Genomic DNA, 144,179 nt, shown 5'->3' with positions numbered 1-144,179 from the left:
AACTAAAAAGCAATGATGGACAATTGCACGAGTCTTATGGGAAAGGACAAAAACAAGTAGGAAAATAGAGCAGGAGAGAATTTTGGGTACTCAGTGCTTATCCAGAAGAAAACAACAGCCAGCCTGTTCCTACTGCTCCTGTCTAAAACAGAGAAGTTTCTATCAAGAGACAAAATCTCAGAACATTTGGTAGGCTGCACACCCCCATGTTCAGACAGCTCCCAACCTGGTGCGACATGGACAGGACTCTGGGGAACAGCATGATTTTTTTTGTAAAAAGCTGCAACTCAAGGATTAGATTTTTGCTATTATTTAGGGGACACAGATGTAGCTATCGACCCTCCAGGAACACACTAGAGATGCTTCTGCCTTTTTAGGTATATCAAAATCTATAACTCTGATCTTAAATACTTATTTTTTTAATGTTTTCTACAATTACTCAGACAAGTTCAGTTAATCACCTTTGTATATCAAGAAGAGAAACCTCGTGATTTAGAAAGCTTGAAGCATCATAAAAGCAGAATGCACACGAACTCTCATTTGCCTCTCCAGATACTGTCTAGCAACTATCGTCACAGCAAACTATTTTACTATAGCCATCCTTCTCTTCTTTTCCTTTCTACATGTTCCTAGAAAGGAGCATATATTGTACCACAAACATTGCCACTCTAACATTTCAGATGCATCTTCAGTTTATACATGAAAAATCTTCATTATTTTGTTGTACCTCTGGTGTCCTAGAACAATTCTCATTGCAGCTACTAGTGCTGTGACACACTAAGTGTGGTATTAAACAACACACAGCATTAACGCAGGCACTTTCCAACCATGTTTGCAAGCAGTAGCAAAAATAGGCAATGAGGGAAAAAAAATTATTAAAAAGGAGGAACAAAAATGGAGACAAGGAGTGATATCTCTGCAATAATGGATCCTAGTGTAGCCAATAGAACTCTTACATGTCGTGATAATTAAGTTAATTTATTCTAGAGCATTAAAATACACCTTTCAGATGAAATACTGAAGTTGGCTAGAAGGTTAATTCTTTCCCAACAATGAATATCTAAAGCCAAAATGCTGCTTCACAGAAGACTAGAAAAATCAAAGGGTAAAATAAATTGCTGAAAAACTTATTGGTTTGATATTTAAAATTGCTGACCACCTACAAGTCCCATTTAAGTTGAAAGGAGCTGGAGGCACTGACAGCCTTTGTAAATCAGGCTGGACAAGTGGAAGGGCCAATAAACTGGGTAGGCTCACCAAAGATCTCAGAAAGCTAATGATGTGAAATCAACAGCTTTTACTACTGTTATTCTAAAATAAATAAATAAAGCTTAAGAAGAAAGCTCTCAGAATTCACAATGCAAACAGTTACCAATTTACTTTTTTGTGTTTTCTTTTAAACAAGACTCATTTCCTCTATAGTCTTTCTGATAAGCAAAACATTTCAGTGACAAGTACAGAATTACAAGCAAGCCTGTACTAACAGATCAGTATTCAAGACTTGAATATTTTGGTAAGAATATATATATGTCAAAGCTTACCTCAGTGATCTTTTAGTTTTAGTTTTAGTTTTCAAGAACATACTGAAAAACGAAGGGGGGAAAACCTTCAAAACGCTTTGACACTGACACTTTCAGGCTTATGAACAGTACATAGAAAGCAGAACGCTCCAATCCTTTATTCTCGCCCTTTCCAAGCCAGGAAACAGTATCAAAGATTTTCAGTTGTCACAGGAAAAAAGGACCAGACCATTTCATATTATTTTTAAGTTTAGGATGTGTTGGTTGCAGCTTTCAAGAGAAGTTCTTAAAACCAGAGTGAGAGGTCACACTGGCTTTTTAAACAGGTGCCTACAGTTATTTTCAGGGCCCTATAGGGAAATCTGTATCATTATTTAAGCAGTTGCTCCCTTTGATAGGAGGTTTCTCTTAGATTAAACCCTTGGTTGGCAAGAGCTACCTCCAAGAGTGATGTGAGTTAGCCTGCAAATGCACATATTCTCAAACCAAGTCATGGTTTTACCCTCTGGATGTTCCATAAGCTGTTCTGAGACCAGCAATTTACTTTTTGACAAAAGCCTATTCATTTTTAAATTAGGTTAATTTGTTTGTGGCCTCTGTTTCCTTCAGTAGAACCACAAAGCTTTGTTATGTACATTTTCCTCTTCTTGGGGAAAAAAAAATGGACCACCAGTGTCAGGCTGGGGCCTCAGTTCTATCAGACCTTGGACCAGAGAAAGGTCCCTTCACCTCTGGTGCAGTCACCCATATGTAGGCTCAGGCAAAGGACTTAACTGGTTCTCCTAAGCATCAATATTTCACCAGAAATACTTCTCTTAGTCACCTTTCTGCTGCCAGTGCTGACAACAGTCAGACGACATCCCCGTCCCATCTGACTTGCTGCCAGGTGGAGGAAGGGCATTGGCCCAGGTACATCAGCACCTCCAGGAGAGGCTCTGCTGTCCACTGCAACCAAAGTTGAGTCCCACAGGGGCAGAGGCACCCTCGCGTGTTGTCCATGTGTTTAACAGATGAAAAGGGCATTTCTAATACCACTCACGAAATCCCACTTGCTGAGCTTGCAAGTGCAACACCAAAGTCCCCCCCAGAAGCACAGGATGGGAACAGGCCACCCCATCCACAGCCACACAGAAGTCTGGAGAAACCACAAATGCATTTCCAGCACTACCCAAAAAAAGCAATATAGACCTGGTAGGAGTGCTCCAGCCACCAAATATGCTCCCTACGTCTCTTCTGAGACTTTAGGTATAAGGTGATTTTCTGCTGATGAAGTGCAGTCCAAAATATTTGAACATCTGTATCTGGACCACAATAACGTTTTCACTTCTATAGACATCTCTACATGAACATAGGTTGTTTTGGAAGAATACTGTAAGCTGTTGAAATATCTGGGCACACTGAAATAAGTTAAGAATGTTAGTGTTTCCTGAAATGAAATCCAAGGTGACTGCTTTGAAAATCGTTGCAGTCTTTGGAGCAGTGAAAAATGATTTTAGGGGCATTCATCAGGAAGACTAAATACGTTCAATTTCTTTAATGACAGAAAGGCCACTGCAAATGGTTGCGTGCTGTGTCATAGGATATACTTTAAAAAGATCTGACTACTGAGATGCCATTAAATTAGAACTACTCTTGTGAAAAGTGTCTTAAATTGCCATATTTTTTAGTAAGAAAAAAATGTTTTTGTTCCTTCCTGTAATTTGTCATAGCCACACAAATCTATTACAGGCTTGACACTTTTTTGAAGAGTAATTTCTAAGAGTACTCATAAGAGAAAGATGAATCCGCATTTCAAGATACAAAGAGACATCTGGGTAAAATACTATACAGAGCAGCAGCAGCACCCATGCAGCTAGGTGGACCTTTTTCCCTTCTCCTGTACAAAGGATTTGTACCACCTCTGCACTGCTTCCCATCTCCTGAGCTCTTAGAACAACCAACACAGGTATAAGAGAAATTACTACCAGCAGTAGTAAATCGTCCAAAAACCCTGCACTGCCCCTTGTGATTTGACCTACTACCCCATGGTAGTTCCAATGGGGAACCAGCTTGAGCAGGAATAGCTGAGGCAGCCTCTGGTGTAGAATGCCACCAGTTTTCAGAAATGACTCCCTAGTAGCAGAAAATCCCAGGAAAAAAAATGAAGACTGAAAAACTTACTGACCAACAGACTAGAAATCTTCACCTCCAGTGATGCAGGGCACCTGAATTGACCATTTCACCCATTTGAGAGAGCAGTTCAGCTAAGCATTCCCATATTCTCCTATTCAGTATGTTTCAAGTGATCAGTCAAAGAAGAGACAAATCTAATCCAGCAAATAGTCACAACTAATAATCAGGAGGCAGAAGTGAGCACTCCAGGCAAATCACAACTGGAAGATACATCTGCAAGACCATTTGGAAGTGTCGCACATCACCAATGCACATCACAACGTGCACATGAATAACACCTATAAACGGAGAAAAGGCAAATTCATCTAGAACGCGATGATATTTAGACCGTTGTTAGTATGCATACGCTATCTGAAAGATGGGTAGAGGGAAATAGATATGTTTGATGTACCACAAGTGTACTATGCTTTACTTTTTCTGAAGTAAAAAACTGGGGTTAGAAGGCAGGTGCGATCAAGATCTCTCCCTGGAAAGCACAGTGGTTTTCTCACCATCATCTGTGTCTTCAAGAATTTCCAATGTTCAGAAGAACCTTGCCTTGAATGCGGTGTTTTTCAAGTCCCCTAAAGCACTAATAGATTTACTTGCTTTCAACTACGGGCAAATTTTGTTGTACCAAATTAATATATTGAGCCAGGTTACAGTATCTGATATCACAGCACCACTCACATCTCATATGAGTAGAGATACTGTGGAGCTATACTACAGTAGGAGCTCAAAGCCTGACTCTTCTACGCTGAAGAGTTTACATTCTCATCTACCTTTCAGGTTAGCTAAATACTTCTATCCAGTCTTCTCTGAGACAATCCAATAAAGGTTACTATTCCGAAATTCATTGGAATGATTCACAAAGTAATGTCTAAAAATATGTTGCTGTTTTTTCCTGTACAGTTCCCTGAAGGACCCCCTCCTTAATAGATCCATTGAAAAATTACATTTGGTTTCCTAAATCCAATTAAAATGCAAGAATTACACTAAGGTCCTTCATATACTAACACACACTTTATAGTGCCATTTTCTTTTGTCTTAGGATATCTCTTAATCTTAATTGAACGTGACAGGGGAAATAACAATGATGCATTAAAATACAAACGCAGTCAATATCTTTTTTTCCCCTCCCTCTCTGGAGGAAACACAGTATTTTCTAGGATTTCTCCAGTAAAATAAAATATATATACTTTTACTGATTTTGTGCCTTTTTTTTCTTTTGGACCTATTCACCAGAGAGGGGTCATGATTAGGCAATTGGAACTGGATCCTGTATTCTGCATTCAGCTTCTCCTTCTGCCCTTTCTTGATTCCACTTAGCAAATTCACATCACACTTGATGCTGCAGTTCCCCACTTCCAGAAGAGAGTAACGTTTCCCTCCTGAGCCCTAGTGCCTGTCCAGATTCAGACTGAGCTCCAGGTAAGGCGCACCAGAGCCCCAAGGCAGAACTGGGCTGCATGGTTCCTGCATCTTGCCCTTAAATTCTGACTGAAGGAGGAACCATCCTTTAGAGGAAAAGGCATACAAATCTGCTAATGGGAGAAAAACATCTAATTTTGCTTATAAACAGCTTATTGCAATGGGGCCCTGATATCAGGTGGTTTGCCGCGCAAATTATAAAGAGAAACATTTTCCTTATGAAGATCTCACCTTCTAAGACACTGGGTCTTTTCCCAATCATGTTACCATTTCCCATCTCAGATTAAGATACACACTTTCATGCATCTGTTTGCACCTACAAAAGCATTGTGTTAGCTTAACCGCTGCCTTGGTGAAAGGCACTGGAGTGCACACAGAAGCCAGCTGACTCAAGAGATTTTGCGTATCCCTGAGCAGTAGTCACATATTCACTGAAACTTGGAGACAGTATGAGTGGATGAGCAGCAGTCTCTTTTTTGATTCTTATATTGTGTGTTGTCTGATTTATTCATATATCAGACACCATCACTATGTAGTATAGATAAGCTGTTAAGCCCCCAAAACAGAACATTATAAGCTTTTCAAGCACCTAATGTGGAAATAAGAATAGTTATTTATATATTCTGGAAGGTTTTGCAAATATGGGTTGAATACGTAGCACCTATAAGATCCTTAGTGTTTTATTTGTAACACCAGCAGGAATTACAGTGCAAGAATTTTTGCTTTATTAGTCATAGAGACTAATGAAGCCATTGCTTGTTTCTGAATTCAGTTCAGTAACAATTTCAGTGGAAAAACTTATTCAAAACGCTTCACTAGAGGCACCCCTGATGTTCCACCAGTAAATAACATATTTCATTTATAAACCCCTTTTCTGTCCTGCTTGGCTGGTCCTTTAGAAGCCTGTCAATAGACAAGGGAAATCCAGCTTTCACACTCAACTAAAAAAATCTCATTTTCAAAAATGACTTAGGTGCTTAGACCTTGTCTTCAGTCCAAAGATGTGAGTTCAATCCAGGTAGGCATCTCTGAGCTAGAGAGCTGTGCAAGGAGCCAGCAGCCAGACTCCTGCCGCCCTGCAGATTTCGGTTGCAAAGTGCTCACCCAAAATCCCAGGGGGGTTTCTGACTCCCACCTGAGCTGCCATGGTGAAACCACTGCAGGATACTCAATGTCAGCTTTAGTCTTGCAATGCAAGCTGCAACCTCAGCTTTGCATTTGGTAGACCATGTATTCACATGCAGAGCAGCCCAGCCACCGCAGCTGGCTCCAGCCTGCACTTGGGCACCGGATCCTGCCCTGTGAGCGTGCTCAGCCTGCAGCAAACATGGTTTTAATGCACCAGTGAGAGTGTGTTTTTATGCTAATGTGTTTTTTTCCTCATGTTTACAATGGGCTAAAAATGATTACATAACCAGGATCTTAAAGCAAGTCAAGACCACCTATGCCCAGAAGGCCAGGTTCACTTTAAAAGAGTTAAATGAAGATCGTTTTTTGCAATCATAATAATCCCTCTTTTAAGTATACAAAACAAACCTTAAGGAGCTAATAATAATACCATTTTAAAAAAAGAGGAGGAATCCAACTATTCAGTAGAAAATGGTTAGACAAATACGTTTCTAGCACGTATATAAGATGTTTTGCTTTTCAGTGTGGGTGTCAAGCAAGGAGCTGAGATTGCCGCTAAGCAAGGTGAACGTTGCTGCGTTGCAAGAGCTGCTGCAACAAAACAACCCCATCACCACGGGTGGGTTCATTCTGCCAGCATAACACTCGGTCTGGCTCTCTGGGGGCTCAGTATGAGTAGGTGTTTATACTTAAAGCAATACTTAAAACAAAAAAACATACATATAATACAAATCCACTCCTCATTTTGTTCAGGAAAACATTTAAGCATATGCATAGGTCCCCTGAGGCTGCAGTAGGACAGCTCACGTGCTAAGTATGTTACTGAATCAGAACACTACTGAAACATAGCAAGTTAAAAAGCATACAGATCTATTCTGTATGGAATAAGCCAAATCGTCCACATGAATATTCAAGAAGGACAAGCAGATATTTGTTTCTGCACTTTGAGATCTGTGAAAGGCAGGTGAGGGTGAGCGTTCCTGGAAGCTCTGCCCAGTGTCTGTTCCACCTCGAGGAGGCAATTCCCATGCAAAGCTCATGGGAGTTTACATTATTATTACAAGCAACTCAGAATAAGTAAAGGTTCAACCTACTGAAACACACAGCTAATTGAAAGACTTTTACACCACAGCCAGTGATTGAAGGAGTAAGAAAATCTCCATAACCAGCCTCATCTTACAAGTGACTCTTCATTCTTCTCTTACCTCCATCTCAGCAGCAGAGATAAGAACACAAAGTCTTTTTAAAACATTTCTCTTCCAAAAAGCAAAGATCCCATCTTCTCCAGCTACAGGAGGAGATGGCACAGTATTAAATTTGGCTCACAGTGAAATCTTAGTGGGCAAAGAAAAACTAGCAGAGCCCAGGGGGCTGGTAAACCTTAGCTGATAATGCAGGTAAATAACATTACAGATTCCTTCGAAGAAGCACTTTCTTATTTAGCAACTGCAAATTTTTAAGGAAATAAAGTCTGATAGGAAGAGATATGATATGATATGATAAGTCAAGAAAAAAGAAAACTGTAACCAAAGACAGAATTTTATTTGGAAGTGAGAGTTGCTAAAGACTTATGAACATGGGGGTAATGTTAGCGTTTCAGGAAGAGCTCATCAAAGAAACGAGAGACCAAAAAGCAGTAAATTCAATTCCCTAGAAGAATCTTGTAGATAGATGTCACAAAAAGCTATCTAACCCAATGCCATTTTCTGTACTTTGAGCTGAACCTTTGGCCAATCAAGCATTTGAAATCGATTTCCAATCTAATTATTTGAATTTCTAATTCTCAGAACACTCTTACATACAGTGAAATGAAAAGCAAATGGCCTCACAACTGAGTGTTGGGACTCGAATGTACAAAAAACCTGTAGAGCTTCAACATCCTGAACTGAAGCCTATTGAACTCAGAACAACTGTAAATTTACTGAAGGGTTTTGGAAGTACTTGCTGATAACACATTTAGTCAGCTTTTCTACTATAAAGTTTTAAATGATACTGTCAAGATACCATATATTTCCTAATTTTCAGAGCTGTTTTCCCCTACTCTTGTTTCTAAAACCCTCTGAAGTTTGGAGCTCAAGTATGCTTCCCTAACCTTAAAATATGTGTGTGTGTATATATATATATATATATATGTATATATACACATGTATACACACTTTTTTGCTCTTTAATACATACATGCGCATGATTTATTATTGCAGGTGTGCTAGGTAAAGTTCTAAAAGAGAAGGACATGCTGACAGCAATCTCCCCAGTTTTATGAAATAATTTAATTGCAATTTCAGAATTTAATTGCAATTTCAGAATTTCCAAGGTAGTACCAGCCTTAAATTCGTTTTCCATTCATCCAAGCTGCATTTTAAACAATCATTTCTAAGTGATTCTTTCCCTATCCCATAAAGATAAAAGATATGGTCAAGCTGATGGATATTACAGCTGCTACTTTTCTTATACAAATTTTGTGCTACAACAAACGAGATTATTGCATGTTAGTCATTGTACAGGACAATCAAAATCACTGTTTCCCCTCTAGCTTTGTGAAGCTTTGTGTTCCCAGTCCTCTGCTTGTTTTGATTTTCAAGATCAGAGGGGCTAGGTTTATTTACACCCTTTCAGCTGCCTTAGAAATACCATCAAAGTGCCAAGAGAATCAGATTAGGCTTCTTTTAGAAAATTCAATGCCTGTTGTAAGAATGAAAAGAGACAGACTACTCTCCAGTGAAGCACTTCTAATGTAAACTGAGAAGAACTGCTGGCTGAAGTGGTATACAGCCCATCTCTGAACTTGCTGGCGTAAGATTCATAGAACAGAGTCAGCTGCTCTGGGCACTTGCCTTGGATGGTCCAGGCGCCTCATTTATGGCGATGGAGTTCAGCGATGAAGGTGACGGGCAGCTCCTTCCAGACGCAGGAGGCAGGGTTGCAAACCAACAGCTTTTTCAGCAGGTAGTTTTCTGTAAAGCCTTGCTAGACAAATGCAGGAGAGACTTCCATTAAGTTTGCAAGCTGCCAAATCCAACTCTGCTTTGCAAGATCATACAAACTTGCTCTGCGCACAAGAGGAAAAGCCTTCATAAGTTTCTCCTGCCTAAAAACTATAATGTCAGCCTCTCCCTCACATTTAATTCAAACAATTACGGAAAATATTAGCTGAGAATTGTCATTTATGAAATACTTGCAGAGTAGCACAACAAAGGGTTTCATGTGCCACATGTCTGGTCTTCCCTTCAAAGCTGAAATTAGAGCAGCCACATGGATATTGCAAATTGTCGATAGGTCAATAGGCATCACAACGAGTCAGAGTATTTTTGCCTTACGGAAAGATTTTTTTTCTTTAATGAATGAACCCTCTTCAGTACAGAGTTCATTCAGCAGGCTCCCCGCTTCTTTTCTTCTCCTCAACAAAATCTACAACTCCAAGTTCTCTACCAAAACACCCACATTTGTGATGCTTACTAGAAAGCATGTATGCTTTGGGGGATATGGAGTGTGTGTGGGGGGTCCTTCCAGTTTTATTGAGGAGCTTGAGTTTAAAATTTCCAGGGATCAGTTTGGTTTGCAACATACCCTTGAAGTGTTGCTGGAGACATGCAAATTTTAGACATGCGTATTTTTATTCATTTTAAAAATCAGATGCAGAAGTCTTTACTGCATTTCAGCTTGAGTAATATTTGGATACCCAAGAGCAAGCGAAAGAAATCAGTTTGCCTACTCAAGCGCTCTCAGTGTTGCCAGATATGGCTGGTTTCTCACAAAACGTAATGCAAGGTCTTCCTCAGAAGATATTCTCACGTTTTTTTTATTTGTATCCTGCTCTTTGGTACCGAATACTAGGTATTATATTCCACACTCCTGTTCAGCCAGTATTCCCGAACCCAAGCTATTTACTGACCCAGCACAACAGCTGCTGCGGGCCAAGGGAAGGAGCTGGCTTCCTCCCGGTGCACAGCTGTCTTCGCCGGTGGCAGGCTACGGCGGACCGCAGTTCGCTAGTTGTTGGCTAGCTGGCGGGAGCGTGCCTGGGGCCTGATATTCAGACAGCCTTTTTTAAAGAAAGGGGGGAAACTAAAATTAGTGGAATTCTGCATATCTGAAATGCTTGTATTAGCACTGAGTTAGCAAGCCTAAATTAAGTATATTTTAAAGCTAAAAAAGTGCCCATTTTGATATTTAAAAAACAACAAAAAAATCTGCTTAGCTCAAAGTCCAGACTTCAGTTTGAGCAGAGTATTCACTTTCTTCGAATCACTGCTAATGCCTCATGTTCTGTTATGATGGTGAAATCATCATGAACAATTTTTGCATTGTTTTATTCTACTATATTTCAGTTTCAAATAACTTCAGCTTTTTATTAACTGCACAACTGAGTCCTATTCATCAGTTAGGCAGGTGTATTGCCTGATAATGCAATAAGCTCTCCTGAATGTATGAGTTGTTTATTTCTTTTATACCAGTAATCAGTTCTGAGAGCATAATAAAAACAAAAGGTTTATTTCTTCTTTACTGGTAGCAGAGCTGTAAATTATCATCCATCAGCAATAACTGTTGCCATTTAATAAAAAATAAACCTTTCCTTAATCTCACTTGGGACATAATAGATAAAAAAAATAAACAATAATATTAAAGTTAGTGCTAAAATGAAGGATTGCTGCAGCTGAGGATGTGCAATGAAGTTATTTATGTAGATAACAGTTTGGCAACAAAAAGGAACCAATTTAGTTGTAATAAAATAGATAATCCAAACTTTTCTGGAATATAAATAGCTGCTATAGTCCTAAATCACTTTCCAAGTACTTCAAAACCTCCAAAAAAAAAAAATTAGAAAACTAAATACAAAAAACAAAATCAAGACTGAATGCTTTCAATGCTTCACCTGAAGAACAGCTATAAGCTGTTCAGCCAGATAACCACGACAATCTCCAAAGCATTGCTCTGAGTTCAGCTCTGACTACACTGCTGTCAGCGCTCTTTTCTTCTAGCTCCCCCCCCCCGCCACAATCTACTGCAGAGCTAAATGTTGACTTTAAACAACCAACACGAAGATTACTACTTCAAAGTAATTTGTCTGCAGGTATTGTGACCACAGCCAGATATGCACCATATCTGCACAAACGTGTACAAGCAGAAAAGTTACGGCTGAATGGCTGAAAAAAATTCAGCAAGAGAAGTCTGAAAAACAGGGTTTTCAGACAAGGTACCCAAGAATGGTTGGATACGAGCATCTCCAAGAAATAATTTGTATTCTGATTAAATGATGAAGCATTTATGCATATAAACACACACATACAGTATTTAGAAATAACAGATGGAACAGTAACAAAACATCTTAACCAAAATCACTACTTTGCCTCTCACTCCAGGTAGGTTACACCTTTTAGCTCTCTGCCCTGAGCAGACCACTCCCAAATTTCACTGTGGCTTAAGGAACTTCATGCATTATTTAATCGCTTTCAAACTTCAACATATCAAAGTGATAAATACCATATTTCTATATTTGTGATATAGCAGGACTCTAGACATTCTGTAATTTCTCATTGTGTATCTTTCAGCAAAAAAAAAGGTTGAAGCGCGCAGTTTGCAGAACTGTCCCCAAAGCCTTTCCACACCAGGGAGTGGGAAAGACTGTCCCTGAGTACTCACCGTGCTCCTCAGATGTCAGGGCTAGCAGAAGTGGCAGATGAGCAGCTCAATAAACCACCAATATCTAGGCAAGCAAGAGATCAGGTTCCCAGGAGAGTTTTGTCCACCAGATGGACATAGCTCAGCTGTTTTTCTGGGAAGGCAGTAATTAGCCCATTATCTTCCAGCCCTTTTCCATCAGGACACAGGCAAGGCAACAACTAGATGGTTACACCTATTCTTCATGGTGGAAAGGCCCATTACTTTGCTTTCATGGAGAACAGGGAAGGTAACAAGCCCATGGGAGCTCCTTCACCTTAACCTGTTATGGAGCCAGAGGAAGCCAGGCGCAGGACTGCACTGTGCCTGGGAGCAGGCTGCTGAACAAATGCTGGGTGTCCCAGAGACGCCACCCCTCCATGCAGCTGCAAGCTAAGGTGTTGAGGACAGTGTCCACAGCTTTCCATAAATTTTGGAATTCAGTGCTGGCTTTTCTAAATATAGAAATACATTACTAACTATAAGAAAGATTCATTATGACCCTGCAATAAAACTCATAGGGATACTTTTTTTTTTTAATATATTTAGAAATGGAAAGCCTCTTCCCATTATCTTTTCTTAATGTATGAACTTTATAAATCACTAACACTGCATTAGTCTACAGTGGGAATCTAATTTATACCATGAGTAAATAATGACACTTCATTACTTTTTATTTCCTCATAGAGCAGACCAACTCGAGGCCAGGGAAGGTGCAGATGCAGGGCTCTAAGGGAGACGATAGAGACAGGTGAGCCGGAGGATTCAAAGGAAGTCTGAGTGCAAGTGAGGATACGTGGGACAGTGAATGCAACATTGGATGCTCACTGGCAGCAGTTTAATATCCACTCTCTTGTTCACAGACCAGAAGGGACCATTAAGCCTTCCTAGGTGTTGCAGTTTTACATTTCACACATCTATAAGCTCAATTTGCAGCTTGCAATTATTATATGAAAAAAAAATCATGGGATAACAGTGAATAGAGGTCAGCATGCATAAACAGCTGAGTTACCATCTGGTTCATGCAGTGGATAAAGCACAATATAGAGCTTGCATATATCAGTCTCGGCTCTTACAGCAACTTTACTTCCAGGCTGCTTCTCACTCTCGCCTTTCTCCAAGGGCAGCATCCCTTTGCAGTCCACCAAGCGAAGAACGTGCGGATGCCTCAAATAGCTGCTAAGCCTCAGCATCCCTGAGGGAGCCCCTCGGGGAGAGCTCGTGGAATGAGCCCGGTGAACAGCAGACCTGCTTCATTTTCCCCAAAATGGTCCTTGCATGCAAAGGCAGGGAGCAGGTGGTAGGGACAGGGCTTTGGTGAAGGCTGGGTTTGCAATGCAATGAAGCAGCTACCAAATTCAAACTCTACAAGGCAACTGAGGCCACCATCCAATATAGCAGTGAGGAAATCATCCACAAAATGTTGATGGAGTCTCTGGCCTGGTTTGTGAACCCAGTTAAGACCTGGATGTGTCAGTAAAATTCAGCACTAAAAGCATGTGCAGACTTTGCAGTCACCCTCTTGGCTTCTGGAGGAGAGTTATATTTGACTTTGCTGCCACCTGGACCACACAAACCATGTGTGAGAAAGGGCTAAATGAAGAAATGTTAACAAAAGAGATGAGTATTTCCTATCCCCAGGCACTTGAAATGGATTAGGATTAAATTTCAGGCAGTTAGTCTCACTTCACTGGCAAAAATACTACTAATACAGTTCTATCCTGTTCCATAATAAATTTTTTCACTCCTCTACTCTTTTGTAGTCTCATTCCCTGTTCCCAGCAGCCTGGAGGGGAGAAAAAAAGAGAAAGAAATGTAGGGGAAAAATTCTTATTGCAAACAAATTTTAAGGGCCATTTTTAGTTTCTACAAAGAGAGAAAGTCTCCAGACTTCTCTTCTAATGGGCAGGTTATTCAGACATATATAACCAAGAGAAAAAGAAATTAATTGCACACGTTTGCTCAAACAATGAGTTCAGTCACACAGCCAATGTAACATTATAGGTTTCGGTATTTGGGCACAAAACATCATACTTCAACTTACTCATTACACGTCCTAAGAAAAGCATGACTTTCTTGCTGAAGATGAGAGAATTTGTCACCTCCAAAAAAACGATACTGTATGCTTCAAAGATTAGCAACATAAAACTTCCTTCACATTAGCTCTAGTAATTCTGCTGTGATATAATAGCTTAATAAATATACTTAGGATTTTTACAATAAAAAGAAAGGGATAAGGCAATTAGTTATTATCCACAGAAAGCTTCAGCATACCATCAAAATTACACATTAGATTAGCAGGTTGTAAGTGATAATCCAGCACAAGCCTCAAATGATGGCTTTTGCATCCCGGATAGATAACGTTACTCCCATCTAGAAAGGAATAAAGCTACACTACTTTTTTTTCATTTTGACAGTGAAAACTTTCCAGTTACAATTCAGTATTTTATGCACAAGTGAAGGAAACTAGCAACATTTCAATGACAGAGTTATCAGTCTTTTTTGTATATTGCAGCTGTTTGGAAAGCCACAGGGCAAAGGCATTTATATATGAGATAAGCTCTGTCTGTAGTACAAATTAATGCTTGATTGTGAATTAAATGGCATGTCTTCGGACAGCTAATTAGCTCTGCGATGCTCAATTAAGCTTTGAAAGGACATGTTGTGTTTCTTGATGGAAGAGAAATAATTTCCAGGCTGTTTCATATTCTCAGTGTTTTCTATTTCTCTGCCTGAGAAGTCCATGAAGAAAAAGAAAAATCCAGCACAATTGCCAAGAGGTATCGGAGTCTAAACCACAAAGACTACAAAGTTATTTAATACTCCCCAACGTCTTTGATTTAATGTCAAATTGCTTATAAATAAGATAGCTTGGAAGAGCAAGGAACTATAAATCCATGTCTTTGATGTTTTTTAAACTAGAAAAGTAGAAAGACCAATCCAAGGAGAGGATAGAGGTTGTAGAAGCGCTTCCAATGACAGGTTAACATTGCATCTTTCTCCAGTTAATCTAAAATTTTCCACCTCTCCTTTTCCTTCCTGCTAGCACCCCTAAACATATGTCTCTAGCTATAAGCACTAAAATGTCCTGGGGTTCCTCATTCAAGAGCATGAAACAGATGCTGAAAGGTGTGAGTTTTGACTCATAAAGGATCATGTTTCTCTTCTTGTTAAGTAAATCCTTTGCGATTTAAACCCTGAGCAGAGACCTAAGATTCTACTCCTTGGAACTTCAGTACTTCCACCTTTCTCTGCTGGTATCATCCTGACGGAAGCAGATTTCTCACTTCTTATTGCCAACCTTAGAGTACAAAAGCCTGGTCACACTGGCGGAGGGTGTAAAACTAAATGAGGTTCCTGGCAAGGAGTTGTGATTTCTAGATTGAAAACTTATTCAGGCTGGGCTCAATTCTAGTCATGGGATCTCAGGTAGGATGAGAGATCAAAATCCTTCTCACCACCACCAGCTTTTCACTGCTCTGCACATTAATCTATGGTTGAGCTGCAGACTGGACATAAGAAACATTTATTCAACGAGACTCAATAATCACCAAAAAGTGAAACCCCAAATGCTGGCTTTCAGCATAGCAGACATAACGGACTTGGAGTCTCTCCTCAGATTTCTGCACTTAGTTATTAAACGTTCATGACTCAGATTGACTGAAGAAGATACCTAAGCATCGTGAATTATGAAATGAAGAGACCTGACGTTTTTGCAGTAAGTCATTGAAGGTCACACTAACAAACAAGGTTCAAAATTTGAAAAGTTATTCTAAAATTGAAGTAGTTTGCATCTTCAGTTACCACTTCTCCTGTATTTTTCCAAGCAAATTTAAACAACTGCACTCCAGATGCAGATGTTGAAATCCAGCCCAAGGAAGGACTGTCTGCTAATCTGCAGGCATGAACGCACACTGTACAGAGATGTCAATATATGTGCATGTGTATGTATGAGCATATTACACATAATAGTAGAAGAAGTGGGCTAGTACAAGCCTGCATGCTATCCTGGCACTTCAAAGAGATATATGTTAACACTTCCCCTTGTCGGAAGAGGATAGACTAGCTATATACAAAGTCTATTTTTTTCTGTAATTTTACTTCTAAAAATTTGTACTTCCAAAGACCCAATTCAATCAATGTTGTATATCTACAATGGTATACAAGTATATAAATATATATTCTAGATAAAAAATACTTCATGTAGGCTCATCTGTAAGATGACAGCAGGGAACCCCATTTAAATATAAACCATTTGGTATTTTATTTTCTTACTTGAATTTGTTTCATCTAAAGAAAACACCCAACATTTCTGATCTAGCCACTCCTATTAAGAGAGAAAAAAATTCCTCAGAGTTAAGTACGAAATTCTTTGAAACCAAGTGCTAAATCCACAGGTAGCAATATCAAAAAGTAGAGGTTATGTATGCAAATGAAAACCTATCCAGAAGCCATCAGGAAATATTAGCATAGTCTCATCAAGCATTTTCACAGTAATACAGGTTGGACCTTGCTAAAGGGATGGTTGATCTGTTAAAGATGATAATTTTTCATAGATGCTCCAGGATAAGAGACCTCTAAAAATTCAAGCTATATTTACTTGGCTTCACCATGGCTTTCCTCATCAAAATTAAGACAAATTAGCTCTTCATGCTTCCCTACTAGCTTTGTGGAAGAGAAAAGCCAGAAAAAAAAATTTGAGGCAACATGATTGCAAATGTACAACTGCTATTTCATTGCGATCTGGGAAATATCTATAGCCACCTCCAACAGGCACAAATCACCATGCTGATGGACAAATGTAATGTCAATCAGTGCAAAGTAGTGCTTTCTCCAGCCAGCTTTATAGGGAGAATTGAGTCTGTTATCGCCTCAATTCTCAAATGCATTATTTCCCCTCACCATATTTTCATTAATAGATCTAATTAATAAGGGATACCTATCACATGTCAGTAGCAAGAGACCCCATTTTTTTAAAATACCAAAAAGAGAAAAAACGCTGATGACATCCCTTTAAGTCATTTCTCTTTCTGCAAACTAGACCTCAGTAACAAGCAACGGGTTGAGATTTTTAAAGTCAAATAGAGGATTTAGAGCTGTGGTTCTGACCACCAGCAGAACAGTTAAAATGCTTGAACTGTACAAATGGCCTTAAAATTTTTAAGTTATTGCTACTGTGCAAATATTTTCAGTACTTCACTTACTCCTATATTACACCCACTTTTTTTTAAAGGCACCATTAGTTTTATTTCAGCCTGGATTCTCTCTCAACTTTCATACCACCCCCTCTAATTAAGCAAACTGAACACACTTCAGATACGCCAGGCGGCATAAGCCCGTATACGAGACAGAAGTGCTTCATATAGAAAGCTGTCAGGACCGAAAAATTGCATTTGAGTTGCACTTAGCACTCTCCAGCTGAACCTGACATCGCGTCAGGAGCGGAGGATCAGCAAGAGCCGACCGTGAAAGGGAGGAGGGAGGGAGGGAGGCTTGTTCCGAGGCCAAACGCATTCGGCATCGCTACTTCCCAGGTTCCCGCGGCTCTTCCCAGAGACGCTGACTTACAGCAGAAGAGGGATCGCATTTCTTGCCAGTTTTGGCACTGTTGAGGTAAAGCAGGGAAGCAGGCGCGTTAGCATTCATTTCATCTTCAGCCCTTTATTTCCCCAAGAAGGCTGCAGCAGGCAATTCAACATAAAAGAAAGTATTAACAATTCCACATCCTTGAAGCAATCTTCATAAAATTGGTAATAAATTCAATTTTCAAGTTGCTTAATACAGTCTTCTCTCTACTAACACAGTTCTCCTAACTTAAGGACCTTTTAAACTAATGACCTGGAAGAAATGAGGAATATTTCATTTGAATCCATGCAAAATTTGAAGAACTGCTAAGCACTCCAATTTTCTGCATCTCTTAGTACTATTAGTAGTCCTCATGCATCCTTCTCTGCCCTGGAAACTTGCAGGAAAGAACAGCATGATTCATAATGCAAGACAAGTGATTAGGTTACATTTGAAGTCAGAAATATTAATAAGTTATTGTCGTATTTAAAATAAAGTCATGCATAAGCAATGCCTTACAACCCCTGTTCATATAGTGCAAAAGGTAAGATAAGAGTTTGCTTAAGACCTAGCGTAAGAACACACAATAGATGAACTTTAGTCTTTGTTTCTGAATTGAGGTCAGGATTATTTAAATCTTACAGCTCTTTATATCTTATTTTAACCAAGTGCTGCAGTTGATACTTTTAGAGCAAATAAAAGTCATGTACTTATACTAAAAAAATAGATTTTCAGATTTGTCCAGCTTAGTGAATTTGAGATACACTGCTGAGAAGACTGTTTCTAAAACACATGTTTTCTACCATAAAGCACTCTTACAATCTAGAGTATAAAAATGAAATCAAAGTTAAACGTTTATCTCCATCAGTTCCATTTGAAAACAGTGGCCTAGATTTCACAGAGCTATTTAGAGGAGAAAAATCCGCAGTACAGAGGTGAAAAGAGGCCAGTTGTGCTTGGTTCCAGGTGCTGGAAACCAGCCTTTTGGTCTTCTTCAGCCCTCTGCAGTCCCAAGGAGGCTTTACCCCCCGGAAAGTAGCACTCTACCGTACAAATGTTTATTTTCCAAGCTACATGAGCACCTCTATCAGCTGCTGGCGTATTTGTACTAGCCCACAGGGCCCAAAGCACAAAGGAAAGCGCAACTCAAAGTTCATTTCCCACCTTAAAAAGATTGCAAATTGTCCGGTTTTGTCAAGTATTTGGATTCCACTGTCCTGCTTGGTGACTGTAGTTAAAACGTCTGCACCTTGCCACAAGGCCAGTGGCTTTGGGAAGAAGCATGAACAGTTGAAAACAAGTATGTAGTTAATTTTGCAGCGCAGTGTTTCCACAGGCCCCAAAGCCTTTCACAGGGATGAATCCTTTATTCAGCACACCAAGATTATTCCTTTTGAACTGCTGGGGTTTTATTTCTTATTTGAGAACAAACTGGTGTATCGATTAGCAAGAGAGAGGAAAAACAGCTTTGAAATTGTTGTTTTGAAGATACTATCTTCCAGCTGCACGTAAATTCCCAAAGAATTTGGGAAATTTATAATTTCATTAAGGTAGCTGGAAATGATCTTTAAAACACATGCAGATATTTCTGATCTGATACGACTGCTTATTGTAGAGATTCGGATGAGCGAGCGAGTATCCCACTTGAACTCCCATCGTCTCTCCAAGAGTTACTTTAAGAAAATTGGCAGATCGAAACTAGCACACACGTAAAGCAACTTCAAAATGAGTTTCCTTCAAGTACTCGCTTTAAAAATTGCAGTTGTAACTTCCGATTAAGTACAGAGCACGTTGCCAAATTCAGAAAGCAATATATTCCTACACTAATGGAGAACGTAGTTAGGAATAGCCTTTGCGACTGTTGAACTTCAACATACAGAATGGGGACGTAGAGTAGCATCTGGACAGCTTTTTTTCCTGGAGATTTCTGAAATCCAGTTAATCAAAACATCCTAACAGCAACATTAGTTACTACTAAACCTCCTTCACCCCTCTGGAAGGGGGGGGAAAAAAAGAGGATTAGGCACTTTACCTAGACATAAGAGCTTATAAGCACTTGGGGTTGTGGCCTAGAGACATCCTGTTCCAAAGCCACCCAGGTCACAGACCAGGGGCCACTTCGGGGAAGCGTTTACCGTTGACCTCTCTGCTCCCATTAAAATTCAGTGGCAAAGATCCTACTGACTTTGATGATGGCGCAGACAAGCCAACGGGAAGAGACTCTTAAGATCTGCCCCACAACGCACACAGCGAGGAGGCAGTTTCACCTGCGCCGTCAGTCTGACCAAAGCATCCCCAGGCTCGGAGCTAGCGCGCTACAGGAGCTGTTGGAGCGTAAGCACCATCTGCCGTCACGTAATAAAGTCAACACATTAGAGTTTAACTGGATGGAGTCATTTACACGGTAATAACAAGGATTAAGACAACAACCCACTTCCTCAGAACTGCAACCAGCCGGTTGCACGGCAGGAGTAGAAGGTAAATGCCTCACTCGCCTCTTATTAGTCTGCATGTTTTGCTAGGTAAGTTTAAGAAATGTCTATAAAAAAAAATGCACCACTTTCAGGCAGAGGTGCTCAACCACCTAGCCGCTCTCAGGGGAGTCGCCTGGCACTCAAGTAAGGCTGGTCCCCTTCAACGCTTACAGCAGAGGGACGCCAAGATCCGGAAAGCAGCAGCCCCAGGGCAGCTCTTTGCGCTGTTCGATATTCGCGTGAGCCGACCGACACGGAGTGAGGGACACGCGGCACTTGGTGACACCGGTCAGTGTAGAGCCGCGCCAGGAGACGACAGCCCCGCGCTGCCAAGCGCAAAGCTTCCCCGGCGTGCCTGCTGCCAAGTGCAGAGCAGCAGTGACGTGGTGCTTATTGCAGAAATACAGCTTAATTCGATAAGCTGACAGAGACAAGGATTGTACAGCGACATTTACGGAGATGCTGTTATGGAAAGAGAAAAATAAATTTAACCATAAGAGATTAACTAATTGAAGGTATTTGCCAAACTAAATCGCAACATTGCTTTTAATGTATTTACAGCTTGTATTTTATTCTAAATGAAACTAACTTTTTAAATCACATCTTCCTAATTCACCCTTGCTGGCTTGATTAGCACACAGATGAATTATTTGGCTGGATAAACATTAATGTTTCCTCTTCAACTGCAAACCTTGTGCTGGTGGTGCCACTGATGCCAAACAGTGGAGCATTCAGCTTTGGAAACCAGACCTGCTTTCCAACAACATCTTGCCAGTGAACTAAATATTATGAATCATCTTGGAAAATAAATTCTGAAGTTATGCTGCTACTGACAAATTAACTCATTTTCAGATCAAATGAGTTATTTCGATAAGTTCTTTGGCATAATTCATCTGAATCTGGCAATTAGGTTTTCTCTCCCAGTGCTGCTTGAAGAGCTCAATTTCCAGCAATAGTAAATAGTAAAAGCTACTCAATAGTAAAGGCAGTATAAAGCAAATAACCCAAAATGAGAACTGTATGTTCAAGACTGTCTCCGGTCATCTGCTGCATGAGTCAGAACAAACAAGACAGACTTTTCCCAAAATCTGTTTTCTCTGAGGAGTTTTATTTTAGAATCATCTGGAAACAAAAACTGAGATAAAAACCAAAAAGCTCAAAACTGAGATTTTGACACTTCCAAGATAGAAGTGACATATTTAGAAGAAAAATATCGTCCAAAGCAAATATCCTCCCAGACAGTGTCCCACGCTCCCGTGAGGGGAGGCCTCTGGGGCTCCCCAGCGCAGCCCTCGAGCCCACCGGCCACCACGCTCACACGGCAGCAGGACACTAGGCAGGTTCCCAGTAGCACCTACCTCTGCTCAAAGATTAATCAAATTCAACACACTTCTGGGAAACATTTCACTTGGACAAAAAAAAAGCCAACTAGCTTCTCTAGGTGTGTTTTTGCTACACAAACAGCTCTTGACAGTGTTTATTGCCATCCACCAGGTCTGTGTTAGAAGAACGGAGATTTATCACAAGCTGCTGCTTGCAAAAAGTTGTCATCGTTTAAAGTTTCATCTTCAGACATGATGTTATATCTTTTCTCCCATTTTTCTCCAAGATTTTTTTTTACACATTCTTCTATTTTATTACATGTTCCCGAGTAATCTGTTCAGACTTTTTTTTTTTTTTTTTGGGGGGGGGGGATTCACCATATAGACTGAGCTAAATACAGGCTTTTAGCCTGTTCAATGCTGTCTACTTAAACAAATACACTTAAGTGTATTTTGGGAATAAAGGTAGTTAAAAGCAATAGTCAAGATGCATTCATCTACATAGCTCATTTCCATAAACAGATTTTACCGGTATTCTATCTTCACTGAAAAAAAATTACTTCTAACTACACGAGCGTGCACAAGAAAACCCTGCAAACCAACAGGTCACGCTATCCTCTGGATATACGAAATAGGATTGTATAGGGTACCAAAAGGTCTTTAAAAGCCGTATCTGTCGCCAAGCGAGCGGAGGAGATGCTGCTGCTGCTGCCGCCCCTTGCGTGGGTCCCTTCCCCTCGCCTCCAGGAAGGCGGCCGCCCTCCGTCCTTCCCCGCGCCCGCGGCCCCGGGGCAGGGACGGAGCGAGGAGCAGGGCGCCAAGCGAGGCAACCCGCCGCCGCCGGCGCTCCCCGCTCCCGGCTCGGGCCCCAGCAGCCCCACCGCCTCCCTCACTGCGTGGGCCTGACTCGCTCTTGTGTTAGAGCTGCTTGTCACGCAGCGGGAAAGGAGCGGGGAAATACTGCAGAGAACTTAATTAACTGGGATTTGTAGTCTGTTCGGCAGGCCGCTGTTTTAAAAAGTGATATACATGTAATATAAGGTGTCCAAACCGCAGGGGTTCAACACCCAATTTTAACTGGGGACAGCTAACATGCCTAGCATTGAGTGCTCCAAGAGTAAAGTATAAAAACTGGGACGTTTTCTGTCCTATTTTTCCTTTAATATACAAGAACTGAAACATACCTGGTATGTAACAAACAGTCCCTTCTCCCCGCACTTGCTGCATATGGAAATGCATGCAGGGAACGCACTTGCAGTGAGAGCAAGCGCCGCAGGTTGCTTAAGCAGCTAAGCTGCCTCCAGCTAACTTGAAAGATTCCTTGGAACAAAACTTAGAACGACCAAATCACATATGGGACTCGTTTGCTTAATTTAAATCCATGTATGAGAATTACTGCAGTTCAGGAAAAAAAAGGGAATTTCGAAGCACTTCTCTCCAAATCATTGAAAAATAGTAATAATAAAACCCAGTGCTCGCTATTAGCAGTTATAACACAGCCGTTTTGATTTCCCAGAGGCTGCAGCGAAGCAAATTGCCTTCCAAGCTCACCAAAACACGGCACGTGCTTTTGGTGCCGGTTACCACCACCACCCCGCCGTGCGGGAGAAGCCTGCTTGCAACAGGGCGGCCACCGCGCCGGGGCACCGGGCAGGGCTCCCAGCCGCAGGGGTGGCCTCTTACCCCTCCAGTCCGCCCTGGGAGGGCTCCTGGCTCCCGCAGGCATCGCAGATCTCCAGCATGTCCACCAGACGCCTGGACAGCAGGGCGAGAACCTCCTTTCCCCAGGGCGCTGCTCGGACCGCATGGTCTCTTGCTCAGCTGCTGCCCCCTCTATCGCTTCTCTTCACAGACAAAATATTCCTGCACATTGCTTTCATTTTCCCTCTCAGTTAAAGTATCAGAGCAAATATGAGTTAAGGTTAGGCTGAGCATACTCGGGTTTTGGTTAAGAATATTGTAAAGGTTGGAGTGAGACCTACTGCTTCCCTCACCCTTGCTCACCTACTTAAGAGGCTTGATATGGCTTAGAGACAGTCTGTTAGATAACCTTATCCTGGTAATAATGGAAAAATCAGATACTTCCTATTTCTAAGAGCCTAATTAAACACATATGCCCTGAGCTTCTGATGTGCTCTCAGGGGCTGTCAAAAAACGAAGCAACCACCACAGCCAAGTCAACTTGCTCCCAAAAAGACTGATGCCTCTACTTGCAAAAGACAGTCCAAATAATAAACATCTGTGCCTTTATCATCTTAAAATAGATATTAAAGGCATTTAGGAGCAATTTTGGTAGCCCATGCAGTATAAGCCTGCTTCCTACAGCCTCAGCTCCTTTACAGAAGGTGAGACCAGCAAACCTGCAAGGCACTTGCCAAGCTTCACTTTTTTATACCCATGCCCTGATAAAGGGTTGTGAGGGACTGAACAACAAGTAGTCCTGGGAATTATTTTGGCACATATATATGTGTGCTATTTGTTTTGGGGTAGAGGTGGAGAAGAATTGATAAAGATCTGATTTAATAATTGATAAAGATTTCAGAGACTTTCAAAGACATGCAGGATGCATCTTTAAAAAAAATCCAACAAGCAAATAAAATTTAGGTCTTGTCTGACAAGGCCAAAATAACCCAGAAGTTAAGGTTCTCTACCCTCAGTGCACATCAAAAGCAAAAAAAAAGCAGAACTGCAGGGTTGTTTGTTCCTGCCTTTTTCACCGGTACGTCCTCTAGCTCCCAACACCCTGCAAGCACGTTTGCTGGCCGCCGCTGCTGCGGAGGGACACGCGTTACCCACGTGCTGTGCATACCTGCGAAAGGTCGATCTCTGCCGTGCTCGCACCTCCGACCAACGCAAGCGCCGTGTTGCACGGAGGGTCCCCAGCACGAGCCCTGCGGAGCCCCTCCGAGGCCGCTCGCTTGCGGACCGCGGCACGGCCCGCGGAAAGGATGCGGCAGGAACGGAGCAGCGTCGTCGCCCCCAGCTCGCGTGGCCCCGGCAGCCGTGGGCACGCAGAGGGCAGCAGAGTCGCCAAGGCCATTTTAACCCCTCTTCCCCTGGGCTGCACACGCTGTACTTTGCCTCCTATACACTGCTGCGGCACATTAAATACCTTGAAGTAACTTGATATAAGAAGTGCTGCAGACTACAGAGTATTGTAATTCCCTTCATAGCTTGTGCAGAAGGGCTAAAATCCCTATTAGTGCCCTCATATAGTCAGAGCTGCCATCAAAACTGATTATTTCCATTTACCCTCGTAAGGAGAAGGGTGCTTAGATGAGCACTTGGAAGAACTGAACATTTTAGCATACCCAGCCCTGAACCTGGGCCCGGCGGGGCTCGGTGCTGCCCAAAGAGAGCAAATAGAGCATGCACAAAGCCCTTGGCCTTGAGCTGATTTCAGTCCCTGCTAGCCCCCCTTTTTCCAGCTACAACCAACTATTACGTGGTTTTACAAAGTTAAACACAGTTCAAGTTTGAAATAATATCAAGTCCAGTCACACAGCCATAGTTTGCTGCAGGCTTAATGAAAAACAAGCTATTTCACTTAAAACATCAGTCAGTAAAGTTGTCTGGTAGTTGCCTTTTAAAAAGTAAAATATTAACCATCTTTCCTGAGAGCTGATGGAACAACATATTAGAGATGCAAGCTGTAGTGCCTTCAGGATATGCTCCATGTTTCTCCAAAGGCCTTTGCTCAATTAATCTGAGTTCAGCAGCATCACCATCTGCATATTGGCAGCAAGGACATCACCCGTGTGTCACTGCTGTGATCAACCCACTTTGCTCTCCTCCTTACCACAGCCTCCAGTCTCCATGAGACAAGACTAAAACCCACTTGTTAATCATAAGGATAATGGATTTTGCTGTAATCGACAGTGACAGAAGTAAAAACAAATTGCTTTGGGTAAACAACAAGCAAAAGCCTCAGCAGCAGCCAGCTATGAGCCACGTTTCTGAAATAGCAGATCTGCTAAAAGCGAGACATGCACACTTGTAAGTCATCTGTTTCCACAGGTAATTTTATGCAGAACAGTAAGGGCCTGAGACATCTCAGGGACCAGAAAACCTCAGGAGATGCTGGTAGAGTGGGATGCCCTGGAAAACAGAAGAAATGCACACAAATGAGCTCAGGGTTGGCCCAAACTCTGTACCTGGTCCCCAGTATCCAAGGGATTCACTGACAGATCTTGACACAGGGTGGTGGCAGCAAACCAAGCCTCAGCAGCTACCCCAGCACGCAGCCCTCCCGCAACGAGGTTAGCAGAGCCGCAGAAACCGCGCAGGGTGCAAGGTGACCAGGTGGGACCAGCACAGCTCTCCCCAGGGATCCCACGAGGTGTAGGAGCCGTTGGATCTAAAGGGGCCCAGTTTACCCACCTGGAAGGCTGCACCAGCTACAGGCAACGCAGCCAGGTTTGCACAGGGTAGGCCCAAAATAACACATCATGCTTGGCCCGAGGTGTCCTTGCACAGGTGAGTATCTGGATATAGAGCATGGTTTGATATATAGCACCATTAGCCTGTGAAAACCTCCTGGAGATCATTAGCAGCTGCCCTTGCATTACAGTCTACACACCTGAACAGCAAAAGCATCACCTGGAAACCCGCACAGCTGCTTTAAACAAGATGTGATGCATTGCTGTTTCCAGCTCAGCGCTGATGTACCTCAGCCGGCGCCACTGTGCCCGGTGCAGCGCGTAGGCGAGGGTTTCGTCTGGACGCACAGCAAAGGCGCAGCGTGAGCCGAGCACTGCCAGGCCAGCCTGAAAGTACTAACAGGACCGGGGCAAGAGCAGGTGAACCCGAATGCCAGCCAGCCAGATCATCCTCTCCAAGCATCTACGTGGACTATTCAGCTACACAACACACTACTGTTTTGTTATAACATAGGATATTTTTTGTTATTAGGGTATTAAAACACCTATGTAAATGTGAGGAAGGAAAAGCCATTTCTTTCACAGTGGTATTACTCAAAGCTGCAGCAAAAACTGAAATCGGTGCAGTTGATTAATTTGTAAATGCTGGAGAATATGAAACCTCTAGCCCATCCCACATAACACAGAAAAAAAAATAATTCCCAAGCAGCAAAGGCCAGGGTTTTCAAGTAAAACTTTTCTAGAAATAAAGCTTAGTAATGGTTGGTCATTTTTATTTGCATCCTGCTGTCACTCCTGTGGGTGCAATCCAACAGCAGATGTCCATTTTAACAGCAATCTCTACTTTAGGATTATTAAAAAGTAACCAATTCATCATAGCATTTCAGAAAAACATCAGTTTTAGAGTTATCAGCTCTCCGGTTGCGGATCACAGATTTAAAGGGCTACCAAGAGAGCAAGGTAGGAAATCGTGACTTTGAAAAGACAGGATGTTCGGACGTAGTGGTGTAATACAATAATTGAAAAGCAGGATGTGCCTTGATAAAGCCGTTTGATTCCAGCCTTATTGCTGGCCTGGGAGCTGGGGAAAACACTGGCTGTTTGCAAACATAACTTCTGACTCTGTAAACCTGCCACATTGCATTGCTGCTTTGTAGAAATAAGACAACATATCTACTCCGCAGTTATCCAAAGACTTCGAATCACTTCATTTAACTTCTTTTGGCCCCAGGAGGCAAAAGATTTTATACCCATTTTACAGAAGAAATTGAATAATAGCGAAATCAAGCAACCTGACAAAGAATACTTAGTGACACTTCAGCAAATAAGCGACATTACCAAAAAATAGGATTGAGACTCAAGATACTTATTTCCACCACGAGCCACTACTGCTTTGCTAACAGCAGAGCACACAGGAGTAAGAGGAGGTAATTGATACTGCTCACATCTTGTGAAAGAAAAGAAAAAACTTCCCTTATTTCCTCCAAGCCTCCCCTAGCAGACGCCGGCCGTCCCGACCGCCCTGCGGCAGAGGCGGGCGCCCGCGGCAAGGACCCGCGTCTTCTACGCGCAGCCTCGGCCGGCGGCGGGCGGGCGCCGAGCTCCCGCTGCGCCGTTCCCGGGAGCCAGGCCTTGGCCCGCTGCCAGCTGTCCTGTATGAGTAATAAGGGCCTTCATTCACTCCACCCTCGGGGTCTTCGCAGTGCCCCACGGCGCCCCGATGCGTTTCGGCACAGCTCTACACAAACAGGTCCAACGTGCCCAGAGCAGCACCAACGCTCTGACGGGCCGTCGGCGACCCGCGCTCCCGCGGGTCCCTCACTCCACACTTCTGGATCGATCCTGTTTAAGATGTTCTTTGCAGTAGGTGTTTCAAGTTCTGGAGTTCTAACTGCTCCTGGGTTTGTGTTTTCCCTTGAGCTCCTTCCACCACCAGCAGTGTGGACGCCGCGTTTGCAGCCCCAACGTACCGCACAGTGGTCTGCCATGTAGTGCTCAGGGCATACCGGGAAGCAGACCCAACAGCTCACAAGCTGTTCTTATATGTGTTGTAGGTACAGTATGAACACTGAGAACCTGAAAGAGTAGTAACTGTCAAACAGCAGCATAAAAGTCCTTTAGAGCCAAGTTCTTTAAACATTTATGGCTAACTGCTATGCAAGTCAATTGCACTGTTTATATTACCAAATGTCATATCTAATTCCCTGTTATAAACTCTTGAAATAAAATTATGTGATAATTACACAATCTGTTTGAAACCTGACAAATATATTCCCAGTACAAATGATTTATGAGGATAATGTGTTGCTATAGCATAATGGTACTTCTTAATGGAAGCAGTAAAGCTGTTTCCTATGCTCCGATAACCACAGTGATTTCTTACACATCTACTGATTAAGCAATAGATAATGTAGGCATGTCGGAAACTATAAATGCTACAGATTTGTTCCAGGCTGCTCAAAAGTTATGGCCTGTCTATCTCACCAGCCTGTTAACAAGGTACGAACTTAATTTGGGCTTTCTCTAGTTCCTATCCAGCATAGTGCCACTGCAAGAGATTTATGTTTGGAGCAACACAGAGTTTAGTCCCTTTTTCGTAAGAATCGCTCTTAAACAGAAAATTAATGTCTTGGCTGATCCGGTGAGAGATAACAGTAATTTAGTTACCCTCAAACACCCTCTTCAAGGACCTCTAAGACACCTCTTCGGTGCTCAATACTTCTGCTTTTTCCTCCAGCCCTTGCTCAATAGGGCTGTACAGGGAAGGCTACTGCCCTGCCCGGGGCTCCTTTGACCACTAGTATGAAAGAAAGCTCCTTACTCCACATTCTGCCTTCCACACTCTTCACTTCAGCTTACCACACGTCTCCCCTTTCAATGCTGAAACAGAGTTGCCAAAGAGCACTGAGCTCATTGCATCAAGCAGCAGTAGGTCTTGGTCTTTCATTTTGTTACCTAAAAGCATTATTGAGGTAGAGTTGACCCTTTACAAGTTAGATATGTTTGGACAAACTTTTTAGTAGTATTAGCCCAAGCAAAACATTACGCTAAGAATATACCTGGGCAAAGCGTTACTGCTTTGTCATCCAGTAGACACCATCTGTAAAACATTGACAGCTGCTGTTGCAAAGCAATAGATATAATAGAAAAGAGATTTCAATAAAGAGCAGGATAAACAGCCTGTATAAGCAGCTTATAAGACAAACCAGAATGAAAAGGTGGAAAGCTGCTCAGAGAAGAAAAAGTGATTCAATACGTTTTTCCAGGTTTCAGAACAGCCCTACCAGCTATATGTGGAGTTATTTTCCTACCTCTCTCTGTTGAGGCACCCTTGAAACAGAAGCATCTTTGCATTTGCTTCAGTACCAGTATAATTAATATGTACAGCAAATGATCAAATTAATTGTTTCTAGGTTGAAATCTAACACTGGTGAAAAGTTAACAGTTTAAATGAGACCCTCAATTTCCTACACATTTCTGCAGAGACTTTAGTAATTGCCTTAGCTTTATTCATTCTGCCAATCCATGCTTCATAACACTGATTTCATTAATGAGCAGCTAGACATGACTGCCCTGCTGATGATTTATCCCTGTGCTACCTGAGAAGTGTCATTTTAAATGGCCTAAGCTCAGTAAAAAGGCACTGCAAACATTTTAAGTCACAATGATTTTTGTTTTATTCCAAAATTGTCATGTGAAGCAGAAAAATTACATCTGTATACAGCCACATCCAAAAAGACAACCACAAATGATTGATGCACATTTTAAAATACATCTCTAGAGTGAAAAATGAGAGCTTCCAACATGACAGTTTTTCCAGTTAAATAATTAGCATAAATGTATATTCTTTGAGTGCATCACTGCTGAAACTATGATCTCCTTAAGGAAGGACTCTTACTTGTTTTTTCCTTAACTGTCCTTTCATGTGCAACGCTAGACCTGCAAAGGTTAAGAACCAATGTCAGGTGGGCTTGAAAGGAAAGCAGGAAAGCAGTAGAAGTGGTTTAAGACTTAGCACTAAGGAGCATGAAGACTGTGCATGGAATCATCATCTTTGGAAGAAATGGATGTCTGGGAACAGACTGGAAAAGATGAAGCCTTCTAGATCGATACACTTGGGCTGACTACTGAAAAGCAAAAGCACAGAGATCAACACAGAAGAATTCCCCACCAAAACAAGTAAATTTGTAGAGGATTTAGATTCTGTTTCTAGGAAAAGATCTTGGTGAGACCTCCTATGTTGCATTTTCCTCCATAAGATCTTTTCTGTATTTAAATGCTTAAAGGATGCACAATTCATCCATTTTTAAAGACATCTCTTTACTGTGACACTTTATGCAGCTACTTAAGAGGACTCTTAAAGTCATCCTTTTCCCCATGTCAGCATGCACCCTCACTGCATGTATGTATATTTAACAATAGCAGCACCACTTTCATTTACAGCTTTTGTCAGGTTAGACAGCTGGCTTGATAATTTTCATGGAAAACATGCATTTTGAATGAGACAAGTCCCAGCTAAGACTTACTCATTTTCTAAAAGCGAGATTGGAAAAACTTTTAAAAAAAATTAGCGGTAATACTTTCCCCGCATACTCAGCTGAAAAATTCTGCTATCACCATGCTTTCAAGTAGATACTTGAAAAACTGGATAAGGAAGATATTATGTACACATGTCTTGCTGTTCTAGTAAAAAAAGCATGCTTACAGAGAAGAAAAGATCCCGGAGGTTTGAGTCTCAGTTTATATATACACTCAGAATTTGGCGGATATTCCCCAACTGGAATGGTAGAAGGTGAGCCAGACCCCTTGCCATCACCCTGTTGGTGAGGAAAGCAACAGCAGGGGCAGAATCAGAAGAGGGAGATCAGTAGAGTGGACCAGGACCATGTTAAAAACATTTATTTGGATCAGGGGAGCACATATCTAGCTGCAAAGTACAGATCAATCTGCTGAAGAGGACAGTCCAATTGTAACACATAGAAGCAGCCTAAGAGTCACGTTGCCTCCTTGAGCTTGCTGCCAGGAGTCTTTTCCACCCTCATCCAGCCCTCCGCAAGGTCTCATGTTTTGATGTCCAGTTCTGCTGGCTGCTTCTTCTGCAATGTCTCCTGAGCACTTCCCACGTTCAGAGCCTGCTAGCAAGTCAGGGGGCCAGGGACTGAAATCAGGGAACCTATTGTGCGTTCATCCAATAATAGCCTGTCTCATCCTTGATCTACCCTCAGCTATAATTACATAATTACATTTGCTTTTTCCATCTAACTGGCATAAAAAAGCCCATGAATGTTGGTGTATGGAGAGCACAGCTGCATTACAAGGAATCTTACCTGAAATGAAGTAGAAAAAGATTGCCAAAACCTCAGCGGGTAGAGGGAAGAACTTTGCTCCACACATCAGAGCTGCAAGCCTTTATTGATGTTCAAAAAGTAAAGCATCATTTAATTTCCCAGCTTGTTTGTTTTTTTCTTTTAATTATTCAAGAAATCCTGGAGTGATGCTTAAATCAATTCTTGTCCATTAGAATTTGAGATTCATCTATTTTGCAAGTAGTAAGTGCCTTTCTAGTATTTTACTGAGCATTTTTTGTAGGTGAATGAATTTAAATAGAATAAAAATGTATCAGATAATGAAGCCACTATACTTTGATTTAAGTAGAATATTTGTACCGTATAAGTCCATCAGAATATCAACAAGAAGAATAACTTTCTGTAAAGAAACAACAAATAACTTCAGAAATTTTATATTATAGTTTGAGTTGCTTGACTTCTCTCACAAGCAGCCACTTAGCACCAAGCTTTGATCTGATTTTTTTTTTCCCCCCCAAGGTAAAATACTTCAGGAAATTCTTCTATTCATATTAAAATTCACTATAGGCTTTAGTGACAGAAGAGGATTGAAAGTTTCATATCCATATACGATCTTGGACTCTTCAAGATAGGTCTTTTGGTATTTATCAATGATGAATCATCACTTTTTCAAAGATGTCAAGAGGCCAAATCTGAAAAGTCAACACTGACTGAAAAATGGACAGTAATTAGTGCTGTCACATTATTCCCAGTACAGTATCAGAAAAAAGCCACTTCAGGGGAAAAAAAAAAAGTAAACATTCAGCTTTTCCATTTCAGTTATCAGTACTTCACTGCATCTTTGGGGTGAAGGGCAGTGTCACCGTTCCTGCAACCTGCATGGTTACCCTGCTCATCTCTCAGGGAGGAGATTGTAGTTAGGGTATGAGAAACCCTAATACACAGCTAAACACTCCCCTTTTGCAGTACCAATCAGGTCACTGTCAGATAAACTAGAGGAAAAGCACCAGTTACCAAGTTTATTCAAAGCCAAGTTTACCACCACGAGCCCTGGTGCGCCAGCAGCCCAGGCGCTATCTGCAGTCCAGTGCCCCAGTTTCAGAACCATATGCCTGATTCCTCTTCGGAAAAAGAGATATCCATGCAGATGAAACTCCATCTGCAATTTGTTTTTATATCATCTGGTATTAGCTGGGGGCAACTCCCCTGAAAAACTGTTTAGTGTGCCAGCCTAGAATTAGAAACCTAAACTGCCGACTGAAGCAATAAGTAGCTTTGTGGGGGAAAGTTCTGGGAAAAGTGAAGAACTACCACAACATTCCTAACAAATCTGTCCCACAAGCATTTAATTTATTAAACAGAACTTCAAGTCAGCATATTGCATTCCACCTCCTTACTTTATACTGAGCAGATTATCATAAAAGCCACCGAGATAGCTTAAATTGAGCACGTATTTCTGATTACGTCACGAGCGTTGTTACCTGGAAATGACAATGCTCTGACTTGATTAAAGCATTTCTACTCTACACGTTGGTTTAACTGACGTTATAAAAGTACATCTCATTAGTTAAGGCACTTGGAGGAGGAATTCAAAATTTCAGGTTCAGCATGTGAAATTTTAACTCAATCCAGGCTGTAAACCAAGACAAACCTGAGGATAACTGTGCAATAAAACTTGGAAATGATTCTTAACAAAAGAGGTGAAGAAAACAGTGTTTTGGTAGACTTAAACTTAAGATGCTTGTTCTTAAATTGCTTTTTTTTAAGAAAAGCAGATTAACCAAAGATTGCTCTTTATTCCTGCTTTATCCAGTAGGGATGACTAGGAATAGTATTCACATAGGTATGAAAAAGAGGTAATGGATAAAACTCAGTCATTTTTCCACAGAAACCTCATCTCTAATGGGGCAGGTGCCCATTACCCTTGATAATTAGGAGAGAATCATATATGACCCCAGATATTTTCTCCTCCTTCGCAACACCACTGTTAAAAATCTGAAAACGGGGCAAGAGCTGAGCTTCTGCACCCTGGGCACCATCAAAGCCTCCCCCCAAGGAGCAAGCCCACCACCTCTCCCCAAGCACCCCAAACAAGTCAGACTCCTTAAAGTGGTATCAAGTGACATCTCTAGTGCTCCCCTTTGACTGAATTCAGCATTTTTAATTTCCACCCATTTGGCTGCAATTAACATTCCCCTCGTTCCTCTGCTGTATTCAGGCCCCCATTAGGGAGGCAGCAAGTGCTGGAACAGGCAGAAGGGAGGCAGAAGAGCACAGCTGGGAGCCAAATCCCCCCCTCCTTTTTTTTTTTTTTTTTTTTTTTTTGGGGGGGGGGGTTTGAATTCCTTACTTCACCCCACCATATGTCCTTTGGCTCCTGCAGCTGGCCCTCATCCCATCGCACACCTGAGACACGAAATATTTCAGGTCAGTGCTCAGCTGAGATCTTTTGCACATATGAAACCCAAAGCAGAGAAAGTTTAGTTTTTCCATCCTTCTCCCCCCACACAGGACTCAAAACACTTAATTTTACCTCTTTCTCTTCCCTCTGAAACTTCATCAGCCCACACAGATTCTCAGTGCATTCAAAGATACACCTTTTCATGAAATATTTGTTCAACCTTTGATGGTTATTTATTCCCCTCGCAATCTTTTCCTTTCTCCAACTGCAGCTTGGCTGAGTTTGCATTTGGTCCAAGTTACATTTATCGCCTAGTGATAACTCACCTCCTATTGACTGACAATAAACAGCCTCATCCTCTTGTGCAATGCAAGCAACCTGCATAAACAACATACACCAGCACTTCAAGAGGAATACAAGAGCACAGGCAGGATGATGATGTATAGCAGAGGAGCTCGACTCATTTACTTCATAGTTTGACAACTGTTTTGTTTCCAAACAAGTCACAATACACAGGTTCATAAAAAACAGCTGATAGCTGGGAGAATCAGCATTAAAGGTTTGCTTTCAGGTTGCCTGAAAAGCCTGCTCAGTGTTGAAGGCTCTTTCAAAAAGACATTTCTGCTCCAAGTGCTCACTACCACATCACTGTACATTAAGATTTAAAATCAGCTACAGGGAAAAAAAATAGCGTGCAATGTCTCACGAAGCCAGTCCCTTTTTCATGCAACGGGCAGATCAATCAATTGTAAGACAAGGCTTTTATAAGGCAATAAGGACACCAAAAAAAGTGTCTACAATTTTGAGATCAGTTAAATTTAAATGGCTAGTAAGAAACATCAGCTTTCCACATCTCTACTATACTTGAAAAACCACACACTTTAGTGCATTTACTATTAGTAAGTTAGATTTCAAGATTTTAGCTACCCTCTCTTCCTATAGAGCAGGTAAATATTAATGCTGACTAATGCAAGCTGAGCCAGCTTGCAGGAGCTACCTGTGCATGTTGCAAGGTCTAAACTCCTAAAGCGTCTCCACAAGTAGCTCAATGAAATCTCTGCTGAAGGCACAGCAATGGTCAAAAGGATCTAATCAAATGATTGGATGCCTAGCAAATGAGATAGAAAATACTGAAATTAGAATAATGTACTCAGATCAATATTACACTTTCAGAATGCAAAGGGACTGAGCAGCCTAGCTCCAAAGAGAGGTGAAGCTTTAAGCTTCAATTTTTACCAAGCCTGTAGAAAGACACATCTTACAGGGAAAAAAAAACCCTGCAACTCAGCAGTGCCCTAATTTTAAAATTTCTCAGCCTCCTCATCACAGCGATCAGCACAAACCTACACAGGGAACAAACAACTTGGATTTGTCAGCCTCTGCACGGTCTGCCCAAGCTCTAAATCTTGTAGGCAGAACGCTTTACAGCCCAAAACATCTGAAATGGATGCTGCGGAGAGCAGCACAAACGCCGGATTTGTCATGGGAGCTGACAGTGTGCTTGGCACATCTGTAATTGCAATCTGGCCCCTGCTCCAAGTAATTCCAAGCCACCACTTAGGAGCAATATTTCCCCTCCCTCCCCTACTGGTGAAGGAGCTCTGAGAAAGCTTCTTCAGTTGACTCAGCACTCCCCAGTATCGCCTCCAAACTGGGACCTGCACATGTTCACGCAACCACCCGGAGGAGGCAAAAGCTGCTTCTCCATCGCAGCAAGGTGCTCTCAGACCTCTGCAACATGCTTGGGGAACATTTTCAGAAAGAAAGGATTTTGTCCTGCCAGAGCTGCAGGGCTTGTCAGACTGTACAGATACTTGGGCAATCACTTTCATTAAAAAAAAAAAAAATCAAGAAATAAAAGCATTTACAGATACATTTATCACCAGTCTCTGGAAGCCCAGGGAGAAGCTGTCAGAAGCTTTTCTTTCCAGAGCTGCATCAGCATGAGTACACCACTTTCATTTAAGGAGGAGAAATCTCGCAGGAAAGAGTACTTTTCTTATCACACCCTGCTAGCACACGATATGCATTTATCTTTTAAGATACGGAATTTTAGTATGAGTAACTTAACCCCTGGGTTATTGAAAGAAAGACAAGCCCAGGCTGTTATACCTCAAACTGCCGGAGACCTGCTAGCTGTAAGTATCTGCTTAAATCCTCCATTACTCCGTGGGAGGTAGAGGTAAGTGTCTGCTGAATTGAGGTCTTCAGTACAATAGCATCAAATGATACAAAACACTGAACACATCTATTCATTTTAAGATAACAAAAAAATGTTATGACACCTAAATTTAAAAACCTTGCTTCCCTTTAACTAATGAAATTCTAATTTCTACCTGGCATACATCAAGATTCATGCATTCTGCAACTTGATTTTATTATGCTCCTCCACACCAGCTTTTCCCTCCCCGCCTTTCTTTACTGTGTTTTTTCTAACACCTCACAGCACAAGACCGCAATTGGAGCTAAAGTAGAGGCTACAAAATGACTTCAGCTTTTTCAAAGCAATGACAACAGAAATACTTACAGAATTAAAGCATTTAAAGAGGAATAAATTTACCCAATAAAAGAAAACAAAAAAGCTTAAGCTAGAAAGTTGTTACTGATTATAACATTTTATTTTTGAATTGCATCCCATTCACTGTTTTCAGCTTTATGAAACAAATTACTACACCAGGCTACACAAAGCTCTTGCTGCACTACAGACACTTAGATCCAAGAACTTCTCGTACTGCTACTGCCACCTTATTATAGGTTTTGATTTTTCTTTTTTCATCTAAGTTTTTTTTTCCAGGTAAATTGTTTTTCAGTGTTTTTATTTTTTAAACAAATACTACAAGTTCTGTACAGAGAGAAATCAATGTCTGCTATAATGAGTTTTAGTATGGCAATTTCAATACCAAGAAGTAATTATGGTTTATTAGATTTGCTATTTTACTGGAAATGTCCACACTGATGACAAATTGTTCAACTACTCAGTCTGGATGCTAGGCCACATTTTACATTAGGGGAAATGACAAGTTCAGTTACACAGCTTGTGACATGATGCCGACTCCTTGCACTCAGCAGAACTCTTTCCTATAGTAAGAGGCAAAATATCTGGAAGTTTTGTTTCCATACAGCTAATGAAATCAATTAAGGTCTAAATTTGGCCATAGAGAATTTTATTAATGCTAGCTGAAAGCTTAAAATCTTAGATGTCACACTTCAACCATACTTTTGCCATAGCCATTTTGACTGTTGTAGCCATGGACAAAGGTATTTGCCTCACAAAGATACTCTCTAATCATTTTTGTGGGTTATTTTCCTTTCAAATATGGCATTTGCATCAGTGAGAAGCACTGCAGTACGCAGTGCTGAACATAAAGCTATTTATTTTGAGATAAGCTGAACAAAACCAAAGTGGCCACTTCTTCCGTGACTTGCAAGCTTTTCCCTTCTATATTGCAGAGGTGTATTTGAAAGAAGGAATAGAAAAGGAAAAGAGGAAATAAGCTTCTCCAAGTGCTTCTTTTAAATGAACTCAGCTTTGAGTAGCCTTTTTCAGATTTATCAAGCTGATAAATTATCTAGGCTCAGTACTAGGTACATTTAAGGAAAGGAGACATATGGAGAAGGAACACGGAACAGCAACTAATAATCTATTTTCCACTGCCACAAAAGCACCCACAGGAGCAGCCCATGTCCTGGGGCTCAGCCAACGTGCTGATTTCTCTGCTGCACACCGGACAGCAGAGCAGTGCGAGCCCTGCGGTCATCCTGCACCACTTGGCCTCTGCAAGCACAGCAGTGGACATTTACCAAGTCACTGCCTTCAGTTACACATCTTTCTCCCAGAAGAGGTGTAGATCTTAGCAATACCAGAATGCTACATTCAACATTTGTTCAGAGGCTTTGAATAAAAGAAAAATTTTCATCTTTCTTTCCTCTTACCTCTGCTGAGGCTGGCTCTGCACAGCCAGCACATTATGTTCCACACCATCCTCTGAGGCAGATGAAGATTCACCTGATCCATCCATACCTGAGGGCACTCACACTGCTATTTCTCCAAATCCTTGCTTTTCTAAGCTCCACCGTTGTATGCAGAGCTGCTTTTCCAAGCCAGGCAGTCACTCAGCCACGGACTCCCAGGAATCTCCCAGCAGAAAGCCAGCTGTGGGCCGAGATGGGCTTATAAACCTCCTGGCCCTCCCAGCTGCTCCCGTTACCTGCAGCAGCCCTACGATCCCCAGGGCTGCAGGAGGGGAGCTAACGGCCTGACTGGGAACAGCCCCAAAGTGCAATCGTCCTGCTGGCTTACCGGGTTGTGAGGCAACAGCAGGTGACTCCAGGAACAAGGGTCCTAAATTATTCACACCTGCAGGCCCAGCCAGGAAAGAAAAGTTACTTTCTTGAACTCAGTTCCCAAAGGTCTGAAAATCATTGAAGAAATTAATATAATATAATATAGTATAGTATAATATAATATAATAAAGGAACTTTAAGTCAAAGGACAGGGGAACAGTAGGAGATGGTTACCTACAGCCGGGTTGCTCTCTGGCAAGGTTACTCCAGGAAAACAAGGACTGCTGCTTCTCTAACCTGATATATATCACCAAGATAAGAGCGAGTGATATCAGAACTTACTTCCCAGAGCGAAGTGACCCAGTAGAGGTTAACAGCTTTCCAGGCTGGATTTAGATTCAAATGGAGATCTGTATCCAGAAGACAAAGTGTCAAGCTATTCTCTGAATCTTCACTCCAGTGGCAGGGACATGATTTAGGGACCACAGACTAAGCAACTAGAAGCTTATCAGCTTGTTAAATCTCAGCTGAGACTGCACTTCTATTTGTTTACCTATAACCCTTTGTTTTTAAGCTTATAACTAAAAGCTTGATCTTAAGTCTTTTTTAGTAAATCTCCTCTGTGTTTTCTCATTCAGCCTGTGTACAGGGCAAAGTGGATTAAATGACTCTGACAAAGGTAGAGCACAACAATCTTCTCTAGAAATAGTCAGTCCAAATGAAGTGATGCATGGGTATTGCACAGACACTCCTAGACAGACTGTTAAAAAAAGAAAAGTTTATTGGAGCCTTTGCCTGGGGTCCTGCTGACGTGGGGAATTGCATCTTCCCAGGATGATCAACTGCTCCCAGCGGCAGCAGAAGTCTCCACTGCAAGGGTCGTTGCCACAGTGTGCCAGCTGGATCAGGTGAGACCCACTGATGCAGCATTCTGCTCAGTTTTTACATCCCAGGTGATCCTGCATGACCATCCGAGCCTGCGTATGATCTAGTGCTGTTGGGGATCTTTGGCTACACATGGAAGAGGGCTAACTACCTCAGCTACCTACGGAAAGCTGCCAGGAATGGCTTCTCCATCTCCACCAATGCTACTGTAGGCAAGTGCGAGGTAGGCAAAGACGTTTTTAAGATGCTAAAATGGCAGATATCCTACTGCCATTCATTAACTGAATTATTTACAACATGATTTGTTTCATACTTCCACCTTCCCTGCCACTAGAGACACACTATTTAGGATTATCGGCCCTTCTGTCTTTACAATATGTCCTTATTCATAGCACCTCAGGCTGCTGTTCCGGCATAATTCAAAATGGATAGGAGTTGGTGCAAAAAGTGTTTGTATGGGAAATCTCTAAGGAATACACAAGTTTTAGTGCTGCAGGGAGTATGAGCCTTTCTTCATATCAAAAACCCCAGTCGATTCCTAGGGAATTCAATGCTATTAAATAATGCATTTCTGAGATCAGAGGCAAGAAACAGCTACTGCCATAAACTGGTCAAGTTTAATCAGAAACATTCATCAGAAGATAGTTATGGCCAAGAAAACTGAAATATTTCTCTCTAAACATCCTGAGCTCTACAAACTTTTGCTGAATCCTCGGCATGGTTCCCAGAGCAGAACAGAGCTGAATTCCAGGCAGACGCTGCCAGAATCCTTAGATCTCAGACAGATCTGCCACAAGGCAGATTTCCTCTGAAAGGGAACATTATCTCCAAGTTTTGGCAGCGTCTTCCACAACTTCCGCATTTCTGCCATATACTCAGGAAAATTTGCTTCCAACTCTGCAAGTCAGAAAGCCCCAAAAGCACTGTCTGGCTCTTACAGCTTCCAAATTCTTGCTGCGGAGGTGGGATTGAGACCAGAATGGAGCTTTCTTCGGGGTTTTGGGGTGTTTGGGGTTTTTTTTTTTTTCTTTTCCTTAGAATTCCCACTTGGCGGGTTATTTTGAATATTTGCAGTTTTTCTCCACTTAGGATTGAAATCACCTAGTAGATCCAATTAGGCAAACACAAAATTTGAACTTTCTAGTAGGTTTTTTAACTTTTTTCAGTATTGGAAATATCCTGCCGCTATTATTTTCTTCTTTAAAGCAGTACACACAGACATGCAATCGTTAATCCTCCTTTTGAGGCAGAATAATTCCCAGGAAATGTCTGCCTAACCTGTTCTTTAAATCCTCACAGTAGAAGTGCGACTGATTCAAATGGAAAAGAGACTTGGAGAAAGAAGGAAACCCTGGCATGCAATCCCTTTGCCCACTATACAGACCCAAGGGAGAGTGACAGACTAACTAGCTGAAAGTCCAAGAAGTGCTAATATGGTCTGTATTTTAGCACTTTGTAACATAATTTGAGCATTCCTCCCAGAATCAGAGCACACTCATGTTTACCTAGTCCAGAAGTACTGATGTCTTTCCAGTGCCTAAGTCCAGCTTGCTAAAAATTAAATCTCGCCCTTCTTGCTTTACCTGCAATAGTCATGGAAACAGTTTCTTTCCCTTTGCAATGTGTTTCTCAACTATGCCTGAGACCTGAGATCATCCCCTGATCCTCTCTCCTCTAGAAGACACAAATGCAGCACTTTGCTCGTACATCTCACTTTCGATAGCACTGAATGAGTCCACACTTTTTACTACGTGTGGTAGCAAGTACACCAGCTGAAAGCAGCGTGCAGAGACTACTGCAAACATTTTAAATACCACAGTCCTCTTTATTTATCACAGCACAGCGTTTTCTATTATTATTTTGGTGGGGAAGGAGAGGAGTATGATGTTCACGATTTGCTTGACATAGAAGAACTGCTGGAGAATAACACAAAGTGGCTCAAAGATCTTATTTATTAGCATCTTTTGTAGCCTACTTTACACTTTCTATAACAATTCTAGTTTAAATTTCAGGCCACTAAAAAGCTCATAATTTAACTAAGAACATCTCTTACCAGACTCCCTACCTCCTTTCCACAGCAGGATACTTTGCTCTCACGTTACTCAAGAAACAGCCAAGTCTCCCAAATACCTTTTCCCTGTGGATCTGTTTCCCATGAGGAAATCCTATCAATTATCAGCGGGAAGCAAAGTGTGCTATCCTAAATTCATCCTCTTTACTCTGTTCTCCCTCTTTGCTTTCCCAAGGATCCCAATCGCTGTCACTTCATGATCACTGAAACTGCCTTCTATTCTCAAGAATTCCTCTCTGCTGACCAGATTCAAAGCTGGATGAGCCCTTGTGCTCCCTCCTTTCCCTGCTTCTCCACCAGAAAATGTCTCCAGCAGACTCCAGGAACCTGTGGGTCACTGCATCCCAGCATATTCCCTTCTTGACTGACCCATGATTAGTTGAAGTTCCCCATCAATTCCAGCTCTACCCTTTGGATGATGCTATTTGGCGATACCTGAAGTCTTCTCCTCCTGGTCTGCTTCCCTTGGCCCCAGCCACTGTCATCCTTATTCTTTGTCTTTTTACATTTAACCAGAGACTTTCAACAGCTTTATCACCACCTATATTCTGGACCTCAGAGCAGTTATATACTTCTTTTCTTGGTAAACGTTCTCCTTTTATTCTGGCCTTTCTATCCTAAAGGCACTGAATGCGCATACATATATATTCCACCAATGAATTATCTGAGTTAAACCACACATCTGACAGTGTCTGAAAATGTCTATAGCTTCCTGTTCATCCCCCCTGTTAATGTGCACACAGCTAAGATGCATGTAAAAATAAAACTTGATTTTTCTTCTTGTCATTCCCAGGGCCAAGACCTCAACTACTTAAATTCCCACCAGCATCCCTCTTCCTGTCATGTCTTTGTCCAAGGATCAGTGATTTGTATCACCAGCCTGTCAGTCACAAATTTCCTTTACTAGTTAGCAACCATACAACCAAAGATGCAATTCTGGCATTTAGATTTTAGATAATATTTTGATTTTCATACCACTTTCTTTCCATAGGCTGAATCACTCTACTGTAAATATTTGATGTATGAGGGAGGGTTCCCACAAAAGGTTGTTTAGCAAATAACCACAGTATTCTGGAACCAGAATAACATAGTAATAAATCATTATTTTTCTTGAACATTGCTAGAACAAGAACAAACAAAATCTGTTTATAAGCATATATATAGACAGGGAATGAGAATAGACAGAATCACGCTTTAGATCTTGTGCTGCTGCTGCAATTCTACAAAAACTGAACACTTGCTGACATAAACTGGATAAAAAAACAGCGTGAAAGCGAATGCTCAGTGGCACCAAGGGACGTTCACCTGAAGGCCCTCGTGTGACGGGGGAGGTGACAAGCTCTGGACACTTTGCAGGACCGAGACTCCCACCGTAGTAGCTGCTGCAGAAGTAAGCCAGGACCAAGCAAGCGTTGCGCCCAGCGCCGCAGCCGGCCGCATCCCCCGAACGGGCTGTGGGGGATCGTGCTGGCATGTGTTTCCTCCCACCGCTTCACCTGATGTTATAAACTTAGCACTGCGCCGAGGAGAGATGGAAGTTGTCAGTTATCGCCCGGTACGTGGGAATTTCTCTTTTCACTGCTTTTGGGTGAATTTTGCACCAGAGCAAGCAGAGAAGCAAATTTCTGTATAATATTTAATACACCGATGTGTTTAACGAAACCAATGAAAAGGGCAAAGTGGTGCAACCACGAGGTAAAGCAGCAGCTCGTTTCCAGCTGCTGCATGGAGATGTCCTCTGCTTAGGTGCTTCTGCGGAAAATTAGCCATACTTCAAACTTGGGCTTCGGAGGTTTTCAGGACGTTTTTGTCCAGCTGCGACACCTTGTCCCTTCCTGCAGGGAAACCTCACGTCTGTGCTGCCTCTCTATTAAGGCCAATAATTTTTGTTTAACTAGAGACGTCCACTCGTGAGTTACGACAACTAGTTCTGATCTGAGAGCATTAAGACACTGCGAATCAGCTGCTCCGCTTGGTAATTTGTTCCGGTGGTTAATCATCCTCACTGCGCAGGGCTGTGCTGGATTTCTCCTTTGGATTTATTTGGCTTCAGCTTTCAGCTATTCATTCTTTTTACACCTTTTTTCCCCCAGCCGCTTAACTCTGTAGTAACCATTACTCTTTTCCCTGTGGATTTATGTAAACACCATAATCAAGTCACCTCCGTCTCCTTTTTGGGTAATCTGAACAGTATAAATTGTTTAAGGCTGTCACTTCCACATTTTTTCTGCAGCCTAAAATTCTTCTTTTTTTTCTGCTATCCCCACTTGTGCCCGTCATCCTTTTTAAAATAGATCAGCCTCATTACACTCATATTAAAACGCATTTTGCCTAAATAAGCCCTGCTTCTCGTGCGATCTACGTAGTTTTAATTGACTTCCCCTTCTTCACGCAACATCTCGCTTTGCCTCCTGCAGTTTTGTAACCCGCATCTTTGTATTCACCCGGGCGAAAGGCAGCCGCTTCGGGGCTGCCCCAGGCAGGTGGTGGGCCTGCAAGGGGCTGCCCCCTCTCGGACCCCCAAAATTTGGTGAATTGGGGTGGCAGGCCGGGCCAGGCGTGCGGGGCTGTCTCCTGTTCCCCAGGCGGCCGGGGACTGGCGCCTCCCGGGAAGCGCGGCGCAGCGGCGTTTGCACGCTCGTGCCGTCGTTGGTGCATCCTCCGTGCAGGCAGCAGGTCGGCTAAGGCAGGCGGCGCCTCGCTCTTTCTCTTTGCTGCTCTTTTCTGCAGCCGTGCAGTGTACCGATATCACTGCTCACGAGGCGAGCTGAGCCGAGCATCTGTACGTGCCAAGACCAACTTCACGGCTTAGCGTTTAAAGACCTCGCTTTTTTAAACCGACAAACGTGCCGTATCTCTTCATCACGGTGCTTCCACGGGCAGCCTGGGCTTTTCTTCTTTCCAGCACTGTTAACGCGTCCATCTCGTTTGGGATTTAAAAAATCCAAAAAAGCACCTGGATTAATGTGGAGATCTTGGCTCACCTTCCCCCGACGCTGGGCCAGCCTGGCCGGGGGGTGCCGACGGCACCCGGCCGCCCGACTCCCCCAAAACCCGCCTGGGCGCCCCCGGGCTCCGCTGCAGGGGGGTGCGTGCTCCTGACTCAGCGGCGCTGCGGCGGCGTTTTTATTTTCCTTTCTTTATTTTCCTTTTCCTCATCACTTTGCAGTGATAGGGCACTTTTATCCTTTCAAATACCGGGCAGCCGCGTTTTTGAGCAGTTCGGACGCTTCTAAAGCTCTTCCTGGCTCTGCTCCCTTTCCTGGACGAGGACTCGCCCTCCGCCCGGTACTTACTGGAATCGATCTTTAATTCCAAGCGCTCCGCTTCGCGGTCGCACGCCGGCTCGCCCGGGGCAGCCGCCCCGTCTCTGCCTTCGCAAGCCCACCGCTCCTCGTTTTGCAACCGCGAGGAGCAGCTCTCTGTCACTCCCGTGAGAGCACGAGTTACAAGAAATTTTTATTTTTTGATTTTAATCGCCTAACAGATGAACTTGGCCTTCACTTCGCCTTGAGCTTGGGGTTCCCCTTTTGCCGGTTCAGGCGCGGCCGGAGCGCTGCCTCTCCGCCGCGCGCTTCCCCGTCCGCCTTGCCTTCGCTCCTCCGTCTCGGCGCAGCCCTGGCCGCCTTTCGCACTTTGGAAATTGTTCTGGATACAAATAAATCCGCTTGTGGCTACACACGCAGGATTTTAAAAGTTTCTAGGAGATCGGAAGTAACATAGGACAGATCTGAGCCTGAGAGTCACATAACTGGTTTTAGGGGGGTGGTTTTCTCATTTTCTTCTTTTATTAACTGACGTTCTCTTCCATTTTAAAGGGCCTCAAGATGTTAATTCTTCAAAATACCAAGTCCTGATCATTCTTTATCTTCTCTGTGCTTTTCTACTTTTTCTTCCAGCAAGAACACCAGCCTGCACACGGTATTTAATTCACTCTGCAGACTCGGTTACAGATGAGCAGGCTGATGCCTCTCACGCAGCACGCCGTGGCTTAGAGAAACGCAAGTAAACACCTAATATTGGACTTGGAGGAGGGCTCCAGACACAAAAACAAGCCACCGCAGCTCCAAAAGTGTCCGAGGGCCACCCGGGCTGCAGTAACTGTCTCCGGTCATGCTTGCAGCAGGAGTCAAACAGGAGGTTATTTGATTTAATTTGGTCTGCAAGAGGGAAGGACAAGCAAAGCCCAACTCCTTTACGTTTAAGACGGGCTAAGATGGTGCCTACAAAGCGTAAATACAGCTCTGCTCGGGCACGGCGACTTCTGAAGCTGCTGTCGCCCGTCTCTGCGCTCAGCAAGGGGCTAAGCACCAAGCGACGCTTCTCGCCTCGCTCTTCTGAGCTGAGGCGTCCTCGCGTGGGCCGTAAGCCAAGCAGAGACACGTCCCTGCTGAAATTTTTTTATTAGCTGCAATCATTTTCACTATTTTAGAAACACTGCGTGTTGGACTGCTATTATTTCCTAGTTATATAAACTCCACATAAACTTTACTGTTAACTTGCCTGATAGTCATTTGCTTAGCATGGAAAAATGGTGCCGATGTCTTGCAGAACTATAAAACACACGCAACTTCTCTGTAACACCCACCAACTCTCTACTTTAAGGATAAATAGGTATCTGAAAGAGGGTATGTCTACAGTTAAATGTAATTGCTGGCATTGCAATTGGTTGGTGCAGAGCTGGGAAAGGGAAAAGCTGGCTGTAGCGAGGAGCTCAGAGACAGCTCTTCCAAAGGCCGGAGATGATCAGATGCGAGGTTTGAGTCTGTTTCATATTTGGGAGAGGGCAGAATAACATACCCCTTTCCATATAGTTCTACACAGCATAATTTTTCTGTTTCACGCTGCCAGGCGCCGCATCGCTCTCCTTCACCCCTGGTGTCCGAGTCGCGCTCTCAGCCCTCCCAGGCTGCTCTTCTCATTCGTGTCTACACCAGCCCGGGGGTTCGTGTCTCTACGTTTGCTGGGCATGACTTCTTCGGGCCTCGTGCGCTCCTGCACACCTGCTCTCGCTACCCTACGGTTTGCTTTCACATCACTTGTTTTGTATCTCCGGGCGGTCACTCTCCCCGTTAGTCCCCTCGTTTTACATCCTCCTCCTGCCTTGGCAGCGCGGCCATCTCATCGACTACATTTCACCTTGCACCTGCTTCAGACCTTACGCTTGTCAACACTGTGATTTGTTTTGCATGTAATGTTTTAGCGTCAAAAGGCCAAATAATTGCACGGCCATCGCTGTGGACCTGGGCTGGGTGCCCACAGACCTGCGAGCACTTGGGCCCCGATTTCCAGGGGAGGCTCCAGGCCCGTCAGCCGGCTGGGGAGCCCCGATGTCTCTCAGCTGACGGGATAGCAGGAACCTGCGGTATCATGAACGAGGAAAAGAATGGAAAGAGCAAACACATCATGTTTATTGCAACCGTAACGCTATCACGCTCAGCACGTATTGCTTTATTCCAGATTTATAGCTCGGATCGGCGCACGCTCCAGGGCTCAGCATGCAATCCCAAAGACACTATATTTGCATGTACTTCACATCCTATAAATAAAAAATGGAAGTGTCAGAGAAGCATTTGAAAACACTCTGTTATTAAGCAGTTACCAGCTGATCTTGTGCGTTTTGGCCATTCGTCTTCTCCAAGCTGCCGCTGTATGCTGTGACAAGCCGTAGATGTTCCAGCTTTGGTGCCTGCCTGAAAACCAAAGCAAAAGAAAAGAAAAAGTGGGATGGAAATGTTATCTTTAAATCTTTGTGTCTTTAAGATAATCTCTCGCCTGGAGGCAGGCAGAGTGGCAGCGAAGCCCCATCTCCCAGCATTTCTAAGAAAGTGGGTGCTTTCCACATCCCCCTGTGTCACGTCTCCTGTCCTGAGAGCATGGCTCAGGGGAAGGCTTCAACTGGGGTGCATCAGCCTGTGTAAAGCAGGACACCTGGCACAGCCACCCTATCCCCCCACCAGCATTAATGCAAAATGGCTACAGCCGAGTTTTCACCCACCCATTTTTTTCCTGCCAGGATTCAGGACCAGAGAAATGATTAGAGCAATGCAGGAATAATACTCAGGACCGAAGTAGGGGTATTCATCCCCTCCAAGGCCCAAAGCGTGCAGAGGGTAGGGTTCATCAACGTCTTGATGAACCCTTTTGTTCATCATCAAAGCTGACAACATCTGGTGAACATCAAGCCTGGCTAGCTGCTACTGCAAGCCCGCAGAAACACGATCCTCTGTTGGCAGCACATCCCCCTCTCCCCAAAAGCCAGCATGGGTGTGCTGACAACCTGCTCACCCTCCCCCTTCCCTGTCACCAGCAGTATTAAAGTTTAACATCCCATTTCATCCTGGACCGTCAGTGCAGAGAAGGAAACCAGCCAGCCTGGAGGGAGCCAGCAGGTAACTATTTTCCATCAATGTCCTACCCGCAGCTACCCGACCTCCCTTGAAGTTGCCCACCTCACATACCCTCTGCTTTATTGGCTTGTTATCTACTTATTTCAAGCCTATCAGTATCTTCTGATTTCAGTGCTGCTACTCAGGCAGGTTAATGTCAACTAGACATCCCAGGGACGTGCGATGTCCTTGTTGACTACAGTCAGCTCCATTGCTCTCCACCTTCTGGGATATAACTTCCCTTGTATTTTCCTTTAAAATGCAAAGTACAGCACTGGTATGAGATGATCTGTTAGAGGTGAGTACATTTCTAGCTCTCTTGTCCCTGCAAAGGCAAAAGTAAAATTTAACTTGCCTTACAAAAGTTGGACTCTCTTAGCTCCATCATGTTATCACCTAACCGTTGGCAGGTCCATACTGCACTGCACAAAAGAAAGAAAAGGTATTTCAGAGTCAAACACAAATAAAATAATTTGCACAGTAAGGTACCTCAGTCATTAGGTAATTAATCTGAGTTATTTTTGTGTTCTGATAGAATGGAAGGATGAATCATACCTCAGTGAAAGAATATTTTTATATCTCAGCTTTATTACCCGTTCCTGTGCGCAACACACCATTAAGGGTCACACGTGACGCCTACTGAGGTAACAACAACCACAAGCCCATACCTCTCCCTGGCCAACCTGGTGCTCCAGGCTTCACATCCCTCTCCGAGATCTTGACGTGTTCCTTGAAGCCGCAGTTCCCAAAGTCAAGCTGCCAACAGGGAAACAAAAGAGGGAAGAAAACTGTTACTATTAAGCACACACGGGAAATCAATCCTCTGCCAAGTCCTTTCTCAGAGGGTTTGCACAACCCACAGCCTCCATGGGTTGGTTGTTCCTCCGCTCTGCCCTAGGGATAGGAAAGTGCAGCTTACAAGCTTGGTCCTTGCTGGGCAAGAGGGAAGCTGAGGGCTGACTCCCCAGTGCCCCAGAATAACAGCAAGGGCTGCTCTTCGCTGAAGCAATTTCAGGATCCAGTTTACAAGGCAGCCAAGCAAACAGCTGCATGGAGAGGGCTGACGGATCGCACCCTGCAGCCAGGAGGCCATGAAGGGTGACCGAGGGGGCTCTGCAAGCTGCCTTGGCGTCTTGCACAAGCCTTTGCACAATTTTTTCTCATGTCAGTAGCGGATCCCACTGTATGTGAAATTATCTGCGCCTCTGTTCTTGTTTTGCTGATTTACTGTTGGGTCATCCCAGAAAAAGCACCATCGCAGATGCAGCTGTGAAAATTGCTGGCCTAGGCTTTTATATTATTATTCTATTTCCTCTTTGAGAGAGGATGTGCACTTCCAGCTCTGTGTTCTTTATTTGCAGGTGATTTTTATTTAACTGCACTTCTGATCCCAAGATGGATAGGCAGCCCTGCAGCCTGGGCCCTGTCTCTGAAGGCGTGAAAGCTTCATTAGATTTATGAAATTCTCCAAGATTCACAGAGGCTCTGCAGTCCATCTAGCAAAAGGCTTTACACTCTACTCCTGTTCCTGTGATTTGTATTCCCTGTTGAATGACTATTTTATTATTATTGTTTAGATTCAAGGTTTCTCTTGCAGCTCAACTGCATGTGAAATTCGGTTAACAGATGCACATGGACAAGAGCAACCCACCCCACCATGGGTCTCTCGCGTACCTTTGCTCTTAACCTAATCTTAATGCTCTAATACACCCTTCGCAGCCTTGTTCTCCAGGCAGGTGCAGGAGCACTTGGTCACCCCGTAGGGACACAGATCCCAACCACTGATCTAGGCAGGAGCCAGGACTTGTGCCAGCTCTGCTGCCTCCTTTCCTCAGCCGCAAAAAGCAGGAACTGATGCTCTCATCCAACCTCCAAAACCTGCTGAGTTCCCGCTAAGGGCAAGACCTCCCCAGGATGTTTCCTTGCTTCTTATTTAATGCAATAATATTAGAGAAAGCATTAGTGGGTACCAAAGGGAGTTTTTTCAAGCCAAGATTATTTAGTACTTTCCCTAGGGATGAGGCTAGGACAGTAAAGGGCAGGTTAATGGCATTTGCGGAAAAGACTGTATCAGAAGATGAGAACTCCAGAGAGAATAATAAAGTTAAATGGATATAAGCCAAATAAGAGTGGAAAAATGCAGGCTTGTACATCTAGGAAATAAAAACCAAAGTGCGGGATTTTTATTCAGGAAAAAAAAAGATATTTGGAAAGCCATAATGCAGAAAAAGCACAAGAACAGGAATGGGCAACATATTAGTCATGAGTAAGATCTGACCAGCATCACCAAAAAGGGTCTTTTACAGCCTCATGCTGATCCCACCAACCTCTGCAGGGTGCTGCGAGGGGCTGGTTAACCAGGTGGGAAGTTCATCGAGCTCCTCAGATAAAAAGCACTATCGGGTGGGCAAAACATTATTGCAAATAAAACCGTGGCTGAAAAAGTGTTGCAGGAGGCCATGCTGCGCTAAGCGACTGCTGTCGAATGCCAGCCCCCAAGCGGAGCTTCGTCTGACCTTTAAAGAGCCTCTCGCCGGCCCCTCGGGTGGGCACCTTGGAGAGCTTTCGCTCTCTTGTCACGCCGTAGGGTTGTTCCCTTCCCAAACACTGCACCGGCACATTTTCTTCAACGCCTATTTTTATCCATCCTTTTAATCAATTATTTCCTCTTGATTAATGAATGCGAGCAGGATCCCCCCTTGCTCAGTGACCGGGTCCTTCTCTTCGCGCCCCATTTCGCACCCACATCACACTGGTGCCCTTTCATTACGGGCGCAGAAGTACGTGGCAGCCTGCCAGATGCTGAACTCCTATTCCTAAGAAAGCTTCCTAGAACTTACTGCTTTCTTGAACTAGAATCCGAGGCAGCGAATTATTTTGAAGTAGGCTACCTAAATATGTGACCACATTGTTTATTTAAACATAGTATTTTTAAAAGCTCTTGAAAAAGTCCATCTCTCCAAGACTACTGATTTTTCAGTCCTGCTTTATCTAAAAGCATAACCCTTAAAAAACAACAAATAGAAATGCTAAACATATTTCAAAGCTGCCCAAGAGTTATTTGGACAGATCGAACAACGTCACTGTGTTATATTTAATCAACATGCGCACTGCAGGGGCGCAGAGAGGCCAGCCAGGTTGAGGTCCCACTTTGTAAAGTTGTGCAGCAAACGCAGTCACTGCCCCCAGAAGAGCTGCAGCCTCGCGAGACACGTAAGGGGACTCGGTCTGGAGCAGAAAATGTCCCTTGGTACATTACAATTCAAAAAACATATATGATAAACATTGTATAGCTTTTATTTGGGGATTAGAGTAAATTATACACACGAGGACCAGAAATCTATTAAAGTATTCAGCAGGTAATAATTTCTGCCAAATTAGGCGGTTATGGTAAATGCTTCTAAGCTGTGTTAGATACCTCCAGAGAGGAGGCGTCTGCCAAGCCTGCGGCCCAGGACCGTCCTGCGATCTGTTTGAGGCCGTTCGTACTTGTCCGTCCCCCCTCAGGAAGCCAGCGGCTGAAACGGGTTCGTCACGGGCTCCTGCTCCGTAAACTGATCTTTGTGAATGATGGCAGTAAAAGCCACGGGCTGAGCTGCACCCTGCTGTTCGTGAGCTTTAAGAGAAAATTATACTTGAAGCTCAGGTGAGCTGAGGAAGTCACAAGGAAGTTTTGCCGCCGTAGCACATGGTGTCCTTCAAAGTCATCCCCTTGGCGCCAGCAAAGGGCACCTCGCGCCGGCAGGAGAGGGGCACCTAAGCCCTTCCGTAGCCCCAGCGCACGCTGCTAGCAACATACTCTGATTTTGTCATGAAAAAATTCATAAACCGAAGAGATAACACGAAGCCGTAAGAGGTGCTGGCACCGCCGAGACGTTCTAGTTGGACGGACCTTCCCGGGGTTTCTCGGTAGAAATCCCAAACCTGGTGGTGGTGCAGCGTAAGATGCGTTGCCGAAATCACCGTCAGTGTTGCTGCGACGCAGAAGCACGTTGATGTTGGAGAAATAGGGCATTGCTTGGAGCCCCTGAAGAAATGCAGCATCACTGCCTAACCTTCACACTAAGCCACCAAGAAGGAAAACCGACCAAACACCGCTCGACTGAGAGCAGCTCAGGCACCTGGTAGTGCCCTAAGTGACCCATGTCTTCTTCGAAAAGTGCAGCCGGTTTTAATGGTCATTTCATTTCCATGTGACACCTGAAAAACCACGGTAGAGAGGCACCGCATAAATAAATGTATTATGCAGCAAGACAGACTTATGCTCACCATATAAAGATTGGCTGTTTAATAGCTCTTGCTGCTACATTTTGGGGGGTTTCTGGTTTTGTTTTAAACTTTAAAAAGCCCTGTATACTGGTATCAGAATCACTGCTATCCCTACTTGCATTTTCATGGTGTGTGATGCAGCCGTGAACAAGCCAAGCATCCTGTCACTTCAATACCACCTGTATACAATTCTGTTTCTATATCAATATAAAAGCATTAAAAAGTCAGTTTTGTTTACCTAGTTAAGAAGAGCATTTTATATGCTCTTTTAAGTCAGTGCACAATTTCACTGGCAATCCAAAGCTATTATTAAGATAAATGCAAGTGCTATATAAAAAACTTAATTTGGTTTTTATATCTTTGCAGTTGCCTCTTTTTTGTGTGCCGCCATGTGAAGTATCAGGCACCTGTTCCTCTCCTGACATACAGATACTTTCAGTTATGATTTTATTGCAGCAGGGAAGACAAAAACCCCAGGCTATGTGCTGCGCCCGTAGATAATAAAGAACCACTGCAGACTACGAGACAGCAGAAGGCCACGGCTGGTGGACACCATCCTGGTGTCCTGTCCAAAACCTTGGTCTGGGAATTTAGGGCTGAAAAGCACCTTGTGTTTCCCTAAACGGACACTGATGGATTTCTAGATATTGGAAAATTGCCTTTCTTCACCCCCCATCCCAACCACAATCAGCAGGAGCCACTTCGCTGTTGGGATCCTCCTCCTTACGTCTGAAGTTTATCCTTCACGACAGCTCCTGGGAAATTTTGACCCTACTTTCTTCCCGCCCGCTGCTCGAACACAGCACAGATTGAAATCCTCCTCGAACGCAGAGGAGGGCAGGGGGCTCGACGGCCGTGGGTGCAGCCCCACGGCTACGCAGCCTCCTCCCCTTCACCGCAGCGAGTCGCGGCGTGGGCTGCAGGACTCCGACGTGCTCCGGCACGGCGCTCCTGCGCTTCCCTCTCATCTGCTCCACGATTCCCTATTTTTCTGAGCAGTGTCTGGCCCCCCCGACGCCGGCTATCCGGTGCCAGAGGGATCAGCCCCAAGCTCCCCTCTGTCTTGGAGACCAGCCCCGCTCTCCTGGTCTGGGGCACTGCAGCCACTGCCACCGCGGCGCAGCGAGCCACACTCCTGCAAAAACTGGAGGCAGAAGACATGGCCACAAACGCGTAAACATTGCCGCTAGTTTGTGCAGTTTGGTAAATAAACCGCATCTGACGTTCTAGATATTTAGCGAGATAATGGAGGTAGGAGAGGAGCTGAAGGTTGTAAGGTCACAAACTGAGAAAAAAATCGATGTGCAATAGGCAATAATTACAGAAACGCTTCTAAAGCTCCTTCCTAAATCCATTAAAGCGAAGGGAGGCGCACGGCGCAGGCTCGGCAGGGCTATTCCCAGGCTCGTTCTTGCCTGATTTTAAAAAGTCAGTTCAAAACAAAGTCTTTTAAGCTGCAAAATTTCTTGACCTCTTTCTAATCCAAAATTGAAGTATAATATGGAAAGTTCAACTGTTCTATTTGCAAGTAGAAAGCAAATGATTTTTTTTCCACTCCATTTACACTACATAACTTTATGATTTTCATTAATAGAAGCACACGGAGAGAATGACCAGTTTACAGCTAGTTGATGCCTGGCATAACTAAATTCATCCTTACGTCTGTTTTATGTATTGTTTAGGTGATGGGTTTGGTACATTTTTCCTCTCTGTAATGCACAGATTTGTGATACTAAAAATTCCCAAGGTCCACCCTGCCCAAAACCTTCCCTAAAGGGAATAGCTTAGAGCTGCTTAGTTTTATTTCCTCCTTGGGATAGTCAGCACCTGCTGTCCCTATAGCTGAACTAGCCCCTTTGAAAGCATTTTCCTTGCCCTCCCAAATAGTCCCAAATGCAAGAGGGGCAGAGAGCAATGGGAGAGGGAAAACTGAGCATGGGCAAGTTTTATCGGCAAAGCTTCAGAGGCCAGAGAAACCTTCCTGATGAAAATAACACAGCAGTGCTAAATTTCCGCCAGATGACTCCATTTTTGCAAAGTTGGGTAACGCCGCCGTTCGCCTCGCTTCGCGGCCGGCCCGAGCCTCCCCCGGAGGGGCCGGGGGCTCCGGAGCGAAGCCTCCCGCCGGCATCGCCGCTGCCGGGGGCGTTTTCCTGCGCCTCAGTCCACCGCTCGGCGCCCGGGACAGGCAGCGGCGGCTGCCGGGGACGCAGCGGCACCCGGCGGCGAGCGCGGTGGGTTGTTTTTTTTTTTTTTTTTTTTCTTAATGCACAAATCCACGTTTTCTCTTTCAGTAAGCAGACACACTGCCTTGGGGCTTTTTCTCTGCTTTTAGCTCACTCTTAACACGTCAGACCAGGAAGCAGACCTGACGCTATGGCCAGATCGCGCTCCCAAGACGATAAATAGTTCGTGTTCACGCCGGCCCCTTACGGCAGCGCCAGCACAAGCTCATTCGCTCCCGGACACTGTCCGCAGCTCAGCAACCACCACCTCTAAGTCGTCTTCAGGAGAGAGACCTGCCAAGGCCGAGCTGCCATCACCTGGAGCCACTACATTCTAGTCGTGTTAAAAAACAAAACCTTCATAAAACATGGTATCTTCACGCTGCTGCAGAGTATTAATCCACCATCTATGGGATTTCCATTGGAAAGTAGCCAGGGGAAGAGCGTATCTTATATTGAGCTGGGCAAAACAGCCCAAAATTATTCTGCTTAAAGCTCTGTTCTCCACGAATGGAAAACTTGAGAAGTAAAACATGCCCCAGAAAGTTTTGTGTCAGTGTTTTTGCCCCCTTTGCTTTACAAATAGATCCATTTGTTTTGCTTAAGATGTTTTTTCCCCCCAGGATCCTCAGACCTGCCACTGCAGCACTCTGTGCCACTGCCACCTCTTTCCATGAAATGCAGGTCCATGCACACCTGAGGAGGGTATCAAAGAGATCGACTGGGCCAACTGCAAAATAAAGGGTATTTCTTCCTACTACCGAGCCTTACGGAGGGTCAACACATGTCCCAGAAACGGGACGGCAGTTCCACCTTCTTTGAGTAGGAGTTACTCATCCCTTTAACAAGGGTCCTGCGGCCAGGACCTACAGGGCACAAGGAGCATGGTGGTGCAGCGCTTTTGCACGACCTCATTTTTAGAGGCTGCTGCTGAGTGGAGTTTGGATCTCCAGGTGCCTGCCTGGGTCATACCCAACAGCAAGGACCTGGAAAGAATAAAATAAGAAAAAAAAATAAAGAACCACTAAGAATATAGCTTAGTAGTCAGGACATTTAAGCTGGGAGGAAGGAAAAATACATTTAAACTCCTGCTCCAGTTAGCACAATTATTTCCCAAACTGGCACAACTTAAACAAGAGATTAAAAAAAAAAAAAAAAAAAAAAAAAAAGAAGAAGAAGAAGAAAGAAAAAAAGCTTTGTCCTATATGCCCACAAAACAGATATATATAAGAATATAGCTTAGTAGTCAGGACATTTAAGCTGGGAGGAAGGAAAAATACATTTAAACTCCTGCTCCAGTTAGCACAATTATTTACCAAACTGGCACAACTTAAACAAGAGATTAAAAAAAAAAAAAAAAGAAGAAAGAAAAAAAGCTTTGTCCTATATGCCCACAAAACAGGGTATCTGCTGGGCTTTGGAGAACTGAAAACTGTTTCTTCTATGCTGGTCTTTCACATGATACACCTTAATTTTTAGTTATCTACTTCAGTTTCTGCAAGGAAAGCTTAATTACTTGACTCTCTCTCTTCTGAGCAAAGTCAGTGTTACCTGTTTTGTATTACGCACAACTCATTCTCGGCTCTTATCGAACTGTTACCGTTCTATTCTTGAGGTCTCTCTCCAGCACTAAATGCATTTGCACTTATAATCTTGCGATGTCAGAAGAAATAGTCGCTGTTCTGTACACAACTACAAATCAGAGCTCATGAGATGACTTTCCCAAACTACAGGGAAATGCTCCTGTAAAACAGAAAACCCAAAAAACGTCTTGAATCCTAATCCAAAATACTATTCACAGTTCTTCCTCTTGTTCAGCTTCTGAAAAGATGCAAATGTTCACCATATTGAGTGACATGAAATGTTCCTGAATAGTTCACACCAACATTGCCAGAGAGCCCAAGCAACCAGTTCAATCTCTAACAGAAGCAAAAAGAAGCTGCTGTGCCAAGAGCAAAGTTCTAAAAACCGCAACCCAGACGGGAGGACGGGAATTCCCAACTGCGCAGTATTCTCATACGGATGGTGCGCTGCAAACTACACGAGTGCAGTCAAACGTCAGCCCATCCCTTCTCCTTGGTAAAGAGATTTTTGAAAAAATTTTGAGTGACGAGACACCTGCAGAACACACAGAGTACTGGGCTATTTTGGATTGCCCAGCTTCCACTAGAAACACGAAACTCAGAGACACGTATTAGAACAGCGAGGGTTACTGCTACTCAGTTAATCCATCTTTCTTCAATAGTTAAATCAGAAGTAAAATCTGGCCTATAGCATTGTACATCACTTGCTTCTTCAGGGAAAAAAGTGACTGGCTGATGATTAACACTTGACATATTTCCCCTAATTTTACCACCAAAAAAAGTTTTTCAAAAGATTTTTTTTTTTTTTTTTTTTAAGTCATGCTTAAATAACAAAATGGCTATCAGAAAGCAAGCTCAATATGTACCCTCCTCTCAGCTGGCTGCAAAAATACACTCAGCTCAGCAAGTTCAGCAGTTGCCTGTAGTCAATCTAGCTTCATCCCATAACAAAAGTTCTGCTTCAAGGAGACACTTCATGTATTCAAACTTCCAGAGAATTACTGCATTTTTGACATAGCTTGTACACTTTTGCTTTTGGTAAGACAGTAATGGACACATTTAATTGCCAGTTTTTATTATTATTATTATTCCTTTAATTATGTTGGGTCATTTTGAAACTTTAAGTCATTAGAGGAAAATTGCTGTATCAAATCAATTTTCAAAACTACCTTTTCTGCAGATTACATTGATTATTCACTGTCAGCTCTTCAAATAATAAATTATTCATCTTAACAATACTTTAATGTTTGGATCACGAATGTTCAAAGGAAGAATGTTTCAGTTTAAACACTTGGGTTTTCATGATGATACCTTCAGATACAATTTTAATGAAAAACTTTCAAACAACCAAGGATTTCAGAATAAAAGCAAAAGTTTTCACAGAAGACAAAATGAACTAGACTGACTTGGCAGTGACCCGTCATTTCTTTTAAATCCAGCTGCATGTAAATAACAGCTTTTAATCACACAGTGCCAATTAAACCTGGCTTTCTGCCTCTTCCAGCAGAATAAATCAGAATCTCAGAGATTAGCGAAGTGTGCCCAGTTCAGGTAGTCTAATCCTGAAACTGTCCATGCAATTTTCTGTGTGTAAAATAACTGTTCCAGATTATTAACTAGCCACGAAAATAATAAAGGTATGATTTGCCTTCATAACCTGGCAAGTTCAGTTAAATCCTTGGTAATACAGCAAGCACAACATCTTTGCGGTATGTTTGACGGTTACGGAGAAACACTGACTGAAGAGCTTTTGCTGGCTCACGTCTCCACCGGGACGTACTTGCGAGGAAGCCGTTGCGGCCGCCGAGGCCGGAGGAGCAGCCCGCTGCGCGCCAGGGCCGTGCCGCTCCCCGAGCCGGCGCGCGAAGCTCCCCGGCGCGGCTGGAGGGTTGCGTTCAAACCGAGCGCTGCACCCCTTGCCCGGCGGCGCTATCCATTTCTGCTCGACCTGAGAAATGCGAAGGAGCAGGGTTCGGTCAACAATTTTGTCTCTTCTTGGGATGTTAATTACCAACTCGACAGGATTTTGAGACCAGGAATAAAAACTAAAATTTGTACAAAGGTGCAAATTATAACCGACTTATCTATGTATTCTCCCCCGACAGCAAATCGTAGGAGAAAACGCTATTTCATTCTCAGTGTTTAAAACACTTGTGCCTTTGCAATTAACCTTTTGGATGTTTTAAACCCAACCCAGCAGAGAACGAGGGAAGGTACAAGTTTAAGAAGAAGAGAGCTTATTTTGTTTTCTTGAAATTGCCTTTTATTCAAGTTGTACAGTACCTACTTAACATGGCTACTGAACCCTTCAATTACCTTTCTAGCTACAATTGGCCAGTTTCTGATGTAGCGTTATGGTGGCAGAACACTGTTTTTAAGGGGTTACTCCAAATCAGAACACTGTAATCAAGTGCCACGGCTAGCACGTGTAAGTACTGATGACTCCCTCTGTTCAGTCCAAGTCAAATTCATGATTAAAATCTCAACGGTACCTGTACTTCCCTCTCCAAAATACTACCAGAATGCCAAATACATTCCATTTTTACACTTGGCAGGCATGCCCATTCTCAGTCTGAAAGCTTTCAAGATCAAATGTAAACCCATTCGCCTTCAAAAAAAAGTTCACATATGAACTGGCTTGTTAAAACTAGCTGATACAGAATTTACTTCTTAATCTAGTTATTATCGTGCTAGATACACAATCCACCTCTAGAGGGCTCCCTACTACTTAAGAGCGAGAATTTTTATAGAACATCAACCTAAGAGAACTGCTTGAAGCAATGAATCTATCCGTGCCCGCCAGAGGCATCATCAGCTCTTGATGTGGGCTATTCTTGCTTGTTCTCCCCTTCCCATCTCCTGTGCAATCTCAGTTGATGTAACACATTACGGAAGAATTCGCTTTCTCTGTCACACATCACAGCCAAGAACTGCGAAGTTCTGAATACTTGGATGCCACAACTTTCTAACCCAGATAGCTGTTTACAAACCCGATCTATGAAACACCTACCTACCTATCAGCTCAGCCAGTACCCAACCCCGACTTGCTGTGTGTGATGCTTCACTTGATGCGATCATCTGTCCCAGAACTTGCTTGGGAACACACTACAGGGTTCAAGAGGAATAAGAGCCGGAGTCAGACCTAGCAAACGCTCATTCCAGAAACACAAGATAGAAGCCAACCCAGATCTGGGCCCACTAGAGGCACTCCAAGGCTGCAGGATCCCATTGCTTGTTTTTGGTTCTGCAGCTAATGTTGCCTTAAGTGCTCCAATGAAGTGCTCAAATCACTTTTTCCATTAGCAGGAAATACTTGCATCAACCAATACAGCTGTTTGCCAAATGAACAACTGACCTAATGGCTTTGCCCTCTGGCTCAGGCATAGTTCAACTGTCTGAAGTAGGACAAGCAGCATCTCTTCTCTCCTGACAAACTAGGTAGCATTGTATCAGAGAGGAGTCTTTCACCTGCACGTCAGTCCATGTGTGCGTACGCATCAGTGACATAAGCAGTGGCAAGATGTAACATCCTATTAAGATCTGAATATAGCATCTGTAGGTTCTTCTTTAAAACACAGGTTGAGCTCATCTACAACACAGCTACTGAGCAAACAAATACCTGTTTTAAGTGTCAGGGCACATCCTTCTGGTGCATTTTAATTTATAGGGTCAAGTCAAAAACCTCCTGACTATGGATGCTTTCTTGCATTTACTATTATTTGAACAAATCAGTATAAACGAAGCAGCAACCAAAGCTGTCTGTATATTACTTCTAAGCCACTCCCCATTTACAGTACAAATTGCAGCCTGTAAATGATCCATATAAAAATCAACTTTGAGTCTCACTTCTGCCTTTCAAATTATCCTGAAATCATCTGTGACCCCTTCCTCAACGCCTGCACTCAGCGCCCTCGATGCCAGCTGTCCCTCAAACTCGTTGTACATCACCAACTTAATTCTGCTGCTGCAGCCTTTTCACAGGCTGTATTAGCCCCTCAAAGAGGCAACAGTGGGGGCACAAATGCAACAGTGGAGAGTAGAGGGGAAAACAGGGCAATTGAGGAAGAAACAGCAGCAAACAGGACATGTTGGCTTGTGCCAAGACAAGCCCAAAGGCTTTTATGCTACACCTCGTATTTAATTAACATCAGGATGCTACTCAAGTGACGCACCCATGCACCCTTCACTTCTGAAAGACCAGGAAAGAAAGGCAGAGTTTATCTTAAAAACCTATGTTCATGCACCTCTCCTTAGTCTACTCACAATCCCACAGGGTACTCACTCTCCCAGCTCCAAAGAGACATTGCTGGATGGCATGCAAAGTCGCTCTTTTGCCAGTCATGTCATTTTCTGGAAGTTCGATCACAAAATGCAATGCACCAAGGAGTACCCAACAGCATTTTCTGCATTTGCGAGAACTAATGGAGAAGATATATCTTTACCTGCTGTTTTAGGCATAAGATTATCAGAGGAGGTAGATGACACCCTGCAGAAACACCTCAAACTGTCCTTGCCTGGAATTCTCACACAATAGCACCCAGATAATTTGCCACATGCGCCACTGAAACTTCAAGCTATGTACCATCAATACATTTTTCAATCAAATTTTTAAGACTCTAATTTCTGGAAATAAAATAATTCAAAAAAATATTCTTGCCTTGCATTCAGGCCATTGAATTTTATCAGGAAATCCAGTCACTAGAGCACGGTATAGCTACAGAATTGGAAGATTCTTGGAAAAGCACAGCTTATATTACCCTTTATTTTACCCCTATTTGCTTACAGGTCTCATCACATGAATCAGTCAGTCTTACTTATGACTCAGAAAATCATTATTTGGAAAACCCTAAGCTAGGTACACAAAATATGTATACATACACATATATATGTATATACACACACATATACATACATATATAAGTATATATACACACACTCACATACATATCATTGGTCAGGATAGATTAATAACATAATTCAGTAATAAGATTTAACATTTTCTTGTTTGCACCAAGGTTTTATTCAATTCCAGCACGTGAAGTTTTATAAAGCTTGCTGTAAAAATAACTTTCCATATTTACTTGTGTTTTGGAGTCTCATTTATCATGCTTTGAAGTAACTGAAAGCTCTAGCAATTAATCAGCTTCTCTCTTCATAAAAAAAATGAGGAATCTGTTTTCAACTCAGGAGAAGAAACCAAGAGATCTCCCTCTTGTAGTCTTCTGTGTGCACAAATTTAACTACATTTGTGAGCTCAGAAGAAAAGTCTGAAGAAGAGATTGTTCTCATCAAATATTAACAGCAACTGCAAATAATTCCATTCAATACACGAAGCTTTCCTCCTAGAAAGAATGAAGAGGAACATTTTCACTTTACTTTTTATCGATATGGTATTTCCTTGAAGGAAAAAAAAAGACTTAAAATGCATTGCTGTCTCCTCTATACCACCACTTGAAAAGAAAGTGGGGGAAAAAAAAAGTTACAGAAGGAAGTAGTAGATGAAAAAAAATCTAACAACTGAGATGATGTCAGGTTTATCTAAGTAAGTGCTATAGTGCTATGTAGATGAACATATAAACTGCAGTTCTAAACATCTCACACTTCAGTTTATACAATGCACATAACTATCTAACAAACCAATCTTACTGTTCAAAAACCACAGCAGATATGTAGGAACTTTACATGTAATGAGATTAACAAGTCTGACACAAACATAAAAAGAAATTTTGTGCCTTTATTGGAATGGTGTTAGGCTTTAAATACACCAATTTTGATAATCTGATTATTTGGTTTTGATTAGAAATGACACTACAGAACTGCAATACTGGTCCAACAGTCTTGTCTTTACTTTTTTTTTTTTTTTTTAAGCAAGAGATAGAATGAAAATGCACCGAGTAATCAGAAAGCACTAGCAGGCATTGGTTAATCCAAGATACTAGCTTCTCAGTTCCAAAAGCACTCGCATTGTATGGAACCCACGATTTAGACTGGTCATAATTTGCAAGAACTAGTTGCATAAATCATATGACTTGTTCTTTAAATTTAAGTGGTCGCTGGTAATTTTTTTCCTCAAATATTACAGTTTTTAATTCATATTTTTCTTCAAAGTATAAAAAAGTATGAAATATAAACAAGCTCCTGCATTGCACCCATGAAAGGGTGCAACTGAAGTGTTAGGGAGCTGACTATCTACAACACCACCAAATCCCATCAAATCTTGGATAATTCATTCATATACAAAATATCAGGGCACAGAAAGAACTAAAATTCACTTTTTTGTTTTGTTACGCACAGGTTCAAATAATCAATCTAAAGAAAAAACAATCATTTTGGCTTTCCACTACATCCGCATGTTGAAACACTTACTAAAATAATCCTGTTTGTGTTTGGTCTTTTTCTTATTGTCAAGTCATGTTTGTTATCTTAATACCGGCCATCAGACAAACAAGTAATCAGAGAGACTCTTCCTCCCCACCTCCCTAGCCCTGACCCCTCCACGGTCAGCTTTAAGACATGACTCCAAACACAGGGTTGTGACGACAGATGCTAGGACCAATCTCTTCATAATCTTTTTTGGTATGGCATACTTGGTAGAACTCAGGCTGTAAAAGGAAAGAGAAAATAAGTTAGTCAGTGCTGGGCATAGCTGATTTTAACAATATAAACATTTCTGTTGCAAACAGGAAAAAAAGATAAATAGATAATTTGGAAACTCTGACACTATATATTACCACAAAACCAGAATGTTACATCTGAAAATTCTCACATATGAATATGTAATTTTGCTTTCATTTGCTTATTTAAGCTTTTAAAGTTTAATGGAAAAAACTTCGGGGGCAGGGAGAGAAGAAAACTCCAAAAGCATACTCAGGACCAAAACACATTCAGCTTTATAGCCAACTTACTGTGGAAGCCAGCATTGATCCTCCAAACCAAACAGCGTATCTCTGCATGTGGTGTGTAATGACTTGAACATCAATAGGCTTAGGCTAGTTTGGGGAAAAGGGGGAGAGGGAGGGGGAGAAATATGTTAAAATTCACTTTTGCTGGTGACATTACATTAAGTGCATACTCCAAGTCTTATTTTCATAATTTCATATTTTCTTAAATGCCACATGTAAACACACACTTCTACTACCAAATTTCCACTTGTACAATAGACTGAGAAATAAGTGATTTATCAGCCAGTAAGAGCTACCTACTTGAGCAGGCATGAAAAGGGAAAACCTGCATTTATGCCACTTTTCTCCCAAGAGCTCCCCTACCCTGTTCTCCAATTATCCACCTCCAATTTTCTGAGTTGTCTGAGGAACTGTTTACATAACCGTAAGAACAGATGCACACTTTGCCCTTTCCAAATTTAACATCCTTTTAAATTTCACAATAAAGCCTTAGTTGCAGATTGATTGAGAATCTAGCCAGAATCATCATAGTCAGTTTTGTTTTCCTAAACTACAATTTCATTCTAGTTATCCCCCTTCCTTCTATATCTACAAAAGCTTCCATTCCTACTAACCAGAGTGGTTACAGAAGGCTATATCCTAACTTGTTCTTATCAAAAAATGGCACTGTATATAACGAAGTATAAGCAAGAAAGAATTCATCTATTCCAGTACAACTCACTTAAACATATTAAGTGGTTTGAATCAATCAATTGTACTACATCTGAAAAATTCAAAGCAGTGATTACTTACAATATCTAGTACTCTTAAGAAGGAAGAATCACCGATTTCCTTATTCATACCCTATTTTCTTATTAAATGGTAAGGGACTATCTAGTAAGGAGAACTGAGAATAAACAACATTATTTGAATCAGGGTACTGTATACAACTTTGAAATTTCAGAGTTATCAGCATGACATATTAATGAGAATTGTTTGAGTTTGTCTAGCTAGTTTACCATGTAGAAATAAATGAGGAAATCGCTTCAGTCTTGCCTTAAAAGAAAATTACAATATGAAAGACATCAGAGATGTTATGTATACAGTCTCAAAAAAAAAAAAAAAAAACAACAAAAAAGCCCCAGAAAACTCCACAAAAATTATATCAGAGGTCAAAAGTAGAAAGAACTTAATCATGCAGTTCAGTGAAAATCTGAAATCATTTCATAGGATAATGTACATTATTCAGAGTTTTATCCAGTCAGGTCTTTAAAACCTCCAAAAACGGAGACTGCACAACCTCTCTGGACAAACTGTTCAGATACCTGATAATCCCCATGGTGAGATGTTTTTCCTTATATCCAGTTTGAATCTCTCGTTTCAATTTATGTCCACTAATTCTCATGCTCCACTATGCAAACCATGAAGGGTCTAGTTCCATCTTCTCAAAAACCTCTCCCTAGGTAATAGGGCTGTTATTAGACCCCCCCTCACCCCCCCCCCCGCCCCCCCAAAAAAAACCCTTCTCTTCTCTAAACAAGCTCAGTTCCCTCAGCCTCTCCTTACAGGGCAAGTGCTCGCATCCACTGATTATCTGGTGACTCAGCACTGAACTTGCTCTGGCTTACCAATGTCTTTTAGAAGGCGGAGGAGAGAGAGAGAGAGAGAGAGAGAGACCTGAGACTGATGATTTGAAACTAGTCCTTCCCCCTCCACCACCATAAAAGGAAGGAGTGGGAGGAAAGACGCACCAACTGTTTTTACATCAAAAGTCCTATCCTTTTATTAGGTAAGATTTTTGTGGTTCATATCAATAACAGCAGATCAGCAGCACAAGAACATATTTGGGGAAAGAGTATGGTAGAATCCTAGAATGAAAGAGTTATACAAATGTCTTTCACAACTAGCCTTCAGTTCACTACAATATGTGAATCTCTGTAAAGCTTCTAGAACTTTGTTTGAAACTTTATTTTCATTTAAGAAAGAATGTCACTGCAATATGTTATTTTCACATTTTTCAAATAATAAGACAGAGAACGGTATTTATTAAGAGGATTGGCTACAAGAACTTACCTTCAGTCTGCCTCCACTAAGTTCTTCACTAAGTTTCAGTCTAGCATCAACAGTCCTTTTTAAGTCTCGCTGTAAACGGCGACCAAAGTCCCTGAACATGGTTGAACCCCCAGAAAGGACAATATTCTGTTTTGAATATGTACATATACAAAAAAAAATAATAATTATCAGTTAATTCTTGTTGACAGTTACTGTCAAAGGCAATAGCTACTCGTATCAGTAACAGTATGATGGCACTTTCATTTTGAAAACTGTCCAGGACACGCATTCATTGCTCCTGAATATCATGCCACTTTAAAAGGTATCAAGGCAATTACAAAACTTATTGATCACTTCTGGAAATGGAGGTTTCTAATCTTATCTAGTTCTTGAATTCTAAATATAATTCTTAAAATTACAGTTAATAGGTATGCTTTTACAGTTAACAGGTATGTTTTAGTTTAAATTATCTAACACTTAAAAGTGACAGATTATGAATTCACCAAGAAGTTGTAAATGGTTTTTAAAGTACAGCCAGTTTTAATGTGACATCTTACCACATCCCCCTCCTTTCAGATTTATCCCATTTCCTTTATTTCTTTTAAATAGAATCTGACTAATGAAACATCATATTCTAAAAAAATACGTACATGAACAACATAAAGCCTTTGACATACTGGACCAATTTCCAGAAAAAGAGTGAGTGAAGGCTTCTGTTCTTAAAGTTTTTGTTTTTTAAATTGAATTTCCAATACTCATTTCAAAATAAAGCAAAAATCCCTCTAAAACAAGTATTTTTAAAAAAATACATACTATTATAACTACTGACCTTATAGAGAGGACGTCTAACATCAATGGGACAATTCTGAATAACTTCATCTACTACTTCGGAGATTGGTTGTGTAAAGTCAGGATTAGCAAACTAAGATTAAGAACAAAAACAGAAAAGTCAAAATGCTGGGACTAAAAAGAGGAGAAAGAAGGCACTTTCCTATTCTGCTAGAGATGTAGTAAAAACTAATAATGGAAATAGATATGTTAGACATTTTTACTGCCATTTGGAAAAGGTTTGAAAGGACAATATATCTGAAGTATCTATTTTGCCAGCTATTCTTACAGGTTTTGTTAACTAATGGATCAAAGAATACACACCCTATTCAGATGCTGAGCACTGGAGCAAAACAGTCTAACATAGCATGAAGGAAAAGATGTGACAGAATATATTCAAAAAAAATTTATTCCCATTTACTTTTTGTCAACATTGGAGTCAAGTAAGACTGACTGTACAAAGAGACAAGAGGACAACGTATTTAGAAACGTTTGATATTTGAACAGATAAGTAGAAACAGGAAATAATGCAGTGATTGTGAAACCTAGGAATTTATTTAAAAAAGCAAGAAGAATATATGCTTTATGTAAACCATTTAAGAGTTCCAAATATGCTGTGTTTAGTTACAAATTTGTATACAGATTACCAACAATCACAAACTGAAAACACACTGACTTATAACAATAGCTGGCATTTATAAACAAACAAAGAGGAATTTAAATCAGGATAGCTACTTCTTCAGTAAGTTACAAATGCAATTTGTTACCATTAAAATATGCCTAAAACAAAAAGTGAAAACATTCAAATCAACTTACCTCAGGATGAAAGAAAATTTCTGGCCCCAGGAATCTCTCATAGCCAACATCAATGGTAAATTCTTTCTTTGAGATAGCATTAATTCCAGTATATTGCTTAATCCACTTTGTACCATCTGTGTCATACTTGTTAAATTCTTTTACTAAGTCAGGGCAAACATAACTAAAGCGTTCCTGAAAATTAAATAAGTGCAGTTATAAGTATCTTCTTAAGTATAGTAGGAAACATGGTATGAACTTTGAAACTGTGTATTAATTTGGATCTTTAAGAATAAAAGTTGAAATTGGCAGATACAGAATAGGCCTCAAAAATGGCCGAGCTGATGTTTACCATATAGAATTAACTGCTACTACAAATCATTTCTGTGCAGCACTGAAAGTAGCACATCTTGCTGGGCTAAACTGTTCTTCTTCAGTTTTTTTTCCTCAAGTTCTACGGTAATGAGAAATGAGTTCTACAGTATATTGAAGAACTGCCATAGAAACAGGGTTTAATTGTACTTTAAGCCAAATACCTTTCAGAATAGCTTTATATTACAGAATATAAATTCTGTACAGAATTTTGTAGAATTATACTACAAAAAAGTAGCAATATTCAGAAAAGAGTAAGTATAGCTCTTTATATTACATATCCCAACAAGAATGTTTCCTACCAGATATAATGAAAAATAATAATAATGCAAGGGGTGCAACAGGGGGATGACAAGTTTGAAATTCTAGGCTAATGTAAGCATAATCCAACAGTATAGTTTAAAAATGTACATATCAAAATTTTTATATTATTTAGAAACAGAACAATTTTCCTTTAAAAAGGTAATGATTTTAAGAGATTACTGTATTTTAGAAACAAAGATCTATTCTAAGACAACCTAAACATTTGCAACATTCATGTTACCTTCACTGCTTTAGCTGTTTCCAAGGATTGTTCAGGAGGAATTCCTACTTCTCGCTCTCTCAGCAACTGCTGAATGAAGTATGTTATATCTCTCCCTGCAATTGGAATGTGTTTGATACAGCTGCCAATGACATATCCTTCAGCCTGTAATCAAAGTAATTGGGAAAAAGACATTGACAGAAATTCCACTTAACAAAACTCAGAAGGGAGGAATAGAAAGAGACAGAGCCTGTGAACTCTTATTCACTACCTATGACTGTGAGGTTGAAGCATTTTAGGACTGTCTCACTTAACTGCCACAATTTCAATTCATCAATAGCCTTATCCTGCTTGTTAAAGTGTTTCTCAGTAGTATGTCTTCTGGAGGACATACTGCGTCCTGCGAGGACGAATAGGACCATAAGGATATCCCTGTTGTTACCTTCTTGCACCTTTCTTTTTTGATGCTTTGCATTTGGTTCACAATTCTTACAAGGTTAGAAGGACCACAAAGACAGTACACAACACAGATGAACAGCCAGACTCACTACTTTGGGCCTTATTTTCTTTTTTATGTAAGGTTACTCCTAACAAAATGGTCAATTGTACAACATCAGTTTAGAATAAATGACATGGCTCTGCAGTAACAACTGCTTATGACATTACAATCCATGCAAATGAAAATTAGTTTTCTGAAAACAGGGAGAAAATGCATTATTTCAGCACAAAAACAGACTGGTCTATACTCATCTGCCAGTCTTGCAAGTCATACTCATCTCACAGGCCAGTATCTAGGCATTAAAAGCATCTGGTCTAAATGGAGAATCCAAGAGCATTGAAGACTGGCATCTAACCTCATCAGATCAGCTACAATGATATTCAAACAGATGAATCCAGATACTGCACTAATATTAAATGCTTAAAATTCCCTATGTACCTTACATGTATATAAAGTGAGGGCTTTTTCCTAATGTAGAAAATAGTTCAAAGTCATAAAAACATTATTATAGTTAGTTTCAGTACAGAGATAGGTGTTTGTTAATTCCTCTTTATCCAATCTTCAAGAATTAAAGTGGCATACTACTGTGGTTAGTATGTTCAACATGTTTAAAAAAAACAAAAAGTGAATGTTACTCTAACAGAGGAGCTTAATGCTTCAAGTGATATAAAATAAACACTCATTCAACTTCTTAAAATTCACGTTCAGGAAAAGCTCAACTGTTTTAAATAGCAATTTGAATCACTAAGTATTATTAGAAAAACCACACAATTTAATTTTACAAGGTTTGAAATTTCAGCTGTTAGTACTAAGTCTTAATTAAAAGAAAAAAAGCCATCTCAGATGAACAGCCACTATGTTTCACCAAGATTAACAGGAAATTGCTACATTATAACATAATTTTGATCATCATCAATGCTACTATTTCTTATAATAAAGTCACTATAAAATTGAGGTCATAGTAGCATAATCAAGCTTTATATGATTTTTAATATTTAAAAACTGCAGTCTAACTTGGGTCTTTGAGGAGAAAAATGTGTCTGGTCCCTAACTGTACATTCTTCTCATCAAGGAATGATGAGCAGAAGACATGTTTCCAACTATTTGGAATAAGAACGCTATTAAATGTTGCATTTGTAAATTTTTAACTACATAGCTTTGTAAGTGGGAACTCCTAAATACAGAGTAAACAGTAATTTTATAGTTAAACTGCAAATGCAAATGTTAATTATTTAATAATGTACTTTTTGCTTTTAGGCTCTTGTTATATTGGAACAGATATTCAACTTTATTAATGCTATCTTGAGTCAACTAGATATTTTTTTTTTGCCTGCATCACTGATGCATGATAGTATACTACTCAACCTTGAGCATACATAGATGGAAACTCTAAACTTAACACAAATGGCTGAGGATAGATGTATTATAATTTAATTTTATATATGAATTAAACACTAATTCCTAAACCTTTTGGACTATTATAAATGGCATATTCAACTCTTCTTGGTAAAACATATTGTTTTACAGTGTTTTCAGTTTAATTACCTAAGATTACTTCGCCTGGCCTTGCAAATCACGTTTTTTAAGAATCATTGGAAGACAATACGCCAACCTCAGAATGCAGATGAGTTCATCAAAATTCTCTGTCCTACGGAACAAACTACCTGACATTTTTGATGATTCCTAGCTATAATTCAGTCAGAGAATATCTTCATATGAAGCAATCATACCTCCATATAAATACAAACTGCACAGAAGTTACAGGACAAACTGTCCTCTAGTTGTTTCTATAATCTGGATGTATACTTACCACAGGAATAACGTGAGTGACACCATCCCCACTGTCTATAACCGTGCCAGTCAGCGTCCTTTCTCCTACCTGTCTTGACGTCCAAGAGGCAGCTAAGGCAAGGACAGCCTTGCAAAAGAATACATACAAAAAAAAATCTTAACAGCAGCACCGGATTACACATCCCACCTTCTACTACCACTCCCAACAGTATCTGAACAGACAATATTTTAAGTCTAACTAAATTCAAATCTAATCCCAACATCAGGATGTTTTTAAACTGTATAGACACAAATCAATACGTGATGGATGGAATGTTTTCTTAATCAGAAAAAATAATAAAGTTCAGCATAGCAACAACAACAAAAACACTACCAAGCACAATAGATTATTATACACTTATTATACAAATGTACTGACAATAGAATTATTTAATTGAAATTATTATAACAATTAATCACAACAGATTGTGTAAGATACCAAAACTAGAAGAGCTTGCTAGCATTCCATCTCCTTTTTACAGATAAAAATCCAGCTATAAAAACTAAGCAGAACATCCTGTAATCAGACAGTGCTGTAAAAGCACTCACTAAGTACATTAGCTGAGGATACAAGTGCTACACCTTTTACGCAATCCAAAACTCATCTGTCATCCAAGCGTTCTTCCAGCATTAGAAATAAAACAGAATTGCAAGCTGTTCTGACAGTTTGATAGCACAAAATTACAGAGGAAAGACCAACAGAAATGTTCTATGATGGATTAGGATTAAACCTAAAATCCCACTTTTGGCATTTTTCATGTAATAGAGGGAAAAAAAAAAGACATGACAAACATCACCTTTTGGATATAGTCTACATTTTTTATTAAAGCTTAGTAAACAATTTGAAAATAAAACATATACACAAGTCACCTTAAAGAATAATGAGAGAACTTTCCCTGCAGAAAAATGCAAGGATGAAGGGGCTGCATTTGTAGAGGGAAAGGCGAAGGGAGGAAGGAAAACAGACAACAACATACCAACACAAAAAAAGAAAAATCTTAAGAGGAATGTAAGGGTACTCCCTCATGGCCTCCAGTAAACCACTATTCTAGGTATTTGTTAGTGCTTTATTTTGCATTAATACTTTCACCTTTTCTCCAAATCACAACAGATTTCCAGTGGGAATCTGATTCTGGGCTATTCTGGAAGTTATGAATAAATATAATTGCAAAGTATACTATACTTTATTAGCGTTTCATGAAAATAAATGTTTTCTTAAACTGAAATGATTCAAGTATATCACAAAAAATACCTTTTTCTTAAATCCTGTTTACAAAAAAGTTTAGAAATTGCTTCCAATTTTGTTACCTGTTGATAAATACCTCTTGTCACAATTATCCTCTTAAATGCACTTACGAAAAGTATTTGCAGTTCATTCGTGGTAATTTATGGCATGGAAAATGATTTAGTAATATTACATGTATGCATACAACAGCTTACAAAAAAGGCTACGTAAATGTAGCTTCAGGTACATGATGCTTTCTAGTCCTGTTCAACCAACCATCTTTATCTTACTTCAGAGTGAGAGGAATTCAGTTCTTGGCCTAGCACCATTACTGTAGTGTTTTGTATTTATAAGGCAATAGATTTTATACAGTACTGTTCAGAGTTCTTTTATATATACAGCTGAGGAACAGAACCTAGATGACACACTATTGAGTTAACGCCATATCAATCATCTAGTGGTGAAACTGCTGACCAAAAATTCAAAGTATTCCAAACATCACTTTAGATTTCATACTGAAATTTTTCTCTCTTGAGTTGTAACTCAACATGTAGCCCTACTTTCAACAGTCCTACTCTTACCTGAACAGCAATATACAGCCCTGGAACATTGAAAGACTCAAACATGATTTCAGCAGTATATTCCCTATTCTCTGGAGTATTTAATGGAGGTTCAGTCTGTAGGACAAAAAACAAAACTTTGCTTACATTCAAACCAACAGTTGACATTGCTTAAAAATTACTAAGAAATAAATTTTGAAAAAATTAGTCATTTAATGAATACACTGTGTAAAAGTAGAAACGTGTGAATGGTGCTTTTTAAAAGCAAACAGCAGATCATACAATCCAGAAACCTCTACCACCACCTCTAGCAATAACAATATTTATGCAAGCCACATTGCAAAAGTATGATGATCCGTATGAAAACAGGAAAAAAAGAAGTGAGATAAAATGTCATAGTTATTACTGTTTAAGAATATACCCTGATAGTATCTTCTGTGACTTGGTTAGCTCATTGTAACTTTTGCTTTCACTGAAAGAATCAAGCACTATCAACACGAAACAATAAAAGCTGCAGTTCATCACATCTGAAGAATGACAATTATTTAAAAACAATTCTCAGCCATTCATTAAAAAAAGAAAAAGAAAGAAAACTATTTTTTTTCAGCAGGCAATTACTACAAAACAAGAGCTTATGTCCTGCTGTAGAAATTTACTTAGCTGAGAGAAGCTAGCAACAGTATGTGTGTCAATAGTATGCTGTCATTTTCATAAAAATACCAAGCATACTATTAACTCTCCCCTGAAAGAGTACTTTGAATAGCGCTACAGAATATTTGAGAAAAAATATCAATCTTTCATTGCACCAATTATATAATGGAAGGGAACAGAGGAGACTGAGCCACACTCTCTGGTCAGGGGATGAGACAAGAGGCCACAGACACACACTGCAACGTGGGAAGTCCTAATTAGGCATCAGGGACCGTAAAGGTGGTCAAATATGGGGAAAAGGTCTGGACATGTTATGGAATCTATCTTTGGAGATACTCAAAACTTGGCTAAACAAGGCCCCAAGCAACCTGATCTAATTAGACCTACCCTGAGCAGTGGGTTACATTAGACGACCTCCAGAGATTCCAGAATAGGTTGGAAGGGATTTTATTTGTGCATTTTAATACAAATAGCTAAGACCTCTATAAACTTCACATCAATATACCTCACCTATTTCAACATCTTAACTCCTTACTGAGGAACAACAGAGGCTTCAGAATAACACTGGCCTTGATTCAATCTAAGCTGCCCAAATATGATGCACAAACCCTTTGAATTTCATGAAGAATGAGAAATAAAATTCATTCTCCAGACTAACCATGCAGGTGGCAACATAGCTAAAACAACAGTAACTGCAATCATGTAAATTCAAAATGCACAGGTACATGTTCATGCAGAAATACTGACTTGAAATTTTAATAATGATACATAACAGCAGTATTAAGTTCAGTAGCTAACTAAAAAAAAGGGAGAGGTACAGAGGCACTTGTGGGAAGAAATAAAAGAGGGAAGAGTTTTCATTTCAGACACTTGGGCTTTTAACATCTTTAGATAGTTAAACAAACAATCTGGATGGGGATAAGCCAGGCCAGAAAAGTTTCAGATAATATGCATTTACTTCACTTTTCAAAATAATCATGCTTATATGTAAGAATTATTACATAATCAACACAACATTCTTACTACTCTTAAGCAATTTCATAAAAAAGGCATATTGTTACCTACCAAAAGAAAATAATGATCCTCAGGTTCTGCCCTTAGATACTTAAAGATTATTTGTTCCATAAACCTCTCCATCAGGTCCCAGTCTTCAACTATGCCATGGCGGATGGGCCACTGTTGCAGGAAAATACCAAAACATAGATTGAAATATAGATAGAACATAGATAGAAAAAAATAAATTTTTCTTTTTAAAATGTAGTAAAAGCACCTGATCTACATCTAAAACCCCTGTGTTATTTCTCTTCCTAGCCCAACCTGAATATCTATTTGAAATTCACTCTCTTGCTGACCTTGAATAACAGGGACAGCAACATTGCATTTTACCCAAGACAAAAAACAAACACACACCACATGTTGGTACTAGGCAAACCAAAGGTTCCCCCTGTCCAACATCCCAACTCAGACATGGCTGATAAGGGATGTCTAGGAACAAGAACCAATCCAATTACCTCCCCACTCTTCCAATTTCCAACTATTCTGAGCTCACCTCAAAATAGATGTATAGTCGCATACTTTTTTGCAAATTCCCACAAGCTCCTGCAGAGTAACAAAACTTACATAACAACAGACTCAGTTTTCCAGTAACATACAGTTAATAATAAAGAACATTAAAGTTATCTAAAAACTATCCATCAGAAGCTATTTACTGCATAGCTGATGCTTTCTAAAGAGAATTAGAAATTTGTAAGTATTTCTTTTAATACCTTGGTTGCGTAAGTTGGTTTTTCTATTGCTTCATCCCCAATAAAGAAGTCTAAATCATCAACACCTTTCAAAACCCTTCTTTGTGCTTGATCAACCACTTTTGCTGATTCTTTGATAGCAATACCTTTAATAGAGAATAGATAAACAGTACTGTAGATTATATATCTTCCACATACATACATATATTGTGTGTATATACATACACAATATATGTACACATATATGTGTGTACATATATACACACATACAAACACATACTGAATTAAAGTAGGAAAACAATGTAATTGTATTCATCCTTTGTTTCAGACAAAGGCAGCAAATAAATAAAACATAAATTTCAATTCTAATCATAAACTAACATAATTAGGATTTACAAAGTCACACTATACAGAAGTAACTACAGGTTTATTTGTTAGACGTTCAACATGCAGCCAGGAAGATGAAAATACAAAAAGAATCACTAAGGTAGTGTATCCCTATAGAGCTCACTTCATTTGGCAACTGGGCTAATTTTCTGCATATTCAGCAAATACCTGAAAAAAAAGAGTAGTAGAAGTTGTATAAAGAGTAAGAAAGAGAATGTTGCCACTATATAAACTGATGTTTCACTTCACTTGCATTAGTTTGGTTCCTGGGCACTTTATAATGAGATATGGCATACAGAGAAGGGACTGAAAAGCAAGTAAGTAAGAACCACAATAGACAAGAAGGAACAAGTAGGAGAGGATATGAGACATGCATTACTACTTCAGGAAGGAAATAAAAACTTTTTTTAAAGGATAGAAATTTATATGGCTACCTGATGCATCTTTGGATGCTTTAATATAGATTTTCCACAAAGTCTGTAGATGTTTAATTTCTTCTTTTTAACTTTATTTGCATCTTATTGTTGAGAATGGATTGAAGGAATAACAAAGAACAAAGTTATAAATCTCTCCTTCATTTTAAGAAATAACTGGCAAAACTCAAGAGCTTGTATCGGTAATTTACTTCCTCCAGAATAATTACCCATCACAAATAAAGAAACAAGTTTATCAGAAAAACATTGTCTAAGGCTAAACATAGGATCCTGGAAATACAGATCAATGATCAGGTATCACAAAAACACAGTCGTTCCCTCTCCTCATCTTTTGCACCTGCCCTGATCCCAGGTTATCTGGGCTTGAGTGCCAGCAATATCTCCTATATTTTTTTCAAATTTTACTAATCACTTTTAAAACACTTTCAATTACACAAATAATAAAATTCACATATGTAAGAACTATAAGCATTAATTATTCAAAGGTTATGATCTAAAAGATTCCTCAAAGGCAGAGTACTTTTGCTCACTCTCACCTTAATTGAGAAGTTGTATTCACTTACAACTAAGATCAACATTATTAAAATGGCTTTTGCAGCCTCAAGTTGGCTGGCAGGGGACTACAAAGCTACCTGAATTGGTAATTTATAGCATAGTAGGTTAAAGCACCATTAGCTCATTTAGAATCACCATCCTTCTTCCTTCTTTCCCCACAAGGAGCAACAAGAGATGAGCTGCGCAGCCAGAAAATGTATAAATAGTTAAATATTGTGAAAGACTGAACAGAATAAAGCAGAAGTTATTCTGTGCTCATTAGGAGGAAAACTGAATCACACTGTAACTTCTGTAGTAGCTTACATATTATGAGAGAGGAAACAAAAGGGATGGAAACTGTAAGTGGGGGGAGAAGTAGAAGCCAAGTAGAAGCCAATCTTGCCAAGCAATTTTCAACTCATCATTACAGAGCTTATGCATTTTTAGGAAATTTGGCTGCCCAGCTGTGTGTTATCTTCAAGAAGTTTCAAGAAAGATCCTATCACTTGCCATACTATTCTAGAGACTTTCAAGTCAAAGTCATTATGTGCTGCTACCAGCTTAAAACAAGATGTTGGCTCTAAACATATTGCTGAATTTGAAGCGAGCCTCTTTGGTGTCATTTTTCAAAGTCAGAAATGAAGAAAAGAAAACAAGCTGAATCAAAAATCATATTCTGAAAATACAAACAGGAAAATAAACCTTGCTAAAACAAGAACTAGGTTATGATTGTGTCTGAAGATGGGAAGCAATCCAGCAATACCACAGGACGTTTGGCTTTGGTTTGCTCGACACAAGTATAAAAGATTTTAAAAGAAAAAGGACATACTTGAATCAAACAAATTTTTGTTCTTAACCACTACTTGGGCCACTTTTTTAAAACTGTAGAGAAAAGACATCCTAGTATTTAAACTATCACAGATAATCTGAAATAAATGAAAAATCAGGAGAATGCCTGGGTATTGGAAATAAATTGATTTCTGTTTTAACATAAACCAGGAAAGAGTTCAAAATAAATGAATTAAAATCACAAGACGAATGATCCAAGAGATCTATAAAGCAGTGAACATGACAGGGGAAGTGAGCCAGTCTCTGGAGAAAATTGGCCCTAAATATATTCTCATTTACACCATTCTCCAAGCAAGCACTTGTAATTTCTGCAGAAGCATATTCAGAACCAAAACAAGAACACAATATAAGAGGGGTGGGAGATAAAAATTTGTTAAGAGTAAGAATAAATAAGATAAGAAACAAGTGAACAGAGAAGGAATGCTGCTTGAACCAGTTTAACAGCAAACATTTCTTCTAGAAAATCAGAATGATAAAAATTCAACCACCATTGTTGAAAATAAAAGCAGAAACCACAATATTAATTTGAAGCGTGGACAGTATAAAGAGAAACTAAAGACACAGAACTGCTTTAAAAAGAACTCCTGGGTGGGTTTGGGGTTTTTGTTTGTTTGTTTTTGACATTTTTTACTTTGAAACTAACTACTGCTGTACTCTATTCTTAATTTCTCCAGAGTGGATTACACTAGTGCTATTAATGTAAACTCATGCTCTCGGTGTAGTTATCTAAGCTAGATTACAGTACAAATGAGAAAAAAGCCTCTTTTCATTAAGTAAAAGCGTAGACATGAACCACTTCAGCTGCAGTAGCATTTACACTAGTGTTGGAGTGGGGGGCGGGCAGGGGTATGGTTTTGGTTTTTTAATACAATACACTATATCAAATAGCTAACAAAAAATTAAATACATTACACTATCAAATACATAACAAAACAGCTTAACAGAAGAAGCTTCTCAGCTACTTTAACACCACACCTGTTGTATGAATTTCTCTGCTTAATGATCGATAGGTCATTTCCCAAATTTGTCTGAAGTGTCATTACCACTTTCTCATTATAAAAAGGAGAAAGTATTTTAAAACTAAACTAACCTGAATATGCAGAAAGAAAGTATAAAAATCAGTGATCTGAAATTGAATAAATCATTTACCTATTTTAGAATTAAACTTGGCTATGCATATAAAGAGCAATATTCAGCTCTTTTTAAGCTATTCAGTAACTTTAAATTTAAACACATAAAAATTAGACTTATGTGAAGAACAAGACTGTAAAGAATATTTATATATATGCATACATATCAGACACACACACATATATATGTGCCTGTATGTATATATAAAACAAGCAAAATATGGAGGTTAAAAAAATATATAAATCAAGAACTATATATTAAAAGTCAATACTGAAGATTCTTTCAACTTGCATAAAAAGAACAGAATGCATTAACAGCATTGACCCTAGCTTTGCATGCAAACAGCTTTTTGAAATGTGCTTTTTTAAGAACACAATTCAGAGCCAGACCTATCAAGTATTACTTTGCAGCAACTATACTTAATTACTACTATTTACAGCTCTCTTTTCATGTTGTATTTACAAGAAAAATTGGGTGTATTAATTATTCCTGTTTACCAGGATATAATACTTAGTCACTTTGGCCTTTAGCCCAAATGAACATTGATAAAATGCTACGCTGTGTAAGAGGTCAAAAGGTGAGGTATTTCTAAAGGAAATTGGTTGAATTCTACCCCTAGTCTATAGCTGTATCACTTTAAGTGGCAGGAATGTTTCAGAAAATAGCAAATAAATACGTACGTGATTATAAATGGGGAAAAAATAAATTGAAAAGTTCTATTTGCAAAACTTATTAAATTACATAATATAGCTGTAATATTGAAAATATCTGTTAAGTGTAAGATTTTAAGTCCTGAAGGTATCAAAATATCCTTTTTTATTTTTACGGTTACAGTCGACTAAAGTTTTATATGCTGTATGACTTGACACAGAAAGAAGCCTTCTAAAAAGTAAATATATCCATGTTACTGTATATTAACATGGATTCAGCTTCAAGAAATAAATTTTGAAGATTCCTTTATTATTTTAGTGAATCTGCATTTCTAAAGTCATCACTTATAGCACAATAAAATAGAGCTATGCCACCACTCTATCACAACTCAGAGGACTAAGTCACTCATTTTTAATTGCTTCTTTTACATAGCAAATTACAGAAGCACTAAGTGTAACTTCAGTGCTCATATACAAATAACAAATACTTACATGAAGGAATGATGAACTGTGGTTCAGTATTACCAGCATAACCAAGCTTTGTATACCTATTAACACAAAAAGTTATTTTTTAATACCACAAATCTTCCTTTATTTTTTTTTTATGAATATACCCCTCTTCCCACAATAAAAACATTATTTTTCTCTTTTTTAAAAAGTAACAGCAATGCTTCCTACCACAAAGCAGGTACCAATGCTAATTTCTACTTAAGTGAAATTTTCCTACTGAATACATAAAGCACAAAATTCAGTTGTTCAGTGTTTAGACATAAAATTTAGAATTAGAGCAGATTTCTTCCCCGCTCAAAAGTTAGTGGTTCTATAGAAACATTTGCACATAGTAAGAGTCAGTGGCAGTTTCTATAACTGCTAATTATAGGAAAATAAATTCCTTGCTAGGACTGCCAGCTAGACTTAAGGAAGAACCGATGATAATTTCAGAAATACACTTCCTACGATGTGCTAAGATGTCCTAGATGGGAATTACAGATAGCTGTTAATGACCACATAGCAACAGAAATTCTATTTAATAAATGGAAAATAGTTTAGGAAATGTATTTAATTAGGCTATGGAGAATAAAAGGAAAAAACTACACACCTCCACAAATCAAATTTCCGGAATTTACTATGAATACATATATCACTTTTTGGGGGGATCAAGTAAGAAAAAAAAAAATGAAGAAATTACCAATGTTTTCACAAAAAACTGCAGTACTGAAACTATCAAGTTGCAAGAAATGTTGAAGCTCAAACATACAAAATATGTTTTCAGTAAAAGAATTAATTAGAATAGTCTCTCTTTTTCCACAGAGAATGGAATAGTAAAAGTCACGGTAAGGTTAAGAGTTAACAATAGCATAGACAAATTTTAAAACATGCAAACCAAAATGTATACTACATTTAAGAGTTACAGTCCATGTACAGGTTTTTAAACAAGCATGAATGTGGCAGCATTTTCGTTGTCTTTAAGTAGCCAGATAGTCGTAGTGACTACACTAACACCATCAGCAAAAGCATAAAACACTGCAGCTGCACTTCTATAATTTTCAGTATTTAAATATAAACCTGGAAGTTTTTTTTTTTTTTTAATATACAATGTAATACTAATTTTAGCGAAAGCTATAAGTCTGTATCAGTAGCACAGCAACATGCCTGGCAACACACACAGTAACAGACTGGCTTTTAATAGGCTAGAACAGGCTTGCTGCTGCAGTAGGTTTTACTGGGATGCTAATGATGCAGCAGTTCACAATTCACTTGCACGCTCACTAATGTCTACACAACTTCGGCTGCTGACATTAATTGTGTACAGTAGTGCTGGGCCAGGAGAAGTGCTATCTTCAATGAAAAGGAAGATAAATTTCTCTCTAAATAACACAGCAATTAGCACAGGACCTCATCTAACACCAAACATGCTTTGCAAGAGAAGTATTTCAAAGGCTGTAAACCCCATGCTGCCAATAGTGCACTGTAATAGTTGAGAGGAATCGTTCAAAAAAAATTTTTTTTTTACGTTAATCAACATTAGTGTTATCTGAAAAAGAAAACTTCACAGGCAAAATATGATATATACAGGAAAAGGACAAAAATTAAATACAAAAAAAAAATCATCACCTGGCAAGGAGATGATCATGTACTACATGTGCCTAAATTCAGGACCTGTAACTCTGATCTTGTAGAATCAAGTCACGAGGAACACAATTTTACAATTTTTTTCTTAAATACCTGGTTCCTAAAATAAATATGAATTTGACAACTAGATACTTCTATAACCCATTGCTACAGAACAAAGCTGTTTAGCGTAACTGTATTCTTTTTAGATGTTTATAATTCCACAAGAAAAATAACAAGAAAAACAGTAACTATAGACTCACTCTGTCTTCCCATATAAATCAGAAACTGCAGCACATACAATTTTTAGAGCTACACCTACAGCGAGGCTTTGGAACAGGAAGGCTAGCTATGTAAACCTACAATCATGAATCTCTGAACCCTTTAGTTAGGTTTGCAGAGTTCACTATAGTTCTAATATTTATAGTTAATCCACATGATTTTTACTGCTATTTCCATCTTTTATATGACACTCACTGGAGAGGCTCCAAATAATAATCCCTGGACTACTGGTGTAAACCCAGATCTCTTTCTTACAGACAAAGGAGAGGATCCAACATGTTGGAGTCTACCACATATAAAAGTAGAGTTAATCATTTCTGAAAATCAAGCATCTCTATTCCTTATAATCCATGCCACTATATTCCATCTCTGGCAACAATAATGAACTCTTCTTTACTCCCTTCTTCCTTCGCTACCACCAAACACAGTCTTGATTCTCTGAGTCAAACTTTCAATTTTAGTTTAGGAAAAAAAAAATTGTCTGCATGGCTAACACGTTTTCAATTTTGCCTAGGTAAAATGAAGTTACACATTAACATTAAAATAAGTAACAAGTCTCAAGATAAGTAACAAGTCTCACTCTCCTTTAGGTAGCAAAAAATGTAATGTAATAACCTACACCTTACAACTTGTTCCCGCAAATCTTTGTTAACTTCAGATAGCACTGCACCCCAATTCTAAAATCAGAAAAATAAATAATAAAAGAAATCTATGTGGATAGAGTTAGGACTATGCACAGAATGCTATAAGGCATTCTGAAAATATTACCAAATAAGTAAGAAGTGCCTTAACATGCAAAAAAGTTAAAAATCATTTCCTTACTAAACTCTGTATTTCAAAGAAACGATAACTAAAACTGTGGCAGGTAACATGCTGCTTTAGTTCCCTGTGGTGTGGGAAGCAGTCCAGCATACACACACATCTTCAGCAGACTGAAAGAAAAATACAAATGAAAGATGCGTTTTAAATAAAAAGGCTGTATTCAGACATAAAATCAGCATATCTAAAAATACTTCTGCTTACTTAGAGGGAAAAAAAAACAGTCTTCTGACTCACAAAAGGAGTAAGTGTTTCATTCTTAGAGGATAAAGAAAGAAAAATACACATGGATTTGGGTCTCTGACTACTGAAGGATTGTAGCAGCAACTCTCTAATCTAGTCTCCAAAGCAAGGATTCCCATTTCTGCCACATCAACATTTCCTTGCCACATTCTTTCTTCCACATTCAGAATGACAACCCAATTTGCCCGTAAGTCACCAGGCAATAACCTGGTGCTACCTCTTTCTCAGACCTTTCCTTACAACTCTTAAGTTCTTGCGCGTAGACAATCTTCTTGCGGCATTTATACAGCAACAGGCGCTACAGGATTCTGAACAGTATCTATGGCTGCTAGGGACTATGGTAATACACATAATAAACAGTAAGTTTGATTTTCATAAATAAACATATATACAGGAACTCTAGCATTAAAATGAAGGGATTTTTTTTTTTTAAAAAAAAAAGAAAAGATAAAGAAGGTAAGGAACAGTCTAATAGATTAATAAAAAGTTGATATAAAACTTCAGTCCCCCAAAGGCATCACCAGAAGAATCATTTTAAAACCAGTAACTTTTGCAAAGGCAAGGCTTTATTCACACTGAGCGGTCTATCCAACCACTGCCACAAAAAGTAAACAATATTTAAATCACAGAAAAAAAAAAAAGAGAGAAGCGTTACCTTGCCCAAGCTGGATTTTTACAAGTGTGAAAGACTTCCACAAAGCAGTTCATACACAGCAAAATGTGTCTGACTAATGTATGATTCATAGGGGGAATAAGACACACCCAGTCTTACTCAGAGGAGCAATTATTCCTCTTCTGTCACTACGGAAAAGAATTCTGATACGGAAGAAATCATATATCATATTGGCTGTACCAATACAGAATCACGTTTGCCAGTAAATCACATCTTTTGCTTGCTACCTTCAAAAGTCACAGGAGTGAATTAAATAGAGAAAGGCAGGCACTCATTACTTAACAAGACAAACAATTTTCCTCACACAGAATTTAGGGCATTTAGCAGAGCCAAGGCAGCATACAGATGGGTGTAAAATTCAGCTAAGCATAAGATTTTTATTAACATCTCTAATACATATTGCTCTACAAAATCCCAACAACAACAAACAGCATTCAACTTCGGTCATTCCAATTCTGGTTTTCCATTCTGGTTATTTCTCCACGTCCAGCTACCCTAAGGTATTTCTGTAGCCCTAACAGCTTATTTAAGTAGAAAGGGGGGGGGGGGGGGGGGAAGGCCCTAGGGGAAAAAGTGTTTTCTGTTGGATAGTCACAATCATTGAATTTACTTTGCAAGGTAAACTACAAACTATCCAAACCAGTCCACAACATCTTGACAGATCCCACAGAGACAGAGAATATATATACATGTGCACATACACGTATATATGTATGTGTAAACTAAGTGCTGATATCTCCCAGGGATTTCCTTGCAACTTCCTCAAAAGGCAGATTAGTTCTCAACACTTGTCCATTCACCAGCCTGCGCAAATATAGCGAGGTGACAAACATGAATGATTTTTTCTAAGACATTCATACCACAAAGCAAGGTGCTAAGGAAGGTTGCTACTATCTCAGCTTACTCTGCTAAATAAATTTGAGCTATCAATGAAGTAGTATCTCTACAAAGTCACACTCGTCTCAAATCCACACCATGAAATTAAAAAGTAGTTTTATACTAATATGCATGAGAAGAGATTCCTGGAAGGATGTCCAAAAGGCTCTTAATGCTTTCAACTGCACTAATGTGATTTCTTATATATGCTCTCTCACCTAGAATATATGTTTCTAAAGAGATGACATGAGAGCAATAATAAATTCCCTTGAAGGTTATTTGCCAGTCAGGCAGGCAATTTTAAAGCCAAAAGGAAACAGCATTTATAGCAAGAACTTTTAATAGGAATGTCATTAAAATACTCAGTCTGCAAACCACAAGCCATGACCACTGTTCTTTTCTCCATTTATTTTCTGTCCACAGTACACATCATTGTATATACATTCTCCAAAATTATGCATCCTAATTCTGGCAAAATTGCTATTTTAACAAAAAACTAAAAAATAGGAAGAAAATCATTTTTTGGATGCTGTATTTGTTGAGCTGCCCCCAAAAAGTGCAATAGGTAATGCAGTGGCCTGCTACCAAGTGTATCCCATCCATTCTGCTGACTATCCCATGCAAAGACACAATGAGCTAGCCATGCACAAGCAGAAAAGCGCACTGTAGGAGAAATATCATCTAATCTTCATCAACTTCTGCAGAGTAAGTCTCCTCAGCTACACCTGATGAGCAATTTCATACAAAATAGACATTTTTAAATGCACACAGACAGGAATAAGATGCAACTCCAAGGCTGGTCACACAGTAAAGATGCAAAGCGACTCCAGAAAGAGATATTTTTCTGGCAGTTGGAAAAAAGAAGTATGAACAACCTGAAACTCCCTGGAAAGAAAGCCAGGACTAGGCTGAAATTTAAACAGCCTCTTTCTTGATTAACTTCAAGATACATTAAGTTAGAACGTGGAAGGATGTTTTTTCCAGGGTTTTCTTTGTTGTTGTTCAGAGCCATCATCAAGAGATGACAATTTGATGAACTAATGTCCACGAGCTGAGCCACAGCAATCTTTCTGTGCATGTTCTCAGTCAATCTCAAAACACAAGACAGATTTATTAGCTTGCACAAACAATGGGCTTCCTGATGCATGGTAAATCTTACACACAAGTTAAGTGTGTACTGTATGAGCCCTAAAATTCTGCTTGTGTGTACAAGAGGCAGGGTTGGACAGCTTAGTGCTTGTTCACCACACCCACATCAAGGATTCTCAACCTAAACACATCACTGTGAAGTCCTATACAAAACCCATGCATGTAGTCATGCTCCAAGCATGTCTACATTCACTGAGGGGTTTAGGCTTCACACAAACTTCATCCATAGCTATTCTCAAAAATAAGCTGATACAGCTTTTTCACAATAGATACCTCCTGAGCAAGTGCTTCATATATTTAAGAGATCAGTATTCCACATCCTCTTCCATCCAAATGGGTTCAGAGCCACGTCTCCCATTTCCTACAAGTATCTCATGTACTTGCTTATCAACTCTTCAGAGGCAAATGCATCTGCATTTCTTTGCTGAAACTATATGAAAAAGATTAAGACTCACAGGGCCAAAAATAAAGCAAGATGATTGTCCAGTAATCAGAATGCTCATCTAGAACAGGAAAGAACAGAGTTTTGATCCCTGCTCCAAAGACTGCTCAGTTATTTTCTTTTATTTTATAACCTAAATATACCTTAGAAATGCCTCTGGGAAGAGATTTTGACTTTTTCCAAGAAATACAGTGCCAATGGGAGTCAAAATTATCACCACATGTTAACAACTGCACATAACAGCATATTGGCTATTTAAAAGAAACAATTCCTGCTATTTTCTTAAACGCAATACAGATACCTAAGTCCAGCAGTTTAAGGCCTGTGAATCATTATTTAATTGAACTATTTCCCTGTGGTTTAAAGTTGCATGCATCCAAGAACAGGAAACTTTAAATGCATCTTAGCATTTCTGCTCTCCTGCCTAGTCAACTCCTACTTACCACACCAGCCTCTCTGAATCCTATTCTGAGCAGACTACCATACTGACCAGGGTGCCACTCCACAGACACCGTGCATCAGCATCACGGCACTAGAGTCCCTTTATGGGTCTTCAGAGAATATAGTCGAGAAAAAAGACTGCACAGGGCAATTGCTTTGGTTCAATAAAGAACAAAGAGGAACAAAAAAATGCCTCAGCTATGCAAAACAGAACAGTGTTTTGCATAACTTAATTATGTTGAACTTAATTATGCAGATCTTCTCCATCATAAACAAACTTTGCTGCTTAACTAATTTTACAGAGAAATTTACGAACTTTTTAATAAGATCCTGATTTAAGTTCATTCACCATACAGAACATCATGATCAGTCTACTAAGGCATGTTAGGAAGGTCCATTTACATACTCTGTATGTAACTGGATAGGAAGTATATAGGATCGTGCAGATGCTACATAAGTTAGTTGAAGTGTGTAAATTCTGTGTTGCAGGTGTGCACACAACAGTCAAATTCAGTTCTGGCCAAGTTAACCTATTTCTAGAAGAACTGTAATTAAATAAGCATGTTGAATAAGAAACTACAGAAAACTGCAGAAAGGGAGAAGATTCCAAGAGGGACAAACAAAAAAAAATAAATCAAATTGTAAAAACTCCAAGTTTTTGACAGAATGGAAAGGGATTCTACTCTTCAATTCCCAGCTACTTGAGGATATTCTGTTCATTCAACCAAATAAGCTACTATCACTTGATTAACTATCAGATGAAAAAAACAGAACTCACGCTTGTATATTTTGTCAGAAAAAAACAAAATAAAATAAAAAAACCACACTCTTCTGCTTAAGCAGAAGAGAGATTAGAAAACCTCAAAAGAACTAATTTGGGTCAAAGCTTCAGCAAAGAAGAGTTAATATTCTTTCCTGTGTCAATACAAGAAACAGATATAATTTACAAGATAGGTAAGGTAGTTTACTGTCTCATGTCTTTTGATAGCTATCTGCTTTAAAAAGAAGTGAAAACTTGTCAAATCTGTATAAGCCCTTAGTCTTCATACATATATTCTCATGTAACCAAAAGTCTGCATAAAGTTTTACATTTTTATTTGCTGCTTTTCTTCTATCATCATTCTTGAAAACCAAGTGAGAATGGAAAGCCCAGGGAACATTTAACACTCAATTCCCTGAGAAGAGAAGTAACAGGAAAATGATAGTGAAGAGGAGTAAAGACATCCTGCCCCTTTAAGAAAGGTTCTAGTCTCTAACACCAGGTGAAAACTGGTTAAGTAGCAGCAGATCATCAGAAGTCCCTGAAGTAAAGGAACTGATTATATGAGGAAAGTGGGACTTGCATAATATATTAGTTTATCATCTCTTCTCAAATGCCCTTGAAAAAACACCAGATAGCAAGACTTTGAAATAGGTCATGTCTTTCATATTATTTTATGCCTTCAACAAATACGTTTATCTTTTACACATCACTTTTTTTTTCTAATCGCAACTGCTTGTATCAATTTTTAGAACATTTTAAAATTTTAAAACATCAACAAGTGTTTTACACAGCCAATAGTAAAAAACAATGACATAGTGGAAAAAGAGCACAAGACTGGAACTTGTCTTAAGACAAAGAATCTTGTTAAAGTGTAGACAAGATGCATCAGGGAATGATAAGAGGGTATGTTTCAAAGACACATGGGATCCATAAATGCTAGAGAGTTTATAAATCTTGCAGTCTGCCACCCTGGTCTTGAAATCTACTACATTACCATGTATCTGAAACTATTTTTTAAAAACATTTCACCTGAAAAAATAGCAATTCACTTGAACAAAAATTTTCACCTTGCAAACAAATACTACATCATATGCTATAATCATCTCAGTAAAGAAAAACATAAGGATGAATGAAGTGGTACACAATTTGAAATTTGAGCTCAAAATCAGCTCAAAAAGAGAAAAGCTTCTAAAAACATTGCTTTCCTATACTACAGGATATTCAGACTAAAGTAACATGAATCAAAATAAAATTTTCTGGGGACAGTTTTTACAACAATTTGGAAAACTCAGAAAGCTACTAATTTCAATGGCATATAAATGGAATAGAAGAGCATCTACCTTCAAATTTGCTCTGATTTATGTTCACTTATATCAAAGATTAAAAGTAGTAATTGCCCTGGAAATAAGTTCTTCTCTCCTAAAAGTGAAGAGGAATATAATATGCTATAAAATAACCAGAAGAACTTAGTTTACAAATGAGTCACTATGTCACCTGGAAAAGCCCCATATTTAAACGTAATAGTACAGTAGACTAACAATATCCAAGTTCATGCATTATGAAGATACTAACAGCTTAACTTGTAATGGGTCAATTTTACATATATTTGTGAAATCCATTCTAAATATTTAATGCTGAATTTTACTTCAACACAGCAAAGAAAAGATACCTTTGCTTTGAATATATCTTTCGCAAAGTAAGAAAAGTAAATGGCTTTGTACAGTATCTCTGTATAATGAAAGCAGTTTGTGTTGGCAAAAGCAGAATACTCTCTTTCTTACTTAGTATTTCCTCTGAGACCTTTATACTAATTCATTTTAAGAAGTGTCTTAGTAGTGCCCCTGTGTTACACCATACCCACACAATACTAAGCTATACTTCCTGTTTTTAAAATAAATTACATTTTATTTTTATTCACGTTTTCTGAGTATTTTTGCAGTCTAATTACTCCATGTGATGACATTTACAAATAATAAGGAAACAGTGCTCCACAAGTTTGAAGTCATCTTACCTAATTCTTCATACTGTAAGCTGTTATAAGGGAGAGACTAATTTCGCAACCTTCTGCATGGATTTGCCCAAAATAAACTGAACATTGTTCAGACATTTCTCAGAAAGAAAAAAAAATCCTAAGAGAATACATTAGCTATACTATAGCTGAAACCAGGAGGGTTTAGTTGAACCAAAAAATACAAGATATCCAAGTAAAAATTTTACATTTGAAATCCTTATTACCAGCTTCTCACAACAGTGGGTCTATGGATATGAATCGGATAAAGACTTTGAGTCATATGACACAGAAAGAGGCATAGTTTACTTAATTTGAGGTTAAGGTTAGTTAACCTGAGGTTAGACTGATTTAACTTGAGTTTTTTTTCAAACAAATGCAATATAGTGTCTAACGGTGTAAAGAGATACTCCACATTTATATTCAAATTATATATATATATATATATATATATATATTTATGCACGCACACACACACACACAAAAGATCATTCGTACTTGGTATTTTTACTGTCTTCATACCTGATAGCTCAATCAGTGGCTACTACGCTACAACAACAGCACCCCTTCGCCCCCATCAGCCCATTACAATCTAAGCAGAGGACAAGATATAACCAGACAGACGATGGATCAGGAGATAAGGAACCAACAGCAAGCACAAAAGGAAACTTTTTTGGCACATCTCCAGTCCAACCAGTAAACCAATCAACAGTTTAGCATTTCAGTAGGTAACCAAATGTTTTCTATCAAGAATGGGTTTGCAGGAAAATAAAAGTTTACATATTTACCATGTTACACCATATTTCTAATTAAAAAGAGCTTCAAATTAGAATCAGTTGTCGTGTAGAAAAAAAATGTCCTATTAAACTGTGAACAGAAACAGATCACTGAAATTTGTTCAACAAAAAAAAGCATGTCTCATTTAATAAAAGTGCACAGGTTCTGAAGTCTGACAGTAAATATACAAGGTGTCAGATTGTGAGAGTTCTTGCAAATGATAAACAGCACAATAAATCTAAGGCAAGTCACAACATACAAAACGCTAATATTTCCTGAAAAATATGAGAAATAAGAGATAATGCATAAACTAAAGAATTAAAATTTGGATTCATTCATTGACAGTTCATAATCAAAATAGACTTTCAAGACATCTTCCTGTCTTGCTCCCCACAGACTGATCATGCCAAAATACACCCTGTGCACAGCTGCAAAAACTTGCAAGGCCACAAGGGAATGATAAAGAGAAAAAGGAAGCCTCAGAAAAAAAAGATATCTAAATTAAACTAGAGTTTCACTGTCTAGTCTTAAAAATGCAGACTCATGCTTAGACTAAAAAGGAAAAATTGAATGACGTTCTACCAAACAGGAAGTCAATGGCTGGAATTATGACTTTTTAGGATATAATCCTCCTTGATAATTTTTAATTTTCAAAAACAACAAAAATGAAAGCAATAGATCAAACAACACACTGAAAGGACACTTTTTCTCTGATAGGTACAACAATTCTGATGTGGACACTTACAAGTTTGCACTCAAAATGGTATTTTTAAGCATCTACCTATAGATGACTGTTAGATCTGTACAACAAAATATATTTGTTTTGGTTCAGTGATCAAAGCAAACAAAAAAATGAAAACATTTAAGCAAATTGAAAAGTTATTTTTCCCAATGAGAACAGAACTAAAGAATTTAATTGGGCAGAAACCAAAATATATTTTTAGTTTTTTAAAAAACCTTTGAATTTAGCATTTTCTCCTTAAACTCTTTATTTAAAGAATGTTATTTAAAAAACAAATTTTAAAAAGTTGTTTGAAACTGTCAAAACAAAGCCTCTTAGGATTTCATAAAGAAAGCCTAAAATGATGAAACTAAATGTTCAAATATTTCTACTGTTGGTCCCTCCTGTCAAAATTCAGTCTGAACTCATAAATTATTACGGTATTACCTCTACTATTCCATCTTGTGTAACAACAAGCTCGTCAACTTTTTTTTTTTTTTTTTTTTTTTTGGCCTACTTCAATTCTCAGATTCCATGACTGTTTTAACACATAGACTTGGCAAATGGACGTATCAAATCCCCATGGTAGATTCTGACGAACACGATCTCTGATTAAGAATTCAAAGATCTTTACAATTCTGATGAACATGGGGAAATGTGTAAGTTATAGAATCATTTTTATGACTATATATCTACCTGACCCAATACCCATCTCATGGGACCTTAAAGTGCACGAATTAAAAGACCAATCATGGAGCTTCTTATATGTGTCTATAAAATAATATACTAGATAGATCCTCAGCAACTAATATAATATTTCTGAATTCCCAGAAGCTGTATTTTCAACTAATTTAGGTGACCTAATGTGCACCACATTCATGCATTGAACATACTTTCCAGGTAGAACATTCATGCCAGGAAATAATAATAAGCAACCAAGAAATGAAATGCAAATATGCATTATATCACCCCACACACACAACTCCTATACTCTCCCTTCAAACACTTAATCACTCCCAGGACCATATTCTATTCTTAGTTATTGTTCAAGCTTCCCACACACGCCTGAGTATGAGCTCTGCTGTACATAAAAGGTTGTTCATTTATTATTAGCTTTACAGACTCGACCCATGGATGCAAGTGCTTTTGCCCTCTATTCAGAGAGAAAAGGAAGGAAAAAAAAAAAAGATTTTGAAAGGAAAAAAAAAGTGGGAAGTGGGAAAGAAGCAGAAACAGAAGGACAGGAAGGTGGCATAGATCCTGGATGGCTTCATACATGCATTTGAATAAGATGTTAACTGATTCCAGAAACACTATAAATGCACAGAGCCTACAATGTGATGTTACAACCTGGCTATGATGCATCACTTAAGAGATGCCCATAGGTACTCATGGGGCCTCAGAATTTATTTTCAATTATTAAAGAATTTATTATTTTTTCTTTTTAACCAAACTCCAAATCTAGCAAAATGCCTTTTTCCACTTTAAGGATGAATTATTTCCTCATCCTTCCCACAGTCATTTTAGTTATTGGCAAGCAAAAGATTTTTTTAAAAAATCCTGGAACACTCTTTTTTCCACACTCCATTAAGGAATGACCTAGGAGATTTTTTTGTTCATGTTTTCCATAATAAAAAATTACTTCTGAGATGACACAAATATGCAAAACTCAGTCCAAAAGAGAATGGTTTCATGAAGACAAGAATCCATTAACAGAAGTTATAACACAGTCTAATTGACATATTAACTGCTAAAACATCATAATGCTGAAATGTTTTATACCAAATAGGAGTTACATTTTGAAATCTGACGGGAAAAATCCAATCCTGGGAATTTGGGGGGGGGGAATCATTTAATTATTTCAGATACAGTGTAAAATAATTTTTTTAAAAATGTGTTAAACAGGTAAGATTACAGCTACAGAAGCTGCATAGGATGTTACTTCCCCCCCCCCCTTTTTTTTTTTTAATAACACTAGATTTCTCATCTCATGTACCTTGGCTAATGAAAATTATTAGCTTTTCATAGATCTTGTAATCATTTACCAGCTCAAAACCCAAAAGAGAAACAACAGTATAATCCTGTAATAACTTTTCACACCAAAAGACACTCAACCTATAAATACTTTGCTCTACTTAAAAGCATTAAGTATTCAGTTGCTGCATAAAGATCAAGTAGAAAGATTTGAGGTGGATTGAGAACTGGCTGAAAGGTAGAGCTCAGAGAGATGTCATCAGTGGCGTGGAGTCTAGTCGGAGGTCTATAGCTAGTGGTGTCCCCCAGGGCTCAGCACTGGGGCCAGTCTTGTTCAACTTCTTCATCAATGACCTGGATGATGGGACAGAGTGCCTCCTCAGCAAGTTTGCTGATGATACCAAGCTGGGAGGAGTGGCGGACACACCTGAGGGCTGTGCTGGCATTCAGAGAGACCTGGACAGGCTGGAGAGTTGGGCAGAGAGGAACCTCATGAGGTTCAACAAGGGCAAGTGCAGAGTCCTGCACCTAGAGAAAAATAACCCTACGCACCAGTGCAAGCTGGAGGCTGACCTTCTGGAGAGCAGCTCTGCAGAGAAGGACCTGGGAGTGCTGGTAGACAAGCTGACCATGAGCGAGCAACATGCCCTTGTGGCCAAGAAGGCCAATGGTATCCTGGGGTGCATTAGGAAGAGCATTCCAGCAGGTCGAAGGCAGTGATCCTCCCCCTCTGCTCAGCCCTGCTGAGGCCTCATCTCGCATACTGCATCCAGTTCTGGCCTCCCCTGTACAGGCGAGGCACAGAACTACTGGAGAGAGTCCAGCGTAGGGCTACAAAGACAATCAGAGGACTGGAGCATCTGCCCTATGAGGAACGGCTGCGAGAGCTGGGCCTCTTTAGCCTGGAGAAGAGACTAAGAGGGAATCTTAGCAATGTCTATAAATACCTTAAGGGAGGGTACCAAGGGAATAGGGCCACACTCTTGTCAATGGTGCCAAGTGACAGGACAAGAGGCAATGGGCACAAACTGAAGCACAGAATGTTCCATCAGAATATAAGGAAGAACTTCTTTACTGTGACAGAGCACTCGAACAGCTTGCCCAGAGAGGCTGTGGAGTCTCCTTCTCTGGAGATATTCAAAACCTGCCTGGACATGATCCTGTCTAACATGCTCTAGGTGACCCTGCTTGAGTGGGGGGGGGGGGTGGACTAGATGATCTCCAGAGGACCCTTCCAACTTCAACTACTCTGTGATTCTGTGATCAGTTGAGGAGTTCCCAAATGCAATGTCTGCTCTGCCACACACACAACTTTAGCGCTCGGAGTGAAGAGTTGGACAGAATTTCAGCTTCCGAGGTTTAATATTTTGAAATTTATCCTTACTTCATTTATAGCAAACCTGGTTACAGAAACTGAACAGCCAGTAAAGTCTCAGTGATATGATTAGTTCTGACAAATACTTTACAACCTGCTGTCACGAAAGCTTGGAAATCCTGAGCAGCCTTAGTTTCCCACACTCTCAGTTCAGAGGGAATCTAGACACCTCCAAAGCACTGGGCTACTATTAGGTTCCTAGGGGCTGTTATGTTCCTTTCATGAAGCGGAGAGCTTCCTCGAGCCAATTCCAAAACCTTGAATTCTTCCCTATTATTCAGGGAGGGAAAACAAAAAACAAAGAAGCAACAACAACTTACCCAGGTTACAAAAATGGAAGTGAAAAAGGAACTTAACTTAGCATGTAAAAGGAGACAGTAGAAAAAGCAACAAGAGAGACCAAAAACTTTTTGACACAACCGATTTATTCAACAGAAGGCTAACCAATGTATCTGATCCTACTGGGGAGGGGTGGGAGGAGAGAAGAAAGAAAAAAAAAAGATCTGGTGTACATTAGAAAATTCATTGACAACACTCACTATCAATAGGTATCGTATCCTGCCAATATACACAGGAAAGCAGCACACAAGCCTTTAGAAACTGCAATGTTCAGGTCCAGAAAACATAAATACATTGCTTTGAAACATTTTCATTGTTAAAATTAAATTCTTATTTTGGAACTGCAGTAGCTTAGGAATACACAGCCACTTGCTTCAGCTCAACTCTAGAGCCATTATTTTCAACACTTCTGACTATCTGCCATCCCAAATGAGCTAATTCAGGTACCAAGTTTATCCTAAGAAAAAAATGCATTCACAACCATTCCAGAAATACACAGCTAAGATGTGGCTGTCAAGCTAATCAAGCTAAATTTTGAAGTAGCGTAGGAAGAGCATTTAATTGTGACTTTCAGGCTGTCCTACATTCACCTATAGAATAGGCAAAAGGAACTATTCGAGTACCTAAAAGGCACAGAGTAAAAGACTGCAGCCAATTAAGATTAAGTGTACATACAGCGCACTAAACAGAAAAAGCCTCTTACTCATTTGTTAATGGAAATAATTCCACCCTACTTTTCTTTTTCTCTATTTTTGCTCTAAAATACATGAAATATCTGCTTCAAGCCATGGAGTATTTAAGAATCTCTCACAGTGTATATACTAAGTCAGTGAGCATGATTAAAAAAAAAAATAGTATGAAGTTACTATTCCAGACTTCTTTTTTGAGGAGACACGGTGTCTCAAATTTTGTGGACAGAAGGGAAAGAAAGGGGAGGAGAGCACAAGATCAGGGTGAAATCAAATTAAGTATTAACACTGATGTTAGATAAATTCCCAAAGAAGCAGTAGGACATCTAAAATTAACTGGATAACACTATCAATTATAGAAAGGAATAATCCCCCTTCTAACAAGTGTTTTCCACTAACTAAACTCTTCAGATTTTTTATTTCTATAACTTTATTATGTAATTAAAAGAAAGTTACTTCAAAAACAAATAGTTCTAATTTTTTAATTGCAATTAAATATTTAATTGATACTCTTTTTAGAGTATCCGTTACCTTACGTTCTAGATATCAGGTTTGGTTAAGCAAAGAACACACAAGAATTTTTCAAGAATGCAGATTTCAGAATAACAAACGTCACACTGGAAGAATCTTTGCTGTGCCCATAATCTGATTGCTATGTCATTGACTTCACACATTTTCCAACTCATGTAACTGGACAATCTCTAAAACATTTTACTAACCTGTTGTTAAAACCTTAGCTAGGAAGCATTATACTGCCCTAACCTCTTCTAGTGCTTTGTCAGTCTTATACTTCGAAAATTCTTAAAATTTGTCTAATCTAATCTGGTTAACAGCAGACTAATGCTTAAAAGTGTCCCTTATTGAGTGTCACTCAATTTCAGTTGGAAAAAAAAAATCTTAAGCAACAAACTGAATCAACTCAACCTGTGGTTACATGCGCAACCGGCATAAAAAGACACCCTTATCTCTCCTACATCTTCCCTCTTGTTGATTAGGATAATGGATAACATACATATTGAAAAATCTCCTTCTAAAAAGTTATACTAACTAGAAAAACTCATGCACTTTTATAGTTTTGCCTATTCTAAACAACCTTTCCATATTGGTTTTATTTTCTGAATAGCTCTAGCTTTCTTTTCCTGTCTTAAGAGGCTACTTCCATTTGTCTGCTTTCTTAAATTTTGGTACACAGAACGTTGAGGCCTCAGCTAGAGTACTGTTCTGCCCAGAGCACAAGGCTTATATAAACTACATGTAGGGTTCTTGCTTGTACACACAAACTCAGATTTAAAGGGTGAAGGAGGGAGAGGCTCTGGCTTGGGGCTCTATCCACAATTTTGTGAACCAGAATGTAAGGAAAGAACCACCTCAGACTACCAAGTGATCAGAAAGGAAAGCCTAGAGAACAGAAGAGTTGGGATTCTTTTCAAAAGAAACACAGATTCACAATAAAACAGTATCTTAGAGATCTCTGAAGACTAAAGAAAACAGAAGCAAGAAGATTTGGTCAGCCTCACAAGAAAGAACGTTATGAAACACGCCCTCAGGCACCAAAACTGATTAATGGAACACTCATATACTGATCTTCTTCAGGAAGATTTATTGTAACACAAAGGTCCCTTGGTAAACCTCTCACATTCAAAAGGCAAAGTGGTTTCATATCCAGCTATGTTGTTTCTATATTGTTTCAGCTATGTTGTTTCTGCCTGGAATCACTGAAAGCACTGAGTGAGGTACACCCATGGAAGAAATCTATATTTTGCACTGACTTTAATGGGACTACCTATAATGCACGAACTTCTAATATGGAAGAAAGCTTCTTGCGTATGTGGCAGGGTTCATTCCAAATTTCAAGTTCTGCCCCCTCCCAGGGAGTGTAAATAGTGCATATACACATCATGCCAGTCACATATACTTCTGTGACACTTGGTTACACATGCACGCTCCTACTGCGCTAACTTCCCCTTCGTTCCACAAAATGCAAAGTTTTAGTTTTTGCTGGAGCTACAGGTATGAAATTTCCACAGAACTATTAAGCATACAGTCATTACAAATGCATATATACCTGCTCATTAAATAAATATAAATTATATATACATATATATATATATATATATATATATACACACACACACACACACATATATCTTATTAACGCCCTAGACCAAGTGGTCTCTCTTAGGAGGGAAGATAAGCACAGTCTTTCAACAAGTGTCTGGATTCAAAAAGAACATGCCCTCTCAGAAGTCATCTACAAACACTGTATTCATTCTAAACTCATTAAGAAAATTCTTCAATTATTTTTAACAAGACTGAAGAAAAATGAAACAAAAAGAGAAGTTTAAGAATTACAACACTATGCTAGCTCAAGACAGAGAACTTTGAAATATATCAGTCCTTTTCTTTCCAACAAAACCCCACTACATATTTAAAATAAAATATTCCACCCTTAAAACCCTACTGCAGACCTTGGGTCACGAAGAGGTTTTCACTTCCTCCGTGTGTTCCTGTAAGCGGTACAGCTGAACCCTCCCAGGCTGGCTTCCTGCAGACACCTAAAGCTTTGCTACCTAAGTCACCTAAGTGAAAGCCATGCAACAGCAATAAATAAATAAACAAACAAAATCCAAATCCCAAAGGCCTTCCACCGAAATACATTTTATGTTATGCATCACTAGGACTTCGTTCTCTTCATCATCTGGTAGCCGCTAAATACAAGAAACGGTTTGTAAGAAGCATTTGGTTCAGGTTTGACACTGAAAACTGCCTTATAAGGTATAAAAGCCTGAAAGCAGGAAGAGGCTTTGACAAAACTAAGGAAGTTCCTCTGCGCTTGCTCACTAGAGGGGGAGGGTTTTCTTTCCCTTTTTTTTTTTTTTTTTTCCCTCTCTCTAATTTGTCTTTTTTTTTTTTTCCTCCCCTGCCTTGTCCCCCACCCTGGCCGAGCCGGTCACGCTAAAGGCGACCCCGGAGCGGCACGGCACTGAGCGGCGGCTGCCTCAGGGGCGGCACCGCCGCGCCCGCTCGCCGCCCCGCCCGGCTCCGCGCCGCCGGCCGCGCTCCGCGGGCACCGGGCCGGGCGGGCAGCGAGCGGCGGGGCCCGCGGACGCGGCGCGGGGGAGGCATCGGGCCCGCGCCGCCATCTGCGGGGAACACGCCCAGCCCGCCGCCGCCCCCCCCCCTCCTCCCGGCGCAGCGCCGGCACCGAGCTGTCAGCGGCCGCCGCGCTCACCCCGTGCCGCAGTCCACCACGCAGGCTGGAAGCCGCCCTGCCATGCTGCTCCGGTGGCGGCGGTGCTGGGGAAAGGCGGGCAGCCCCTGCGCTCGCTCCGGCGGCTCCTCCGCTCCGCTCCGCGGCAGTGAGGGCGCTTCCGCAAGCCCGGCGCTCCCGCCCGCCCTCGCACGCACGCACGCACGGCCCGGCACGGCCCGGCGAGCCCAAGATGGCCGCCGCGCCCCGCCCTGCGCGCGCCGAGGCGGGCGGGCGGGCGCGCCAACCCGAACATTCGCCAGTGACGCCCGATCTCGCGGCCTCGGCCCCCGCGACGCGGCGCGGAACGAAGCGGGCGGGCGGGCGTTTGCTCTGCCTTTAGCTGCCCACCTCCGCCGGGGGAAAGAGGGCAGCGATCACGGTTTGACGCGTTGTTTAGCGTCCCTGTCGCGAATAATATTTTAACGCGGAAAATCTGGGACAAGATACAGGGGCAAATGTGGGGAAGCATGCCGGCGATGAGGAGGATGGGGCCGAGGAGGCCCACTGGTGCCCTGCGCAGCCCCAAAAGCCCTCTCCAGGAACAGCGCGACCACACAACGAATGCAGAAGTAAATACTTCTCATTCTGTTTTTTGATGTTTCTAGATGAAAAGCGGAGTGATCTAGCTGGCTTCCTCCAGCACATTTCACCCGCTGTGTCCTCTCTCCGGTAAATAAGGCGCTCCACCAGAAAAGCACCACGTATCTCACGGCACCAACCCCAAGCTGTTCTGGTCACCTTCAGGCCTTCTCAGTCCCTCGCTTGCTGCCACAGCTTCGGCGATACAAGGGTATGAGCCTTGCGCTCTGACCACAGCTAAGGTAAAGTTGGTAGCCCATCAAAAGAGCTGCTGGTCAGGTGTAGTAATGGGCCTGAAAGGCCCTGACTGGCCTCACCTGGGGCCACCCCATGTGCTCTGTCCTTGGCCCAGCACCTCATTTAAGATCAGCCCTGCTGGTCCCTGGTAATCTGCCTGGCTTGACCTCAGACCTGCCTCATCACCATGAGCTGCTTGATGACCTGGGCTGGCTGAAGCTGATCATCATCTAGGTATGGGGAGGTGAGGAACTGGCCACTGAGGCCCCTGCCGTGGTGGTTGTACTGCTGTGCTTGGTGGGCCATGGCCTGGGGTAGGTTGGTGCTGGTGTCCAGCTGCTCTCCAGCTCCTGCAGGTAGCTGGCTTGTGCTGGGGAACATGGGTGAGTGAAGGAGGTGCTGCAAGCATCAGCTTTTTACTTTACTGGGGCAATGTTCAGCTGTACCTGGGTTTGAATAGAGTTAGTGTACTGTAGCTAGCACTTTCTGTTACTGAATATTTCTGACTAGTGCTTCTGATTAGTCTAGCTAAACTTCAGTAGTAAAGTAAAAAGACAGAAATTGAATCGTTATGAAAGTGTGCTGATGACTTTTTGCTAACCAAAGCATCACTTACTAGAAAATATTAAATCAACCCTGCAAGCACTTCATCCTGCAGCTGAATTCTTTATGTTTTTTCCCCCCCTTTTGAGTCCAAGTGTCTTCTGTGAGCTTGTAGGACACTGAGTAGGAAAAAAAAATATTGCAGGTCATATGGAAAGTGAAACAAATCTAGTTAACAACTGTATTGTGATCAGATTATGTTCTTCCTGAGACTATCAAGACTGATACTGAAAAAGAGCAGTAATGATGCATTTTGCTTTACTAAATTGCAGCAGAATTTGCTTTCAAGGATTCTGGAAAGCATAGAATTTCTCTAGTGTAGAGATACTAAGTCAAATTTTGCAAGGGAAGAAGTTGAAAGACTAAGCTTGCTAGCCATGAGGTCTCATGCTTCATTTTTTTTTTAATAAGGCCTTCCAGAAGCAGTGCTCCAAGGTGTTGTGGATGCCAATAAAGTAAAGGTGCAAGATTCTTATTTAAGTCCCTCATTCTTGCATCAGAAATGCAAGTTGGAGGTATTTCTCATCAAAACTGAAGTAGATCAAACAAATTACCAACTGATTCCTCTATAGATCCTTTGTAGCTTCATGCAGTGGGATATAGATTATCTTGGTGGATATTAATAGCCTAAGTCTTGCAGTTTAACTACAAAATTGAGCCTATAAAGTTAAAACTTAACCAGATCCAGAGAGATTGCAGTGCCAAATAATATATTTTGAGACTTTGTTATATTGAAACATTTTCCAAATCTTTTTTTTTCCAGTGGATAAAGGAAAATCCATTTTGCTTGTTATTCATGATTGTGCTCTGGAGGTCCTGATTTAGCCAGATGTCAGTCCCAAACTCCTGCAAAGCTTTTCACTGTTTTCAGGGTGTACCTAATTTGAGCTTAAAGTACAGGGGCAATTGTTGCTTTTCATCTCCACAGTGGAATTGGAATGACTAAAATCCCAAACTGCCTATATCTGGTACTGTCCTGTACCCAGTCCAGCAATATTATCCTGTGATGCCTCATAGTCCAGTCTTTATTAGCAAAGCTGGGTTGCAGGTGTTTTTTTTTTTTTTTTTTTTTTCCTGAATAGCAATGACAGTAGAAGAAATTGCAAGGTAAATATAAAACAAGAAACAACAACGTAGAGGTCGTCTACCATGGCAAACTGTCTGAAGGCCAAGAATGCAGATGGATGCGAACATGAGGAGTGAAAGGATAAAGTTCAGGAGGAGCATGCCTAGGTATTTGCCAACAAGTGAACACAGGAGCAGTCTCCCCATTTGACTGGGATGGAGGTAGTTTTCAGACAACTTTCTGCCATTTTATAGAAATAGCCTTTAGACCCCAAGCTTTTCCATGGTTCAGGTGTGATTTACTAGCTCTGGGCAACATTACACATTGGGCCAAAGGACTAGAGAAATTGCAAAGTGCATACATAGACAAAGTGCAACAAATCATTTGCTAAGATACACAGGAAGCTTTTCAGAATCTTGCTCACTGTGGATTGTTTTCAGGCAGTTAATGGCCTGCTGTTGAGCACATAAAGAACTTGGCGAATCCATATGTGGATCAAGACCCAGGAAGCACAGTAAAGTGTGACAACCAAGAAAGTCAAATTTGCAAGGGTGCAGGAAGTCTGGATATGCGTGGGAGAGAGAGTAAAATAGTCTGAGAATTTGATCTTGCCTGGGTCAGCATGTTGTAACTTAGACTGGTATGAATTAAACTTAAGAGGGATAAACTTCCACTATATCGCATTGACCATCCATTATGCCCAGGTAAAACTGACAATTAAAAAACAAGGAAATAATGGTCAAGGAAAATCAGGTCTAGATCATCACTAGACAACATATGTTTTATTGTGAAGTACCTAGCTTAATTTATCCATCATTTTCTGAATATTTTTATTAACTTGTTTGAATACTTCACACAACAGAGCTAAACAGGAAAAGATTATATCTACTTTGATATTTGAGAAATGTAGATTTTTTTCTCAAGGATGATGACAAGAAAATTATGATATTACCAGTTGGTTGTGTGTGTGTGTGGCCTTTTTTTTTTGCATAGCTATAGCAACAGCCATATGGGAGGCATGTAATTTAATTGAGCTGCACATGGCAAAATCATGGCAAATTACCAGGTTCTCATTTGGTGTGGCTTCTCTCCAAGAATTCTGATTCAGATCAACAAAAGCATTCACTTTTTAAATATAATTGTTCCAACCATATTTCTCAAAATAATGAATGGAAAAAAACCCAGCTATTGTCTCTTATATGCTGAAGCAAGGCTTGTAAGGGGAGAGGAATCTATAAATGAGGGCTTGTTTATATCCTTAGACAACACCACTATCATCCATTATATTTGTTAGAGGCAACAAAACAGTGAGGAAAAAATATAAAGGAAGAATTTGACTGAAAACTTGATGGCTTATATAAAAACTTGATGCTCTCTGGACAGGGGCAAAATTTACAACAAGTCATGCTCTCCAGAGAAATGCTGAATTCCTGTGTAAAGCTCACTGAACTACATGTTGTTCCTTTATGAAGTTTTTCTAAGTAAACTAACAGAATGATGGCAGCAGTATTCCTAGAACAGCAAAATGGTACGCGGTTACAGCTGGGAGCCAGGTCATAGTAATAACAATTTGGTCATGATAAGAAAACCCATGCTTTCTTGTGTAACAAATATCCTTAAATATTCTGAGATGTATCTATTTACTACTTTGCCTGGAATCAATTCATATTACATTTTTAATGAATCTTCTAGATACTACACAGCTACAACTGATTTAGGTTCACAGTTACATTAAAGTGTAAGTAAGAATCTCCCTTGCTTAATGCTTGTACTTTTGGTTTCAACCTCTGTGTTCACAATCTCATGATCCTTGCATATGACTGAGCTCCATGATATCTTGCAAGCATATGTAAAAACACTATTTTTTTTTTTATTTAGTAGAGCTTTCCCTATTATTTAAAAATGTTGTTAATGTGCTATATCAAATCAGTAGGTCCCTACCTTAGGGTTTAGGAGCTGTTACACGTATCTGTTAACAACTAGATATATAGCTGAGCAAGGATGCTCACTGAGGTAAAACAAAGTCAAAAAATAGCAAATACAAGTGCAAGGAAAGTAGCAGATCATATACGCTTAGAACAGAGAAGTCATTGGGTCATTTTACAAAAGTCGTAGGATGATGCATAGAGCATGTAATGATGCTGTGAATTTTTGAGCAAAAGCCATGATGTGACAAACACTTTGAACTCTTCAAATATTTAAAGCTGAAGGTAGTTGAATCTGTGATAGGTAAACAACTGGGAGGAAAAGTTTATTAAAGTTAAAACAAGCATCTTGTAGAACACATCTTTATCAAGTTCTGAAGGGATTTTGTTGCTTGTGTTCCACTTCCCGTTCTAGATAATCCTCTTATGAAAAGTCACTTAAACACTTGTATTGTACCTTTTTTGATGAACTGAGAACATAGTTTTTCAAAAATCAGAAAGTAAAACCTGAACTGTTGACTCCTCAGATTGTTGTCTTGTCTGCTTAAAAACTGTTAAATGCTACTAAATTCCAAATATTGTCACGCTGCCATACTCTTTTTACTTCTATTTCATGATGACATGGGGAGGTGAAGTGAACTTAATCCTCGACAACTGTCCTCTGCATCAAGCAGAGTGGTGGCTGAAGAGGGTGTTAGGCTTCCTGGTCAGCTGTATATTACAGTATCTGCACTTCTATTGGCAGAAGCACAAATAAGCACTCTCCTTTAAACACTCTAATTTGCTCCAGACAGAATGAGACAGATAACTAAATATATCCTCTTTCATGGCTTAAATAATGTGGCTGACTTCCCTCCAGCAGAATTAGGAATGTTCTCCAGCAGAGCCAGGCCACAGTAATGAACAGCTGGTATAGTATCTTTTTCAATTATCACAGCTATTAGGAGACCAAGTTTCTTCTAAGATATGATTTGTTTTGAAACCAGGAGCTTCAGTAGATCAAACTAGTCAAGGCTGGAAACATTTCAAAATACTTCTTTCCTTAAAAATCATATTTCTAGTGACAATGCTGTATGCACAACAAAAATGGATACAATCTCAAAGCTACACACAATGCACTAGCAAAAGTCAAAATCAATAGCTTTGTCAGTGCAATTTCCAATTCGAGAAACTTTGACTTTTCTGGTGTGACTTAAAGGAGACTGTGTTGGAAAGACTATAGGTACTTCTACAAGACAAGAAAAACAGTATTCTCTTAATGAAACTTCTGTGTTTCTCAACAATTTCTGTTGGATATATGACCTTTACATTGGGTTTGTTCAGTTTATTTGGTAATACATAGAAAAAGAAATTATTTAATTTCTATAAAACTGGGTTTTTTGCCTTTGTGGAAGACTACAGGAAAATATCTTGAAATAATACAGGAAATTTTCCAGAAATAATGCCTTCCTTCATCAAGAAGTATAAAAGCACATTTGAAACTCCACAATGTCGTGTTACTCATTAAATTGACATAGGTAAGGATTATATGGCAGTTTTAGAGCACAATGCTCTGACAATATGCTCTCCTCATGTATAGTATCAGAAATACATGCATAAGCAGCAAAACAACTGAATAAAGTGTTTCACTCAACTCTTGCTGCTTTCAAAAAACTAATAAAAGCACCTACTGTGACAAGTGATCTTGATGGATATGTAAGCTGGGCCAAATCTTATAGACAGACAAATGACCTAGACATTATGTTAGCTGTTACTGCAAGAGTGAAAAAGTGAAATACCTATTTGGGGCACTATATGCTTTTCCCAAATCAGTGTGCCATCCTGTGAAGTCAACCAACTTGACTTTCGTGAATAAATGTTTTGAAGCTTTAATATTACCGAAAAACAAATCAATAGCTTTGTCAGTGTAATTTCCAAACTGATAAACCTTGATTTTTCTGCTTTAACAGAGACTGTGTTGAAAAGACTTTAAGTACTTTCACAAGATGAGGAAAAAGTATTCTCTTAAAGAAACTTTCCTCCTACATTTCCCTGTAGAATAGCTTCCACTTTAATCTATTTCCATGTTCTATATATAGAAACCTATGTAGAGAGAATATCTCCCCTGCTAATATTGCAAGAATTAATATAGGAACATTTATTTCTGTGCTTTAGGCCTTTCTTATGAGGTGACTTATCTTGAATATTATGCCTTTGTAGCTAGGGATCAGTTAACAATTACCATGTTGAGCAATACTGCAATTCACTTTGAATAGTACCTTATGTTGCAATTAGCCTCAGTGAATCATTGTGATTGTTCATGCACTAATGTACCCAAGCACAAATAGCTATTCTATGTTCTCCTGGCTGTACAGGATCAGATGACATTCAATACTAATTTAGTCCTGTACTGAGCAAACTCCCTGACTCAACCTTTAGGAAGATGCTTTTACAGGACTATTCAGTGCAAGCAAAAATCATGTTAGACACTGCATGGAGGCTTATTTTTCTGATTGAATCTCAAGACAGAGAGCAGTTACTCATACAAGCAATTCTGTTAGCTACAGTATCAAGTGATTTCCTATTTGTCAACAGGCATGAAGGTTACATATGCAGTCCCCTTAGGTTTATGATTATTCTCAGTAGCATGGTAAATCTCGGATTCAGAATGCTTCTGAAGGTTTGCTTTTCATTTACTTTTAGTTTTGCTTGGATAGGCTTCCAAATTTTTTTTAATCTTTTTAAGAAAGTATGATCATTATTTTTCTACTGAAAATGATTGTGATATAAGTTCAATCATATCCTCAGTCTGGGAAATCCCACCACCAGCTCAGATTCCTGTTTTCTTGACTACGGTAAATCAGCAGAGTAGAAAGACTCAAATAAGCGATAACTTACTTCCCCAAACAAGTTTTCTTACTAGCTTGTAATCTTATTGCTAGCTAATATTTATAAGTAATGTTCAGCAGAAACACAGCATAGAAAGTTTTGGATCCTAGTTCATTTTCTACAGCTATGAAGAATAATGTTTGATAAAAAAGCTATATTGTAAAAATGTGGTTTCTGCATGTAATACATCTGCAGCATAGCATTTTTTCCTGTAAGTACTGGCTGTTTTCATACTGTTAAGCATAAATTCGAAGTGTTGAAGTTCTTTAGATTTTTATCATATAAAGTAAAATGTAGCAGCACCCATTTAACCTGCTCAGCATGAGTCAAGAATACAAATAAAGTATTTGCAACTACATGGAAGAGAAATGAGCACAAAAAGGAAATCACCCTAAGTATCACAGAATAACTCGTAATGTATCCAATTTGTGATGTTATAACCTCAGCATCTCAAAAAGAACAGCAAAAGGGGACAGGGAGCACACCACAAAACTCTTCCAAAATAAATCTTTAGCACTTGATGTTTCAGAGTACAGCTGAGTTCACAAAAGAGCTTAGACAAGTTCATAATTGCACCAAGAGCTATTAAACATCTTGGTTGAATTCTGGACATCTCTAAACCATTTATTTTCAAGGAGTACCATAGAAACAATTGCTCTGCAACTGTCCTGTTTCCAGTTCTGAGGCACCCATTACCATTTGCAGAGATTTGATTTTGGGGTGGATGGCCTTCTGGCCATCCCAATAGAACCCAATAGAATAGAGAATAGAACAGAGAAACTTTTGCCATCATGTATGCTACAATAAATATAGTCCTGAACATTCAGATTACACCCTTCCCCTAAGGAGTAAAGAAGTGGACCAAAACTGACTGTTAGTTTAACTGTTAATATTGCATCTTCTGCTTTGCTGTTTACTTCTTGCTCATTAAAGACCTGATCGAAATGCTTTTGCAGGAAGCATTTCTCTGAAATAAGCAGATTCAGTTCCTTTGTAGAGATCTACAATGGGTCCTATAGCATATTAAATTTCATGCCTGAGATCTGATCCATTTCATCCAAATCAGCAATTACATTATCATAAATAGAATATAGGTGAGCAGAAACCAAATTCTGTTTTTCTTTATTAATACACATTAATAATCACATTTGTGAAATACAACTGAGGATGCTTTCTTTCAGGAAGATATTACAGTGCTGTTGGGAAATAGATTTAATTTTGCCTTGCCTAGAAATGTGGCATTTATATTACTCTAATATTATTCACAGCACCAAAGTAAACTATGCAATATATATATATAAATATATACACTTGCAACATACATAGATAGTAATTTTATTTCAACATGTGATACACTTAAGCCCTAATTCTGAAAAAAAAAGAACAGTAAAAGAGGAAAACCCAACTTTTACAACAATTTCTTTCAGAGTTGATAAGATCATCACATGAACCTTTACAATACGAAGCAAACTAGTTAGTTAAGCACTAAAAATATAAAAGTCCTGTGATGTTTTTAAGTTTAAAAAGCACAAGTTTGTGGTCTGCTTAAAATGTTGACCCATTTTCTTCAAATGCCTCAAGAACCACAGCCTAAGTACCTCATCCTGTGATGAAGAAAAGTTTGGCACTCCACCTTTAGAACAGCATTTTCTGTTTGCCTGCCTCTTAGTGAAAATGTTTTAAATCAGAACATTAACAAGTTGGATTTAGCTCTACTGCTGCATTGAGATGCAAACTGCATCTCATAAAATATAGAGAAGCAAGCTCACGTGCAGGAGAAGACACAAGAACTGCCCTTAAAAAGACAAATTTAATTCATAATTGGGTTTCATATGCTTTCCACTTCAAAGGAACTGAAAGAAAATATAAAAAGTCTGTGCATCTTCAGATGTTTTGCCATCCCTCACACTAGCCAGGGCCACTCATTTTGGGGCAGCACTTGCTGAGTGCAGTAAAAATAAGTTGAGCTTTATTATGCTAGGCCCTCAAAAAGGAATTCACCTTTTCCAGTGTTTTTCTACCACTGCACAATCAGCTGTGACAGCTTAAGAGTTTTAGAAAAGGCTAAGGATCTGCACCTTCCTTTTTGCCTTATTTTTTCTCTCTGTTCACACAAATATATTCAGCTTGATTTTAATATAGGTTGAACAATCACTCCATTTTAATATAAATTATGCATAATAATTTTCAAAATATTTATTGTTATGTAAAAGCACCATTAGCTATCACTATAAATAGGTGTGACGTATATTTTCTAGATCAGAGTACTGTCTTTGGTTTTGCTACTTACTAACTGACTGACCTCAGATAAGCCATGAAAGTTGCCAAGTCCCAGTATAAATACTTAAAGGAAGCATGTGCAAGACCAAATAAAACTGAGGTGCATATATATTTTTGTAGTTTCATTTCATGTAACTTTCAGCTCCTCCAAATCAACAGAAAACACCATTTTAAGGGCACTGCTGTTTTCCTGCAGTTTTACTTGAGAAATTTATTTAAGTATAATCTTTTTTTTTCACAGTTGTAAAGTCAAAATTTTATACAAAAGCACCATATTGCATATTTTGACTCGAAGGCTGAAAACAGCAAGGACAGAGGCACACTAAATCAATATAATTTATAATATATGCTCAGATTACTTCAAAAAAGAGCACAATTCACTGCATTTCCTTGTATTGTTTAGACTATAAACACTCAGGGTCTGGGACTGCATTTTACTACTAACAAGCAGTTTATGAGGAAGTTTATATGTTTATATAGGAAATAATTCAAGTCAAACAGTAACAGTCACCCAGGAGACTTAAAATAAGTTATGTCTGATAATTTTATAAAAGAGATCATATATGTCTTTAATCACTAACTAGTAGGAAGTACAAAATATCTTGCTTTATTTCAACAATTCATAGGGATGAACTGACATTCACTTCAGAGGTACATCATATATATTACCTAATTGCAGTTAAATCCCTGCTTGAGCAGGGGGGTTGGACTAGATGATCTCCAGAGGTCCCTTCCAACCTTACTGATTCTATGATTCTATGAAATGTTATTGACCATTCTTTATATGGCCTACTCTTACATCCTAGCAGTTTTTACTCTCAAATTCCCCACACATGTAATAGTTGAATTTTAGAGTTGCATTTATTTATTTTTTAATACTGAATCATTGGAAGAGTGCTAGATACACTGTTGTTTATAAGCAGGTTGATATTATAAGCGTAGTTCTTAAGTACTAATCCACAGTGACTACAAGGAGTTACAATATAAACAATAACCTGACCTTGCAAACTCATCTAGGCCTAGGCTAGTCTACCTTAAAATGAAGGTTGGTTAGACAACAATTTATGCATCTCAAAATTAAGCTTAAGGTAACTCTGTTTTAATGTAGTTCATATGTTTGTAAAATTTAAAAAATGCAATTCTGTAAAGTTTGTTGATGAAGTACGTATCTATTTTGAGAATTCATTTAATTGCTACTACTTCCTGGTTCTGTGAGATATTGCATCACAAACTGTAAAGATCACTGCAATTATGAAACAGATTCTACCATCTCAGTTTATTTTAGGACATTTCTCAAGGTTGTTCATCACTTCGTTTTCTTTGTTCTCTCTTTAGGACATGCTAGTTCTGAGCTCCATCTCACTTCTCCATTCTCTAGTTCCTTAGTCTGTATGTTGTTCCTCTATGTTTTCTTTTTCTCCTTTCTTTTTTGACCTGCTTATTTCCCTCCACCTCAAATTACTTTGAAGGAGACTGTGTACAGGGTCAGTAATGAAATTCTCTTCTGTCGAAGCTATTCTATGCCTTTTCTTGTCAAAAGATGGCAATTTAAAAGATTGTGCTTCTGCATGAGGTAACAAAGAACTACCCCATTACATCTGACAAAACAAACAAAAGCCCAGTTTTACTACTACTTTTTTCCAAAGCCTGGAGTTCTTGATATACTGAATACAGCCATCCTAACCAAAAGGCTTCACAGAAACAGTTTAGGTTATTTTTTACTCCCCCCCTCTCCCCCCCCCCCCAAAAAAAAAAAAAAATCTGTCCTGCTGAGGTCTTCTGTCCCATGTATTATAAATTGCCTTTAAAAGCTAACACTAACAAATGAATGTAAGTTCCCTCTACCCTTTATGGGGGTGTTATGTCAGCAGAAGTTAAGAACGGCAACATCATTATCTCTGATACCATCTGTAACTGGCCCATGTCATTGAATACTACTGCAGTTAGGAAAGGTGGAAGGGCAAAGCTCTGCTGATCCTCCCCTACCCAAACACTGACATGTAACTATTTTTTGCCAATCAGGAAGCCATCTGCCTCCTTGTTAGCCTTCCTCTGCCAGGCTTTGAGCAGGGTCTTGAGACTCATGCTGTGCTGGACACGATCATCCTTGGCTCTTCCAGGACTCCTCACACCACCTGTGCAACACTGACTTCATACTACGACTTTGAAGGCCTACAACACATCCCTACCCCAGCCAAGCTTCATTGAGCATACCTTTACCATTTGCAGATTATAGTGTTTAAAGGACTATAACATTTTTAAAAGCAGTTTACAGTGAATTAAAGTTGCAAAAACATTAAAAAGCTAAGCTTTTCTTCCTCACAGGTCTACCACACATTTGGATGCTTGAGCTGCAAACTCCAACATAGTTGCTAAAATACCACTGAAATGGAAAAAAAAATACGCCCACTTTTAAGCACTACACCAGTGTGCATCAAACTAAGCTACTGACACCCTTCTCCTTCTCCCATTTTTGTCCGGTTTCCGTTCCCCGTGTGCACCTCTCACTAACTGCCCTTTGTTTCCAGGTATTTATCCGCTCTCTGCTCGCTAGGTGTGTCCCGGCTAACGGAGACACTGCCCGGCGGGCGGGCACTCCCACGGCAGGTATTTTAAGCCCCAAACAGGCTCGTCGCGTGACCGGACGAAGGGGGAGAGGGAGAGTTTCCCCAGCGCGAAGACTCCGTCTCTCGTTTCAGGGAAGCGCCTCAACGGCGGCCCTGGCCCCGCTTCACCGTTAACGGTTGGCGATGACGTCATGCGGCTGGCCCTGCCGCGGGACGGCCGCGCGCGGTCCGCAGGGGTGGCGAGCGGCTCCCCGAGAGGCTCGATGCGGGGGCGGGGAGGGGGTGAGGGGGCGGTGTCGGCTCTCGCTCGCGGGCTCGGGGATGGATTCTCGGCGCGCGGCGCAGCCGCCGCCGCTCGCGCACGCCTCCATCTTGGGGCAGGGGGGCGGCGCCGCCGCCGGACGGAGGTGCGGGCCCCGGCGCGGCGCTCAGGTACCGCGGCGGCGAGGCCGGCGCTGCCGCCCCCGCGGCGCCTCTCAGCGCTCGCCCGGCGCGGGGGTGCCGGGGGAGGGGCGGCGCGGCGGCAGCGGGCCTCGCCGCGCTGCTGGCGGGGCGCGGCCTGCCCCGCGGCGCTGCGGCCCTGCGCCCGGAGGGGGAGCGTGGCCGCGGCGCGCTGCGGTGCGGTGCGGGGGGCCGCGGCGCCTGGCGAGGCCTCCCTCGGCCCCCTCCCCACGCGCGTCCGTGCCAGCCGCGGGGCCGTGCGTGGCGGAAGGAGGCGCCGCGCAGGGGCTGCGCGCCCTGGAGCGGGCTCGCAGGTGACCAGCTCTGTTGCCCCGTGTCCGGTGCTCCCCGCGCGTCCGTGTTTCCCTGCCCGGGTCCGTCCTGCGCTCTGCACCGCCTAGCGCGTGTTCTAGCTACAGATCATGTTTTCCGCGTGACTGCGGGAGGGAGACCCGTTCTTCCTCCTCTGCGATCCCTCAGGCTGTCATATTCCTTTCTCCTCAGGCACCCCGTTCTGAATGCGCTTAAGGAAGTCTGTTGACTTCCTGCTCTTCATCGTTCCTGCTGCTTTTCCCCGAGGCAGGCAGGAAGGAGAAGATCCTATGTAGCCTCTGAAATCGTTTCTGAATGCAGTGTTTTTGAGTGTTTCTGACGTGCCTGGAAGGCTCAGCTTTCAGATGTGAGAGTGACATGCAGCTTTGGAGGCTGTGGTGTCTGTTGCCAGCAATCGGTGGCAGCTTATCCTGTGACAAAGTGTGATCTGTTTAGATATTGCATTAAGATGGATGACATATGTGAAATAGATGTTGCTTGTAATGCTTGGCCAACATTAAATGTGTTAACTATCCGTGCTTGTGAGGTGTCTGTGGTTCTGTACGCACAGAACCACAGAATGGTTCAGGTTAGAAGGGAGCTCTGGAGATCATTTAGTCCAACTCCCCTACTCAAGCAGAGTCACCTACAGCATGTTAGACAGGATTGCACAATTCATATAAAAAGGCTTTGGGAGCTTGGCACTAAAAATTTTCTTCTGATGTCATTGGAAGAACATGGGAAGGAGAGCAAGGTCAAGTTCAGTTGTCAACTTTCATTCTGCCAGCTTGAAACTACTGTGTTTCTAATCTGTTGTGGTAATAGGTGTTAATGACTAAAAGGGTTGTAGTCATACTAGGATGCTGTATGAAGGAACCTGGCTTGTGGGTTAGGTACTGTATTAGCTGGTAAATGTTGACAAGTTTGTAACAAGTTAATATTAAACATTCCTATTTCTGTATAAGAAAATTGTGTTTTTAAAGCAAACCATTTGAGCAAGTTCTGAACGGGAAGCTTTCTCAAGTGTTCCTATTATTCCTTAGATACCAAGATCCATTTGTGGCATGACAGTTTGATACTCTGTTATATTTTCAAGTAAGTATTATGTGTATTAATGGATTCCTAGAGCATGTCTTTATATGAAGATGAATTTTCTTATTTTGCTACTAAAATAAGTGTTTTCTATGCATATTTTGGCCTTGCGTAACTTCTTATTTAGTTAGGAATGGTGATGTCTACCTGCAATACTGAGTGTTGGCATGAACATATGACTTCAGTTTCCTTCCTCGGTCCTTCACTTCGTTATGTATGATGCTACCAAAAACTTTCTTTGAGTAAGGATTATAGGGCTTTAGTAACTATAATTGTCATGTTGCATAAGACTCACCTTTCCATCTCTTCCAAAGATTCTCATATTTATACTCATCTAGTGATACCTCTTGACAGTCGAGTGGAGGTCAGAGTTGTGTTAAAATAGCATTGCTTTTCAGATTTGGAAGAATGGCTCTGGAATGATCCATCAGTTTACTTTCACTTTTCCTCCAATTAGAGTTGAAACAACCTCTGTATATTTTATTGGTAATCAAATATAAAATGAGAATCACCTGCTGACATTATACGTTAAAGGAGGGGGCCTGCTTGTTCTTCAGAACTTGTCTTATTGGAGCAGCTGGTTTAACTGGAAAAACTAAAGCTATTTCTTTTACCTGCAAACTTGTCTTGGTACATAAGATGGTCTTTCAAATTATACATGAAATAGTCTTGAGTAAATATAAGGAAGGATTTCAAGTTTGCACTGCAATCTGTTGTGACTGAGCTGCTGTTTTGGGTCTCTTGTTAGAAGTTTTTTTTTCTTTTTTTTCTTCCCCCTTCTCGTAAAGGAGCTAGAGGCAATTCTCCTATGTTGCAATGATTTGGTAATTTCTTTGTGCATAGTGATGTTTTCCCTAATCATCAGCAGAGCAAAAGCTATTTCATATTTTTTGAACTTACAATTTTCCCTTTTGGTGTTAAACTTTTAACATGAAAGAAGTGATGATCTGCAAAGAAACTCTTGATGCTGTAGAAATACAATTGTTCATGAAGTATCAACTGTGGAATTACATGTCCTGTCCTCAGAAGTCACCTTTTGCATGTTCATTTTAGTAAAACAAAGTTTTATCTTTTGGAGTTGGAGAAGCTACTCAGCCTGTTGACTTCAGTGTAATCAGCTAGGTGAACACTCCTTCTCAACAGCTCTGTTACGCAGTGAGACTGATTTAACTTATGCTACTCCACAAAGATAAGTGCTGAGCTCAAAATGATCTAGAATATGATGTTCTAGAATGTTTAAAAAGCAAACTACAGTGTCATGAAAAGGCTCATTAAGAGTGTTTTTTGTTTGTTTTCAGCAGAAGGACTTCACGTAACTGGATGAAAAATGATTCTGCAAGATGACCGTTCCAATTCTAACACAGTTAAAATGGTAAAAAACAAAACAAAACACCTCCCCCCCCCTTGCCTTGAACTCCATGCTATTTGTTGGAAATTATAATGATGTTGAGAAATATTTTTTAAATCAATATATAAATCCAAAGGTCTAATTAAAAGTTATAACATGTGGAAAGCATTTTTCCAAATAACAGAAACAAAAGGGTTTGCGTAGGCTAAACTTTCTACTATATTTAGTAAGGTATTGTATTTACTTTAAAATCAACATTTTTACTTCAGCATGTATGTCTTATGGTAGCTTAAGCATCTCGTAAATCTTTGTGTACTTAGTGGATTAGATGACCCGTAATTATGAAGCCATGTTTTTTGAGTGAAGTGTCTTGCATAATTGCAATTCCTTATCCTGAAATGGATTTATTATTGATAATAAGCATTGAACAGAGTTCTGTCTGGTCAGCTCCACAGAGGAATGCAGCTCCCATTAAGTCAGTACCCTGAGAGACGGTCAGTTTAAGTTTTGCATAATAACTAAATTTAGATGCAAACTACTTACTTGAGTACAGCTAAAGCGGATTAAGTAGGGCTGAAAATAATTGTTTGAATGGTATTTTGCTCTTAGCTATATTCAGTTTAGTATGGATAGTGAGAAGAATTTTTAAGTACCTTTCAGCCTTCTATTTATTTTGTTAACATATTCAGTTACATCTTCTGCGTGTGTATGTTAGGCATACACAAACTGATCAAACTATGTATGGATAAATGTCCTTTTTCTTTGTTCTTGATTATTTGGGTACTGATCTTAATCTCCATTTAGGTTGATAATGTAAGGAAAATATGACAGCAGTTACTGTTTATATGCAAGGGCACTGAACTGAAAAAGCATTCAAAATCTACTGTAAGCATAGGACGTGTGATGTACAAAACGGATAAGCATATGTCCATGTTTTCAAACTGAATCTTTAAAATCTTCTTACCCATTTTTAGTTCAGTAGACTCTGTATGGCAAATGGCTTAAACTTGTTGGGTGCTAAGCAGCTCATAAATCTTGATGAGGTCAGTGGGGGCTGAATTTGTTAATAACTATAGGTCTGAATCATAGGCTTACATGATCCATCTTTGTAGTCCACCTCTTAACCTAGATTAAAATAGGTGAAGAGTATCTGTTTACTTTTTACCTTCTATTCACAGTTTATAAACTTTTAGCTATGGTTGGCAGATAATCAAAGGTGAAATTTAGGATTTTTTTTGTTTGTTTTGTTTTGCCCTCAGTGCTACCTCTGTACTATTAATTTGTGACTCATTAATACAGGATGTGACTCCAGTTGATACAGGATATCCCTAAAACAAAGAGCTTAGCAGAGTTCAAAAGAATTAGACACTTCCATGAATAAGAAAGAAAAGAGAACTTCCAACACTTCTGAGCAATAAAACTTAAGTCTTTATTCTTCTTGGTTGTCAGTTGCAGAGTTTTTCTGCCTCCCTTTGGAGCCCTATATATTTGCCAGTATCTGGACTGGCTGATTGATGAACAGCTAATTGGTCTCATGGAATACTTTTTTTCTCATTTCCTCATGTATAGTGTTTATTCTCCTGCATAAAAATTATAAAATGGAGGGGAGGGGAAGGAGGGTTGTTGAGCTTCTTTATGGGATCTGAGCTTTAAAAAATAGTTTCAGATCAGTGGTTATTTTTTGTTTATTTTTTGATACTATGATAATACAGTATCAAATTAAGGAAGGGTACTGACCTTGCACCAGAAATGACATAAGCATTTCATCTTTCTAGATTATTCTAAGGGCAGAAAGCCCATATTTTCTCCCCTGTATTCTTAAATCTAACATTTACGTTGTTTGCTTAGGAATGCAGGCTGAAGAAAAAAAGTTCTTTCTGCTTTATTAGGAAGGTTACATATCTCTTCTTCCTCTGTATAGCTTAAAAAATAACTATGTAACATGATCAGCATCTTCACTTTCATATTATGCTCTTCCATTTAATTAGTGAGGAAAGGACTGTGTCATTTGAAATAGCAGAGATAAGTGATCCTGTTCCCTCGCACTTCAGTGTTGTCCTGCTGGCATTTTTGATATAGACCGAACTGTTCAGGTTTTGTATCTGTATGTCTTTAACGTCCAGGACTTGAGCTGTAGCAGATACTCTTTGATTTTTATTTTTTTAAAAAAGTTTTGCAAAGATAAATGTGTAAGAGATATATATATCATTTTTTTTAGGAGACTGTCTTCACTTTGACGTGATATGTGAAGTTTGCTAGTTTTCTTTCTTGTTTTGAAATCATTACAGAAGGTATGTATAAGAAAAATAAGTCTTACTCTTTTATGTTCGTTTTTATCAGAGCATATTGCCATCAATGTTCAGAAACCAAATAAAAAGAACAGTGAGGTTTTATTTTGTTTCAAGTTAATTATACGGGCATATCATCAGTAAGTGGGATAGCATGGCTGTCCAGAACTTCACAAATATAGTTTCTATCTGTCTCTACATTCTACATGAAGTTTTACAAGTTTTAGTTCTGTCTTAAAACTTAGTATGTAAGCTTCAATAGGGTTCTGTTGCTTTGCTTTATTTTGGTAAATTGTGGGTTGGATATGGAAGGTCAGATATTAAAAAAGACATTGTTCTTATGAGGTAACACCAATTCAAAGCAACATTGTAGGCTTTTTAAGTCAGCTAGTAGCTTGAAGGTACTTCTTGCTGCCTGTAAAGACATTGTAGATGCCCTTTTATGTTCAGCTTTCTTTCCTTGTTATAAAAAAGAAATAGCTATATTAGACTCACGGAAATGCTAACCAGGCACTTTGCAGTCCGATGAGCAAATAATAGCTGGTGGTATTGTAATGTTTTTTTTTAAAAAAAAAATTGAGACCTAAGTATGGCCTTTTTATTTGGAATTTTTAAATTTACTGTTCACAGATTAAAAAAAATGGTGCAACATGTACTTATATGCTGAATAACTTCATATATAGTCTCATATCTGTGAAGTACTTGAGATTCTGCCATACTTTACTACTTTTTCACTGAGGGATCCTTATACAAGGAATTTGTGTGAGCCTAGTGTAGACAGGCTGAGCACAGTGCTAAATAACTACAGAATATATGTGGTCTCCATGAACAATCTGCATGTACTGTATGCTTTGAACCAGTATATGGTATGAGCAGAGGAGTTGGGCATGTAATGCAGAAATGTCTAACAGATCAGGCTACTATGATTCCTCCCTGTCTCCAGCCACCTATACTACTGTTACTGCACAGCACATCAGTGCTGGAAGGCTAGAGTGGCTTTCATTTCTAGTGTACCTTACACCTGTTCATGTATCACACTGCTGCAAAGAGATTTCTTCCTTCTAGCTCCTTTGGAACTCTCCTGTGCACAGGTTCCGTTCTGGCTGCGTGTCATCCAATGGCTATGAATGGCTTGTTTTTTTGGGGGGGAAGTGTTTTTATTTTTTTTGTGTGTGTGTATTTCATAAGCTATTAATCATAATAAAACAGAAGCAAAATTTGTAGAGAAATGTGTAGTATCTGTTAAACCAACACATACAAATTGAAAGAAAAAAACACACATACAAGCTTTCAAGTACTAAAATGTTTGTTAGCTCACTCAAGCTTAAGATAATATCCATAGTTACTCTTTGAGAACAAGCGTTTTCTTCTTTAGTCCATATCAAATAAAACCTGCCATTCCTTGCTGTGTTTTTCATAACTTTACTCCTACCTACTTACAAGCTTTTCTTTTGTCAAGTCCTGAAGTCCTCCATTTTATCAGCAAAGCAGAATCATTATCCAGGACTAATGCCCACACATGCAATATATTAGCATAGCTCTAGTGATACAATTATACTTCAATAGCTCTGTCTGTGGAAAGAGGCTGTTTGAAATGCAGAGGAGGAAAAAGTGGGAAGATTTGAATATGGCAGAGACTGTACAGCAAAGGAGAGAACTGAGACAAAGGTGGAAAACAGTGTAGTGATCTCTAAAGCACTTGTGCATATCTAAAAATCTGGATCATTAGTCTAAAGAACAGGCTGATCTGTTTATGGAAACATAAAACTGCTAAAACCTGTAATGATTGAACATCGTACTGATGATGATGAATAGTGATGAACATCTTACTGATGTTCACTGGCAAGTATTAATTTTAAAGATATTATTGGTCGACTAAGGAATGAGATGTCTGTCATCTGTCTAAATTTATATTTGAAACTTTTTAATTATAAAATTGAATATCTTTCTAAATTTAGGTCTTCTGTGAGCAGCCTTAAAGATATGAGACTATAGATTCTAGCTCTGAATGTAAGAATGCATGCAAGTCTGGCATGCTCATATTTAGCATTTAGGGAGTACTTTAATGGTCTCTTTCAACTTCAGTGTTTTTGATAAATGTTAATACCTATTTTTAGTACAAGTGTTGCAAAGTCAAGCCCTCTAAAGTTAGGATGTGCCATTTTTTTTAGGCCAACACAAACAATATCAAGTCTATTCTCTTATGTTTGCTGTGTACATGTATTCTGCCTACTGAGAGAGGGAAAGAAATTTCATCATGATTTATTTACACACTGTTGTAATGCTCATCTCCTTGTAAATTTTTACTGGTAACTGTATGTAGTCTTCTATCTCATTTTTGCAGTGTCATATTTTCAGATTTTTTTTATTTTTGAACTGTGTACTCTTTCAGTATGTAAGAGCAGTGTTTGCTATAAGCATTTAAATCTAGCCATGCTTTTCTGATAATTCATCAGAATTGCTTAAATTGAGATCTTTTTTGTACTACCTTGAACAAGGACTTCTAAAGGCTGTGAGGTGCATATATGAAAATGAAAACGAGTTTGTATATGTCAGAATCTGAATTTGTTTATGATGTAGTTGCTGGTATGTGTGTATGATTCTGTAATACACTCTTGTACAAAGACGCCCTAAGCACAAACCTGCATTACCATTGTACTTTTGGTTTCTCAACAAAAGAAGTGTTCTTATTTGATTATTTCTGTGCAACATACTAGGTGCACAGTCACATTTATAATCACATTGTTGGGGATTTTTTTAATAAGCAAAGCTTTCTGTTGCATATATTGTGTGCTTACTGGTAGTTAAAAAAGATTTTTCACTAGAATTAGTGCTTGTACTTCATAAATTACTAGATAGGTATATAAATCTTCTGGTATGAGGTCAAGGGTGCATGTAATCTAATTCTGTGAGTTTACAATTAGATATTTATTCTTGGGGCAGAGAGGGGTGTTTCCCCAGCACCTAAAGGGATGGTAAATTACCCAAATGTGTTGCCATGTCTACAGAAATATTTGACTAATGCTGAAGTTTAAACATGCAAGTCTTTACCTTTAGTGGAATTGTGTTCAACACAACACATCAAACTAATTCCTACTGTAGCCTCGGAGTATCTGAATCTGCCAAAATGCAATGGTCTCAAAATTTACCAAACTTGTACTATAGTATTTCCAAAAAGGCGACATTGCATGTTTTACCTGGTTTTTGCTTACTTCAATGGCAAACTTACTTCCATGTTAATACACTTTCAAAAAGTCGAAGTTTACTTTTTAGTTGTCCCTAATATCTCTGAAAGTATCATGCCAGGTCAATTAAAAATCTACTGTTAACAAACATAAGCATATGTTTCTTGGCATGTTGGATCCATTTCATATATGTGAAACAGTTGATCCTTCACACTATCACTTTCTCTTGTTTTAATCTTTTGGTTTTATTCCTTTTAAAATATTGAATAGGTTACAAATGGTGTGGGTTTTTATCATGAATCGAATGAGCTCCCAGAGCAATTCATCCACTCAACGTAGGCGAATGGCTCTAGGAATTGTCATTCTTCTCCTTGTTGATGTGATATGGGTTGCCTCTTCAGAACTTACTTCTGTAAGTATTGTTCCATGCATCTTAAAATAAAATAAAAGCCTGTATAAGAGAGAATCCCAGGGCGATTACAGTATTTCAAAAACTCAGTAAATATTTTAGCAGAATGTTCAGTATTCTTTTCAGTATTGGGGGGGGGAAGACAGTGCCTTCAGATTACAGAAGTAACCTGTATACACTAGAAGTTATGAACAAGCACAATTTGGTGACTAGTGCTTTCAAGGTGGAAGGTGTTACTAGTTTATTAGTTTATGTTGGTTTATTTTCAAGTACTCACTATAGTTAGTGAGGTTATTTGTTTATTGGCATGTTGATTAAAATAATGCACGAGCTTTTCCCTGGAAGTAAATGAGTTGTAGCATTAAAATCTAGGTAGCATGGTAGATTTTTATTTCAGACACCTAAAAATCTAGGACCAAAGGTCTAAGGAGTCATTGACTTAACTCATGTAATTGCAGACAAGTTTATGCTGTAATCTAATTTGTATATTTACCATTTTAAAACTGGTCTGGTATTTACTTCGCATTAAAATATAATTCTTAAAGCTTTGGCAATGAAAATTGAGGGTCTTTTGATAAATTCTTATGAAGTTCAGATTTTTGAACTGTTACTAAGTAGCTATGTTCTATATCAGATGTTTCTGCATAACATGCCGCATTACACTAACTAGAATTTTTTTTTCAGTGAGCTAGAAGAAGTACTACTGATCCTGAAATGTTACTTAATCAAGAACTAAGCCCCCTTTGCTTTCAATTATGACTACTATAATATTGCTTACAAAAGTGGTCTTTTATTTAGAAAATATTTGTATGTAAATGTACTTTCAGTCGTCTTTTAGTTCTATAGCATATCCATATGTTGCCTCTTTAAATAGAAGTAAAAAACAGTTTTCCTCTGGTGGCAGAATATCTTACAAAATGGTTCAGTGCCTTCTTGTTGACATTGAAGATAATTTGGGAGAGGGCATCAGTAGAATAGGTGGTGCCACTTGTCTCTTTTGGTCATACATGCCAGAACTTGTGGCATCCTGGTTTTAGGAACCAGGCTATTCTGGATCGTATACTTAAAACTGTTCATTGATTTTATGTATTCTGACCTAATTTGTGAATAATTTTGGATACTATAATTATTTTCTTCCCACAGTATGTTTTTACAAAGTACAACAAACCCTTTTTCAGTACTTTTGCAAAAACATCCATGTTTGTTCTATATCTCTTGGGATTTATTGTTTGGAAACCATGGAGGCAACAGTGTACACGTGGGTTTCGTGGAAGGCATGCAGCTTTTGTAAGTATTTTAACTTCATAAATGTTACGATTTTTGTGGAAGTGTGTATAGAATAATTTAAAATAATGTAGGAGGGAATAGAGACAGATGAACTTCAGGTACTTGTGAAATAATGCTTTCATAGAAGCTGAATCACAGCTAAGGCAAAGGTGGTGATTGTAAATAGTCTTTTGAGCAAAAGAAAATAAAAAGCATTTTGAAATATTGTAGGAATCATAAGAAATGCTCTACTGGGCCAGGCAGTTGGCCTGTCTAGACTGGTATTTTGTCTTGGACAGTTGCAGAAGATGATTGTTTTTTAAGAAGAGCTTCTGAACCTTACTGCTGTCTGTGGTCTGTTTTCTCTTACCTCATCAACACATGTAAGCAGTTGAGTCAGTATGCTAACTAACATTGTAGCTAGTGACCTTTTTCTCTCTAGAACTGAGCATTGCATGCTAAGAGAGTTTGATTGGTTTTTTTAAAGCCATATTTAGGAAAGGATGGTAGAATTATACTTTTGTTGTTCATGTTGTATTTTTGATGGACTTCATGCACATGAATGGCTTTATATTGCCCGTCTTAGACCTTGGTATATTTTATGCTAGTGCCTAGAATTATTGGCATATCACAGAAATAGATAATTTTTCCGAGTAAATTAGAGATGTTTGGAAGAGTACTTGTTCTGTGCCAGTGTTTTGGAATGCTAAACAGCCAGATTCAGGAAATGGTAAGGCATTTAGTCTGGTGCTCATCCCCCATTAAAATAACCAAAAAGATGATCCAAGAACATGCTGTTAATAAGCTATTTTCTGTAAAGATATATTTATATGAAAAGAAATGATTTTACTCCTGTATATCATGTTTCATTGATAGTTGTAGATGTAACATGCTTAAAAATCATTTGGCTTAATGTCGTATAACATTGCAGTTATAAAGTAGCACACAGCCTTGTGTGTTAAAGTCTTGTATCAAACAAAATACATAATTTAGAGTTTACTGACATCTCAAAATAATTTTTAGTTAATCAGTCTTTGATACGAAATGTTTGTGGGTAGCATGGCCCATGTGTTAGGCTTGGTATTCTTTAGGAATTCTATAGATTATCTGGAAATAAACAGAATTTACAGATTCTTTATTGGCAGTAATGACAAACAATAGCAAAAGGGAACTAGTAAAGGACAATGAGTTATACGAGCAGTTAAACTGATCAACTTTACCAAATTAGGCCCATGCAAACCAAATACATGCAAATAAAGCCATCAGTGAACTAGAAATAATCAATCTGAGCAGACTGGTAGAATGTGCCTAGAGCAGAGACTGGGTTTGTGCTGAGCAGATGAATCCAGTGCAGTGCTGTTGCAAGGAAGAGGTAATGTGATCCTCTGTATTAACTGGGCAACAGTGAATAAGAGTGCTGCATCTGTCATGGCCATTTGTGGCATCTACAAGGCTAATATTGGAATTCCATTATTTCTTTCTAATGCTGTAAAATAGTTTTCCTCTAATAACTCATAGGAAATAGCAATTAGTTTTGATTCCAGCATAGTTTGAAAGAACAGTGTGAGAAAGGACTGTTATTTGCAGCTTGAAATAAGATACGTATTTTCTTTTTTTTAAGTAATTTAGTTAAATAATCAACTCTATAGTATCTGCTGTTAGAGTGCATTGTGTTTGTCAACCTGGAACCAAGATGGTATGTTTATAGTCTTTATTATTATTTCAGTAGTGATTGTAAATTCTTGTATGTTAGTTTAAGTTCCTTTAATTCAGTTTTATTTAATAGCTCTTCTACCAACATAGTAATACAGCAAGCTGCAGGTCTGGGTACAGGGTTGGCCGTGCTTGTTAGGGTGCAGAAAGAGGAAAAGCATGGTACTTGAGCTCACCCTGACTTAAGCCTTGTTAAAACTAAAGCAGAATTCCAGATTATTATGCGAAGGAACCTTGCCTCAACTGATTGTTAAATCAGGAGTGCTGTTGTAACATCTACATGATAATTTGGTGAAGTGTATTTCTAGTATGTCTCGCTAAAGCTGCATTTTACAATTTCTTCCATTCTGACATCCTCATCCTGCACAGATAGGTGGATAGGCAGTTGAAGCCATCGGGGCTCTCCAAGAGGGACAGGAAATTACTTAACTGAAGTTCTTTACTTAACATCTAAGCCTCCTTCTTCTTTTTTTTTTTTCCCTTTTTTTTTTTTTTTTTTAAGGATATATATGTCTGGGGGGAGAATGTTGACAGAATTATGGCAAAAGGTATCAAGAGGCCTGTTCTCAAAATTTTTTTCAGTTACTAGTAACTATTGTGTCTTGATAGATCATTACATTTAAGGTTCTATAATTAGTTTGCAGATGCTGAAGGTTATTTTGCTGCCTGTGCAACAGACAACGCTGTAAACAGTTCTCTGGTAAGTTCATAATTTTCGAATCTTAATGCTTTGTTGTAATATAACATCATTATCACACCTTCTTGTTTAAAAATATTGTCCACTTAAATGTAACAGCTTTCAGCAAATGGGAGTAGTTTAACTTTGCTTTCAATGCAATGAAAATAATTAGTAGTCGTAAGTGTTGTGAATAATGCCATTACTTATTTGAGAAATACAAGTTCCTGACTCAGTGAAATATTTATTTGAACGTTTCTGTCATAGTTTGACTGTGAAAGAAATGTCTATGTCATACAAAGGAAGCCTTTACATGTTCAGCTCAGTAGCTGCCAAAGCAAAATGTGGAGAGCTAGTGGTAAAGCCAAACATCTTCCAAGACTAAGGCATACAGCAGAATCATTCAGTTAGCTGAGTGTCTTGTATACTGTGATCCTGCATTGCAATTTGAGTGAAAAATGGACTGCCTTCTTTCTTCCAGTGGATGGGAAGGGATTATAGTTTACCAAATTAAGTGTCAGTGCTGGTGTTCTGCTGATAAACTAAATTACCAGATTGCCTTTTTTTATTATTATTATTTCTTATCATCCATAAATTATGGCTTCTTACACCTCTGTTGGTGAGACTGCTTATTAATCTGGATACCTAAATTGAGCCTGGATACCTAGCTACACTCTGAAATTTTCTAGTTCCTAACAAAAATGCAAGTAATAGAATTCTTTTACAGCTAATTTTAATTTAAATAAGCAGCTTACTACTAGTTTTGTTGGAAGTAGTTAAGCAATCAAAATTTCTGCTAAGAGTTTCTGTATGTTGGAGTTCCTTTCCCAAAGTTTGTTTGACACTTAGCTGTAGTCCATCAACTACTCAGGGTTATGGGAGAAAAATCAGTGTGCATTGAGATTTTTCTTTTTTGGTATACATTTTGTGTCTAATTTAGTGTTTGAACAAAAGCTATAGATCGACTCAAATTTGTGTGAATTTAAGTTTTTCCCTTTTTTAATTTGTATTTTGAATTTTGAGGGAATGTTCATAAGGATATATGCACTATTAATTGTATCTGAGTGCTGCATCTTTTATTTAATATAAAATACAGATAACGTATGACAGACTTCTTCACAAGCCTACCCAGTGTGCCAAAACACTCCTTAAAATTTAATTCTGTTAATATTTCACCAAACTTTTTTTTGTATTTTGTTTCCTAATACGCTAAATTAATTTTACTGCTTCTAGTTTAAATATCCTGCTTAACTGTATTTTACTTATACTGATTCATTTCAGAGTGAACCTTTATATGTTCCTGTAAAGTTTCATGATTTGCCAACTGAAAAAAGTGGCAGTAATAATAGTGATGCAGAGAAAAGTGAGTAAAGATTTTTGGAATGGTGAAATGTCAGTTCTTTGAAAGGGTTGTTTTCCTGTTTGTTCATATAGCCTCTATCACACTGCATGACTTGCTGTGTGTGTCTCTCTCTCTTCCCCCTTACCCCTTTAAAGCTGTTATTACAAGCGTTGCAGTTGTGTGTATTTACTTTCAGGTAGAGAAAACATAGGCCTCTTGTTCAGTTTACCTTTCTTGGTCACTACAGATCCAGCCTATGTTTATCTCAAGGGACCAACTGGGTTCATTACTTGTGATTCTTTCCTTCTGGGCTTGTATGACCAGCAGCACTGAGTCAGCCTCTGGAAAAACAAACTATTGTCCCTTTTAGAGCAGGAGCAAAGCAGTCAAAGTAAGAATTTTAACAGTCTATGTGCATTCCAATTTTATTTAAGCCTCCCTATCTTGTGATAGTAGCTGTCCCAGATGACTAATGAAATATTGGCTATCAAAAAGATCCATTACCTGATAGTCTGCAAAAAAAAAAGCCCCTGTTTATAGAGAGGAAAGTTTCTGTGTTTATGTTAATTTCTTGGTGACGGCTGACTTGTTCAGAACCATTTTGATAGGCTCTGCCGTCCTCCTATGATATCATGCACCAAACACTGAGAGTTACTGGAATTATTTTCCTCTTTAGAAAATGAGGTATTATTTCAGATTAAATTAGCCTAAATATTTGCAAGTGACATGTAACTTTTTATTTACACAGGATATTAATAACACTCTTATAAATAAAATCTCAAACAATTTAATCCTGATACGCAGATTAGTTATATACAGAGGTTGGATGCCAAATGAGGAAGTGACCTCATAGTCTCTACTAAGCTTTGGGGTTTGTTGGGCACTCTGATCCTTTGAATAAAAGACTGTCCTTGCAGTTAGCTATAGCTGTTTGCAATTTCTTGATGCTTTTCTTTAATTGGTCGACAGTCAATCTTATATGCATATGTTACCAATACAGAATAACTCTTGCCTAAAAGTTGGTTGTTGCTTTGAAGGGTTTGTTTTTCTTTTTTTTTCTTTTTCTTTCTCTTTCCTGTTTGTTTAGGGAAGGGAGGCTGGAGGGAGGACACTTTTCAAGGAGACTTTTGTGGGTGGACAACAGTACTGATTTAAGACAATAGTTGTGCTTTGTCTTATTAGCAGCCTATAAAATAGCAAACTACTGCCTTAAAAATAAGTTTTTTATTTGTATAAAAACTTGATATGGTTTGTGAAGTATTGTGATCAATACAGTATTAAAACATCATTTTTGTGTGTGTATTGTTTTGGCTTAAGAAGTTTAATGACTATATGCAATTTTTTTTTTCTTAAGCTCCTAAAAAGCCTCGTGTAAGATTCAGTAATATTATGGAGATTCGACAACTCCCATCAAGCCATGCATTGGAAGCAAAGCTGTCTCGCATGTCATATCCAACTGTTAAAGAGCAGGAATCAATATTAAAAACTGTAGGAAAACTCACTGCAACTCAAGTAGCAAAAATTAGCTTTTTCTTTTGCTTTGTGGTATGTATTCTGTTCTTCCATCAAACTATGGAATTTAATTGAAATTTATAGTAATAGTGAAAATTATCTTACCTGTACGGTATTGAGATGTCTTGTATTCTTTATGCCTCATTTTGTAAACATAATATAGTAAGTAAACCCAGGAATAAGAAGGAAAACAAAAAGATCCTGGTTGTGTAAGTTAACTGTAAAGTCAGTTGTAACTTATGCCATGGTTTCGTACTATACTCCAGAGCAGGTGCTATGTGCAATATAGGTATGTTTGGTGCAATAAAATCTAGGGTTACATGAATGTGAGCTCTTACATCACTGTGCTTAAATATCACTGATTTCTTTTTATGAGTCATCATATAAAGAGTGACATCTTTTGCCTCACTGTGGCATTGTGCCCTCAAATGCTGTGAAGAGATGATACTTATGGGTCGTCTAGCTCTGCTGAAGGCTGCACAATTTAGGAATTTCTTGGTTTTGTTTCTACATTATGCCTCAGTTTTAGAGAGAGAAAGCCAATCATGGCAGGACGTCTAAGAGACAGTAAAAATGTAGGAAGCACAGCAATAATAGCCTTTTTAATGGTAGTAACACTGATATTGCTGAGCAGGCTATGTGCAGTGTGGACATACTGCAGCTTTTCACCAGCAAGAGGTGCTCCATAAAAATAGAATAGTGCTGTTGATACATTGACAGGAAAAAGATGATCTGATTATTTTTTATTATTCCCTCCACCCTCGTGTGAATACGTAACAAATGTATTCACAGCCTCAAGAGAAAAACGGTCGCTCGTTAGTGACTTGGGATGGATCAAATAGCTTTTTAAAAATAACTTAAAATTCTCTATGTCTGAATATATTTCCCCTTCCCCTGAGTATACTCAAACTTTCTAAGGTAGAATTTTTATATTCAAAACAAATCCTCTTTATGCTTTCCACGAATGCTGCTGTCACTAGTGTGTATGTGTATTTCTTCTTGGACAACATAATCCTGATTAAGACTACAGAGAGCAGTAGCTTCCCTGAAAATATATCGGAAATCTTCATAATGAGATCTTGACCAAAAGATGATAAAGCAGTTGCTGCTTTTATATTTATGAAGGAATTCACAGACGTGAGTTCTTCCAAAATATCTTGGAGGTATATAATATAAGTGGTGTTTAGAATGAAGAGCAGTACCTGTTTTAAGTACTCTATTTAAAAAGAAAAAACTCATTAGTTTGATTAACATCCCAGGTTTCTCTAGAAATTTCTTTACAACCCCAGTGTAGTAATCGTCTCAAAGCACCTCTAAAGTGGTACCTTCAGTTACCGCTAAATAGCTATTATCATTTCATTTGAATTACTTAATTTTGAATTATTTAATTATGTTTCAGTTCTGAAGTATGCTATTTCATTGTTGTGTTCTGGTTTTATTTTTGGTTTTATTTTACTTTTTTAAAGTAGTTTTTTAAAGCACTGACAAACATGAATTATATTGCTATCTTTATAGTCACTAAATTATTTTCCTTGTTTTCCAGTGGTTCTTGGCAAATTTCTCTTACCAAGAAGCTCTATCAGATACCCAGGTTGCGCTAGTTAATATCTTGTCTTCGACCTCTGGTGAGTCTTTCTTACACCATCAGATGTGCATTAATAGACTGTTCATAACAATCATTTGGCTTACGTTGGATTTGTATAATGTTTTAGGGGTATGGCAAGACATAAAACCATTGAATATGTGTTTTTAAACATTTCACTGTGTCATAGAAAATTACTGTACTTTCATTGTGATGCCATCCTTTTTGCTGCTCGAATTCTTTTGTTTTGGTATACTTCTGTGGTTTTGTCTGTACAGTGGAGAGCTCTACCTGGAGTGTAATAGGCTTAAAGTAAAGGTGATTCCTCTCCTCCCCTCTTCTTCCCCTGCTGTGGATATAATTCAGAGCAAAAATTTTCTTGCTAACTATTTGTAAATATAAGTTTGTGTTTAGAGGTAAAGCATGTAGACCACCTAAATGTTGTGTGTTGCAGTCCTTTCTTTACAGATTTTGTTAAAGGCCCAAATACCAGGTTTAAATTCTGTAATTATGAAGCAGTCTGTATTTTGGGGAGTAGTTTCTGTTGTTTAATAAAATCGAATTTAAAAGTACAATTACGTGATTTAGACCAACTTTTCAGGCTTCTCGCAGTTTATTTGATTAGTAAATAAATGAAAGCCTTTTTCAGAGTTGAGCCTGTATTTGCTCATTTAGGCATTCAAATCCTAAAATGATAGTTTTATGAAATCTCAGATTAAAATTGTGAACACTAAGATGAAATAGTTAAATATGTGAAATAAAAAGAACAAATGTCAGTGTAGTTTACTGAACAAAATAGTTGCAAAGCTTCATTGTATAGACTCTTCTTATATTCTCTTGCAGGACTTTTTACTTTAATCTTGGCTGCAGTCTTTCCCAGTAACAGTGGGGACAGGTTTACCCTTTCCAAATTGTTAGCTGTTATTTTAAGGTAAGAATATAGACTGGAACATTTGATTAAAACTCTTGCTGATGTAGTGAGGGGGCAAATATACCTACAGTATCCATGACAATATTTGGTATGCTTCAGTATTTTGTTTGTTTTTTTTTTTAAATTCTTGCTCCACAAATAAGTTGAACAAATGCATTAAGAAGTCTTTTTTTTAAACACTTTGTGTAGTGAACAATTATCAAATCTCATGCTCCTATTATGAAATAGAATAATTAAATTTCTGTAGGAAATATTTGGACTCATTTTCTTTTTGTTTAATTATGGATTCTTTCATGTAGAGATGGAAAGAAAGGTTTGGCACTTAATGTCTTGTCAGTCTGTTTCATTAAATGCCTGATACATTGTTCAGTGAAGTCAGTAACGGTGGGTTTTTTTTTTCTTCTCTCTTTTTAAGGTTTGGATCAAATCTTAAAAACAGAATTCCTTTTGACTTTGCCAGAAGTATATTTAAGTTAATAAAAAAAATCTGAAGTTTTAACACTTATGTGGGATTTTTTTCCACCTCCCCCCCCTTACCTTTGTTTTTTTCTTAAAATAAATAAATAAATAAATAAAGTTGCATTTTGTGTTTCTTCTTTTTTGTTAGCATTGGTGGTGTAGTACTTGTTAATCTTTCTGGATCTGAAGAATCTTCTGGAAGAGATACAATAGGTATTTTGTTTGTGTGGGGTTTTTTTTTTTTTTTTGTTTTTATTTTTACCCTGAAATACGCAGCGATGAGTACCATTGCTAACTCTTGACAATACTCAGAAGGTCATATAGAAAGATATATATTTCTTACTCACACTCTGGCCTCAGAGCTCCTGAAACTGGACACTTAGGATGATGATTTTTATGTATATAGCTTGCTTAAGGCAGTATTTAGGTATTCAAGCTTTCTGCTTCTTTAAAACACTTTTTCTGAAGTAATGGATTAGGTAATAAAAAATTATGAAACTGTCAAATAGAGATTTAGTTATGTTTAAAAGAATGCGATCCTAATGTGTAACATATTTGGTATATCCTAAATAAGTATTTCTCATCTTTACAGGTTCCCTTTGGTCCCTTATAGGAGCAATGCTGTATGCTGTGTACATAGTAATGATAAAAAGGAAAGTAGACAGAGAAGATAAGCTTGATATTCCAATGTTTTTTGGTAAGACTAATAACACTAATGAAGAAAGTTTTAAATCAATGTGTGATTAAACTGCTTTCAGGCACTTAACTATGGAGTAAGTGTTTAAGGGCCCAGAAAAGGCGTGGAAGTAGAGAGGACCTGTTTGTTCCCATGACAGTTGGTTCTTTGGAGACTGATTGTTTGAATTGTTTCTTGTTTATAGTCTTGACAACAAAAGATAACATTATCCATTGGAATGTAGACAGTCCTTCTAGACTCAAAGGATCTTTTAAATCTCAAAACTGTATAAATACCTGACCAAAATGTTGCTTGTCAGTTTCAGGTAAAGTTTCTTAAATTTCTTTCCCTTCAAAGGCCTAAAAGCAGCAACAAAACAGTGTTTTATGTATGCATGTTGTCAGATTAGCAGAGTTTAGTGAAGGTAGTAGTTTTGAAGAAGCTGAGAAGTCTTTATTATGATTTACTTACGTTAATACCGTTTTCACATTCAGGTTTTGTAGGGCTGTTTAATCTGTTGTTGCTGTGGCCAGGATTTTTTCTGCTTCACTATACTGGGTTTGAAGCATTTGAATTTCCAAACAAACTCATATGGATGTGCATTGTCATTAATGGCCTTATCGGAACAGTTCTGTCAGAGTTCCTCTGGTTGTGGTATGTACTATTTACTTTGCCTGTTTCACATAAATTGTCTTACCAGTGTTTCAGATGTTGAGATGCCAAAATATCTAGGTAGTCTTTTTGCAGTCTAGCTGTCTGTAAGTGCAGTTTGAGTTAGAGGATGTTACCCATCATATCACAATGTACTGTTTAAAAGCAACAGATAATTTTAAAGAGCATGATGTGGCCTTATAGGATAGAAAATGTATTTATTAAGGGCTTAGCTCATTACAGAATTAACATTTAAGATGGAAAGATTTTATGGCATAGGTTGTAGTGGTAATAGAGCATGAATTTCTGTTGTTAAAGTTCTCAAATTTCTAAGGTTTTGTGTATGTTGGATATACATGAGTCAGAATCCAGCAAATTAAATATTCTGTAGTTAGTCTTTTTTAAGACTTCATAGACTTGTACTAAATCTTGTTAGAGATTCTCACTACATCACTAAGATAGGGGAATTCAAGTATTATCCTAGCTTTTGTTTGTTAATTTAATAGTATGATTTTCTGGATGGGTCAGCAGCAGAGAGGCCTGAACATGAGAATTATAGAACAGTTTAAAAATAACAGATTTTAAAATTTGTGTGTAGCTCTTAGAAGGATTGAGCATTAATGGAGAACTTGCCAATACGGCAGTTTCCAGCTTGAGAGAATGTTGGAAGAAATCTGTTTTGGACTAGTATTATATTAAAATAAGGACAGAACAGAAAACTCTACAAGTTGGAAAGTTATTTTTTTTCCCCAGAAGCACCAAGGAAGAGCTTCCAAAAAGAAATATGCTATGCTGTATAGCTGTCAGTGAACTAGATACCAATTTTAACGTTACATTTTGAATGTGTGGTAGTTCATGAGCTTTTGTGTGGGAGTCTTAGGCTTTTAGCCTCTCAACCTCATAACATAGAGGCTGGAAAACCTTATGAAATAGATAGTCTGAAACTGAGACATCTGTAATCTTAGCATCCTATGTTCTGGGACAGTGCTGCTTCAAAACTGCAGGATGGAGTTCCATGAAAACATTTCTTTTGCATGTTCAGCAGAAGTTTATCAGGACATCTTGTGTTTATTGGCTAATTTTTAACTGGTCTTAGTTATAAGTACATTGCAGATTATGTTTCTCTGTAATTAATTTAATAATTTATTGGTAGTGTATGTTAGTAATGTTGCCACGAAGTCATACATTTCATATCAATTTAGGGTTAAGTACATGTGTGCACGTACACTTTCTAAGTACACATACTATTTAGGTAACTATTCAAAATGGTAATCTAGTCAACTAAAGAACTATTTTTATTTCCAGTTTCTTTTTCTTTAGAATTTTTGGTTTAGACTAATTTCAGAGCTCATGTGGAGTTCATCTTTTTCTTTCCCCGGTTTGTCCTTAGTATGGTCCTGTATTCTTTGAATGCAAATGTTGTCATTTAATGCATTTGTTTACCTCACTCAACCATATGCCACCAAAGAAATAGTGTAGTGATAGATTAAACTCTTAATTCATCTTTTTTTTTCTTCCTTTCACAAGTTTGCGTGACATTCTCTGCTGTTCGCATGATATTCTGTACTGTTTAGTCATTTATGAAGTTCTGGTAGTCGGATGGGTTCTGATTCAGAAATAGGCTGATGCTGAGGTACAGAAGTAATTCCTAGTGATAAAAGAGGGAATTTTGAGTGGAGGGGAGGCTACAAAAATTAAGTTTCTACATCTAAAATGTTTTATTTCCTTTCTGTTTGTTTCTCATCTGCATACATTTTTTCTTTATTTTAAAGGAGCAAGCAAACCAGCTTCCAGTGATTATAAATATCCAAACTGGTCATTATTGTTTGGCTGAAAGTTAGTCTTACAGGAGGTCGTAATGGCTTGGCTTGGAAGTACTCTTCTGGTTTAATTGGAGAAATAAGTTCATGAAATCATGTCTTAAAAAATGCTTTCCAAATGTTTGTGTTTGAAAGGTGTTAACAAACTCCAGTAATTTTGTGAGATGAATGAAAATAGCTTTTTCTTCAGTGAATCATATTTTATGAGCATAGTTCCTGCGATGGTGTACCTGCTAATTTTAGTCTCTTAAATAAAGATCTAGTACAGGAAGAAAGCAAGTTTTAGAACTTTTAACAAAAATTATCAACTAGGTATTTTCTTCATATGGTAGAAGAGAATATTTCATACCTGCTGCCAAACTTCACTTGATGCTTGTGAGCTTCTGACTTGATTGATCATAATGTGGGAGTTGCAGCTTTTTGTTTTGGATTTTACATTGTTCACTTGACACTGAAATGGCTCAGGCTAGTCAAGTTTTATTTACAGATCCTTGGTTCATTTTGAAGTGCAGAAAGTGTCAGGAGCTCAGATATTCTTCGATGTGTACTGCATATACTTACAGGTTTTCTCTGTACTTCCAGGTTCTCCCTCTCTCTCAATTTCATTCACTAATTAGCCATTTGTGTATTAAATATGCTTTACAATGCAATTTGGAAAAGTTCAGTTCTCATTTACTGTTATTAAGTGCTACGTTTGAAAGGTGTGTAGTCCTGTTTTATTCTTTTAGATACCACAGAAATAAGTTTGAAAGTCTTCATGGTTCAGTGGTTTAGAGAGGTCTAGTAACTTTGTTCCTGCTTACATATCCATGTAATAGGATGAGACCACTTCTAGCATATAGCAAAATCTTACTGAGACGCTGAAGAATGATTTCACAGATGTATTTTTGGAGTGAAATTTAAGAAGCATGATCTCTTAAATTTATGTATTTGCTAAAAATATTTAATTTCTTGGTTAGAGATTTCTAGACATAATTAACCTGTTATTTTTAATTAACCAGACTATGACAAGCCAGACTTAATTGCTGCAAGATGACATTTCAAACTAAATGATGACTGTTTCAAACTAAAAATGAAATGAAGGTTTTTCTAGGTGAGGTTGCTACAAAGTAGTGACCAAGTCATCTTTGAAAGGTTTATAGAGGAATTAAAGCTCACTCCAGAAGATATCAGCTGTCTAAGAACTATATGCAGTTTTACAAGTTTTTGACCAAATGTGGATATCAATTTTTGTTTGATGAAACATATTCTGCAGTTTAATGTATTACTTTAGCTGTCTTTTAACCTTTAAATAAGACTATTGCTATTTCTTTTTCTCCCCCTAGGGGCTGCTTTCTTACCTCATCACTGATAGGCACACTTGCGCTAAGCCTTACAATACCTTTGTCCATAATAGCTGACATGTGCATGCAGAAGGTAAAGTTCTAAATTTGAGCATTATTAACAGGCTAGAACTGGCATTTCCTTTAATTCAATGACAATGTTAATTTAAACAATGTATATGATGAGTAGTATTTTGCCTCCACTGTTACTTGTTAATAATTATTGAACTGCACTGTAATTTATCCTCTCAATATTCAGAAGTATGGTAGTTTTTAAGTGAACATTTATATGTATTTTTTTGAGATGCAGCTTGGTGGAAAAGTACCTAAGTCATCAAAAATTTTTGGTCAAATGCTTTATTTTGACCATGCACTTTTCAGAATTACAGAACAATTCTAAGTATAGCGCATCTTAAATTAAGACTTCTGGAATTCTAAAATTGCTGTTTACTGCTTTTCTGGAAAATAGTGATAAGGAAAAACTAAAAATCTGTAGGCTTATGACAAAAGAAACTTCAAGGCTTAACTATACATTATTAAGTTGGTGTGGACACGAGGCTTCCATGTAAAACTGTCCTCCTTTAAGTTGCTCTGACTTCATTGGTATTGAGTTAATAGCTGTGGAAGAACCTTGTGTGTAAAGAAGGCCAAGAATCAGACAATATGAGTTTAGAATACAAACCGTATGCTGTTAGTTTGTATTACTCTTCAAGCTATATAGGTCTTTTCTTTTTGTGCTGGTGGCTTCAGTTTTAGATATTTAATCATATGTGAGCTTCAGCTCTGGCTCTGAATATTTGAGTTTAATATTTAATCAGTGGCTAGGAACATCAGATTCTTAATTTTGTGTGAATAATGTTAATTTAGAATATAATACATTATTCAATTACAGTTGTTGGGGGAGGTTACTCCCTCCCCCCTTTTAAATAGAGGTCATATAATTTCAATTTCTATTTTCTGAAATCAGGACCACTTCTTTCTACTTTCAATACGATTTTTTTTCCTAACACATCTGTTAAGGCAAGTTTAATCTTTCCTACAATGTGCCTCTCCCCTCCCCCCCCCCCCCCACCCTTCATCAGGGCATCCCCACATAGTCCACTATAGATAAACCTTCTGAAAGTGTCTGGAAACCTTGATGCTTCTCAGTGGATACAGAGGTACGTCTGTCACGTGGCTAAAGCGTAAGGAATTCCTGTCATGTGGTTGGCATTTCCAGCATTGGTGACACATGTATTTCATTAATGTTACAGATGTAAATATAGTCTCAAGATACAGAGAGGATGCAGGAATTTTTAGAAAGCAGAGAGTAAGATTATAAGTCAGATAAAGTGCTTTCTGGGCTGAAAAATGGTACATTAGTCAGTATTGGAGCACCTCAGCCTAAATACAGTTTGTTACTGAAATACTGTAAGTTCTTTATTGAGATGTAAGTCTATGTGATTTAGGAAGCATTGCAGTCATTTAATAGTTTATGTGGAGATGGTAGAAATAAAATTGGGCAAAACTGTCCAAACTGAGAACTAACCACGCTTTCAAAAGCTAGTTACCATACAAATCTGCTTCTGAAAATTTTGAACAGAGTGATGGCCAAGTACTACTTGTGTACATTGCTTTGATGTTCTTTTGGGTCATTTAGCAAATACAAGTTTGCTTAGTTTGTAAACTCTGTGCAAATAGAAATGCAAAAACATGCAAAAGGGAAAAAATCTGAAGCTGGAATATAGCTTAAATGGAGTGTTCTCAGAGTAGTGTGTTCACTGAAGCGAACAATTTATCAGTGATTGTTCAAATTTTCATTCCTTTTCAATAATTACATTTGAGTTTCCTTTTGTTTCTTTTGAGTTTTGTGCTTGTTGTACAGAACTTCACTAATTTCTTGTACATAAGTCTTACACTGCGAATATTTCCTGCCAGAAAGAAGCTTTTCTCATAGAAATGTTTTCATGGCAAAATGTAAGTTTTAGTGAAGATCTTTGACCTCTGAAAATTTCATGTGAACAATTAATGAAAAAAGGAGGTGGGGCGCACATTTTTTTTTTCCTCATTTTGACATCATGTGAGTGTGGATTTTGGAAAACAGAATTGGGGGGGGGGGGGGTTTAAAACTTGAAAGCTAAATTGGATAATACAAGGAGATCAAATGCTGAATAGGTACTCATGTAACAAATGTAATGTGTGTTTCATACTTAGTATTAATTGAATATTCTAACACTGAAATATAGCCAAATCTTACATGGTTTCCACTTACTATAAAGCATTGATTAGATAACTGTGTTTGTGTTGCTGTTAAAGTAAATGCAGTATACACATGGGACAAAATGTAACAAGAGCCTTCTCCCCAAAAATTCACTTCAGTGATGTGCGCGTAAAAAATATACACACACACACTTATATATGCATGTGCATATTCTCTTCTGAAGTGATTCGTCTAAGCTTTCTTCTGGACTGTGCTGAAAAGTGGAAGGTACTTTCCTAATTCTCAGAAAACAATTTCTGCTCTAAACTGTTTAATCTGGGTAAACAGCGCACCAATCATTCAGCTGAATTTATTCTTCATATACGCACGCAATATGGAGTCTTTCGAAATAACAGAGGCATCTTTAAAGCTTTGTTGAGTAACTGTCAGTTCTCATTGTAAACACAAGGGCAGCTTAGATCTTTTTTTTAACTCACTTTTACAGTTTATCATTATGATTCAGTTACTGCATTTGATGTGTTTGTCATTTATAAAAATACAAATAAATGCATTAGCTGTTAATCTGACTTCTTGTACACCTTGTATTACATCTGCTCTTTTCCTATTTCTTATCTTAAATCTTCACCTTCTTTGCAGTCTCGATTTATGCACTGGTAACATCTTTCGTAATCTGAATCTTTGCACCCTTTCCGTTTTGCCCACCATTTTTTGTTCTTCTCATTTTCCTCCACACCTGACTTCTTTCTGGTGTGTCTGGTCTGTATACTTGCTACCTGCCATTTCTTCTAATTCTGTTTATTCTCTTGTGAAAAGATTGCTTAGTCTTCAGCTGTATGCTTGAGGGTATGTAATTTTTTTCCAGCTGAACTGTTCAGCATGAAGTCACGGGGAAGCCATTAAGACTCATCTTAGACAAGAGTAGTGTCCTGCTGTGAACAGGCAGTATTTGGAGGCAAAACCTTTATCTTGTGCTTTTATTTTATTTTTTTTTTATTGCTAGTATTAGAAGTACAAATGAATGACCTTAATCAAAGGCAAACTTCTCTGGGGCATATGAGACTGTTGTCACGAGTATGTTTCTTAATCTTCTGGTCTCAGACATCAGCAGATCTTAAACCAAGCTCCTGTTTTCACTTACATCCAAATTAGATTGATAGAAATGTAAGCTTCCAACTCTAAACTTTCCAGTTTGTGCTTCTGGGCAGTCCTTTGCCCCTACACTACTTCTAGTTTCCTGTAAGAGAACCTGGATAAGAATGTTCCTGCATTTAAATTAATACCTTAAAGATTAAAATATGAATATATACAGTCTTCAAATAATTGTAGAATGTTATGGTAATTATTGAGTATGCATAATAACTTTCTGGATCATTATCTGTAGTAATTGTCCTAACTCTGACCTAACTCCAAATTATGAACCGTTTTTTTAACGAATTATGAACTGGTTTTTTAACAAATAGTTAAATATCCCTTTTGGTAAATTCTGTGTTAATTTCTGTTAGACATCAGTGGGTTTAACAAAGGGCTGTAACAGTTGCAGTTCATTAGATTTGCAAGAGTGAAACATCAGCACTTGTCATCAAAACTACAATTTTTCTGTTAAGTTTTCAACGTTGGATATTTTTCTTCCACAAGGGGGAGCCTTACTTGCGGTTAATTGATTTGTTAGCCTTGAAGTTGCAAAGGAAGAGTAGTTTTTGCAACCTTGATGGTTTTTTTCCCCCAACTGTTTATAATTTTTTCTTGAACTAGCTTGGATGATCAGTTCTGAATACTGGTAATGTAAATACAGGAGGCATTTCCTTTATTTAAATTGAACAAATAACTTTTTTTAATGCAAAGAAAGAAAATTGTACATTTTCAGTAGTATAGTTTTTCCTGTGACCATTCATAACTTATTGTTCATAATACATAAACAGGTGCACAGATATTTCAGATGAGACCTTTTATCCGTACTTGACTTCTTGGAGTGTCTCTTATTTGTATCAATCTAAGAGGAAAACCTTAAAAATAAGATTTAGAATTTGAAAAAAAGCTATCTTCATCTATTCCACAGCAGAAATGGAATGTTCAATATTATGTAATATATTAATGAAGAACAGATTATTTGTTTTAGTGGCAGCAGTGGCTATAGAAATTGTGCTGAGCACTTTGCAAAAATATTTGTGGTAATATTTTACCCAAGTAAAAAACTGAAGCTGCATCTGAAACTTACAATTTTTGTAATCATTATTCCAAATATACAGTATACCAGTATTTTTCTGCTATTGATTGAATGATGATTGTGTTTCAATTCCAGGTGCAGTTTTCCTGGTTATTTTTTGCAGGGGCAATCCCTGTATTTTTTTCTTTTTTCATTGCCACTCTATTGTGTCATTATAACAACTGGGATCCAGTGATGGTGGGAATCAGAAGAGTTTTTGCCTTTATCTGTAGAAAACATCGCATTCAGAGGTAGGGCATTCACAAAGTATAATTCTATCTCTCCTTTTGCCTTGCTAATACTCTCTACTGTTTAAAGAGGAAAAAAGAAAGACACAATACTCCTGCTGTATTTACTTCTATCTAATTTTGTATGAAGATGACCTCTGTGACCAACTTCTTAATAATAGTAGTTGTCAATCCATTCTTGAACATATGGAATGCTCAAAAAAGACGAAGATTTGAAGTTTGTTAATCTCTTAAAAGAAATTCCTTGGTGGCTGTCACTTTTTTTCCTCAATACTTATGATAGTTGCTGTACTAAGACCATGCAGTGGAAACTGTAAACTTGAGTGTTCTTTATGAAGTTAGGGTTTTTGGGGTGATGTTCTTTAATGGCTACATTTCGAACAGCTAGCATCATTGTTACTTATGTACATCATAACAACCAATTTATTGTTGTATAGTTTTAAAAAAAAAATCTGTTTCTTTTAAGAATGCCAGAAGAAAGCGAGCAGTGTGAAAGTCTCATTCCTATGCATAATGTTTCTCAAGATGGAGAAAGTTGCTCATAGGCAAAAGGTATGCTTAACAAAACAAACTTAAAACAACACGATAAAAGGTGAGCAGTAGTTTTTATGATAGTATTTGTTACATATGTTTTAACAGAACCTACAGTTCACCTTGCTCTGAATGGGTGGATATAATTGAGAAGAGTATTTTCAAAATTATTTGAATTATTACCCCATACAAAGCAATATTCTTTCTTTCATACAATTCTTCTCTTGAGTTGACGATTTTAAAATGTAAAGTAGGCTTTTACCTATAGGTTTAAGTAACTGTTACTTACTGTTTTAGGGATAGAGGTGTGGATTTGTTTTTTTTGGGGGGGGAGGATAAGCTGGGTAGGGAGATTTCTCTTTATGTGATCTGAAGAGAGAGCCCCTGTACCTTCCAGAAGTTCCATGGAAACTTATGTATGCAATAAACTTTATTTTTCTTCCTAGTACAGTGACTTTGAGCAAGTTTTTTTTTTGTTTTCTTTTCTTTTTCTTAATTTCAAGTAATATTGCTAGTGGGAAAGAAGGGTAGAGGGTTTGCCTTCAGTGCAGTATATTACAACAGAGACTGTGGTTCAGAAACTGGATATGAGTCAGTAATGCCAGACTGTTGGGATGTATGATAAGTATGCAAGACATATGAAATAATCCATTCAGTCTGTTTAATAGTGTTGAGGTTTTAGTTTGAGGTGCTGCTGATCATGGAATATGTGGGCTATTTAAGAAGTTTAGAGGAGATTTTCCATCACTATAGGTCTTAAACATGGTTTATCAAGAAAGAGTCCTCGTGTTTGTGGTTGACAGACCAAGAATTAAAGTGTTTAAATTCTGCCAGGCATTAGGGAAAATATTTCCCATGATAAGGACAAGGGAAACTGGAGTAGAATACCCAGAGAATTTGCAAAATCTCCTTTTCGAAGAGGAGCTTCTACAAGTCTCTAACAGAAATGTTACAGATAGTTTGTTGATACTGTCTTGGAGCATGGAGATGGATTTAATTCAAGTCCTCCTCAGTCTTGTGCTTAGAGACTTTAGTTTTCAAATAATCTATGCAGATTTTTTTAAAGCTTACCTGCTCAGAAGTGGATTTTTATTTTCCTGTGCTGCCCAAGTCTAATAAGGAAACTAAAAATATCCAAGCCAAACAGTAATTGTGATATGTTTTTAAACTTTGGTATGTAAGCAGTTTCCTTTACCTTTATTAATAAGGTGGAAACAAATAAATAATAATACTCTTTTTATAGTCTTTAATTTTGTAGCCCTAGTAATTGTTTTTTTTTTTTTCTTAGTTTAAAAATGGAATGATGCCCAGCGAAGAGACAATCTCCTGGAAGGTCCCTAAGGAATCATGTTTCAGTGCCTATTTTGAATTTGTAGTGAAAATAAGAAGTTTCAGTTCTTTTGAAACTCTAAACTTTTCCTCTTTCTCCTGTCATCTGGTTTTATAAAAGAACAACTTTACTACATGCATATTGCCATAGGGAGTCTTAGTCCATCTAAGCAACCAACCTGCCTTATAACACTGAGCTGGTAAAGTTACTTGACAAAATCAAAAAATGAATGCTGTTAGGTGATTTTAGGTGATTTTTTTTTTTAAACTCACAATTTTGTTAAATGCTGGACAATATTATTTTTAAAAAATACTTTCAAATGAGTTATGTAAATAAGTTTGCAGGTCATCATTTCTTACAGGCTTTCAGATGAGAAGCTAAATAGATATGTTACCTGTAGTAGGTACAAATTAACTTTTTTATGTTGTATAAACTCTATTTGCATATTAATAGAAGAAATTAGAAAAATAATTTATTAAGTGCATTCCTGTAATTATGGAGGCAGGATCTTTGTACAATTATGGAACACTACATAATATATGTCTTACTCCATTTTGAGAAGCCTTGTAATTACAATGGGTGCCCATGTTTAAAAATCTTTTGTTAGCTAACAATCTAGAATGTTTAAAATTTTAGCAACTGGTAAAACGTTTCTAATTACAGTACATCTGGTGTAGGTTCTCAAAATCAACACTTACTACTTTTAAGCAGGCTGATTATGTAACCTACCATTAGTCCAAATGATCTAATATGGAAAACCAGGTAAAAAATGGAAGCTTTCATGTGCAGAGCTACCAGCTTAAGAAAGGGATCAAATTAATTTCTAAAGTTTTCAGTTAGTGGATTGGCCTACAATAATCCTCTAAACAATATGAAAGGTGCAAATATTTGCATTTTTTTGTCAATTGTGTTAATAAATTTATTCTAAAACTTATTTTTGTCCTTACAACCTTAATCTTTCTTCTACTGCAGTGCCTCTGTCCTATTTGAATCTGAAAAGCTATGAATAATTATATTCAAGAATATTTGTTGTTAGTCAATACCATTTTCCAATTTCTAGCCTATAAGACACTTCTTAAACAACAGAAACAATTAATTTTGGATTTGGATGAATTTTAACTCTTTTTTTTATAGTAAGTGCAAGATGAGTTTTCAGCTAACAGCACTATCTTCCACATAACAAGACTACTAATAATGTAGAGGACTTCTGCTATCCTTTTACATGGATATCAAAAGGTAACATACTGCAAGCGCTTTTTCAAGTTTTGACCCTCAGTAATGATCTTAATAAGAACAACAGTATGTTTGGTGATAAACTACTAGTCTGGAGGGAATGCAGGAAAGCAACATACCTACCTGTATGTTTAGAAGGGTTGATTAAGCAATGGTTAAAATTTAATGTAAAATTCTGTAGGTAGAAAAGGAAAAATATTGGAAAAATGAACCTAGAGGTAATTCTGGTTAGAGAGAAATACTGCATCTTTATGATTTTTTTTCCTATAGTTTTTAATACTGTATTACATTACAAATTTCAGTTGTTGTCTGCAATGAATAGGAGGCTTTAAGGTGAGATAGTAAGTCTCGCTTTGAACACCTGAAAAGGGGTTTAAAAAAAAAATCCCAAAACCAAAAGATTATAGTCTCATTAAAGTTACCTAGACATCTCAAAAAAACTCGGATTTTAATTCTCTGAACCCAAAAGTAGGTTTAAGTGGTGGTATGTAGAATAAATTTTATGTTGACTCTGGTGGAAATTTCACGGTTATTCTGGTAGGAGGAGATTCTAAGGCTTTTTTTTTTTTTTTTTCTAAATTATGACAGATTGCAGGATCTTAGCTTTGCCATTTAGTTTTGTTAAGAAGTGCTGTTAAGGCATACTGGCAAGTGTTAATGTCTGTTTTCTTTTATAGTTATATTTGAATGAGATGCGTCCTGATTATACAATACCAGGCTTTACGTAAGCAAATTTGAAACTGTTCCCTTATAGCAGACAGACAGTAAGGAATTGTGGCATCTGCACACTAAACCTGTCAAAGCTTTCAATTTGATTTCACAGGAATTACAGTATTTTTAGGGAATGTCACCATACTGTTTTTTGAAATCAGTCATACAGATCGATGGAATTGGAGGTGTTGGCTAAGGGCATTTGCTATCCATATTTGTCCTTATGTGCATGTTACAAAGTGAAAGCTCATTATAGTATATGTTTGTTTAGTGGTATTATTGTATTGGAGAGTTTAAGAAACAAAATATTAGAGAATATTCTTCTGTCTCAGACTCCAGGAATGTTGAAGCATCTTTGAGTACAGTTAAAGTGAGAGCCTGCCTGCTCTGTTTTGTTTTCCTTTTTGATTAAAAAAAAAAAAAAAAAAAAAAAAAAAAGTTGAAATCTTTAAGATTGTTAATGGAAGTATTTTTAGCAGTCTTTTTGCATTAAATTACAGTGCTTCGAAGAATAAAAAACAAATTAAATCACCCTTCCTGGAAGGCCATAGATTTTTAAACAGTGGTGCCCTTGTGGTTACAAAAAACGTGTTATAATTTTAATTACTGAAGTTATGACATGTAAAATTGTTCCTGCATTTAATAGAATGTGATGAGATTTTTCTATAAAATCTTGTGATTTTTAGTACAACAATATTTTATAAATATATTGTCTTATTTGAAATGTAATTTGTGTAGCTCTCTAATGGGTGCTTGATAAATGCACAAGAGATTTAGCTTTGATTCTCAGGTACCGCTGATATAGTGGTTCGTTCTCTCTCTCCCTCCCCCCCCCCCCCCCCCCCTGTCTTCCTTCTCCCTTCTTTCCCACCCCTCAACCTCAAATCACAACTGGAATGTGAAGGAACTCTCTTGTGAAAACTTTCATTACTCCCATGTGCTAAACTGTCATTGCTTGTGTTTCACTTTGGGAATGTCTTGATTCTGACTTATTTCTTGTAGGAAGTGCATATACTTTTTTTTAAAAAAAAAAGACTGTAAAAACACAAGCTTTTCTTTGAATGACATTAGACACTTAAAAGAGCAGTGATGTCCCATGCCTACAAAATAAGAGAATGAATGCTACATGTGTTGTTCTGTCCAACAGTTTAATTTCTGCAATCCTATGAGGGAAACAAGTTCCCCCTTCCTCCTTCCCCCGTGTTTCGGCAGTGTCTGTTCCCCCCGCATCCCCCCAGGTTTGGGTTTTTTTTGGTTTTTATATATGGAGGAAATGATAGCAATTTGCCAAATGCCGTGTAGCAAGCATTAGCTTTCAGGGTACTGATGCATCTCACATAGCTCAATGTACTGTATTCTGCAGTCCAGAATGAAGGAAAACAAGGATTTTGATTTTTCTAGCTGCTTTCTGCTAGGTTTTGGTCATGGCAAAAATGTGTTCACTAATAGGGGCTGCTGTAGATTAATACTGATTCAGCAAAGGGCTTGAATACATGTGATACCCAGTACTCAAGAACTGCTAGTAACATCTGGAGCCCCTGCATGCCCCAGAGGGCCCAGTCCTTGTGTAGTCCAGCGTGACTCTTGCGCGCTGCCCTTCTGCCTGTGGAAATCAGCGCCGGGAGCAGAGGCTGTTGAACATACCTGATCAGGCCTCACGTGCACGCTTAACCTCAGAACCTGGGAGACTAAGGCGCAGCCCGGTGATCTCGCTGTGTTGCACATGCTGAAGTACTTTGCTGAAATTGGGTGTTCAGCAGTAGTATTCTTCAAGTGACAAATTGTGGTGCTGCATGTGATACTTGATGCAGTATGCTGCTATATGCGTTGCATACCTCCATGTAACATACTAGCAACAACAGAAGAGCCTCTGAATGACTTGTCTTGGTGTGTGCTGTTGCAATTGCCACTTTCTCTTTTGTTACGCCCACTGTGGCTAGGTACTGCTATTCCCTGTTCTGATTGCTTTTAAATAAGGTGGTAAAATGATTTCTTTATTTCTTGATTCCATCTGTCTTCATCCGCAACATTTATCATTCCTACTTCCTACTAAAAAGATATTATCTTGGGGAAATTAAAGTATTAAACTTACAGCTGTGAGGAGGGGGAAAATGAGTTAACGCTCAGATACTGAGTGAGTTCATGGACACTTTTCAATTTCATATGGCAGTATGCCTCAATAAGGCAGAGTCTTTGTGTGTGTGTGTGTGTGTGTGTGTGTGTGTTAATAAAGTGGTAAGAAATAGCGTACTCAAAAATCAAGAAATGAACTAATAATATCTCAGTGTTGAGTGATACAGCTAACTGCAGGATGGTACTTCTAACAAAGAAAATGGATTAGAAGTATTATAACTGTGTCATAACATTTGTAGTGTCTGCAACTTAATAACTAAATCTGCATTTAAATGTTGATAGTTCTTAAATAGCTTGTTGTGCATTTTTTTCTTTTTTATTTCTTAGTCTAAGATTGCATTAATTTTCTGTTTTCTATTTTACACAGTTATCGCCTGGCATGATTTCTCAGGGAATATGGATGATGCTATGTGATGTATGAGTTGATAACTAATTGATTTTAAAATCAAGTTAAAACCATTTTCAACTTTCACTCGAACATTTTGCATCACATGACTTACATGTTGAATTTCCTTTAATCTATTCAGTGAATCATGAGGGTATTGGAGCATTTAAAGGTGGCAATAAAATACACTTCGCCCAATACTTCATTACTTTTCAGACAACCTCTATTCACAGTTGACATTGCAATTTGTGTTTTTTTCCCTCCTACTTTATTGTACCATACACCATATAAATTCATAGTTGTACTGTAGATTTCAAAGCTGCACTCGTATGTCATGACACTAATGGTTAGACAATGCTTTAGTAAAACATAATCCGATTCTGGGGTAGAATGCCAATATAAATCTACAAATATAAATACATTCATTTGTATCATTCAATTTTTATGAAGTCTGTTAACTTTGAAGATTTTTGTTTGTTTTTCCAGTTGGCTAGGCTGAGATTTGGTCCAAAGCCCATCAGAGCCATAGACAGCATTAATAAAATAAAACTATTGAAATGAAACTCTGCAGTCAGGTTGATTTCTGTGCCTTTACAGTATTTCCATCTGCAGTATAAATTTGGAGTAGTTTGCTTTAAGACTTCAGTTATATAAATTTAGGGATTTAGAGCTGTAAAACATGTAAGCTGTAACTGGTTGTAAAAGTTATTTCCCTATAACCAACATGCAGCTTAATTATTTAGATGGTGAATTTGTGTTGCTACATAATTCCTTCAAAATCAGCAGTATGAGAGATGTTAATGACTTCTCTTAGTTGTAATACTTCTAGGGGAAATTATTTATCAGTAGTGACAATGATGCATGTGATTTATAGCCTTGAGGATCGACTTCCTCTTCACAATTTCTTATTTGACATTTCCATTTACTTTCATTTAGCCAAGAATGCAGCAGAGCATTTTCTCTCTAGTTAAAGCTACTGTGATTGTATTTTGACTGTCCTTATTCTCTGAGTAGTTATAAATCTGGCTTATAAGTCTATGGCAACACTACTTAAAAATTATAGGTGTGATGTTCCACGTTGCTGTGTTGAGTTGTTCTCGCACTACCCTCAGTTAGTGTTGCATCATTACATTAGTGATAGTAGGTGGCCAGGCTTTTTCTGGAATGCCTACCACGGTGTGGTCTGCCATATCATTTCCTGCTTCTTAAAAGCATGTAAGGCTTTTCTCTTTAGTAATAATAATAATAATAATAATACAAAGAATTCAGAAAGCATCTGCTTCTTTCTGCAAATGCTATATTCTTTAACTGTTACTGCATCTTAACTTCTGAAGTTGCATACAGTTCTCTTATTTTTTTTTTAATGAAATCTGGCGTGTTTGTCTGGGAACATGCACAAATTTTGTGTATGTTCCGCAGAAATACACATGGATATTGGAATGGCCTCAGAAATCATAGTGCAGGGATGGTTGTATGGTTCTTGACATATATTACTGAAGTTGTTCCACAGTTTATAAAAGCACTTTTTATGAAGCTGAGGGGCAGTAGCCATCTGGCATAGATCTAACTTTGTAATATGCAAATTACAGTGTTGTCAGTAGGCAATGTATTACTGGTGTTGCCAGCCCACAAAGTTGCTCTTCCTTGTCTCTGTTTCTTTAGATGCTGCCTCTATCCAAATCTGCCCTTTGCATGTCAGTTAAACTATATCCTCTACCAAAATTAGTAATTAATAAATTTTTAGAACCTCTTCCTTTTTTTTTTTTTTTTTTTTTTTTAAAAAGCTATGGGAACAGTAGGGGCTGGACTTACAGTGTCCCTCTCCTATGGAACCAAAAAGACATATTAAAAGAATTCTTAATTGGAAATGAAGACTCTTACTGGATGGCATTATAAGATCAGCTTGTAAAATCATAGGGGTAATTCTTACAGCACAATTTTTATATAGGAAATGCTTGGTTTTAACGTGGCAATACTTGTATCTTGGATTGATCTCTCTCTAGCTGATCTTGATTTAATACAGAATGTAGATATTTTAAATGTCATTTCATAATGAAGCTGAATCAAGCTCTATGTAAAAGATATTAAGGGAAAAATCATATTTGAAGAAATAGTGTACATGCTAAGTAGTT

The 144,179-nt window shown here is 38.9% G+C and overlaps 2 protein-coding genes across 11 annotated transcripts; one reads left to right on the top strand and one right to left on the bottom strand.

The window, feature by feature from the left end:
* Nucleotides 1-60,755: 60,755 nt before the first annotated feature.
* Nucleotides 60,756-96,091, bottom strand: ACTR3 (actin related protein 3). The gene is made up of 12 exons (XM_062578595.1): nt 95,903-96,091; nt 77,480-77,535; nt 73,024-73,148; nt 72,323-72,433; nt 70,628-70,723; nt 68,802-68,909; nt 66,514-66,657; nt 65,619-65,792; nt 64,804-64,896; nt 63,996-64,121; nt 61,947-62,030; nt 60,756-61,643 (listed from the first exon to the last, which is right to left on the bottom strand). The coding sequence occupies exons 1-12, from the start codon at nt 95,944-95,946 to the stop codon at nt 61,548-61,550; spliced, it is 1,257 nt and encodes a 418-aa protein (XP_062434579.1). The 5' UTR covers nt 95,947-96,091; the 3' UTR covers nt 60,756-61,547.
* Nucleotides 96,092-108,395: 12,304 nt separating this feature from the next.
* SLC35F5 (solute carrier family 35 member F5) lies at nt 108,396-142,610 on the top strand. Of its 10 annotated transcripts, XR_009958781.1 has the most exons (19): nt 108,396-108,480; nt 109,845-109,896; nt 111,192-111,265; nt 113,460-113,532; nt 116,985-117,126; nt 118,267-118,410; nt 120,740-120,802; nt 122,060-122,141; nt 123,475-123,665; nt 125,176-125,257; nt 126,058-126,145; nt 126,753-126,817; nt 127,197-127,301; nt 127,775-127,934; nt 131,077-131,167; nt 135,573-135,727; nt 136,191-136,276; nt 137,544-140,767; nt 142,030-142,610. XR_009958781.1 is itself a non-coding variant. In XM_062578800.1 (18 exons), exons 5-17 carry the CDS (start codon nt 116,992-116,994, stop codon nt 136,267-136,269), a joined length of 1,440 nt encoding a protein of 479 aa, XP_062434784.1. In that variant the 5' UTR covers nt 108,396-108,480; nt 109,845-109,896; nt 111,195-111,265; nt 113,460-113,532; nt 116,985-116,991; the 3' UTR covers nt 136,270-136,276; nt 137,544-142,610. The 10 variants fall into 10 exon arrangements, 9 of the variants coding, with proteins under 9 accessions (XP_062434784.1, XP_062434779.1, XP_062434783.1 ...); XM_062578800.1 differs by having other exon boundaries at nt 111,195-111,265; nt 137,544-142,610; XM_062578795.1 differs by having other exon boundaries at nt 137,544-142,610.
* Nucleotides 142,611-144,179: the final 1,569 nt, after the last annotated feature.

The sequence above is a fragment of the Rhea pennata genome, chromosome 6, assembly GCF_028389875.1.
Source record: "Rhea pennata isolate bPtePen1 chromosome 6, bPtePen1.pri, whole genome shotgun sequence".
NCBI lineage: Eukaryota > Metazoa > Chordata > Aves > Rheiformes > Rheidae > Rhea > Rhea pennata.
This window is presented reverse-complemented; position numbering and strand designations above follow the sequence as displayed.

Bases quoted from the DNA above. Each gene is read 5' to 3' on its own strand.
- ACTR3 (XM_062578595.1), bottom strand. From the start codon at position 95,946: ATGGCAGGGCGGCTTCCAGCCTGCGTGGTGGACTGCGGCACGGG. The intron at 65,793-66,513 runs GTAACATGAATG...TTTAATTTTCAG, and splicing joins AAACAGCTAAAGCAGTGAAG to GAACGCTTTAGTTATGTTTG. The intron at 61,644-61,946 runs GTAAGTTGGCTA...TTCCTTTTACAG, and splicing joins GATCAATGCTGGCTTCCACA to CCTGAGTTCTACCAAGTATG.
- SLC35F5 (XM_062578800.1), top strand. From the start codon at position 116,992: ATGGTGTGGGTTTTTATCATGAATCGAATGAGCTCCCAGAGCAATTCA. The intron at 127,935-131,076 runs GTATGTACTATT...TTCTCCCCCTAG, and splicing joins TCAGAGTTCCTCTGGTTGTG to GGGCTGCTTTCTTACCTCAT. The intron at 135,728-136,190 runs GTAGGGCATTCA...GTTTCTTTTAAG, and splicing joins AGAAAACATCGCATTCAGAG to AATGCCAGAAGAAAGCGAGC.